This window comes from Phoxinus phoxinus, assembly GCF_949152265.1.
Source record: "Phoxinus phoxinus genome assembly, chromosome: 15".
Lineage (NCBI taxonomy): Eukaryota > Metazoa > Chordata > Actinopteri > Cypriniformes > Leuciscidae > Phoxinus > Phoxinus phoxinus.
Window position 1 is genome coordinate 25,215,037 of NC_136890.1, and position 136,650 is coordinate 25,351,686.

The following is a 136,650-nucleotide window of genomic DNA, read 5'->3' on the forward strand; positions in this document are numbered from 1 at the left end:
AATGTTTTATATATGTACGGAAGGAAATTTACTAAATATCTTCATGGAACATAATCTTTACTTGATGATTTTTGTCATTAAAAGAAAAATCTATAATTTTGCCCCATACAATGTATTGTGGGCTATTGCCACAAATGTGACTTGTGACTGGTTTTGTGATCCAGGGTCACATATTTGAACAATGGATGTTAATAAGGTCAAAGTAAATCGTTGCTTCCTTTTACTGCTGCTGGATCTGTTCTAATATCCACCATAATAATACATTTCAAAGGGCAGCTGGCCAATAAGTGTCACAGTTCTCAAGTTGAGGAAGTGCCAGACTGCCTCCACTCCACCTGTACAGAGAAGTCCTTCTGTAGCACCGGTCACCACACTTGGAGCAATGAGCTATTTATAGCACCTTTATTGCAGTGTTTTACAAGCCTTTTCTCCATCTTAATGTCTTTAATTGTTGTGAATCTCACCTGAACAAACAGCACCAAAATGGACAATATAAAAAAATGACATGAATGAATGAATGAAAATAATGAAATAAATGAATATATAGGGGGGAAAATAGAAAAATAGAATGCAGTCTTAAATCTCCAAGTTAAGAGCAGAGAAACATGGACAGTATACTCAGTGGTGCTCAATAGCAGTGAGAAGAGAAGCAGTGAGTTTTAGCAAGCTAGCTGTCTCCATTGCTCTGATCTCTGCCCACAGGTGGGACGCTATTTCGGGCTGTCCCTTGTCTGGACTTCCAGAGTGGAGTTTTGGGTATAGCACTTAAGCCTTTGAATTGAAGAAAATACATTTTAGATAGACTTTCAGAGGTTTTAACAGCTACTTAAAAAGGTTAATCTTTATCAAATGGAGCCGTAACTATACAGTAGTTATGGTCTATCTATTTTAATTTATTTTCTCTTTCATGGTGTGCAACCTCTTGCATGACTCTCATGCAAACTCATGCAAGCGTCCTCCTAATGCTACTCAAAGCTGCTGCAAACCCCTTTAACTCAGAGTATGAGTCTTCCAGTACCGATGGTGTTGCAGTCTGAAGGGAGAGAGATGCATGCTGGGTATGAGCTCAAGTTACAGATGGCAGTGCTGTCCTTCAGGCTGAGGGGGGTTTCCAGCTCATTTGGGATACACTTGCTGAAAGAATCATTTAATAACATCAAAATGGACAATATTTAGCATCTAAAAATTCACAAAAAAAAAAAAATTCTGTTCATACTGCATCCAAAGTGTGTTCAATATTATATTTATCTGTACTTGAATTATGTTTGTTATACACTAACTGTGATATTGCTTAAATTTGAGTGATCCATTGAGATATCTGTTATCACACACCTCTGACCGTGATAAGTGGGTCAGAACTGACTGGATAAACCACAGACCCTCAAGATAAAGCATAATGTCTCCAACAGCCAACAATAGCTTTCCATGTAAACACGCTGATGCTTGCGGAAAATATTAATGAAAACAAACAAATCTGATAGGTGCTTACATAAAATGTCTATATACAAAGCCCATCTTCAATGTGGTGGTTGCAATGTGCTGCAAAGGAAAAAGAATGCGTTCTGAAAAAGGGATGTAATTTCTCTTTGCAATGGAAATGGAAAAGGTATGAATTACCACATTTACATGCATTATTCCATTTAACATTCATTTACAGTATTAGTAAAATAGTTTTTAATTGGCCTATAAAAGTGTAGCCTATTTATAATTTACGTTTTATATTCACAAAAGTTCCTCCATGGTGCATAACATTTAAATATATTTATTGATTTAAATGTAAAAATAATTATACATAATATAAATTTAACATAGGCTATGTTATGTTTTATTTTATTAGCATTATTTTAATGTCATGTTACTGCCAATTAGATTAATGGAGAGAACATTATTTCATCACGTGACCTAATTTAACACCTGCAAAAGTATGGCCTATGGTAGCCTATACAAAGTAGGCTAGTAGTACATTAGTAAAATATATATAAAAAAAATAAATAAATAAAAATCGTATCCAACATAATTAAACGCTGCAACCGTATATTTAACATGTTTTTTTTTAGAGTGTTTAAGCTGCCATTTAAATAGGCTACATGACTGAATAAACAAATAACTTGCAGCTAAATCGTGTCGTTAACAAACTGAATATAACGATCATAGTGACAAAACAATTATAAATTCGTAAAAGAGCCTCAGACTGGAAGATAAGGAGACATGTGTAGCGACAGCTGAGGCCGTCAGCCGGTGGCGCGTGTGGAATGCGGTAGATGGAGAGGGGCACGGGTATTTTTATGGATAGCGCCCACCGATAACCGACTGCGCTCATTTGACTCTCAGTCGCATGGGAAGAGAAGACTTAACCTGTGCTTGGGGATTTAGATTCGATTTGAGCATTATCTAAGCCAACGTGAACTACAAAAAAAAAACTCTTATGAAAAACAAAGGGAGAATATCACTCTAAAGAAGGTAAGATATTTTTAAGTTATCGTTTATAAAGTATGAATGATTTAATAAAGCATGTGGAGGACAAAAAAAGTCCACAAGCGGATGAGGGCCTGATCTCATATATCTTTGTACTCACTGAGAAGAAGTTGACTCCTTCGAAAGGACTATTTTTTTTATTTCATTAGATCATTTCAAATTACTTTAATCTAAAGGGGGAAACTCAAGGTTATAAACAGAAAAACAACTGTAAAAAGCTAAAGATCTTTATAGAAACTATGTGGGGAACATTATCTCTGAGAACTGTTTGCCAGAGGATAAAGATATATTCAAGTAGGCCTATGTTGAACACATGAACTAAAATAAAACTAAAATAAATTTTTTGGGGGGAATATTTAGTGTTAAGCTAAATGCTATTAAATAGATATACAATCTATAAATAGACAACATTTTAGAAAACATTTATCCTCAGCACCCAACTCTGAAACCTTCCTTAAAGAATTTAACTACTAATAAAGATAACAGTCTATCAGTGTTAACATTTTTGTGAGGAATGGATTTAAGATTAAAGACATTATAAAGATTAGTGCACATAAATTAATATTAAAAAAAAACATGAATTTGAAATGTGGCTGGAACAAATGCTTTCAAATGGTGACGTGTGGGGTCATGTTGTCTTTGTCATCTTCTAAAAGTGAGGTGTGATCAGTTTGGAGTTCACCAAAACACCAGTGAGGTGTTGTGTCATTTACAGTATGAATAGCAAAGGAGAGTGACTATGCATTGAAATTTAGATCTTTACAGGTATATAATATTACACATGCGAGTCATTGGGTAAAATTGTGTTTTTCTGTGCTGCATGGGTTAATGTTGCTGTTTTTGTGGGATTATTGTAGTTTGGATTAAGGACGTCAGAACATGTGAACTGCAAAGACACAATTTAAAAATGCACATATAAACACACACACCAATACATACATACATAACATATTATTTTGCCAAACTGGCTTTGTACTTTCACACTGTAGAAGACTCAACATTTTATATAAAGAAACATCTAGAACTTAGTCATTTAGTCAGGGGTCTCATGTGTGCCATCTGGGTGCCGACCTCTTTTTAGACTCGTATCTCCAGGTAAAAATAGCCTCAATCACATGGCTGAACCCAGACTGGGGGATAAAATTAGGGCCTGCATAAGGCTCCTGGTGGTGGAGGTCTCACACATTCAGCTCATCTGTTCTTTTGTAGACCACCAACTAACGCTGTTTGTGAATGTAAAAAGTCTGCAAAGTTTTAAAGATCAAAGTGCATGACAAATAAAGTTATCTTCTAAAAGAAATCGATTTTGAACTGCGGAAACGAGTCATCAGCAATTCCAGTCTCACTTCCTGTTACATACCTAAGTAACAATGTAAGACATTTGCTGATTTGCATAATGTCAGCCCATTCGCTGCCTGCAAAAGTCTACTTTGACCCGCCCTCAAACACTATAGAAACAGCTGAAGCCTGGAAGAGTTTGGTTCGTGTTGCCGTCAGGTCGAGAAGACGCTGTTTTCTGCGCTATTAATCCACTTTGTACGCACTTCAAAAGGATGAGGACGTGCACTGGAATTGATACAGAAAAACTGATGCCATCATTCCTCTTTATCAGTGTCGGGGAAAGTTACTTTGAAAAGTAATGCATTCCAATATTGCGTTACTCCCTTAAAAAGTAACTAATTGTGTTACAATTACCTGGGCTGGGCTTGTTTTTTTTAATAACAAAAACACTTTATTTTGTCAATTTATTTGATTTTATTATTATTTTATTAAGTCTATTTTGGGGCAAATGTAAAAGCCCTTTCACGCCAAAATTGAAATAATAAGCCTGAAGGAAATGCAAATTTACACGTGTACAGTAGAGGGCGCAGCTCAAACAAACCTTGCTGCCATTCTGGATTGCAGAAGAATATGATCCAGGAGAAAAAAGTTTGACACTTACTTCACCAATAAAAACAAAAAGTCTAAAGTAATTTTAGCTTATGGTTTAACTGAATCATCGAAGGTCAGCAGCAAGTGCATTGAACAATAAAGTGAGATTAAATCCATACAAATATTTGTTTTATTTAACATTTAATTATTGGAGGTTTGCGTAGTATTCTGATTTTGCATCTCACAGATTTTATTCATTTTGAGGAATACTGAATATTTTTTTGTGCAAGTGAGATTAGTTAATGCTCACATTTAGTCTAGAACTACAATAACCATGATGTTTACACACAACGCTTCTACAGTTACTCCCAATTTTTCTCAACATGGGGACAAGAGAGATGTCAGTCAATAAATGAAAAAAGCATTACTTATTTGAAAAAATAACTAAGATATTTTGTTGTAATGTGTTTACTAAAAACGTAGTTACTTCAAAAAGTAATCTGATTACATACCTTGATTTACTTGTAATGCATTACCCTCAATAATGCTGTTCAGATATGGTAATAGTTGTTGTGTTTCTGACATGTGCGGTAATATGTACACCAATCACAACAGACTTTGCTGTCTGACCAATCAGAGCAGGCTCACGGAAAGGAGGGGTTTAGAAAGACAATCTTCGAACCGTTTTCAGATGATGTTCAACATACTTATATCAGAACATATTTTTTGACCTTGGATGCATGTAAATCTATTTTAAAAGACCTCCAAAACAAAATTAGGAACCTTTATAATAGGGGGACTTTAATACAAATTGCAGTCACTAAAAATCTAAAATAGCCCTTTAAAAAAAGTACCTTTGCACTGCAGTCTTGTGGTCATTATGTCTTTTTCCCAATGTCAGCTTCATCTGACGTATCTTGCAACAGGCCCTGTCCCGGTGTGTTTGAGAAAGAGCAACATGACTGAAGTGATGAGCATGGCGGATGTGTCAACAAACATGACGCATATAAACAACACGGAAAACTTGAACGATATTGCTGATGCTAATGATACAGAGAACACAATCAATGATGAAAACCATAAAGAGGAAACACATGACATGACTGAAGAGGTGGAAATGAACAGTGCTGCAGACGAACCAAAGGAGACTGAGTTACCAGAGAAGGAAGAGCCCAAACAGGAGACAAAGACCACCAGCAGGGCGAGAAAACGAGAGAGGGTTCCAAAATCGAATGAGGAAAACGTGGAGAATGATGAAGAGGCTGATGCATCACATGATACAGATATGACAAATTTTTCAGATGTGGCACTAAAACAAGAGGTATAGTATGATGGAGCTATAATAAATATGCTTAAATTAATACATATTTTTTAAAAATACAAATAAAATGAAATGCAAAATATACACGCATACAGTTCTGCTCATAAGTTTGCATACCTCTTGCAGAATATGCAAGATGTTAATAAGATTAACAAAATAAGACGGATCATAAAAATTGCAAGTTTAGTACTGTCCTGAATAAGCTGTTTCACATAACAGATGTTGACATATAGTCCACTAAACAAAATAAAAACTGAATTTACACAAATGAACTTACATACCCTTGAAATTTAATATTGTGTTGTTACCTTGATAATCAACGACTGATTTTTATATTTTGTGATAGTTGTTCATGAGTATCTTGTTTGTCCTCAGCAGTTAAACTGCCCACTGTTCTTCAGAAAAATCCTCCAGGTCCAGCACATTCTTAGGTTTATAGCATCTACTGCATATTTGAACCATTTTCAACAAGTGACTGTGATTTTGAGATCCATCTTTTCACACTGAGGACAATTGAGGGACTCACGGTCGGACAACTGTTACAAAAAGTGAAAACATTACTCAAGATGGCAACAAAATGCATTAGGACCAGCGGGTTGTACGGTTTCTTATTTTTTAAAGACTTTTTAAAAAAAAAATATTTAGCACTTCCCTTTAGAAGCTACATGAGCTGTATCTCTGAAGACAAAATAAGTACAATTTATTCCGATCATCCAATTAAGCCCCCCGGCTTTTAATACATATTCTGTAAGGGGTACGAGCAGAACTGTGTGTATATATTTTTATGGCCTATACATATTTATGGAAATAAATATCAACTGTAAATGCTAATTTATAAAATGGAAAAATAACCGACTATAATATTTGTCATTTGTAATCATATCATCATTGCTCTCTGCAAAAGAAAATGTTGTTAAAAAAAAGGAAATTAACTAATTTTCCATTCCTCTTTTACTAACAATCTCTCATACCTCGTTTTTCTTTCTTCTGAAGAAACTGCTTAAAACATCTAAGCCTATACAGAGAAGTTACGTTCCCAAGGTGGGAAAAGAAGATGTGAAGAATAAGTTTGAGGCCATGCAGAAAGCTAGAGAAGAGAGAAACCAAAAGAGAAGTCAGGAAGAGCAAAAGAAACGCAGAGATCAGTACGTTAAAGAGAGAGAGTACAGTCGCAGGAAGCAAATGGTCAGTAGAGAAACCTTGTTTTGTCACTTCATCCACTGACTGCACTGCACTCCTCTCCCTGACACTAACAATGCATATTAGAAGATTTTGTCTTGAGGTTCATGAAGATACTGCTTGCTGGGTATTCAATGTTTGCATAAGATTAGGCATGCACCAATACCCGATTTAAAAGGATATACACAAACCTTCTTACAAAAAAAGCTTTTAATCAGTAAAACACCCCAGTATCTGTGATGCCTGCTTGCTGCATGCACACTCTACTGATCCCCTGCCCATGTCACAATTGACGGTCCAATCAGCATCCGCCCCTGTAGGTCATATGTGCCTGTCTTACAAGGATTAAGGTCTGCTTGGCTTGCTACGACCAGCATGGTTTCTGATCCTGGATAAAACGCCTAACCTAACAACAACTGTCGGATCCTCCACAGATAAAAGAACTCCTCGCCTCTAGCGATGAAGAGGAAGAGGTGAAGCCGACGAAGATAGAAAAATCATATGTCCCCAAGATTACAGGTAGGGCGAAATGAGACAAATGAAGGGATTTTTATATTAGATTTTTTTTTTTTTTAGGACTGAACCAATGTAATCATTGTAACAGCACTTTAATCCCATAATAGACGCCAACTGTCGGCTTTCTGTCCATTCACAGGCAGTGTGAAGGGGAAGTTTGCAGAGATGGAGAAACAGAGGCAGCAGGTGGAGAGGAAAAGAACAGATGAGGAGAGAAAGAAGCGAGCTGCACAGGAGGCCATAGAGAAGGCCAAGATTCAGAAGGAGCTGGCCAAGAAAGCTGAGGAGGTGAGTCAGTGTGTCATGAGAACAGACTGTGGCCGCAGGCACTAGGAAGATGCCTTTAATGCGACTTGGCAGTCGGCTGCTTTGTCAGGTCTACTATTAGAAAATCTCCAGCAAAGTATCTGTAATCACTCAGGTAATCCTCTGATATAATCTAAACATCTATTTTAAAGCCTAGCAATAGATGTAAGTGAAATCAAATCATGGAATGGATTGACATACTGTAGAACAATGTGTCACATTGCAATAGTGACAGGCAAGGTTACCAACCAAAGTTAAATATGATTAATACAGTGGATTCATAAACTATAGATTGAATTAAATAATCTTATATGATATAATAATAAGGATTACATTTTTTATTTTAATTGGTTAAATATATAAATGCAATTCAAATATTGTTTTTATACTGTATTTCATTACTATCTATCTATCTATCTATCTATCTATCTATCTATCTATCTATCTATCTATCTATCTATCTATCTGCAGTATCTAGAGACATACATCCCCGGTTACACATTACAATAAGGTTCATTATTAACTACCTATAGCTAACATGAATCAAGAATGAACAATACTTCTACAGCATTTATTAATCTTTGTTAATATTAATTTCAACATTTACTAATACATTATTAAAATCAAAGGTTGTATTTGTTAACATTAGTTAATTCACTGTAAACTAAATAACATGAACAAACAATGAACAGCTGGATTTTTATCAACAAGCATTAACAAAGATTAATAAATACTGTAACAAATGTATTGCTCATTGTTAGTTAATACATTAACTAATGAACCTTATTGTAAAGTGTTACCAATGCAGCCTTAGTAATAAGCATAAGAGACTTCTTTAAAAAAGAAGTGACACCAAATTTGGAACAGTGGTGTATTGTATAAACATTGCTAAATTATATGTGAAATTTGTGCAATGATGGCCAAATGACCCACTGTCCATTACAAAGGCATGTCAGTTCATATACAACATGGCACTGGGTGTTAAATTTAGGAAAATACCACACTTTCTGGAGCCAGAGTTAACAAGCATGGACAACATGTGACTGGCAACTGTTTCCCACAGCACTTGCAGGCCGCGCTCTCTGACTGAATTAGCAGTCCCATATCTCTGTCTAGTATGACACAAATGAAGGCAACTGTGCCAGAAGATTTTTTTTTGTTGTTGCTGTCAGGCCTTATCTGAAACCTGTCTGGATGCTTGTCCAGGACTGCAGAATTGTTGCAGGTCAAAGCAGTAAAAAAACAAAGCATTTTGTTATTGCTTTAGATTACACCGCACATTTGTTTCTGATTTTCAAAAAACAACAACAGAAGGTTAACATTTCATCATACCTTTATAATTCCGATGTTAAAACCGTTTGGTTAATCTAATCTAATTTCTTCACTTCTTCATCACAGGAAGGTGATGACAGCCTTTTGGTTCGAGTAGTGCCTGCAAAATCACAGAAACAACCAGGAAGGATCAAGATCAATTTTGAGGACATGGAGAAGAGCCGAGAAGAGGAACTAAAGAAGCGAACTGAGGAGGAGAAGAAGAAGAGATACGATGAGAACCGGCAGTCCTTCCGAGAGGCCAAGCGTCGCTCTATGGTTGAACAGGTGAAGATTCTGCTTTTAACGATCAATATAATCTGAAAAAGAAAAAAACGTTTGGTTAATTTTGGATATATATATATATATATATATATATAATTTTTTTTCTTTAAAAAAGTTGGACGATGAAGAGTTTCATCCCAAAGAGAAGGAGCAGATGACCCCTGGTAAACTGCGTCTGACCTTTGAAGAACAGGAGAAAGAGCGACAGGAGCAGCAGAGAAAACAGGCAGAGGACGAAGCCCGACGCAGACTGAAGGAAGAAAAAAAAGCATTTGAAGAGGCCAAGCTGGGAATGGTGGGTATATTTTTTAACAACCATAAGATATTATTTCACATAAACAATATATACAGTGTACCTTTTTTTTCTTTTCTTTTTTACTATTTGGAATTTAAGCGACAATTAAAAATGCATACATACAGTATTTTCAGTATATAATAACATAAAAACATGGGATTTTAAACAATGTGGTTATTTTAAAAAATATTTTTAAGACAATCAATTATAACAATTAATCGTTTGTTATGTTCCAAAACATGAAACAATACATTTATTGTTCAAAATGAAGACAAAACATTCTAGGTAATGTTCTGGTTTATTGGAACATTTTGTTTGTTCTGGAACATTTTGTGCAACATATTTATAGTAGTAAATATAATGAGCTACACTGGTGGATATTCTGCAAGGACCCTGTGTGAACTTAAGAAGAAACTACTTAATACATGAAAAATGTATTCACACAGCCACATTTTAAAGATTGAACTGGTCAATCACAGTGCTGTTTGCCTACACAATGCTAAAACATATCCTAACCCTGCCCTACACCCTAACCGATGAAATTGGCCTGAACCAAATTAAACTGTTTTTTGGGGGTATCACACCCTCAAGACAAGTTGGTTAAAAATAAGAAAAAGCACATCAGAAAAGTTAATTCTTAAAAAAGCTCTAGCAACATTTGTTTTCAGATGCAACTTCTGTATTCTGTATTTAATGCATGACATTTTTAAGTGTGACTTAAGTGCCCAACAGTGTCCAAACATGAATAATGTAATATGAGTAATAATACTCTTTCTCACAGGCCTTGGATGATGAGGACACTCAGGATACACAAGGAGAGAAGGAAGAATTCAGACCTGGTAAACTTCGACTCAGCTTTGAAGAGCTGGAAAGACAGAGACTGGAAGAGGAACATAAGCGAGTGGAGGAAGAAAGGAAAAGACGAATCAAAGAAGAAAGAGAGGCCTTTGCCGAGGCCAGAAAGAGCATGGTCAGTTTATGTGCTTGTGAAAATCATGTTTGTTTGTTTTTTTGCTTTTCATATACTATGGTATCCATGAAATTATTTGATAGTAGTATAAGTATATATATGTATAATATATATATATACACTGTGTTAGGGAGGCCTACACAATATTTAATAGTCATAAAATGCTCACTATTATCGTTCGTTTATTTATATAGCACCGTACAGACTACCACCGTAGTTCCAAAGTGCTGTACATTGCAGTAAAAACCAACAGAACAAAAAGACAAAACATAAAAAATCCATGTACTAATGTACTAAAAAAGCCAGAGAGTACAGATAAGATTTTAAGCGATCCTTAAAAACATTTAGATTCAAAGAGGATCTAACATCCAAAGGCAGATTATTCCACAATCAGCAACAGAGAAAGCACGATCACCTTTCATTTTAAGACGCGCACGGGGAATAGTTAGAAGAAACTTGTTTGCTGATCTTAGTCTTACGCCTAAACTGTAGGGCTTAATAAGCTCAGCCAAGTATTCTGGCGCCATTCCGTGGAGTGCTTTAAAAAACATATATCAGAATATTATACTGTATCCTGAAATGTATTGGTAGCCAACCTAAAAAAGATAAAAAGGGGGTAACATGGTCTGTTTTCCTAGCATTCGTCAACAACCTTGCAGCAGCATTTTGTACTGGTGTACTGGTGTTAATTTGGTCATTTGGACAACTTTTTCCAGGTCGCTGGCTGAGAGAATTGGTTTCAATTTGGCTATTGCTCTTAAATAGAAGAAGCAATTACGTACCCCTGTCTTTCAAAAACGATGATCTGTCGATCAAAAATGATGGATGAATCAAAAATGACTCCCAAGTTCTTTACTTGATCCCGCAAGGACCCCTTCCATGGGCCTAAGTGATCGATTAACATTTGGCTACCAGCTGTGCGACCAAAATTAATTATTTCAGTTTTGTTTTCATTCAATTGAACGAGATTTTCAGCCATCCACAGCTTTATTCCCCCAGACACCTGAGGAGAATGGCATTAGAATCCTTACTACCGGATCTCAACGGCAAATAGACTTGAGTGTCATCTGCATACAGATGGTAAAAAATACCATACTTATTAAAAATAATTCCCAACGGAGCATATACAATGAAAACAGAATGATGGACCCCACAGGAAATAGGTGATGGTGCAGAGTAGTTGTTACCAATCTTCACCAAAAAGGATCTAAATTCCAAATAAGAGGCAAACCATTTTAGGACCGTCCCCTGAATACCAACAAACTTCTTTAAACGAGTCAGAAGGATCTGGTGATCAATGGTGTCAAAGGCTGCTGACAAATCCAATAAAATTAATGCTGCATGATTACCTGCATCCGTAATTTAAAAATATATAATTAACAACTCTTAAATGGGCTGATTCTTTACTTTGTCCACCCCTAAAGCCAGACTGAAATTTATCCAAAATATTATTCTTTGTTAAGAAAGTGGATATTTGTTTAAGCACAACAAACAATTTGTTTTGGACAAGCCAGGCAATTTTGAAATTGGCCGATAGTTTTTTAGGTCATATGGGTCCAGATTTGTTTTTTAAGATAGGGCTCATCAATAGCTTGCTTAAGGCAAAGTGATACGATGCCATTCTGTAGACTACTATTAATAATAGATAAGATACTTGGGCTGACTATATCGACACCTTCCTTAAAGGTGGGGTATGTAATTCTCTTTTTTGGCCATTTTTTCAAAATCACTTAAAATCCTATTCCTAACCCACTTACAGCGTTAGAAGCACTGAAATAAAAATTAAGCAATTTAATTATCTGTGGAACGGGCAGGACTCGAAAAACTCCAGCCAATCATTTCCAAAAGCACCTAGTATCATTGGACAGTAAGTGCGTCTATCAATCGGTCGTACCATCCCCCCCTCCCCCCATCCATGTCCATGTTCTTTGAATGGGTGGAGTCAAAGGAAAGAAGGTAGGACCATTTGAGTTGTGTATTTTCAAAATCTGCCAGCCGTTTTGCAAATCTCATACCCCACCTTTAAGAATGGACAGCGCAACTGCATCAGAGGGACAAAATGATCGCTTTAAGTGAAGAATGACATTTCTAATATCAGAGAGTGACCAGTTCAAACTGACTAAAAGAGTACATCTCAGTTAAATCTGTTAACACTGGGTTAGCAACCATGGTTCAAAAATAAATCACACGTCGACGTCGCCGATGCTAAAATAAGGCTAGGTTTTGTACTTGGACAAATCTTGGGTTTTTAGCAATCACATCCGACAAGTAACATGCTCTATAATCTTTCACAGCTTTTTGGTATTTTGTCAGATTTTCCCTTAACATTTGCAAGGAAACCTGCAACATATCTTTCCTCCAACTCCTTTCTGTTCTTCTCCATTCCCGCCTAAGAGCCTGAGTCTGATCATTTAGCCAAGGTTGTGTTTTGGCTCTTCTTTCCTTCGTTTTATATGGAGCAACAGAGTCCATGATGTACAGACAGAAGTAAACGTTGTAATCAACTCGTCTGGATCGACAGAGGGAGATGCTGAATCGATACAAAGGGATTTGTGAGGAGAGGCAATAAAATAATTTAAAAATTCTGATACTGTAAGTGGGGTAAGTATACGGGAATATACCACCGACATAGGAGCAGAAGGACATACACTTGGGAGATTCACGTTAAATACCACTGGACAATGATCAGAAAAACCATGTGGCATAATATTAAGATCACAAATCGAGATTCCTAAAGACAGAACAAGATCGAGAGAGTGGCCAAGTTCATGTGTGCTACTCCTAACAGATTGAATCAAGTTAAAAGAGTCCAACATTCCTAGGAATTCAGCTACCATAGGTTTTCCTGGGCAACAAACATGTACATTAAAATCACCAACAATAAAGATTGCATCGGACAATACAATGTGAGACAAAAAATTGGAGAAATCTTCAATGATGTACCGGATTCTTATAATCCAACATCATCACTTGGGCTTCGAAACTCTGATAGTTCGTAAATGGCAATAAGCGACATCTAAAACGTTTGTTAAAAATAATGGCAAGGCCACCGCCCCGATCAGAGTTTCTAGGAGAGGTAAAAAAGTCACAGTCAGCCGGAGTTGCTTCCATAATAGGGGTGAGATCAACAGCATTCATCCATGTTTCAACAATAAATAAAAAATCCAAGTAGTTGTGTATATAAAAATCATTTAAAATAAATGATTTATTTGCAAGGGATCTGGCATTGATTAATGCCGTCCTTACCAGGGTGTTCCCAGTCGGCACACTCGCGCCCCCACACTCTTTTATCTTCTGCAAGTGGCACAGATTACCGTGGTGTCGATGTGATGATGGGGCCGCCTTGATACAAAAGGTCTGGGCATGGACAACAGCACCGCTGGACAAACAGCGCGAAGGCACGGAATCGCAAATCCCGGCCCTCAAGGAAAAAACATTCCACGCTCTCTTTGCTTTCTCTGACGCACCCGCTCTGCAGCCCCGTCTCCTCTGGCGTTTTTTCCCCCTACCACTGGCATTCCCCATCGGTCGAATTATCTCCGTGGGTAGTGGTCTCACAAGCCAAGAATGAAAGTAATTTTGTCCAGCGCCAGAGAGGTCGGGTACAGATGAACGGATATTGAATAATGCTTGACGATCATAAGTCCATAAAGTTTGGCCATATTGAGGAAGTAAACACAACATAAAAAGTGATAACAATAAAACAAACTAAGCAAACCGAGCAACCAACACACCACCGGGCGCCATCTTGTCCATCATTCCCCTTATTATTACAAAAGGTCATAGAAAACGTGTACGACTTACTTATGTCTTGAAATATAACGCCTACTATCTAAAATCAAACAGAGATAAGGGTTTTGACTTGGCACAGTTGGACATGTTAGCTGGATGCCAGATCAAACTTTAAATGTTGACTAACTATAATTTCCCCCAAATCTAATCTATTCACTTGCAGGTTGTAAATAGTGACGATGACATCCTTCTGGCTATGATAAACTCAGACGGGGCCAAACCCGGGAAGCTGGCCATCAGCTTTGAGGATATGGAAAGACAAAGACGAGAAGAGGAGCAGAAAAAGAAAGAAGAGGAGGCCAAGCGACGCCTGGAAGAGGAGAAAAAACTTTTCGCAGAAGCTCGCAAGAACATGGTAGGACCATGCATGTGATGTAACATACTGCATTTGCACATGTATGCATGCACTAATTGATGTGAACAACAAAAGTACATCTTAAACAAAAAAAAAAGTCCATTAGTGCGCTATATACAGAACGATATATAACTGCTGTTCTGTTATTAATAACATAGCATAAACATACTTTATGCTGCATGTTAATTGTAGTGCAATGCAATCTGCTCATTATATTTATATCATCTGAGCACATTTTGTCAGTCAGCTAACAACTGTTAACCAGTGTCAATTTCAATACATCGACCGACTTTAGGTCTCTAATTCAATCTAAAACAATTAATTCACTTTCAAATATAAACACAACACATGTCCAAATCTCCAGTGTGCTCAAATGGTATATCTGCTGCAATGCTTGTCTGTTATGCTTTTCAAATTGTGTCTTCAAGAGCCCTGGACTGGATCACGATAATTTGACTGGATATGGAGTTAAAGAAGTAAGACACTTTTTTTAAACAGAAACCTCTACCCTGCTAAAGAGAAACATTGCCTCAATGATTGATTAGAAAAATAAAATAATGTACCTAGTGTGGGAAAAACATTAGAAAAAAAGATATCAATATATGATTCTACACAATGTAGTAAATAGGAATATAGTACTAGTACAAAACAGAATTATGGGGTCCAGATCTTCACACTGTTCAAACATGGCTGCCTATGTTTTTTTCCCCCTCACATAACAAACAAGTCACAAACTGTGTGATTATGTATAGCTCTTTTTACACTTGGCACTGTTTTGGTGTTTTAACTGATTTTGTCAATTAGAATATCAAGGTTGTGTGCCATTTAGAATTTAATTGAAACAGACAGACAGATTAGGGAGGAAAGACACTTAATTTCCTACAATACACCTATTCCAATTCAACTAGTGGGATTTGGATTCAATTAAAAGAAAAACAGTGGCTGCATCCGAAATCACATACTTCCCTACTATATTCTGAACTATACGAGATTCTGAAGTGTGCATACGATGGACACTTTACTATCTCATGAGGCCACGGGAGAGGATTTGTGAATGGCAGTGAAGCGATGTAACTCACGCTGGTAGGTCACATGATAATGACATGACCGCATGGCGAATGTAGTCCGATTACATTCATACTACATATAAAACTTTTTAGAGGCCATAAAGTAATTACTTATTCAAAATAAGTCCTCTTCAAGAGAGTATGCGATTTCAGACGTAGCCAATAGATACGTAGCAGAAGATACAAATATTGAATATCAATTGAGATGTGTATCTCATTTTTGGGACAGGTGCAGGATGATGATGGAACTCTGGTGCGGACAGAGTCACAGGAAGCAATGCACCCAGGGAAACTAGAAATCAACTTTGAGGAGATGCTGAAGATGAAAGAGGAGGCAGAGCGGAAGCGCAAGGTAGAGGACAGACGCCAGAAAATGGAGATGGAGAAGAAAGAGTTTGAGCAGTTGCGACAAGAGATGAGCGAGGTCAGCTTCACATGCTACTGAAATGAGCATTCAATTTACAATTTTATAACATGTTTGCTTATTTACATATGTTTTGTGGGCTTGATTTAGGATGAGATCAATGAAAGTTCTGAGGTGGTGAGCACAGAGTATGAGGAGCTAACAAAGCTGAAGCGGACTGGCTCCATCCAGGCCAAAAGCCTGAAATCCAAGTTTGAGAAGATCAAGCAGCTCACAGAGGAGGAGATCCAGAAGAAGATTGAGGAGGAACGAGCAAGAAGGAAAGAAATTGACGAGAAAATCAAGGAGAGAGAGGCAGAGCGCTGTCAGGAGGTGAAAGAACGAGGCAATTTCTCATGTGTCATTCCAACTAAAGAACTTTGAAGTGAAGAATTGTGCTAATTTCTTCCACAGGATGAAGATGAGGACAAAACAACTCCAGTTAAACCAGAAGATGTCCCGTTCAGACAGAAAGTGGACATGCGAGCACGGTTCGAACAAATGGCAAAGACCAGAGAAGAGGAGCAGAAGAAGAAGATCGAAGAGCAGAAATTGCAAAGGATGCAATTTGAACAACAGGAAATTGACGCTGCTCTCCAAAAAGTAAACCTCTCCTGGGCTGCTTTGTTTCAGAACTAAATGACGGACATGCCGGGATCTGATGTCAACACTAATGCATGACAGAGCTGCATGCGTGTGATTTCTGTTGTGTTTTCTTTTCCTGAGTGTGAAACGCTTTGTCATGTGTCTTGTCAGAAAAGGGAAGAAGAGGAGGAGGAAGAGGGTAGCATCATTAATGGCTCCGCCGCCTACGAGGATGAAGAGGACCATGCCAGGTCAGGCGCTCCGTGGTTTAAAAAGCCTCTGAAGAACCAGTCGGTGGTTGACGCAGAGCCTGTGCGGTTCACAGTGAAGATCACGGGAGAACCCAAACCAGAGGTCACCTGGTGGTTCGAGGGTGAGCTTCTGCCAGACTCTGAAGACTATCAATACATCGAGAGAGGCGAGACCTACTGCCTGTACCTGCCGGAAACGTTCCCCGAGGACGAAGGAGAGTACATGTGCAAAGCCGTCAACAGCCGAGGCACTGCCGCCAGCACCTGCATTCTCACGATTGAAAGTAAGCCGCCTCCTGTCTCTGCTAACCGCCTGCATGCTGAGATTTCTCATGGCGTCACTAAACTCAAACGGATCGCATGCTCCACTTCCACTCGGTTCTTCTTCCTCTTGTTAATCAAACTGTGTCTCCCTGTCTTTCTCTTTCCAGCTGAGGACTACTGATGCTCTCTCCATCTCTGGAACTTTCCCAGACTTTTCTTTTTTTTCTTTTATAAAAATTCATTTCTCACGGTAGGGCCAAAAAACCGAGGAGGAAGGAGTGGTATTATTTTTTTCTTCCATTCCTCCTGAAGATATGCTCAATGATGAAGTGCAATCTGTTGTTTACATTAGATGCTGCACTCACAGTTAACAAAACAAAAAAAACTCTGGGATGAATTTGTGCCAAAACACAGATACCGTTCCCATGATCTTCTAGAATAAATACATAGCGTAGCTGAAAAAGAAATCTAGTTAATTAAATACATTTTAGTTCAACATATACCCACTATGACACTGAGGAAGGATTTCATACCCATGTCACCGAATGAATGAGACGTTACTTGAGAGTTTGATTCAGTATCTGTAAAGGGGGTTGTGGTTGCATTTTCTTTGTTAAATTCCTATAAGCACCTCTGTTCAGGCTCAGATGTTTTTTCCACTTTTTCCCCATGTTATCATGGAGCTTTCATATCCCCAGATGTTTCTATGTTAAAGTGTAGTGAGTAAATTAAATGTATAAACAGTGTATGTAGGTTAGCAAGAGGTGATTTTAAGTTTTAGGCAGAGTATTTGTGTAATGTATAAAATTATATTAAAATCAATGAAATGTGTTGTTGGCTGATTTCATAAACTAACACTTTATTTACATTTTAGGAGACGTGGCCAGGTGGATTCATCTGATTACAGTTTGATATAGAAAAGAGTGCTAGATTGCCTGTAAATATGCCATTCTTTGGTTTAATGAAACCTTTCCGAATTTAAATGTTTAACTAAATAGAATTAAAATTCGACAAAAATCACATTGTTCTCAAGACAGCTGCACAGAAATATTTCTAAAAAATAGAAGAAAAAAGTCTTTAAAAAGCTTGAATGCCATACAAGCCTCAATTACAGAATAACAGACAAGACAATAGAATAGAAATAGAAATAAAAATCGGAAAGCTCTAGTTCAAGTGCCATTTTGCAATAGACAAAGATTATTATGAAAAGTGTCATTGGGCAAATAATTTTGCCGTTCTCATAACAGACCACTCTCAAGCAGCTAAAATATGGATAAAATATTTGATTTTATGTCAACGAACAAGACTTCATTACTCGTTCTGCTAGACATATTTTGTGTATTTTTCATAAATCAACTTATTTCAGGCCATATCTAACACAGCTCCCCTTTTGAGAGAGCTATTCGGATACAGCTAGACAACAGTAAACATTAAGATATAACTTGATGATTTATTATTCAAAACTATTCATAGAACAGTACACCAGTAGCTAGTCTTCTACATACCTGTCAACAGAGCAGGATACTTTCCAAATTTACCGCAACGGATTTTGTACTCAATTCTGTGCAATCTCAAAAGCTTCAGGAAATATTCCCTTCTTTGCAAACTGCATCAACGTAATACATGTTGCATCCGCAGGGAGGCGCAGCTGCGTCATTAATCCGCGCACGCAGAACAGCACGCTCTATCAACAACGTTCTGGGGTAACTATAGCAACAAGGCGAAAAGCTAGACCGCTAGCTAGCAAGCCTCGCCAACTATCCTTACCTCATTTATCCCCCAAACAAATCACTAACCATTCAAATACCATGCTGAAAATTCACTAACGGTGTGTAAATGAAAATATGTCGTATGTCGACCAACAGTATTTGAGGTGTGTGAAGTTTGGGGCTGTTTACACCGAAGAAGCCAACTTGCTATCTCAGTCCCATATTTATTACCGCTGTGTTATTGTGATCCATGATGGGCAAAGATGTAGAGGAGGTGTCCGCGTCTCTAGTACGGGAATATCTCAGTCGAAAGGTGGGTGACAGACTATTTTCTTTAATCTGATTCAGAAATGTTCGTTAAACATGGTACTTTGACACAAAAGCTAACTTATCCTATAACGTCAACTCTCAAAGCAGCAGCATTTAGGCAGTGGGCCAAGTCTGTTTTTCTCCTTTAGTTTTCGATTTGATAGATCTCCTCCAGGGAACTGGTTAATTTTTTATAACTGGCTTTATAAATTGTTGTTGAGCACATTACTGCTTGTTTCCAACGTCAATTGTTGCACATTAAAAATATAACGTAGATATAATCTCGCTAGCTAACCACAAAATGTTAGCCGGAGTAAGAACCAATCAAAGCTCGTGTTGTTACCTTGTCAACTTGAGTTGACCAATCACGTCATTATTTGAACCGGTGCCCGAAGACCCGGATGTGAACTGAACTCGCGGGCGCTGCGGCCGGTCAGTGGCGACTCTGGCGAGTCCTCCGTTTTTTGGCTACAGTGTATGGCTGCACCACACATCGTGGAAACGGTAGGTAACTGATTAGCACTAGCATTATCCGAAACATTGTAAAAAGTCTGAATGCATTGGTATTGGCATATGTTCGCCGAATGCTACACACGTGGGTAATGCTAAGCTATTTGTCGTTTTAAATGTAGTATACGGCAAGTTGGCTAGTGTTGGCACCTGAAGTAACTTTGTATGGTAGGATCAGCTTTTTTTTCTGTGGATACCACAAGCTAATTATTTATTTAACTGTGTGTTGTAAAGAGTTTATCAAGGGCTTATTTGCATTTGTCTTAAAATGTTGATTATGACGCTGAAGTTTTTTTTTTTCGTCCAGAAGAAGAAAGTTTTAAAGTTTTTTTCCATCGTTCAGCCCCTTCCGTGTAACTAGCTAACAGTTATATGAATTTATCTTATTTGAAGTGAAGCTTATGTACTGCGAGAGTATTTCCCAAACATCTCCAGGAGTAAGTTACAGGATACACGTTGTCCTGCCTGTTTTAGACAACTCCCTGCTCCAACACAGATGATTTAAACAGCTTCCATAGTTCATAATGAGTTGACAGTTTGAATCCGCTATGTTGGGGCTGGGAGATTTCTAAAACACACACGGTTATATAGTTAGCTTACGTTATCTCCTGATTCCTGTCTAATCGCACATTGTATTTTGTATATTTTGCATGCGTTTCCTCTCCTGATGGTGAAGCCGACATCTGTAGGGCAGAAGGCAGACGCTCTTGGAACACCTCACTTGGGTGAAGTAGGCAACGTATTAACGGTATCTCCATGAGGCAACGTCCAGGTTGGATTTATTTTGTATAGTTGGCTAATGTTATAGTAAGGCAAACATTAGATAAGGGGTTTTCAAAGTCTGAGACTGCGTGCCTTCAAACAAAGCATGGGAAACGACGTGCCCCCCACCACATTTTTAGTTTACTTGGTAAGTTTCGCTCAATTCCTGGATGCCTTTGGGATCATAATTATATATTTTTTATTCCATAGGCACTCAACATTTGAGCCAAAATAGCCTAATATTGCTGAACATAACTTCTTACTGCACCAAACAGTTATAAACAAAGGTCTGTCCTAAGGCATTTATTAGTTTCAGCCTGATGAGGGGAAAACAGTTCCCAAAAACTACTGTATCTGAACTCTCACACATGTGGGCTATTCTGTGTGATCTCCTTTTGATAACTAATGCAAGTAATGAAATAGTTTCACTTCCATTGATCCTCCCCTGACACTGTTTGGAGCCCCCCTAGGGAGGCCCGCCACACACTTTGAAAACCCCTGAGTTAGATTATCAACGGCTAACTAGGGCTATTTAGTGAATTTACAACACCAGACAAAAACGAACTTGAACCAGATTAACTTTTATTAGTGTCATGTTATTTAAAGATGTACTCAGGCCATGGCTGCACGCTCACAATGTTGTGTGTTTCATCCTTAGACAGCGTTGGTGCAGTTCCTACATATGGCGCTTTTCCACTGCATGGTACGGTACGGCACGGCACGCTTTGGTGCTTTTCCACTGCATGGTACGGCTCGGTACGGCACAGCACGCTTTGGCGCTTTTCCACTGCATGGTACGGTACGGCACGCTTTGGTGCTTTTCCACTGCATGGTACGGCTCGGTACGGCACAGCACGCTTTGGCGCTTTTCCACTGCATGGTACGGTACGGCTCGGTACGACACAGCACGCTTTGGCGCATTTCCACTGCATGGTACGATACGGCTCGCTTTAAATGGTACCACCTCTGTTGAGGTTCCAAGCGTACCGTACCGATACTAAATGTGACGTGAAAACACTGCAGATCACTGATTGGTCAGACAGAATAGTCACTTCAGCGTCATTGAATTTGCGACACGAGACACTAAACCCGCTAGATGTAAATAGCCAGACAACAGCCAACGCGGTAGCACCTGTTTTTAGAGTATTTACTTGACAAAAGAGGTAAAAAAAATAATCAAACAAGAAATGGCTGAATCGTGGTCAGTGGACGAGGTGCAGACGTTCCTCTCGTTGGTTGCCGAGGAGTGGATCCAGCGAGAGCTGGATGGGGCAACACGGAAGGAAAAAGTGTTCCAAGAAGTAGCACAGCTCTTAGCCGCACACGGCTACCACCGGACCTACAAACTTAAAAATTGTAAAAAAACTAAAAAGTGACTACCGAGCCAGTAGAGGCGGCAACTATTAACGATCAGTCCCACCCACTTTGAAGCGGTACTAACTGCAGTGGAAAAGCAACCGAGCTAAAGCGAACCGAACCGTACCGAGTCGAGTCATACCACGCACTGGAAAAGTGAAGCGAGCCGAACCGTTCCGAGCTGAACCAAGCCGTACCATGCAGTGGAAAAGCACCAATAGACACATGTCTGTGCATGGTAGCTGGTGCTTTCTACATGTGCAGTTCCCCCCCACACATTGTAATGCTTTGCACTGGCAATGCACAAGCTCCAAGACACTTTTTGGTGCTGGTGGAAATGTCATCCAATGAACTGCATAGAATTCCCCCTCGATCCTCCATCCATGCTGCATTGGGGGAGGTATGTCTGGCAGGCTTTGCAAACTTCTCCTGTAGAACAGAGGAATAGAAAATATTTTGGTATATATTCCAGTATGAATAGGATGAATTGTCAGGTAGACAAATATGACAAAGAATGTGTTTATCAAAGGTGGTTACTTTTAATCTAGTAATCTCACTGTTTAGATTTGTAAGAATACCATGTAATGTCTTTGTTTCAAATAAAACATTCCTTTAAAAAAAAGACTTTTGTGTTCAATTCATTGTCAACCTTACACTATTCACTGTAATCTTATATTGAATATGCTTTTTGCCCTTGTTAAATCTCCAGCTTTTCAATAAAATGTTTAAGATAAAGTGTTCAAAAATATACATGAATAAAAAATCACTTTGTGTAGTTAAGATTCACTGGTAGTGTGAGGTTTATTTAACATACTTTCTTAAACTAACTACAATACACACATACATAGCCAAAGTTACATGATCAATACACAATTATTTTAATAGAAAATTTGCAGAATTTATGGATTTGATACATACCTTCAGTATCTTTGGCTGCCATTTCTCTCCTCCTACATGCTCTTACAATGTGATCTTTATTGGTGAAGAGCATGTAGCATTCCCTATGGAAGCCCACATTAACTGGCACATCTTGGGCTCTCCAGGTTTCTGTTAAATTGAATGTTGCTATGGCTTTTTCAGCTATTAAACTCTCAGCAGTGTTGAGGTTAACCCATTTCTGGGCACACTGAACAAATGATGCCCAACTTGTTTGAGAAAATAAGGTTATTGGGCTTTTTGCCCTAGAAGCAACGTATACAGCACTTCATATTGTCGCACACCGGCTGTCAATCGCGTCCCGCTTTGTTGTTGTGCGGTCTATGTAAATTTCTATGTATGTCACAAGTGATCAATAACCTTAGAGGTCTTCTGACGGTAAGTGCACAATGTATAGTATAGCTCGTGCAGACAGAAAGTATATAAAGACTATTTAAATCGCAGGATTTCGTTATAAAGAGAGCAAAGTTACTGTATCAAATATGTTGGTTGTCAAGGAGACGGGTGATTTGTTTACGTTTTCTGGCGCTACGATTTAGTAGTTCTACAAATTTGCCCGTTTAAAAATGTAAGAGTTTAAATCGATATCTTCATAAAATGTGCACACATCAACGTTGGAAACAATGATTACACTACTTATAATAATTTTTACATGCCATCTGTAAACAAATCACTTAGTTCCTTGGCAGGGATCTGTGAAATTCACAATTTCGGGGTCCGGCCCACGGCCTAATTTAAGAGATTTAAAAAACAAACATATTTACCTGGTGTGATGTACGTACATACTGTATGTTTAAGGTGTTTTAAAGTTAGCTTTCCTGAAAGAATGATGAAATGGAATAGTACATTTCCTGATGAAATGTACTTAACGTTACAGGGCCTGAAGAAAACGATAGCGTGCATGGATGAAGAGCTTCCACGGACTAATTCAAGCGTTAATAACAGATCAGATCTGCGCAGAATACTTCACCTTGAGGGCCTTTACAAACAGAATAAGGTATCAAAGTAAAAAAAACACATCTGTATAACTTATATCTTATTAAAAATGTTGGAAAAGCAGAGAGGCCATAAAAAGCATTTGTATTTAGGCTGAAGAACATCCCTTTAAGTCTATGTTGGAGATGATTGTGAAAGTCAGAATGAGTGAAGGTGACAAAACCAAAATACATGGTGACAACGAAGCACTTCCACTGGAACAAACCATGTCCATAGACATGAGTGTTAAGAGAGAACCAGGTTGTAAGGAAAGTCTGTTGTGTGACAGTCCAAGGTATTACTTTATTGATTTAGTTTACAAATACAAATCCATATATTAATTTGTTTGAGACTTTCACGATATGTTGACAGCGATAAACATCCACCCTTTTCACAGGTTCTCTGAAAGCAACAGTGTGTCACAGCTTAAGCCTTCCCAAACACCTTCTGAAAACACACGAAAAAAGAGCTTTGCTGTTCACCCTGAGAGTGAGAGAAGTGTATACTGTTTGCCGTCTAGCCATGATCTCCTAACAGTGTCGAAAGAGGGATTTCTTTCTGAGAAAAAGATCCTAGACACTGATAGCCAGAAAAACAGAAGCAGCAGGATAAGACGAGGCATTATGGCGGGTCCCATTGCCAGCTCTTTGCAGGTAATGAACGCTGATTCATTAAAGGCATTGTTCACCCAGAAATTAAAATTCTGTCTTCATGTCGTTGCAAACACGTAAGACTTTCGTTCATCTTCAGAACACAAATGAAGATCTTTTTGATGAAATCAGAGAGATTTCTGTCCATCTGTTGACAGCTACGCAATACTTTGGCACTTCAAAAAATTCATAAAGAGATGAAAAAATGAAAGGGAAAATTTAATGACTTAAAGGTGCTGTATGGAGTTTTTCGAATAAAAAAATGAATCCATTTTTTATTACCTGTGTGTGAAGGGGTTGTAATCTCACAATAAAATTATCCACTTGGCGGGTTTTGCTATTACCTCTGAAAGCAAGTATTCCTATTTCTATGTGAAGTCTCCGGGTCGGATTTGCCGCGAAATGCAGTGACGTGACTGAGACCTGCATGCGCGCTCCCGAGCGTCTCGCCTCTCGCCTCGTCTACTGACTTTGCACTCAACAGCGACGACACTGCAACTTTATGACATGGAGTCTGCTAATACTAGGAAACGACTAGCACAACACAGACTCCAACACAAACTCCACAAAATAATAAAAAACAAAAGAAAGCACGCGCACGAGCACTCGCTTGTAAACGTATTGGTTGCAATCTGAAACATCACCGCTAGATGCCGCTGAAAACTCCATACAGCACCTTTAAACTAAAATGAATTTATTAAAATCCAGTGTTTAATAATGTTACATATTTATTTTAGTAATTTTACAAAGATTTGATTCCACGTTACTCCTCCATTACAGCATTGCATTTACAAGGATTTCATTTTTCGTAGGAGAGTAACAGAAGACGTCCAGCCCGAAAAGCATCATCATCTCTTAAAGCAACAACAGAGGATTGTAGAGAATCAGCAAACTGGACAAATGGCCTCAATACTACAAATACAAAGTCTAACCCATCAGCCTCTCTTGAAGGGGAGAGCAGGATGTTTTCTAATTCACATAAAGGAATCATAGACCACAATGGGCATGAGAAAATGCCGGAAGTCAAGCATCGCTTGTGAGTTTGTTTCAATCATTTGGGGATAAAACCTCTTACATATTTTGTCTCGTTTTCCAGTACAAATATCTAAGCATTCTTAAATCAAGACAAATTTACTTGATAAGCAAAATGACTTAATATTAAATTTTTTATAAGAATTAATATTTTATTAATTCTTGTTTTCTGAAAAAATCTATCAAAGTTAAATGAGTTTATGCATACAGTTATCTGCCTACGGGGTAAGAAAGATAACCTTAATTCAAAGGAAAAACAGGATTGTTTTTCTTACTTATTTTTTCTTGTTTAAAGCAAAAACTCACTTCATTTTGATTGGTTTCTGAAAAATGTATGTCATTTTGCTTCTCAGGAACCTTAAATGTATGTTTTTGATATTTGGACTGGAAAACAAGATACGGATAAAAATACTGAGCTAGAATATTGAAAGTGCAGTTACTTAACCTGTGTCTGAGAAACCTACTCTAAATATTTTATGTCGACCTTCATTGATTTAAAAACGTCAAAATCGTTTTATTTTTGAAGGGCTAAAATAGTTATACCATTTGAATCCTAGAAACATAGAGAGGACCATACCTTGTGAGGTGAAAGTTTGGAATGATTCTTGGGGCCGACAGGTCCAGGGGGACCCACAACCTTTTCTGAATGTTATATTTAAAAAGGGGCCCAGACCTTCTAGCCACAGCCTTGAACATATGCATGATTATTATAAATACAATATCTTAAGCATTAGACAATATGGCTCTAAGAAGCTCCCATTTAGGATGGTAAAAAGAAAATATTGATATTTATTCCCAGCTGCAATATGTCAAGTGTGTGATTATTAACTTTTGTTGTTTCCTCTCCAGAAAGAATTCGGCACCCGGCCCAAAACTGGATGGACTCCATGTGTTGGAAATGGTTTTGGGTAGTGCACCTCAAATCTTCAGCAAATTACATTTTGTATCATTTCCAAGTCAACCGCAGAATACACTAGCTTTTATTGTTGTATTGCTTTAATTTGAAGTGTATTTTGTCCTCATTAAATACTTGTATAGTTGTCCATTTTTAAATCAATCTATCATTAAAAATTCCATTGTTTTGAAATTATTTTCCAATCTTACAGATGACGTAGAGAATGAGGAGAGCTTGTGTGATGTTCCTAGAACATCCATACCAGAACGTTGTTTGGACAAGACTCCCATGGACCAGATGACGGCCACTGTAAGCACATTATCATTTATCTTCCTGGATGTGATATCAGTCCAGTCTGATATGATATCGCTGTTTTCATGTCTACTTCAGGCTCTGAAGGAGATCATCTTTGGTTCTCCTATGGGTTGTTTCACTGAGGAGTGGAAACAACAGAACTTTACCTTTTCCGATAATCCAGGTTTGAAATATGGGATTGTACAAAAGAAGGTATAGTACTTTAGACAACCTCATGATTTACTGTTTTGATCTGTAAACCTTTGCGTCATGAGATGTTCTGGGATTGTTTTGTCAGGGAGGACCCTGTGGTGTCCTTGCAGCAGTTCAGGCTTGCGTTCTACAGAAGCTTCTGTTTGAAGAATCGAGCAGTGACTCATTGGATGAGTGTGTACCAAGCATCAGTCATATTTTTTCAAATTATTTCTGTAAAAATGTCAGATGTTATTTTTTACCTTTATTATTTTAAAACCATTAAATCATGTTGGTGCCATTTTCCCTTTATATCAGTGAATAATTTAGGTTATAAATTATACAGTTTGTATTTCACTGATGTCTCAATCAGTTGTCTTAAACTTGATTTGTTAAATGTCACCAGGAGACTGGAGGTATCACATGTTTTGAGGACAAAATGTCTATCTCTAGCTTTGGCTGACATACTATGGAGAGTCGGGAATATGAAGAGAGCCACAGTTGCAATGTAAGTGTCACACATTTAGAATGATCACTTAAATTTACAAAACTATTTTTCATTTCTCAACTTTAAAGTATCTGCCCCCGCCCACAGAAACACAGGAAGAAGTCTTTTCATCCCGATCGGACGTTACAAATCAGACGGTATTCTGGAAATGGTAAGTTTACTAAGTTGATTCTTTTTCCCTTAAATTACCTCCTAATTACTTCTTTTGATGACTATATATTTCTCTTTTGTTAATGTTTTTTTAAAAATATATATTCCACATAGATAACATGCGTCACTGTTGAGACGTTGGATGATCTGACTTTTGTTCTTGAGAAGAATGTTAGACAGGTAAGTCTGTGATAAAATGCCTTATGACATTATAATATTTATAATAATAGTTGTTTATAATATTTATATAGAACATTGTTATTATAGATGTATTATTTATGTTTATTATTTATAAATAAATTTGCTGTATTTGTTATAAGCAAGGTTTGTATGTGAGCACATCCATTGATAGTCTTGAAGCATTTTAAGGCAAATGTAACCTGTTTAGTAGCTCCTCATGTGATTGACGATGGTAATTAGTAGCAGTTTCCTTGCTTCCTGTTAGTTTGATTCTGGTCCCTTTGGCTGTATTCTACTTACTATCTCGGCAATTCTTTCCAGAACTACTGCAACGTGAGTTTCCTTCTCTTTACAAATTCAGTACAGACTGTTTATGTTAATATATTCTCTGAGCTAATCTATTTGTTCTTTGTGTTTTAGCATACAAAGTGATATGGATGTGCCCAGCTCCACCCTCATTGGAGCTCATGGCTACTGCACGCAGGTTTGCTGTGTTAACACTTTACAGTCCTAATCTAAACACCCAATACACAGAAGATAGCATATTTTATTTCGCTCTTACCAAAAACAATGTCTTGGTGTCACCAATTATATTGGTTGCTTTTTGTATAGCTTCAGTGCACACAGTGTTCTGATATGATTAAAGGTGCTGTATGGAGTTTTCAGCGGCATCTAGCGGTGATGTTTCAGATTGCAACCAATACGTTTACAAGCGAGTGCTCGTGCGCGTGCATTCTTTTTATTTATTTATTATTATGTAGAGTTTGTGTTGGAGTCTGTGTTGTGCTAGTCGTTTCCTAGTATTAGCAGACTCCATGTCATAAAGTTGCGGTGTCGTCGCTGTTGAGTGCAAAGTCAGTAGACGAGGCGAGACACTCGGGAGTGCGCATGCAGGTCTCAGTCACGTCACTGGATTTCGCGGCTAATCCGACCTGGAGCCTTCACATAGAAATATGAATACTTGCTTTCAGAGGTAATAGCAAAACCCGCCAAGTGGATAATTTTATTGTGAGATTACAACCCCTTCACACACAGGTAATAAAAAATGGATTCATTTTAGTCGAAAAACTCCATACAGCACCTTTAAGTCATTAAATTTTCCCTTTCATTTTTTTTTGCAAACATATTTTTATTGTATTTTACAGCACATTTAATAAAAAGAACAAACATAATCCTCTTAAATACAAACATAATGATTGAGAGAAAAAAATAAAAAAAATTAGGGCCAAACTGGATATCAGGTTTTTCATCCAAAGTCCAAGGGAAGGACAACTTGTATTTTTCCAGCAAAGGGCAATTGAACGCCTGGCTTGTAATAGGCACAAATCCACCAGCTTTTTCTTTTTGACGGACAGAGAACAATTGTCTTTATAAATACCCAATATACATATTACCGGGCTTAAAGATATCGGGGTAGTAGTAAATTGAGATATATACTGAGTCCCTTTCCTCCAAAACTTATGCACCTCAATACATTCCCACACACAATGAAAAAATGTGCCTTGGTAAATATTACATTTAAAACACAAGTCCGGAATACTTGGGTTAAATTTATTTAATCGTACAGGAGTGATATAAGTTCTCATTATCCAGTTATACTATAAGAGTCTCAAACGAGTATTTATAGTTTGAGTTTGTGCTTTTAAACATATTGTACCCCACTCCTCCAATGAAATGTCTTTATTTAAATCTTGCCCCTTTAATTTTTTTAAGGAATTGGTCAATCTTTTGCTTTGTGGACGGGCAGTTTCAAACGTCTTTGATGATGAAATGAAGCTTGATTCTGGAAATGGAAATTTTACACTTCTTAAGGGAATTAAAGCACGTTGTAACATTGGACTGCTGTCTTTATTTGAGCACTATAGAATATGCAAGGTAAGAAGGCTTGAAACACTTTAAAATATATTTACCGGTAGATATTATATCCAAATGTGTTATATCCCAACTTCTCTCTTTTTAAAAGGTTGGATCTCACCTGAAAACACCTAAGTTTCCGATTTGGGTAGTGTGCAGCGAGAGCCATTTCAGTGTGCTCTTTTGTCCTTCTGAAGACCTGGCAACCGATCACTGCAAAGAGGAAGAGTTTGACTTGTACTATTACGATGGGCTGGCCAACCAGCAGGAACCAATTAGATTAACAGTCTGTGAGTCTTTTCCTTTGGGTCATTGCTTTTCTGGACACACACACAAAACAAACACTGATTGTATTATGCATAGTATTTGAGAACAACAAAATAAACAAGCTTTGCTCTCTTGCTTCATAATTAGGGTTTATGATAAATCAGTTTTAAAAGGTCTTCTGTATTATGTGTCTGGACAGATTCGGAGTCTTGTGCTGCAGAGTCTGCTCAGAGTGATAACGCAGAAAGTGATCTCATTCCTCCACTGGAGCTTTGCATCAGGACCAAGTTAGTTTCTTACTTCGTCAGTGCTTTTTCTATAATATGTATTTTTTATATTGTGAAATGCAAACATGTGGCGATATGAATGCTTCAAATATGTTTTACAGATGGCGAAATGCAGTGGTCAGCTGGAACGATACAGATCCCATTCTTTGATATTGCACGCTAAAAGTGATTTTTCTTTGTTAGCCCCGTGTGACCCCGGTATGATTTTATCTGGTGTAAATTTTCATTAGGTTTTATATTTAAAAATGCATGCGTTTAGTATTTCTTTTGTCTTTTATGATGAGCTTTTTTGCTGCCATTCTTAATATCCTTAATATTATTTTCATCATTCTGCTGCTTTTTCTTACTTTTATGTTTTGTGTTGTTGTCTGTGAATACAGAAGTATAAACACAGACGTATAAGACAAATGCCTTACTCCAGGGGTATAGACCAACACATTCTCAATATTGTCAATCAATATTATATAAAACATTTCTTGTTTGCTGCTCCCTCTCCAATTTAAACCAAGATCTATGTCCCTGTTCTCTCTTGCTCATTTTATACAATTGTTTGCAATTACTTTATCTCTCACAATGACAGTATAGCATTAAGACCTGTCATTACTTTTTCTTATTCAAATCATGATTAAATGAACTGTAATAGGGAATATGGCTTGCGATGTGTAAATAATTGCTCACTTATAGTTTATCCAAATATGAAAAAGACATCATTTAATTACCTTTATACTGACTTCCATCTGTGGCGCACAAAAGAAGATATTTTGAAGAATGTTGGTAACCAAACTGTTTTAGTGACCATTGACTTAATTTTTAACTTTAACTTTGAGCAAGAAAGATTTCTGAAGAGAATATAAGCGTTGTCATTTTGGGCAAAAGAATGCTTTTGTTTCAGTTGTCCTAACGGGAGGAAACATGACTAGGGTTCCGCATGGTGATAGATCTTTAGATGACTAAAATGTCAAAAGAAATGCATTTAAAATGACTAATTTAGATGTGCCATCTAAAACCAATGGCACATGTGCCAGGATAATTACTGGCACGTGACAATAGCTAAAGAGTTGTATCTATTTAATTTAAATAAAGTCCCTTGAACTTTCATAATCATTTCTCATAGTAACACAGCTTGTTTTAAGTTGGATGCTATGAATATTATTAAAGTGTGAGATTTTATCCTGAGCTAGTACGCAGATCTGAAAATCCGTTCACGCGACCGGAGGTGCGCTTCTGTGATTATCCCTCCGCATGCCATACGGTTGCCGACCCATCTCTTAAAGGGGTCCTATTATGTTTTTTAATTTTTAAATGTTCAGCTTTTTTAGCATGTAAGTTGCTGTTTGAGTATGAATAGCATTGGCGCTTGCAACGCCAAGGTCATGGGTTCGATTCCCCGTGAAAGTAAGAACTGATAAGAATGTAAATGTGTACCTTGAAATGCAATGTAAGTCGCTTTGGATAAAAGCGTCTGCCAAATACGTAAATGTAAATTAATTTGCAAAGTTACAAAGACTTGCAAAGTTATAAAGCACAAAGTCCACTCCAAAGGGAGTTATTCTCTATATCACTAAGCACTGTTTCACAAAAGTATGCCCGAATTCACAGTACTTGTAGGCAAAAAGTTAATTCACACACATTCATACTGTATAACGTACATTTTTAACAGTTGTGAAGTAATTACTTAATCAAAATAAGTACCTACTCAAGAGAGTTTAACATAATTCTCGCCCAAGGCATGCACAAAAAAGGGGGCGAGGCCTGGTTGAGTTTGTTGTGTTGAAAGTTGGAGTTATGGTAAGGGGCGTGGAATTTTCAACAGACTTGATGCAGTTGACCAATCACAACACAATCAATCACAACACAATGGTCCAGCAGACTAATCAGAGCACAGTACGCTTTTTGGAAGGAGGGGCTTGGAAAGACTTAAAGACTTGGAAGAGAGGTGCTGCAACAATGTAAAATATGTGCAAAATAATGTTTTTTTTAAACATTCAAGCATGAAAACCTCTCCTAATAGACCCCAAACATAAAATCAAGACTTTAAAAAAAAGAGCATAACAGGTCTCCTTTAAGAGCTATATTTGTTCTGTTTACTCTGCATGTTTGATCATTTATTATTAACATGGAACTTCTGGTGTAGTATTTCTGTCCTATAGTAAGGTTATCATGTGTATACTCGGTTGTTATTTAGGAATGTAATTCTTTATACAGAAAAGCAGCTGTCTTCAAATGTTACTATTTTATGGAATGATCGCAGCCCTGTAGCAACAAACTGGGCTGAACAATAGTAATTTGTGCATTATGCATGACAAAACATAGGTTATAACATTCATTAGCTGATTATTGCTATAATTCACGTTACAAGATGTTTGCTTGATCATTAATCATATTTGAAGTCAATACAAAAACAATCATTGTCTTCGTGGTTCCCTAGTAATGCAACACAGAGGTCTAATTGAAAACCTGCAAAAACATATTCAAGCAGTTGATGACCCACATGGAGTTATTGCATATACTGAAGGCCAAAATAATTAAGCCTTTTTCCTATAAAGACTTTATATGGCACACACTGAAAGCTTAGCACAAAACTATCGCCTTTTCCACCAAAAGGCCTTCTGATTAGTGCTACTTTTGGCTGAACCTCTTAGCTTGTTATTTAGCCATTGCCAAAGCCCTGAAGACAACTGTTAGTCAGAGTATCTCTGATCTTTTTCTCTGCCTGAGACCATATTTGTGGAACTGACCTGAACCCCAGCGCTCACTCTGGGTCTCATAGTTGGATTGGGTGTGGGATTGAGGTTAAAGAATATGGCTGAACTATAAGCTGATTTTGTGAGTTTTGATGCTGTATCCCTGGAATTTGAGATAGGTCAATGCTTAGCATAGTACTCTTGGACTGATAACACAAATGCAAACATTAAAATATTACATTGATTTTCCACCAATCAAGCGTATATTGCAACACAAGCATCTCAGATCTTATAAACGAACATGCATTTGAAACTATTTTCTGGCAAAAGTTTATCATACTTTTAAAACATCTGACTCTGATCACTAACTCATTTACTTTGATCTGTCTTTTCCACTCCATGCCAAAATATTGCTGTGGAAGTTGGAACATACTTTCCATCCCACAGCTGAAAGTGAACTGAAATAAGTGTAAATATCATATTCCAATTTTTCTGTTACAAATTAAATTCATAAACAGCCATGCTTTGAAGGACCAGTTTAGTGTCCTTCACTAATTGACAGCCAAACTTAAATCAACCACACTGAGTTCAGTGTATTTGTGTGTATCACAGTACTCAAACTGTCCTCAGGGTGCCTCTGTTGGGCTATGAATCCAATTTCAATCACAAAAAATGCTTGGATGGAAAGTAACAGTAATTTTTCTGAAAATAATTGCAATCAAGCAATCTTTTGAAAGTGATTTGTATGACAATACTATTTTATATGAACTTTTTTGTGAATTAATGACATATTAAATATAAATCTTTCTTTTTTTTTTACTTTCGTGCTCAACTGAAACTGACAACGGTCCTGATGTTATCATACACGAGTCTCCCATCCGAAGCTCCCAATCATTTTATAGGGCCATCTGGTGTTTTATTTTTAGGGCCCTGATAATGGAACAATTTCCACCCACACACGGTGATGTCATAAATACAGAAAGTATCGGTCATTAACCCAGCATGGGGATATACTTCTCAATACACATCATTTAGATGCGGAAAAGAATCTAGTTAGCCGTTAGCCTCTGACGTTGCTTCCTGTCAGTGGCTGACTCACTTTTACAGGTTCTGTTTTCATCAATTGTTTCATCAAATTATTATTTAAATGTAGTGTTTTAGAAGGCATATATTTGTATTAAAAGTTTGCTTGCCTCCTCAGTCGCCATAAAGTCTTCATGGATGAAGAATAGGCTAGGCTACTGACATCACCTGTCTCATTTCATTCATGCCTGAGTATCACAACAAGCCAACAGGCGCGAAAAATGAGTGGAGGTGGTGAAAGATTCCCGTGTGACGTGTCAGGATGGAAGGAGGACAAGAAAATCTGGAAACCTGATAAATACGCATGTCCCGAGGATAAATTTTTTTTTCTATAATCACGTGGATGCAGTTTGGGGCCAATAAAACCCGAGGCTCTTATTGAACATCAAAAAGAGTTTAAATGCTAATGCCACAGAATGGCAACCCGAGGTGAGTAGGCCTAGTCCTGAATTCATTAAGAGACAAACTGTCTGTATGATCTTCCACTTCACGTGTCAAAGTGTTTGTCTGGTGGTATTGGTTTGCATGTCAGTTAATTCATATTCATGTTTTTTATTTTTTCTTAAATTGGTGTTAGTCATAAACTGGCAAAGACAAAGCTTACCCCTGCCCCCCCCCTCAGTTGATGTATGAACCATAAATCGTTAGACCACAAAAAATAGATCAAGGGTCTTTCAGAAGGAGATGTGTGGGTTTAAAGAGAATATGGAATATAGCTATAAATAACAGGACAGGGCCCCTCAGGATCGTCTAATGGGATTAAAATGTTTACTTTGCAGAGTGTTGCCTCAGAGGCAAAATTATGGTTTACGTCATGTTTCATTTTAGTACAAGCATCCTTTCCTCATCCTTTTCCTGAAGAATCTTTTTTGTTTTTGTTGCCAGACTCATTATTGAGAATGCAATAGTTGTTAGACCACAACAGTTCTTTCAGAGTTTTTTTTTCCAGGGTCTTTTATCTGAGATGTTTTTTTTTTTTTTCATAAGTATTTGTAGGATGTTTTCAAAAGTTTGGGATGGTTTTTAAAAATGTTTTTGAAATAAGTAATTTGCTCACCAAGGCTGCATTTATTCAATCAAAAATAGCCTACAGTTAACAGTAATATTGGGAAATTGTATAACATTTTAAATTATCTGTGTTTTATTTTAATATATATATTAAATGTAATTTATTCCTGATGGCAAAGCGACATTTTTCAACATTACTCCAGTTTTCAGTCCCACATTTCCCCTGATATCATATAATTTGCTCAAGATTATAGAAAGTTCAGTAGAACAGTATTTATTTGATATAGATTTTTTTTGTAACAATGCAAAAGTTCTAATGCCACCTTTTTATCAATTCAATGCATCCTTGCTGAATAAAAGTATGAATTTGTTTACAAAAAAAATGGATTGCATTCATCAAGCTCAACCAATAATGTAACAAATATTTTATTTCATTTATGGGAAATATTAACTACAAAGTAACATTTGATCTCAAACTAGCTAGCCCCAGCTACATTTTGTATAAATTTAGCTTGATGTAGCCTAAATTTGAGACCTTATTTAGCCCGGCCCCTTTTCTGCGTTGTTTTGTGTTCCGTTTTGTATTTCCACAGCATAAAGGTAAGATCTTACAGATCTATGAATGTATAGCTCGTTTTAAAATCTTCCCGGTCTACAGAAATTTGTTATGACATCTGCTTCACACTTCTCATGATACTTTCGTTAAATCTCCTGCTTATTACTCTTCGACAGCGATATGCCATATAGCCTATACGCTAACATTACCTGAAAACAGAAAGTCAAACACAACCGGTAGGCTACTAGTAAAAAGGCTGCACGCTTGTTTTTCTGGCGGTTGGAGAACCCGTAACACAGAGAGTAGCCTAATAAAGCTAACATATTTATTTTGACTTCCTGAACTTGACAATCAACATTTTCTGAAGGTTAATTGTTCACTTATTATTTGTTGAAAAAGATCAAATTGGCCTATTTGATTTTAAAAGTCTTATTGTAGGCTGCACATTGTCGATTTGTAGAAACTGCACACATACTGAAAATGCATAGGCTACCTTTTGCATGTAAATGCACTTGTGCAGAACTGCCATGTTTTGAATATAATAAATAAATAAAACTATTTTAGACGGTGCGTGAATCACACGATTAATGATTTAGAAGTATAGATTTACTTAACACAAAAACGAATCTTTGAAGTCAGTAGGTCTGGGTCTTGCTTTTAATAGACGCATCCACATCATCTCTCTGGTGAGTCACTGAGGATGCGGTCATGAGAATCATGACCAGGGAAACTATTGGACAAAGTCTCTCCAATTCATCACTTCGTGAATGGAGCCGGGGCTCTTCGGTTCAATGATGAAGAACTCTGAATAAGGGAATGACCTGCCTTTGTTAGACTTATCTCCGGGCACTGGGCAGCTTGCCGGTAACTGGAGGATTGTGTGTTTGGGTTTAATTGTGTTAGCACCCTCCCACATATCCTCCCCTGTGCGTCTTCTGTCTAGTCCCTTAATCTCTGCTGTTTGTCTCTGTGATAAGTGATATCCCGTTTCGATCACGGTAGATTGTTTATGCCCACCTGATGAGAAGAAGGCTCTGCAGTGGCCCGGTGGACCCCACCTTATTTATAGCGCTGGAATCTGATTAGACTGTTTGTGAAAGCCCAAGATACCTGTCATTTTGACTCCATAATCATCTCATTCTGAAGTGATGTATTGATGCTTTCAGACAGAGTCTTAATTAAGATGCAAGCCGTCAATGAGCGAGGGGTGCAGATATATTTTCAGCGAATTGTTTGTTGCCAGACATTGAGAGTTAAATGTCTGAGGATTTATGTTCCCTTGGACCAGTAAAGCCAACAGCTAGCCTATTTCATAGAAGGCTCTAAAAACCACTTGAACCATGTCACACGAGATAACAGTGATGAATGGTGAAGGAAAATTATTTCCTGATATTGCTTTCCCAGAGTTTCACTGTAGAGCACTGGAGGGAGAGTCACCTTTTCACCATTTAAAAGGGGTCATATCATGAAGAATCAGGCAATTGTTGATCTTTTGATTGCAATTTAAAAACATTCATAACTTCCTCTGTTGTGAAAAAAGAGAGTTTATTAACACTAAGCTGAAAAAAAAACTTTTTCTGTTACTCATTGAACAAGTGAAAGTGAAAAAAAATTCTCCATTTACGTAATTCTAAGGATCAGAGAAAGAGTGGAAAAAATATATATAAATGTACCTCTGGGAACAGAAATAACGGTAAAAAATGCATGATATGACCCTTTTAAACAGACTAGAGACGTGTATAAAAGAAAAATATGTCTGATAAGCAATATTCTGTGAGGCATTTACAATACTAATTATTTTGATAAGTTTTCAGAGACATTCTGGCGTGAGAACTTGAAGCACTGTGAGTTCTGGCGCAGCTTTCAAGTGGACGCTTCAGTATGTTTATGTCACACTCTAAACAACAATTAAACTCAGCTCAGGGCCACATTTCATGTTTGTGTTAATAACCATTCAGATCAGATGAGGTAAATATTTGATTACGATGGAGATCGAGATAAAGCCACAGTTTTAGTTGATCTCAAAATAATCTAATTTGCATCGTTTTAGCAAAACCCACATAAGGGGAAGTCTAAATGTTTGTCATCCCTAATACAAGAACAGGATCTCCAAGAGAGAATAGTCTTCGTTTATTTGCTCATTTAAAGCAAAGTCCGCTCTGGTTTGTGTGTTTTTTTAGATTTAATCTTCTTACTCCAGTGCTAAATTGGTCCAGTGACCATTTCATTACTATATACGTTCTATATACTTACTATATACGTTACTATATACGTTATATAAAATAACTATACGTTCTTTTTCTGAAAAGGGTGAGTGCAATCAAAATGCACTCCACTCCCTCATCTGATCTGAATGGTTATTAACACAAAGATGAAATGTGGCCCTGAGCTGAGTTTAATTGTTGTTTTAAACATAATATTAAGATGTGAGCAATTGAGTCAAACAAGACAGACTTGCCTCACTGTTGCTTGGGATATATGAATGATGAATAATATTGTGACAGATTTATGATTTTATGTTTCCCCTGAAACAGAATAAATGGATTGTTGTCAGCTATTATGAAATCTGCTCAATTACGAAAATAGAAAAAAATTATATTCAAATCAATCATTCACCAATAGTAGCTAAAAGAGACCAAAAACATATTTTCATGCTCACACATAATTTTTCATCAGCCATGTGAATGCTTTAGATAAATATATCATCAGATCAAACATTTTTTATAATACAATTTTAATTCATACAAAGGAAAAAACAAACAAGAATGTTGTAGTGCTTGAATGTTTTAATTCGTTCAAAGCATCAGTGCAATTTTACCATTGTTATCAAACAAACAATGTTTTCATAATTTGAAATAATTCATAATTTGAATTTCTATAAGTGCCAATGGTAGATATCATGAAAATGACAGCATGGTAAGAAACTTTCATATAGGCCTACACAAATACATTTTTTTAAGTGTAAGGGATGAAATATTTTTAGATTTGCATTAGAAACAATACATTTGGGACAAATATATTTAAGAGTAATAATGGCTTAATGAGATGCATATTCAAATATCCTCTCTTGTAATTAGGACAGAATATTTACAGGTCATTTAAATAAATAATTGGCTGCAATGATAAATAATACTTTCTTTAAAACTCATAATATAAAAAGCAAAGCTATTAAAAAAAACCTACATTTTAAAGCATGTAACAAACATAAATTATGGGAAAAAGCAAAAAATATTGTATTATTATTACAGAACAATTATACTGTGTAAATGGAAATGACAGAAAATAAAAACAATGACAGTTAATTGCAAGGATTTGAAGGCACTTCCTTGGAAAAAATAATTTACTCCAACATCTCTGGAGTTTCTTCTTTTATACCCTCAGGACCTGTGGCACATAAAGAATTATGTGTCAAATATAATAATCACATTAAAGTTTACTTTTCATTTAAATCAATACTTTTAAAATTCAGTTACAGTTAGAAAGGCGTATGAAGAAGACAGCATACGAAATTAAGTTCCAGCAACTCAACCTGTCATACACAGAAACAATGAACTTCAGACTTGAATGCATTACTCTCCACTTGAATGGAAATCACTTATTCACATCATAAAAGACAATTTAACCGTTTCTAATTGATTCAAAGGAAAACCAGTCTGAGCAAGAGTAATCATAACCTAATAAAACACCGTAATTCACCAGCCACATCATTTGACATTCAGACTGGTAATGGATTCTTTCACCTTTCACTAACAGGTTCTTTAAAAGTCTCATTCCACAGCTGTCATGCTGCCGATGATGTCGCAGGACAGACTGATTCTAGCGTCACGGTTTGGTCTTGAACTATTTTGAATGTGTTTCTAAGAATTAAATGAATAATGTTGGATTCTTTTACACATGAGCTCTGACTGACTGTCAAGATTGTGATTTCGTCATTTTATTATACAATTATTAAATTGTACAATCTACCAGGAAAAATTGTTACAAGACAGAAAACATCTGCTAGGTCCAAGTGGAACATACAAATTAGTTTAAGTTGTTATACATTTAATTGCCATTTTAACAATTATGTGAGACTTTGTCACATCGCTTTGTGTATAATTTCTTCAAAGTGGTTGGTTCAAGGAAATGTGTGTTACAAGTGGAAGATGTCTAGATGTTGTTTTCTGTCTGTGTGAACCGTGCATTAACTGCATGCCTAAAATGCACCAGATGGCCATGATTAAACTGACATTACATCTTACTCAATATTTCTTCTAAGGTTTCAGTTAAAGAAGCATGCAAAACGTTCCCAACAGTAACTGGGAGCAGGCTTGACTATCATATTACAAATGTTGCAGTTGAACTTGTTTCAGAAAATAAATGAATAATGTTATATGCATGTCTATAATTATGAAATATTCATAATGTTATTATATATTATATTACTTTTACATAAATTGTTTTTAATATGCATGGTCATGTCAAAATTATATGGATTAAATAAATACATTTAACAGATTTTAGTACATGGAACCAAATACATTCCACAAAAAAACCTTAACGTTAACTTGCTTACAAATAGTTAGTTAATAACAGCAAAAACCTTTCTACTTACATGCGGTTTCTATGATTGTGTGCAAAGGGGACTCATAGCTAGCCTTGTCAGCAATCGAGCACATCTTTTATAATCTGTTGGGGACAAGACAAAGAAAACAAGGAATTTTTACTTTCAGAACGTTAAACAGGCATATGTTAGCATTGAACTTATGCACAAAATTGGATGATCGCATAAAACATCTGCCAATAAAGCAGCGTTTCATCTCGTGTTCAAGAGAAGAAAATCGTCACTTCCTGGGAAATTGCTGCAAAATATTTGTAATAAAAATTATAGTTGCTGCAATCGGGGAAGCCACTATGGCTCTTTTTTCCTACTGAATCAGAATCAGAATGAGCCTTATTCCTATCACATACAATTTGTCTTGATGACAGAATCTTCTATGCATGTACAGATATGTTATACAAATGCAAGGGAATGTGAATAAGAGGTATGAATAGTGTTGTGTATTGCATGTTTATTGCCCATTGTTTATAGTATTTAACTGTCCATGAGGTAGATGGCCCAAGGAAAGAAACTTTTCTTGTGCCTGGCTGTTCTGGTGCTCAGGGCTCTGTAGCACCGACCAGACGACAACAGTTCAAATAAGAAGTGGCCTGCATGTGAGGGGTCCAGAGTGATTTTGCCAGCCCTTTTACTCGCTCTGGATGAGTACACTTCTTGGAGAGTGAGGAGGGGTATACAGATGATCCTCCCAGCAGTTCGGACTATCCGCTGTAGTCTTCTCAGGTCTGGTTCGGTAGCCTAGCCGAACCAGACAGTTACAGAAGTGCAGAGGACTATGAGTAGAACAGTCAGAAAGCTGGTGATCCACTGAAAGATATAGCTAGGAACAGAACGCTGGTTAGTTTGATCTGGAGGAGTGTTGGATTGACGGTGTTGAAAGCCGAGCTGAAGGATCTTCACACAAGTCCCTAGTCTGTCGAGATGTTGGGGGACGTAGTCCAGTGCCATGTTGACTGCATCATCCACAGACAGACTGTTTGTCCGAAAAGCAAACTGCAGGGGGTCCATTACTTCATGCTGGTGAAATGTTTCTTGCAGACTCTTCAAACTTGCCTTGCCTTTCCTTCATAGATCGTAAGTGCAGGATGGAGGGAGAGTGGGGTTGCTTGAGGTGTTTATGTATGCATGGAGAGAAGGTCAGAACAGGTGTGGGGTGTAAGACCGGGTTTATCAAACCTGTACCAATAAAACTAATTTAGGTCATCAGCGAGTTGGTGATTCTACACAGTGCTCTGGGATGGTGTCTTGTATTTGGTGATGTCTTTCAATTTGTTGGCTGAAAACTGGGTTCTCAGCTTTTTAGAGTAGTTTCTCTTAGCCACTCTGATCTTTTTTTGTCAGAAGTGCATCATAAATTACTTTGGTCTCAGAGCGTGAAGATATAATGGAATAAACACTGTCATGTTATCTTGCGTTCGGATGCCTGGTGTTTGGGAACGCAATCATGTGAGGCACTTCTGGGAGGTCATTAAACCAAATTATTCTGATGACAGACTTCGGCTCAGGCATTTCAGAATGATCAAGCCAACATTTGAGATGCTGTGCAATGAAATTGCTCCACTGATTAGTCCAGTTATCCAATCACATCCACCGTTGAGGCGAAGTCACGTGAGCTCTTTTGTTGCACATCAAGGTATTTATTCTGTAAATGTGGTTATGTGTATGTGTCTTCTTACCGAATAAAAAAAATGATCCACCTCATTTGAATGCTTAAATTTTTTTATGCATTTTCAGAATTTGTGCGCATCTTGGAGTTTCCATCCAGTGTTTTTTAATGCGATATCCCAAAATGCATATAAAAATAGGTGGATGGAACTATAGTGACACTCTGGCTTGTGCTGTGACATGAAGCAAACGTCACCACTTCAAACGCACTGATGAAATTCAGTTTTAAGTGGGGCTCTCATACCATCACAGGATGATGTATACAGTATATGAACATGGCTAAGGGTTAGATGGATCCCTGTAAATAGCTTCATCTCTGCCCCAGTAATGCACTTGATGGCCTAAAATGACTGTGTGGGTTCAAGCACCACATGCTTCCACCCTTAATGGTGTTTGTGAAGTCTGAACATCCCATTGCTGTCCTGTTCCAAACACTGTTGCTGTCATTTTCTCTCAAGGTACTGCCACGTTTCCCTCCCTCTCCTTTAAAAGTGACATTTCAAAACAGAACTCAAACACTAAGTATCTTAAAAGGATATGGCATTGGAATGGCTTTAGATTTACTGTTACCGTACAAAACGTAATGATGTTTTATTATATGTGAACTTGTGAATCCTGTTTCAAGTTTACTACAGTTTAGGAAGCATTTAAGTCATAAAAAAATGTTTTGAAGGCAGAATCTCTGATTTCGCTGTGAATTATTATGCTTTTTGCCATTCCGAGTGTTCCTCATGGCTGCCAAGTGCTCAAATACAGCTGGTCGGTTATGCTCACACAAAGCTCACCGTACCAAATAACATCTCATTGTTATACATATTCTGCACTTTCTTTACTACTACTTGCAATAATTCATATATCCTTTTTTAGAAAAGAAATATCCACAATATCTAAGGCTGAATTTCACAACCCTTCTTTCTCTATGGAGAACAACAGAAGAGGGTCATGGAGCAAGTTCACAAAACATCTCTAGCCACTAACACACGTGTTTTTACTTAAGAAAAAAAATACCCACTTAAACAACCAATGTCAAGGGGAAATAAACCTACTATTGTGACCCAGAATATAAATCTGATCATCACTTTGGGCAACTAGTTGGTCTCTTCTTTGTGAAATATAAAATTTAGTACAGTTAAAGAATAAGAGATCTGATTAGTTTTGACATTTCTGCTCTCTACACAGAGTAACACGATGGGAGATGAGCGTTATTTATTGGAAAAATCGAAATCTCTCCTGAACGCCACAAAGTCCATGAGGACTATGGGTGGAGGAGCTTTTTCGTTGCGGTGTAACGCCCTGTCAAAACAGTTTGTTTTACTTCAGAGAAATAGAAACGTAGGCAGCATTTCTATAGTCTCTATAAAACACAAGCACATACATATACAATGAAAAGAATTTGCTGAAGAAAATATTCAAACTGCAAGTAACAATTCATTAAACGTGAATTTCCTAAATCGAAAAACTGAAAAACGTACTCCAATTATCTTTCATTTATTTACTACTTCTAAAAATGTTTTTTTTTTACATTGTATACAGCATAATACAACATAATTAATTAAGATCATGACAACATAATTCTAATTTGAGTCAGCAGCAAAACATGTCATGTATTTAACCCAAAATGAAGAGTCTGTTATCATTCATATCATTCCAAACCTGTATGCATTTCTTTCTTCTGCAGAACACAAAAGATATTTGAAGAATTTGGGGGTCGAAACCACATTGGACCCCATTTATGGACAAATAAATACTTTTTTGGTGTTCCATAGCAGTTAATAATCATCCAGGTTTGAAATTAGTAAATTAGTAAATTTTTCATTTTTGGGGGAATTATTTTTTAAATATTAAAGATATACGTACATGTCGGTCTGGAACAATCCCTTGTGTTGTGATAAATTCTATGGAAATGTGTCCTGCATTCAGATGGAAACTTGACTGGTCCTGCTTGGAAAAAGAAGATTTCAATCATCAGGTTGTATGGATTAGATATTCTGGTGAATTAAATCTTTCGGCTTTTAATTTCTACCACTTCTTAATGTCTACTCAAGCATTATGCCTAATCTCACAAACTTGTAACAAAGAGGATGGTAAAGTAAAGGTGCTGTAACTGAGTCACTTTTTTCACTTGTAGAACCCAGAAAGAGAATTAGTGCATGCTAACGCTTGACATGCCATCACGAGGGCAGAGACTTAATGATTCTGATTCTGGCAAAGCCGTTACAAAGTTTAATTGTATAAGCTTCCGGATAACAGATTTTCACACTAATTATTGTAGATGAACAAAGATTCTGCAATGAATAATCATCTTAAATGTGCTTTTCCTGAAAAACATTTGGCTGGAGTAAATGTATTTCACAACCCTATAATGAGAATAAAGAAAGAGGTACTGAATACTGCACATAATATTACTATACTTTTTAAATAGCAAGTGAACAGAAGCATTATTTCACAATTATCATTTTAAACAGTAGTATGCTACATTGTTGTCACATGACCCTACATTTGTCACATGACCTTATCAAGTTGCATGCAAGTCAATGAATCATAGCTATTATCTTGGACATTTTTTGTAATCCAATTTTGTTAAAATAGCCTTCACTTTTGCCAGTCCAATTAAATGATGAGTCAAGAAAGAGATTGGTTTGGCTTTATTCTCGACATCGGAAATGGAAGGTCATTTTTAGTGCACTGCATTGTGGGATACAGTATTTCACAAAGTAAACATGTGGCAAAGGTAGCAGGTCATATGACAAGGAAAATCCACATACTGTGCATGCACCGCATACTATATATACTGCAAACAGTAAGGGTATTATAAGTATGCTATTCTGAACAGAGCTGGATCACACATCTCGACCTCATCAACAGGAATGCATGAAATATTTTGTACTAAAAAAGATGAAATATATTGAAAGGGGTTTTTGTTTACCTGTAAAATGTTCTATAAATTTGTCTTTCATGCTTATGTCTCTTGGGACAACATCTGAAAAAGACAGACAAAAAGACAGTGTTAATGTTTCACCCCTGGCTATAATCAGTAAGGCTCATATACCCCTTCATCGACACCAAACCAGAAATGTGTTCTTTAACTCATAAAATGCTAGATATTATTTAGCAATTTGACCATTTTGAACTGAACTGAATTAAGCAATTGATACTGTGGGTTAAAACTGACTCACCAAGTAGCTTCCTCTCAAACTGAAGCAGTTTGAGAAACATATGAAGCTGTTATTGCATTTAGCTTGATTTGGTTTGATTGGAGACATTTTATGGATGAAAATAAGAAAGAGCACTGTATTTGTGGAGTAGTTTCTCCACTGTATATGGAGAAATACTACACAACAATTTGTCTCATCCAAATCAAACTTTGCCTATTTTGTTTTCTTTTCTGTAAAATATATCATGGAATTAGTTGTTAATCTGGGACAGCCTACTATATTTATATCTAATTTTTGGTCATTTTAAAGTCGGTTTTAGGCTTAACAAAACAACATGTACATTTTCCATGTTCCTGCATGGAAATACTTAAGTATCCCTTTGGGTAAGTATTAAATGAGTTCAACAACACAAAATCTCTGCCAACTATAACATACGTTTACTATTCATCACATCTCAAATGGAAAATTAAGACTTTCTTTTGTTGATTTATAAAACCTTGATATTTCCATATTGAGTAAATTGTGAATAATTAATAAAAGACACATTACAAAGTTAATATAAGCATTTATTGTAAATTCAGGCAGAAGATAATGAATTTCTGACATGGAAAATAACACTGCTGTAATATTAACGGATGTTATTCAGTGTATTTAGTCTGGGAATGATTATGTCATCAGCTTGCGGCCAGCTCAGCTCGACACTGAATACACTCTCACATGGCTTGAAGTCATTGTACAAGACTTTTACCTTAGCTATCTATAAAGAGATATCCCACTGACATCTATTATTAGTAAACTTAATAAAGACATTCTTAATGAACCATTTGTCTTATTAATGACCTCCCAAAAACGTTTGCAAAACTGAAAACATGATTTTAATTTGCAGCGGTCCACAAAGGTAATTTACAGACAGTCTAGTAAATACTATTAATATAATTTGTCAGATCTCAAACTCATAAAAGCTTGTAGTGTACAAATGTGCAACAACCTTTTGGAAAACTTCCCCTCTTAAGATGATGATATAACTGATTACAGTCATATACGCCATGTGTTTGTCTATGGTCACTACATGCTTGATATAATAAAGATGGACAGCTCCATTCAAAATATACAATAAATCCCAGATTGATAATCCAGCACTCAGTAAATCAGCTTGAGGCTTGGGGTCCCTGCTCATTATGTACAATATGTGGCCCGCCCGACCCTGGGATACGTGTCCCCGCATGTAGTCTATATCACTTCCAGCCTATTGGAGTAAGGAGATTATTGCATGCAAAGTTGTAATGCCTATCAATGTCAGGTCCACAAATCCATGCAGCAGCTAATTTTAACCTGTCTCAGAACATATGATAACCAAGACTGCGTTATGAATGAGTTCCTCTGTCATTCAAGATACAGCGATTTTTCTACATTTATGATGCCTACAGATTCTTCTATTGTGTGGGTCATGCTTTTCCCATTTTTAATAAGACAATAATGGTGATGATGCATTATCAAACACCTATTAATATAATTACGGGTCCATACGCATGTCGCATGAGTCTTATATAAGATGACTAACTGCCTATGCTAATGGACTGTTCTATTCTGAAGGCTATATAGTGCAGTGTGTTGACTGTTTGGATTATACAAAAGTATCAGCATCAACTCACATTTTAAAACTAGCATGTTTTCACTGGATTAAAATCAGTCTCATTAAAAAACTTTAAAGGCAGTAAAACTCAATCAAAGTTCATCCAGATCAGCAATAGCAGATGTTTATGGGTGTAATTCTTTCTTTGGCACATGAATTTTGTGTAACAACGCATGTCAATCTTTTTATTTATTTCTTTTTATTATGGCTAAGACATTTAAATAGACAATTCTGAATCAGCCCAACCAGAAAACTGTCACTGTAAAAATGTCATGAAATTTGTTTTATAGTCAAACTAAGTAAGGGTTAAGTAGGCTAAGTGAAGAAACTACGTAATAGCACAACCCAGAAGTTAATCTGTATTAGAGTATAATGAACTATTCTCAAGGGTATCTGAAATGCTAACATGCCTCTAAACACATAACAAACCTGGTCAGCTACTATAACATGTCATGACATGGAACATTCAGTAGTTGCTGTAAAATATAATGATCTACTAAATGATATTTACTAGGCTTCGCAGCACAAATGGTAACACTCTTTTGGCAATTACAACGAGTACTTTTAAGTATTATTATTCCAGCATGGACAGCTTCCATTACATACAATTTAAAGGCACGAGTCATTTTCATTGGGTTCAATGAAAGATTTCAAAGGTATCAAATACTGTCCGATATATATAACTAAAGTTACGCTTTAGGCAAATTTCAGACAGACAAAATAGTCTTACATGGATGAAATGCACTCAGGTTTTTACCCACAAAATGCAGGTCATCAGCACTGTTTTCTAATGGCACACATGATTTCTCAAGCTTTTAAACTTGTCTTTGTATAGTCCTTAGATCTTCACAGATGATTTGAGCATTATGTGATCTGTCTAATAAGACCATGAGCATTCATGTTTCTACCCTCTGCAGATCAAAAGAGTGTCCCTTAATCCAATTTCATATAATTTTTACTGGAATTTTCACAATGACCCCAAATATTACAGGTTATGTTGCTGTCACTGCAATGCAAGACAGTTATGAACAGTTGTCCATGCATTTAGCAATTAAAGCATTAAAAGTGCAGTTGATGCAGGCAAAAACTACCACTAACAGGAAGTAGTTAATGCCCAGGATTACATTTGTATCGTCACCTGATCTCAAATCAGCTTACCTATTGGTCTGCTGTTGTCCGGCTTGGACAAATGTGCAGTCTTTTCACGTGAGGAAAACTTAATATCTTGAGAGACAGAGTAGAGGCCACTGGTGATGCGTCTGGACGCGGGCTTGTCCCTGATCACTTGCAGGATTAGATTAAGAAGAGTTTTCCTTTCCGTCTCCTTTACCTCCGTGCTGTCCATGCACTGGCTGGAGGTGATGAGCAAAAGAATCATACTCAACAATATGTGCCATCTCTTCTCAGCCCGCATGGCTTTCCAGCCTGATAAACGAACAAAACAAGCGAATATTGTCATTATATCCTCGTACCAAAAGTTCTACGTGCGTAAAACACGCATTCAGACGGCAAAGCAGTGGCGCAGTGGTCCTGCGTTAACGAGTCCGACCTGCAACACTCCTTACTGTAAATAAAGCCTAAATAATTTAATAAGACTCCCTAAGTTTTTAATAAAACGCCGACTAAATGTACATTAAATTACCCAAATTCAACTATTTTGCACTGTATAGCATGTTTAAACTTTGAAATCAGAGAAACAATTCAATTCACTTGACTATAATCATACAGTTTGTTCTCACATAAGCAAAATAAATAGCAACTTACGCGATTATATAGCCTATTGGTAGGTGCTTGTACCTCTAATGATGCGGACGCAAAGTTGTCAGAAAAAAAAATATCCTCCAACAGTTTCTGTTGTCTCGTGTCTTTCTTGAGAACATGCGTCTTGTTTTTATACGTCAAGTGCGAAGCTTCTTGAATGTAATACAATCGATTTCGGGTGGGTGGCAAATGTAGACATCTTTCTCTTAGGTTTTTTTTTCTTTCTCAACTCGTGGTCAGTTCCTTTGACATTCGCCCCTCCTTTCGTTTTAAATTCATCACAGAAGTTCAGATAACTATAAAAAAAAAGTGTCTCAAACCTCCTCTCTGACGTTTATTAAAAGAATCATAGCTGGCAGAGAGCTGGACGCGTAAATGTCCTTGGAGATATCCATCGCACCACGTCCCCCAGGGAAATGATGGGGAACCTCAAGTATCCATATATCCAAATATACTCGCTTAAATGTAGCTGAGCTCTGAAATTAACGCCTGGATGTTTTTGTTCATGGATGGCCGGGTCTTGTGACTGCACTAAGCGCGCTATCCTGGTAAGCCCTGCTTGTTTCCACCTCCTAACTCTATAGTTTGCACTTGGCTTTGTGCTGGTATTACACGCGTAACGCATACATTCCAGGGTTCTTAACTTTTGTATCTACAAGTAAACGCAGATCAATAGTCTAATTGGGATGATTTTAAGCACTTAGGCAACATATTTTATGAATTATCACATTGTCTCAACCTGTTCTCATGCCTTAGGTAAGCACTCGAAGCTTGGTTATTTCTTTAAGCTTCTTAATATTTCTCTGTAGCCAGCCCCCCCAATCCCCATGGGGGTCTGTGAAGGTCCTGCAGGGGTCATGTCCTGGAAATCTGGCCAGCCTTCAAGTTTGATACAGTGTGTGTTGGTAATGATTTGTAATAAATATATTAAATGCAAATAATAATGATAGATGGAATTTAAATTCTAAAATGTTGACTCACTTTTTATTTGCATAACAGAAACATCATTCATTTCATTCTAAATTATAATTCAGACTGCAATATTATAGCCTAAAAATTAATAAAAATGCACATAAACCAAACAAATGTAAGTGTTTACAAAAAACAACAACCAAACAAACAGACACTAAAAATAGTTTAAAGCTGTTATAATCTAGCCTTTAAAACTAGAATTGGTGCCATTAATTATCTTGCAGGGGATCCCTAAAAGTTAAAAACACCTTCTAGGTTTGATTCATTTAAAAGTACAAAGTCAAAAGGCACAATTTCACACAGCTCTTGCTGCTCTTACAGGGATGTCACTGAACCTGCTTCTCATATGGGAATTTGAAGGAAACGGCATTTTCCTCTCTTGACATCAAGATGGCTTCATGCTGACATTAGGAACATAAAAAAAATATTTTCAGTTACTTGAATGTCACTTTTGCATTTAAGCTATGCTTTACTTTTAAAGTAACCTTTTAACTTTACATATTAAAGTGGAACAAGTGATCAGTGCCCTGATATTGCCTTTAAAATACCAGAAACATGATTATGGTACTTACTACCACCACCACCACCATCGTTCTTATAGGCTACACGAATACTTGCACTGTGTGTTTGAAAGAAGGATTATCCACTGTTTTAATGCAGTGCATTTAACGTCAAGTTTCCAGCCTGTCAGATAAAAAAAGGCAATGAATAAGATTGCTGGCGGTAAATTTGAACATCCAGCAGACGCGCACGAGAGATGGTTCACCTCATGATGACACACTTGTGATTGGCTGAATGTTAGTCCACTCAAATTTAAGTAATACCAGAGAACACGTGCAATGTGTTTAAAAAAAAAGTGACAGAATCACTGTTATCTAAAAGTTGGGTCCGCTGCACCCCTGATAATATGTATTAATGCCTCATCATGAGTCATTAACTCTCCTCGTCGGCTATAAAAATTATTGTGCTTGGCGCCATCAAGCGGTGTGTTCTTAAACTACATGTAGGCCTTATACAAAATATTTAGCCTAAGTCATACCTGTCAACACTCCCGTTTTCACCGGGACTGTCCCGTATTTCACACCCATCTCCCGCCCCCCTCCCGTTTTGTCCTTTCTCCCGTGAAACTCCCGTAATTTGTGTTCCCAAACGTTGTTATATGAATAATCACATCAATATGTTATTCCAAGGTTGCTCAGTTGTCAGATCTTGTATGAAACCCATCCTACTCGCGCAATCAACACACCATACACATTTCAACCCATTTGTGAGCTCAACCTGGCAACCTACCACTCAGTAGCGCTGATGACGTGCGCAGATCGACGCGGGAAGTTGAATAAAGCGATCACTGGTAGAAATGGGAGAAGACTCCGTGGTAAATATTTCACGTAATTAACGCAGCATCCGTTTTTTCTATCATCCTTTGGCTGGCGTTACATTATATGATGCGCTTGTATTCTTGCAAATGTTTTTAAACCATTCACGCAAAGACAAATTGAGCGCCAGAATCGAGTTCTCTTTCGGCTTGAAGTTGACCGAACTAACACGCAATTCTGCAAAAATGTCCGTTTTGTCGAGTAGCCTATCCTCATAAGAGCAGACTGAGCACTCTTAAATTAGTTAAATAGTTTTAAATGAACATAAAGAAGAGTTGTGAGAGAATGATGCGCGTGTGAGATCCGCGTGCGTCTCTCTCTGTCAGCAGCGGCTGCTCTTAAAGACACAGTAGCCAAAAAATCTTTCTGTTTGTAAAGTTATCAAAGAACACAGGGAACAGAGAAAAACACTCACTGCTCTTGACAAACTTTAATTTACAAACTCTTTGTAACTTTAATAATGATTCATCTATGTATAATTTAACATTTATGCAGTGCAAACTGTTTGATAACTTTATAAAATTTCTGTATATTTCCTACCTTTTAGACAAATATTTAAAATAAACTGTCTTTGTTGTTTCTACATTAATTTGGAGATATTATGTGATATTATGATATTATGATAATATTATGACATTATAAAATATATAAAAAACAAGTTTTTTTATCGTGAGTAATCACATAATTTTTTTTGTTTCTAACCAAGCAACCCCACCCCCCCCCCCCCCCCACCCCCCACCCCCCCGTTCAGTTCAGATCAGATCTCCCGTATTTCAGTACCCAAATGTTGACAGGTATGGCCTAAGTGAATAGTTTTGCTTAAAGCATTTTATTTTTCGTAATAAAGATGATTCTTGATATTAACTCTGTGTATCTAAATGTATATTAAATACTGATTTAAATCGACGACCTTTTCAATATGGTAGGGCTACACCTGCCATTCGTAAGGTGTTTCTTTGTAGCTAGGTACTTTTCTCTTTTTTTTGTAAGGTGTTTCTTAAATCACCTCGTTCGCATTTGGTAACTAATTACTTTGTAGCCTACTAACTCTACTATTGTTGGTCTCACCATAGATATACATAATAAAGGTAAACATAAACATATTTATATACTATGGGTCTCACATTTGTTCTACTTGAAGGCAGAACTTAGCTATGACGACCTTTTTACCTCCAATGAGAAGCCTTCAAATTTATAACCAGAAGTAGCGTTGAAAAGTTGTTTTGTCAAAAAAAAAAGTTTTTTCTTGTTGCTTTTGATGTCTCAAATTGTATTGATATTATAATATTATAGATAATATTATATATGTATAGGTATATGTATATAGCTAGGTAATATTATAGATTTTCACTATTATATTATATTATATATTATTATAGCCTATATTAAAGGGGCAATTAAATATACAACAAACTATAAAAATATATTTTGTTCTGATCATCTTTGTTTGTTTATTTATTTATTTTATTTTAATGTGTACAGGAATGATGCCTGTCACGTCAGTAAAACGTTTATGTAATTTTCTGTTCGACATTTGATCTTCTTCCGTTCTGCGTAAGCGTTACCGTAGAAACAAGTTGACAACAACTTTCAGCCAAGGTAGTCAGACGTGCAGACGATCGTCTGCTGCAGCTGTAGAAATGTGTTTAATTCAAGATTCACTTTACTTGTTTTCGGAAGTGTCGTTTTAGCTGTTAACTTCATTTTTAACTCAGAAAAGTGGATGTTTTAACTAGCTTAAGTCAGACTCTTGAACATAACTCCTGCGATCCGAAGGAACCGTTTGGCGAATTTTAGCAAACGATGTCGCACAGGTTTGTTGGTTAATGTCACAGTAAATGTGCTTTCAAATGTTATTTCAAGGAAAAATTGTCTAAAAAAATAGTCGCAGTGACTCCTATGGAGCACTATTTAGTAACATCTCTGTCAGTAATTATTTATATTTTTAAACATACAGCCCCTTTATGTTTAATCTAAGTGTACGATATTGTTTAGTTTTATTAAATGAGTAATACCTTAGCTTGTTCACAACAATCCAATGAGTAAGACACAGTTTACCTCCAGCAGCACATACAATAAACTCTGGTCTGAAGCTCATGAGGAGCTCAGCTGTTTGCTGGACCAAGAACTCCCAGATGAACCTCTTCGCCCTGAGAGAGACAGAGTGGTGTTCTTCCAAAGGATTGCCACCTTGTACGTCTGCTATGCTCAGATCTTCAGGCAGCTGGACGAGGCCTATGACCAAAGTGTTCACCCCCAAAAGAGGCGTGCGATTAGGCAGGTGCTGGAAGGTGTGATGGGTCGTGTTCTGGAGCTCAAGAACGAAATGGTGGAAAAGGAATTTTCAGAGTACCACTATATGGATGACATCATTCAAGACCTGAAATTAACCCCTGTGAGTTTGATTAGAGTGTAACTTATGATATAAACAACTTTAGAAGTGTATTTAATCTATAAATCATCATTTAACGTTTGTCAAAGGAGGACCTTGAGATTCCAATTCCCAGGTATTTCATTCACGAGCGAAACAAAGTGCTGCAGGACAGAGAAAGAATGTTTGCTGCTATATTAAACCAAATGGATGTTACAGAAAAGACAGGAGTAAGTTAAATTGCTTGTTTCATCATAAACTAAAATAATTGTTGGATTGTTTCATAGTCTAACATGACTTCTCTTGCCTCTCCCAGCCTAATGTAATGCGTATGTTGACTCTGGAGAGGGCCATTAAAGTCATCCAAGTGGCTGAAAGAGCACGGCAAGGCCGACTGAGGGCAAAATTCATGAGGGAGATCCATAAAGACTCCGAGAGACAGAAGAAAGCTGACGAACAAGAGGCAGTAAGCACTGACCAGGCTGCAGTTTGTATCCAGAAGGTACAATATACTATTGTGTCAACACAAAATAGTTATATTTTAGTTAATATATAACTATTAGGAATGCAGTACATTCAAATCTCTATTTAGGTGTGGAGAGGCTTCATGCAAAGGAAAATTACAAAAAGGCTGCGTGAAGAGGAAATGATATTTCTGGGAATGGTAAGATATTATGTACACTACTGTTCATAAGTTTGGGGTCGATACGATTTTTCAATATTTTTGAAAGAAGTCTCTTATGCTCGCCTAGGCTGTATTTATGAGATAAAAAATACAGTAAAAAGAGTAATATTGTGAAAATATATCTACAATTTAATCTATTTGAATATTATTTAGAATGTAATTTATTCTTGTGATGGCAAGCATTTTCTTCAGATCCTTAAGAAATCATTCTAACTTGCTGACTCGGTGCTCAAAAGTTATTCATTATTAATATCAATGTTGAAAAAAGGTGTGTTGCTTAAAGGGATAGTTCACCCAAAAATGAAAATTCTGTCATCATTTACTGACCCTCAAGTTTTTCCTAACCGGTATGAGTTTCGTTTTTCTGCTGAACACAAAAGAAGATGTTTTGAAGAATGTGGGTAACCAATGTTGTGGAAAATTACCTCAATATTAAAACCTGGATGAAGGAGACAAAGTCGATTCTCAAGAGATTAAACAAAGTATTTTATTTCATGCATGAAATAGGCGTTCAACATACAGACAGTGTCTAAGTATGAGAAGGCCCATGGCATTCTCACGCAGAGAGCATCTGACATGAGAAGGCGAAGGCTAGTCCCTTTCGCCAAGTTTATATACCCTAACACACCCTGAGTGGGTTGCATCTTGTCATAAAGATTTGTCTCTCGTTTACCTTAAATGGAGATGTCTTAGCTCATTAGCTCATGTCCAACCCAAATTCTAACTGGTCTGAGCAACGTCATGTCTGCAAAAGTTTCCTATTCTTTAGCTGCTGCTCTTGTTCACACATCTTGTCTATCTTTTCGATCAAAGCTGCGCACACACTTTTCACACTTGTACAAAAAGTCACTTGCTACTTAGTTCTTCTTAGAACATATTGTTCCTGCAAGCTTGTTCTAACCTTATGCATTTCTAAAAAAGCTTTATTTTATATCTTTAATAATGTGCTTTTTGCTTATATGATTATATTCCTTTAAATGCTTATGAGTAAATGAAAGTTCAACGTTAATACAAGTTGTACCCATACAAAAGCAAAAGAAACACATCTAAATGTAAAATTTCCATAACAATCCCCCATATGTTCATTCAAAGAACATACACACAATTTTACATTTACTCTTCCATAATCATAGTAATTCACAACAGGTAAATTTTTCCATGGTTACTTAATTTCCTAGTCAAACTCATGTTCGCTCTTGTTCTCATAATCCTCATCATCATCAGCCACTAACACCTTAACTTCGTCCTCTGGTGCTCTACTTATCACTGTTGTGTATTCCCCTGGATTCATTCTCATACTCATCATTGTGACAGTCACTGCCTTAGCCGTGATTCTAGAAATACAATTCATTAAACATGGAATCATTAAAAGAAAAATCAAAATGAAAATCAAACATCCGATTGGCATAATGGTACTTATTAACAATTTCGTCCACCCCTGCAGGCCCAAGAACCAATTATCTAGTGAAGATGACATTTCATCTGGAGTGGCTATGGCCATTTTCATGGGTTCTATTATGTCTGATACATTTTGATAGACGTCAGTCAAATTAAAACAACAAGAGGTTCCTAACATTTTGCATATTTTCGAATAAACCTCCGTTCCTACATCTAAAAGTCCTGGATAACAGCACCCCATCCATTTCTTAGGAAGGGTGTGCCCATACTGTTCAAGCTGTTGTCTCTCCGAGACATTTGTCGTCACCTGGACATGTGATATTTGTACCATTAGATGTTATACATTTGTTATTATTCATGATTATCGTAGTTTTACAGTGTGCTGTACCAGCCATTATTGCCCCTTGTTGGGTCCCTAATTTACATAAACATACGTCGCCTAATTGTGGTTTCACTGCCCATACATTGTCAAAGTCTCTAGTGCTGTGTTCTGATGGGTTCTGACTTTTGACTTTCTTTGAAGATATTGATTTGATTTCTATAGAATTTTCACATTCAGTAATTTCTACATAGTACATGGAATTAACCCTATTAATTCTCCTAAATTTTCAGTGATTTCTTCTAATTCCAAAAACTCTGGCATCACTCTAATATTCTAATTTAATCACCCTGAAGTGAGACATACCCCGCCTTGGTCAATAGACCCTCTCTGATAGCATCCTGATTACCTCCGTACACATATTGCCCTTGACATGGATCCTTACAAAAATACATGGTCTTACCCCATTTTCCCTTTGTCATTTTCACCTCTATATGCTATCATCTCGTGCTAGGCTTACAGCCACACTAATTAAGAGGATAAGATTTAGTGACCTATTGCCACACATTACAACCTTGTCAGGCGAGAAAATGTTCTTGTTTGGACGATATCAGTCCCGTTTCTCGATGTATTTTTGGTCTCAGGGCAGGTCTAGTTGATATGATCAGACAGGTTATTTCAATGCCCACGCCGTTAAAGTTCCACAAAGTCCTTGATACAGTTCTGACCACTCCTGAAATTGCAGGATCGTCTCTTACTATTGATTCGTCTGCTCTCCAGTGACGGTGGTTTTCAAATTGGTAACCTACGGGATGACACGTCTCTGGTTAGTCTGATCTCTGTTTGGCACTCGTTAGCTTTGAGTGGGATTCTTCTTCCGTTGCAGCTACCCGCATGAGCTGATGCTTCTCGACAGTGCGTCCCATGGCATCCACGAAGTCCTCTCCTCGACTTTCACCGCAGTGTGAGTTGTCAGCAAAACCTGGAATGGTCCCTGTCACCTTTTCGCCTTCCAATGCTTTCGTCTCAGATCCTTTATCAACACGAACTCTCCTCGGAAGCTGTGCAGGGCCGTCTCAGCTGGCTCTGGAACTGCTGCCTGGACCTGTTTTGAGATATCACAGAACACCTTATCCAGCTCAACACAATATTGCAACATGTCATGCTCACAAATAGTGGTGTCAGGCAATGTTCGAGGATTTCGTGCCTCCCAGTCCATCTGAGGTGGGCGAGCAAACAGAATCTCAAATGGTGAGAGCTGTGCGCGTCCCCTCTTTCTCATTCTCATGTAAGTTAGCTCCTCCCGCTTCCGGATGTACCCAGGAATGCTTCAACTGCTGAAATTGCACTGTTTACAAAATGTGAACCATTGTCACTTAATAATTTTTCAGGATTTGAAATTCCCATGGTGGGATAATTTCTTGTAGGAATAGTTTTGCCATTCCTTTTTTAATCTGCCTTTGTTGTTGGCATGGCTTCTACCCATTCTGAAAACATGTCGACTGCCACTATGCAGTATCTCTTTTTGTCAGATTTTGATAATTCAATATAATCGAACATTACATTTGAGAATGGTCTCTGCGGCCTGGGATGCCCCCCTGTCTCATTGCCTGACCCCTGCCCACATTGTTAATACCACAAATCAAAACATCTGCTGCAAAAATCTGCTGCCACTGTGGAAAAAACTTTGGTAAATCAGTTATTTTGCATAATAGTAAACATCCTCCCTTTTGAGACATGGTCCAATCCATGCATCAAACTTGCATATACCTGAAAGAAAATGAGAAGGTAAACATGGTTTATTATTATTATTATTAGCTGGGGCCCCATTGTCCATTTTCATATTCACGGCCTGCCTTGTAAATCTCTCTTTATCATAGGCAGAAGCGTGTTGTTTGCATCGCTTCTGTCACCTAGTTCCTCATTCAGCCGTGCTGCTGTGGTTATCTGAACAGGAAGTCGAGCTACAGCCTTCGCTGCTAAACTCTGACACCCTGTTTTCCTTAGAAACGTCATCACTACCTGAAGTATGAGCCTGGCACTTACAAACTGCCACTTCCTTTTTAGTGGATACTGCATTTTATTTTGCCTATTTTCAGATTTAGGCTTTATTTGAATCGGCTCACAATCTGCAATCAGACATCATTTTTTATCAGTAGCCCATAAACATTTTGGAAACTCTCTCCAACCCGTCTGTTATGACAGGGAGTTGTGTTAAACTCAGTCTGTTTAGTTTCACTTCCTCATCCAACACTGTGACTGCTCTCAAACCTCTCAGTGTCTCATGACATGGCTATTTTTGGTACCTTCATTTTGGCAGATCATTCTTTTTTTTCTATTATGACCCAGTCGGTCAGTTCATGGCACCTGGCCATGAAGGGACCCGCGTCACGCCATTCAGCCTTCACTGGTTTGGCCAGGGATATGAGGCTTGTGCATTTTCCATGTCATAAAACACTGTCTGTTTGTCAGTCAATTTCACATTCAAAACACACCATTGGTCAGTCCAATACACATAGTCAGTCGTCACAATTTCTATGTCAACATTATCAATGTCAACATTAAATCATCGCTGCGCATATTCATCATCATGATCAGTGCTTACATGAGAAGTGCAATGTAAATCTGAGTCTCTCATAGATTCAGAAGATGGCAACACTCTGTCATGAGCCGCTTTGTGGTCAGACATGTGTCAGAAATTTGCCATTCATATACAAACAGAGAAAAATCCTCTGTGCTTTCAGTTTCATGCGTCATTCTCATGTCAGCTGATAAGCCCTGATCACCACAGTAAACAAAAACACCCTACTTACAAAGTAAATCCCTTCGCATTAAATTCACTGGGCATAACTTAGTAATTTAAAAAACAATGCACATTATTATTTTATTTTTCCCCTTCAATTAAACACTCAAGTGTTTTCGAATATTGTTCTATGACCACATGACCAGTTGCACTTCTGGAAGAAGTCGTCTTCCCAGATAGTGGAACTGGTTTTTCAAACTTTGTCGCTTTAATTACCAAATTGGAAGCTCCCGTGTCAAGCAGAAATAGTAAAGATACGTCATTAACAGTCATTTCTATCAAGGGTAAAGAAGTATTAGCCTTATAGAAAAACCCTAGCAAGCAAGTCTTCATTGCATAGAGCAGAAATCAGAAAATAAAGGTAAATTATACTCATCAGTTGGAGAGACAGGAACCCCGTCGCTCACCCCCTCCTCCTCCTTTCAATCCGCCTGATCCCCGCCTTCGCCGTGTGGGCATTCATAACGCCAATGTCCTTTAAGTCCACATTTGAAACATTTGTCTGGATCATAGGGCTCTTGGCGTTGTTGTTGAAATGGTTGACAGTTTCATCCTTTTCCACGACCACGTCCTCTGCCTCTTCCTCTGCCATTGCCTCTCTGGTTCTGTTGGTGATGGGTGGAGTTGTTGTTGCCCATATACACACCTTGCATTGTCACCAGGGCCCACATGAGGTCTTTGTCTTGCTTGGCTGCGTTGATTTTTCGCTGCACTTTCATGATGTCTTGCGTGTCGTCTCATTTCTGCTGTCGAGGCCAGTTGCCATCCGACACAGCTCTTTTGAATTGCTTTTGAAATGTCACTGTCCAATCCATCCCAGAACAAAGTCTTTACCTTCATTTTCTGGAGGGCTGCAGAGCGGTGGTATGGTTCTTTGTGTGGTGCGTTAGGAACTGCGTGACCCCGTCCTTCTGCGGCTGCTGGAATCTGGTTAGGATTGCGAGGAGGTGGAAGATGAGCCGGATACCTCCTGTCCTCCTATCTTATTCTCACAAAACAAAAACAAACAAAAAAACAATGCCATAATAGGGAGAAGAAGAAACAATGTCAGACGTCATTTTTCAAAGATATGTCATTAATGCGTTTCTCTATGTGTCTTGTCTTTCCTCTTGACAACGTGAGTAGACCAATTTTGCTTTTGTTTTTGTCAAATGTGACACGCTTAAACCCCCATTGAACCCATATTGCTCTTTTAAATACGGCACATATTCATGATACCAAATTCCTATTGCTTTGTCCATTATTTTTTATGAACCCTTCGAGAAATCAACCTGTTCTCCATCCTTCTTTTTTGAATTTTCGTTACACATTTTTACTTAAACAATTTTGTTTGTTCAATTTCCCTATATTAATTAATTTTATTAATCCATATTTGCGTATTTTATTTATTATTTTATTACTTTATATTTACCTATAAATTTTCCTCTTTCCTTCTTCTTAATCAACAGTATTTATATTTGCGTATTTAAACATTTTCCCCCGCGTGGTCACCACGCACTATATTTACTGTGTTAATTCTTCTCTCAGCGTGGCCACCACGACATGCCTAAATTCGTCAATCTAGGACTTTCATAATTGCCTGTCTCCGTCGATGCAGGTCTTTCCCAAACAAGTGCCTCCTCTAATGTCCGAACCTTCGAACGAGCACCTTGTCTGGTGTTTGAGAAATTTTCTATCAGACCTATTCTCAAAACTCTGGCCCTTTTAGAGAAGAATTAACACATGGCATTTGAGAACTTACTTTTAGGCTTATTCTCAAACCCTGTTTGGAAACGCTTATTCCAAAACTCTGACCCTTTTAGAAAAAATATTCAATACGCAAATAATTTTCTTATCCACCATGTGAATAATTTAAATTTTCTCTCACCGTCTTGTGAGTCTCACTGTCTGTGAGTTCTTTAATTGCGTCCACCTAGGTCGTCGTGAGGAGTTGAACAATTCTCTTTCCTCAAGCTTGAGGATCTTGAGCCGTAGAGTGTTCTCTCGGGATGGCCAGTCAACTGTTCCCCTCACGACGATCATCGGTTTTGCAATCGCATCCTCGTCGCCATTTGTTGTGGAAAATTACCTCAATATTAAAACCTGGATGAAGGAGACAAAGTCGATTCTCAAGAGATTAAACAAAGTATTTTATTTCATGCATGAAATAGGCGTTCAACATACAGACAGTGTCTAAGTATGAGAAGGCCCATGGCATTCTCACGCAGAGAGCATCTGACATGAGAAGGCGAAGGCTAGTCCCTTTCGCCAAGTTTATATACCCTAACACACCCTGAGTGGGTTGCATCTTGTCATAAAGATTTGTCTCTCGTTTACCTTAAATGGAGATGTCTTAGCTCATTAGCTCATGTCCAACCCAAATTCTAACTGGTCTGAGCAACGTCATGTCTGCAAAAGTTTCCTATTCTTTAGCTGCTGCTCTTGTTCACACATCTTGTCTATCTTTTCGATCAAAGCTGCGCACACACTTTTCACACTTGTACAAAAAGTCACTTGCTACTTAGTTCTTCTTAGAACATATTGTTCCTGCAAGCTTGTTCTAACCTTATGCATTTCTAAAAAAGCTTTATTTTATATCTTTAATAATGTGCTTTTTGCTTATATGATTATATTCCTTTAAATGCTTATGAGTAAATGAAAGTTCAACGTTAATACAAGTTGTACCCATACAAAAGCAAAAGAAACACATCTAAATGTAAAATTTCCATAACACCAAACAGTTGATGGACCCCATTGATTTCCATAGTAAGGAACTATACTATGGAAGTCAATTGGGCCCATCAACTGACATTCTTCAAAATATATATTTTTTGTGTTCAACAGAAGAAATTCATACAGATTTTGAACAAACTGGAGTTTAAGTAAATGATGACAGGATTTTTATTATGTCTTTAATATTTTTGTGGAAACCGTGATATAATTTTTTTTCAAGATTCTTTAATGAATAGATGAATAGAACTGCATTTATTTTAAATAGATTTTTTGTGACAATGTAAAAGTTTTTTACGGTCACTTTTGTTCATCAATTAAATTTTTTAAATCTTACTGACCCCATATTTTTTAATAGTTGTGTATTTACCCTTTATATTGTATGGTAGTACTTTATATTACATGCAAAGCATATTAACAAAGGTATATGCTTTGTATTGATAGTCATAAATAATCAAATAAAGATTCATTGTGATTCTACAGCTTGACTACATGTTGCGTATGCCACCATTGTGTTGCCACCAGTAGATGGAACTCTAATACTGTTTCCTGTGATTCTGTGGCTGTGCCATCTTCAGGCCATGGATCCCAAACTGTCCTATCCATCCCAAAACGAGCTGGCTGCCCTGAACAACAAGGCCAACAGGCTGACCAGGCAAGAAGAACATGAGGATGACTATCAGAAGTCCATCGGATCTGTTATTTATCAGCTCAGGGACGTGGAGGGCCCAGAAATGAAGGAGACCATGAAAGATCAGATCAGACAGTGGTTCATAGAGTGCCGGTGAGTGGGATCTCTTGCCAATGTTTGCACACAACCATGAATCACCATAAAAATCATATAGGTTTATGTCAAACATCACATGAACAAACAGGTCTCATTGCATCCGCTTGTCGGAGAAAGTGTTAACAGCAGTATGTACTGACAGTGATATCTATAGACGTTTAAGGTAATCAGCTAAACTAGCTGTTTTTTTGTTGTTGTTGTTTTAGTGAGAAAAAAAAGAACAAAAATAACTTTTAGATATCAATCTGCATGTGATGGATCGGTTATGCTCATCTATGGTTGCTCCTTTGAAGTAATCTTGAGTAAAACATCTCTATATTTAACAAAGCACATTGAAAAAACCTGAACCACATCGATGCAACCTGTTGTACAGAGTTTTTTGCGTATAACACCCATTAGCTTAGGGTTTTACTGAGCATCTTTTAACAAAATTTAACATCAGTACTTGTGAATAGTGATGCAACAGGCTCATTTCCTGACTACCCAGAGGAGGAGGATGGAGGTTCAGCTCTTATATTCGCAGAAAAAACACCTGAGGAGGTAAACATGTTCACATAATTAGGAAAATGTCAATATATGTTCATCCTTGACTAAAAATTATGTATAGAAAAGGCTCAGAATAAAAAACAAAAAATTCTGGGATGGTCTTTATCCATCCTGGTTAGTATTTTTATGATTATGATCAAATGATTTTGGAATATACAGTATGAAGTGTTTGTCATGTTTTCATTGACAAAATCTGTCATGTCCATGTCTGGATTGAAGCTGGCTGAAGAACTGGCAGCAAAGGAGGAGGATGATGCCAACAAAAAGCCAAAGGGCAAGGAAGAGATAAAAGAAAAAGGAAAGAAAGGGAATGTTGAAGATGAGGTAAGAATTGAGGAGAGGACTTAAAGTGACAGAAAACCAATGAACAAAATTGTAAACAGGAAAACAATGAAAAGGACATCACTGAAGGCAGTATGAGTACCAAGTATGACTACTGTACTTCTCATTGAGTGTAGTTTTCCTTGTTTTTTCTGATATTTTACATATAACTGGATTGTCACAGGAGGAAGAGCCTGGACTGAAGATGCTACCATCTGCCTATCTGGCAGATCTTGAGAGGGAATACAAGACATTTTCTGGCAAGGAAAATTGAAGAATGAAACATTTATTTTACAATAACAACATATCAGTGTCAAGAGTGTGACTGTCTCATCTGATCTGCAGAGGTTTGGAAAAACAGAAACGAGTCCAAGAACTTTAGTCAAAGGCACGAGCTGGAGCTGATAAAAGAAGAGAAGAGAAAAGAGATTGAAGTGGAAATAAGAAAACAGGTGACTGCTGGTTCATTAAATGTCTTATAGCTTGTTGTAAAAGATGGCTACTGGTGTTGAACTGCTCTTCGTGTATGTGCTGTTTTTCATTGGCTGCCGTTTTTCTTTTAAAAGTTTCCTTATGATCAGACATTGAAAGCCACATGTTCCTCACAATTATTGTCATTTTTATTAACATTAATCCTAGCTTTTAGAGACGTTGGTTTTTGTTGCTTGTTCAGGTGGATGAACTGATGAGACAGGAGCTGGCTAATTGGAAGCTGGCTGTGGATAAAGAAAAAAGCGGAAAGGGCAAGGGTGCTGCAAAAGTACAGTAAACCCCTTCTGTTTACATGGATTTATTGAACATCAGAGAGATTGCCTGGATGTCTTACGTTACACATTGTAAATGAAGAAACTGGAAATGATGTTGCCTCTGCTTGCAACACACGTATTATACTGTCTTTATGTACATTTTGTTTCTGACTACGCAGAAAAAGAAGGCTTCAAAAAGCGGAAAGAAGAAGAAGAAGGACAAAGACCTTACAGCCGATAGGTTTTGTTTAGTTATTGTTTTAGTTAGTTTAAATTTTTCTTTTGGTAGTTTGGAATTCTCCACCATTAAAGGAAAAGTTCATGCCTTTAATTACTACGTTTCACACCTGACTTGACTTTCTTTCTTACATGAAACATAAAAGGATAAAATTCTAATAATTGTATCGGATGTTCATTTTCATGCCATATATGATGACTAAGGCTTTCAACTTTCAAGCTTAAAAAACACACACAAAAGTGGCCCATACTGTATGACTTATGCACTATATTTTAAATACTTTAATATACAGTATAACACACTTGTATGATACTCATTCAATTTCATTACGGAAAAATGCCAGTTGTGTTCTACAGAAGAAAGAAAGTACAGGTACAGGTTAGATACAGGTTACATGAGTACATAAATACATAAATATAAAATGAGAATTTCATTTTGGGTGAAGTTTTCCCTTTATATGTTAAATAATACTCTACTGTTCAAAGGCTAGCGGTCAGATTTTCCTAAAAAAAATTATACTTTTATTCATTAAATTGATTAAAAGTGACCGTAAATATTTTTGCAATCATTACAAAAGATTTCTATTTCACATAAACTATGTTCTTTTGAACTATAATATTGAACTATAACAAAGAAACATTGATAATAATGATAAGAAATGTTTCTTGAGCAATGGCTGCTGAAAAATGCTGCTTTTTTTATTTAAATTGTAATAATACTTCACAACATTACTTTTTTTTTTTACTGTACTTTTGATCAAATAAATGCAGCCTTGGTGAGCACAAGACACTTAAAAACATGTTAAAAAAATCTTACCGCCACCAAAATTTTGAATGTGTATATTGAACTATGTTAATCTAAAAATTTTTTTTTTTTTTTTTATTTTTTTTTTTTAGGACCACCGAGTCACTGTTTGAAGAGCTGGTTGAACAGGAATTGCTGAAAAAGGCAGAAAATGTTCAACTAAAAGATTATCTTGGTAATGTTTCATTGTATGGTGAAAAAAATAAATAAACACTTCTTCTGTAATGCTTGTTTGAAATATACAGTATATACAATTTACTAATCATACTCACAACCATTATAACACATCTGGACACATCTGCTCTCTTATTAAAGGGGACTATAGCTACCTTGGCACAACTCTACGACAGTCTGATATTGAGCCTATGCCGTCATTATCTGATGTTCGGCAAGTTGTAGCCCTTTATGCTGTCTTACCATTAGGTGAGTAAATTGATTGCTCTGGATTTACATATTTTTACTTCAGAAATGCCACTTCAACATAAACCTCTTCATATTTTGGCTATATATGGCCAGCTAAAAAAACAAACATTTCCTTGTTCTACACTAGGTTCCCAAGCAGTTCATGAGAAGGCTCCCCTGGTAAAGAGCATCTTGCTAGTAGGGCCATCAGGGGTGGGTAAGAAAATGTTGGTCCATGCCATTTGCCAGGAGACAGGGGCCAATCTGTTTGACCTTTCACCTTTAAACGTCGCTGGAAAATACCCTGGCAAGAGTGGATTGCAGATGATGCTGCATCTGGTGTTTAAGGTTAAGTTTAGTTAGATATTGGCCTAAATCTGTGAAACGGGCCTGCTAAGTATTGATATTTTGATGTACTCTGTATTCGGTGCAGGTTGCCAGACTGATGCAGCCCTCGGTAATATGGATTGGAGATGCTGAAAAGATGTTTTACAAAAAAGTACCAAAAGATGAGAAGGAGGTAAAGAGTGTAACCTACTTGTGATCTGTTTAGTGTTGAAATGAAAACTAATAAGATGTTTTAATTCTGCATAAACAGTTAGATCCGAAGCGTCTGAAGAAAGATTTGCCCAAAATCCTCAAGTCCATCAAAGGAGAAGATTGTGTTTTAATCGTAGGTACGACAAATGATCCACACAGTGCAGACCTGAAATCCTTGTGCAAATTCTACAATAAGATCATCCTCATACCTCGACCGGACTATGCATCAAGATATGGTAAGCTAATTTTCTAGATTTTTGTCAGCAAATCAGCAAATCATTAAGTGGTGAGGCTTTATATGTTATGAGATGTGTGTGGGATACAGTATATATGTATTTTATGCTCACCAATGCTGCATTTATTTTTTTGATATTAAACAAATATTGTGAATCTATTCCTATTGTGGAAAAGCTGAATTTTCAGCAGCCATTACTCCAGTTTTCAGTGTCACATGATCCTCATATGCTGCTTTGATGCTTAAGAAACATTTCTTATTTTTATCAATGTTGAAAACAGTTGTGCTGCTTAATATTTTTATGGAAATCATGATTCATTTTTTCAGGATTCTGAATAGAAAGTTCAAAAGAACAGCATTTATTTAAAATAGAAATCAATTCAGTGTCACTTTTGATCAATTTAAATGCATCCTTTCTAAATAAAATATTAATTTCTTTTAAAAATAAATCTTGCTGACCCAAAGTGTATATCTAAATAATAGTGTACCGGTATATATAAAAGAATAATAAGCAAAATGTCAGTGTTTTCAATCATGCATCTGCATATTTTCACAGTAATGTGGAAAGAGCTGATAAAAAAGAATGGAGGAGAATTGACCAACGTCCTGGACCTCAGTTCTCTGGCAAAGATTTCCGATGGCTACACACAGGGTCACATGGTGCAGGTGGTACGTGGCATCTTGACTGAACGGCGCATTCAGCAGTTGCCTAAACGTCCACTAACTGCTTCAGAGTTTGTGCCTCCACTTGCTAGAATTGACCCAGTGTTTCAGGAAGAAGAAGAGTCGCTAAAAGTAAGTATAATCTCTCAAATGCCAGATACTGTAGCATGGCTTCCCACTGCACATTGAAGTTGATAGCGAACTTGGCAATAAGATAGTATGGTTTAGGGTGATAGTCTCAACCTGAGAGGGAAAAGCCACCCTCATGAAATATCACCCTCATGATATATATATATTTTTTTCTTCACAGAACTGGTATGCCAAGACTCCCCTTGGAAAGAAGAGAATTAAAGCTGCCTTAGGGAAAGAGGGTGATGAAGAGACCCCAAAAACAGGAGGCAAAGGTGGCAAGAAGAAAGGAAAAAAGTAACAATATAAGAGTTAACATGATCAGCCATAGTAGCTTTGACCAATAAATGTATTACTTTGCTTATGCCATCATTATCTTATGATAGTATGCATATTTTTGTTCAGTTGTTAATTAAAATCCAAATTGAGGGGCTGGCACAAAAGGGTGTGTGGGTCTATAAATACACAGATACCATCTCTATTTAAGAGCATGTAAACCACAGTGTGAAAAACATCATCAGAGTATCACATCGTATATCTGCACTTCCCCTCAACAAACTGGGATATAGCATGCACAATTTTTTTTTATAACTTTTAAGAAAGCATCATAAGCAAAGTAATGATGATACATTAATCTGATTTAACAATCAGAGATATAATGGCAGCTAAAATGTGAATCTCAGGATCAATTTTGGTTCAATAACTGTTATGAGTTAAATTCTTATCAAACCTCCCATTTTGATGGTCCACCGCTTCATTAGTTATAAAGCACAAGCACAAGTTGTAATGCCCTGCAAATTTACATCTAAAGGGATAATACACTACTGTTCACACGTTTGGGGCCGGTAAGTCTCTTATGCTCACAGAGGCTGCAGTTATTTTATAAATATTACAATTTAAAATAACTGATTTCTATTTTAAGAATATTAAAATGTAATTTATTCCTGTGATAGCAAAACTTACATTTCAGCAGCGATTACACCAGTCCCCAGTGTCACATGATCCTTCAGAAATCATACTAATAAGCTGATTTGATGCCAGATAAGCATTTCATCCATGTTGAAACAGTTATGCAGTTTAATATTTTTTTGAAACCGTGATACATTTTGTCAGGATTTTGTGATGAATTATTGGTTTATTTGAAATAGAATGTTCTTGTAACAATTAAAAATTCTTTCCTTTCAATTTGAACTATCCTTGCTGAATAGGAGTACTAAAAACAAACACGCTTACTTTGAAAGATAGTGCACATACCTATACAACCATAATTAAAGTATTGTATATATATATATATATATATATATATATATATTCAAGCTGCAATTAGCTGGCAAGACCCCTACAAGTGCACCAGTCTTCTAAAAATGTATTTGTGATGTTTTTTTAAGTGAAGCTAACAAGTTTCCCTGCATAAGAATTCTTCTCCGTGTCTGCTGTGGGATGTTGGGGTCCATACATAGAGGTGAAAAGACAGTATGTGCTTTAGATGTGTCAAGGACAACTAATGGGAGAAGGGGATTTTGTAGCCCCAGTTAGACATGTGGATCTGTGATTGGTCTGGGCTGAAACTGAGACAGCCCCCAGACTAGGGTTTAAAGGATTATCTCAGATCAACAAACGGACAGGCACTCTATCAAAGAAACACATCTCAGTGCTGGTAAACATGTAGATCTGCATATTTCATCGAAGTAAAACTTATGTGATTTCACAAAGTTAGAATTGAGGTTTTGGTGCTTCATTTTACTCATGATTTTGATGCAAAGCAGGAACAAGCTGCACAATAGCATCAACATCATTGACATCCTGAAGGTCATGCTGTTTTCTCTCTCTCTCTAGTTAAACTCGCGTGCTAACTGTGTCATGGGTAGCCTACTATGGATTGAATTTAGCCAAATCGCTTTACGTTTATATTTGATTGAAAAACACTTTTGCAAATGATTTATGTGTCTATTGATTATATCTACTTCTATTAATTCAAATGATATGTTCAAATTGAACTGCTAAGAATTATAATAATGGAGTGCAAAGCAATATAGTAGTGTGAGCACTGAGCAGAAAGGTGACTTCGAGTTGATTTATGGCTCTCGATAAATCTGTTGTCAGCAGGGTGGAGAGAGACAAAACCAAAGGACATGTGAAACTTGCAGAGATGGGCTCCAAACAAGGACCTGTGAGCTTAGGTGAAGTGTTCAGCTGTTTCGTCAAGTTCTAAGTTCACCTAACACATCCTCACATGGTTCTGGTCTCTTAACAAATGACTATTTATACGGCGTCTTCGGGCCATCAGTGATATCGCATCCCCGTCACTTTGAGTTGAGACTACTTGTACACATGCATGGTGGATGTCTGCAACTCCTTTGACAGACTTTGCACCTGCAAACTGCAACAGGCTTTCAGGTTGATACACTGGAAACAGGTAAAAGTTAAGTTTTGAAAGTGAGGTGCATCATTTCTTTCGTCGCCAAACTCAATAGCAAAAAGAATGACAGTTTTCAAACACTTCCTCCTTTCTGTCTATCATTGGTTGGAAGAAACAGGTAGTTCCTTACCCAAACTCATGCCATGGTTGAGCTAATTATTATGTCCAGCCAGTTGGAGTATCAAATCAGTAGTTTGATGCTACTATTAACATAAAAATGTCACTATGAACATCATGCATCAAGATAACTCAGGACAAATATGTGCAGTGTATGTCCGCTGACAGATGTTCAAATTTGATAATGTGATGTGCTTAATAGACTAAATGAAAAAAAAGAGATGTTTTAAGTTGATTCTTGAATTGTCGATTGACTTCTTTAGTTGACCCTGTTCTTTTCACTTTTCAGTCTTGGGCATACAGATCTAACAAGTGATTTCACAGCTGAATGACAGGATCTTTTAATCTCCCGTGACCTTTCCAACTCAGTTGTATTGGCATCTCTCAGAGAAATATGATTCATGAACTCAGGAACCTGTGCTACTGTGAATAACTTCTGGTCAGCACAACGTTAATCAATAAAAGGAAAACATTCATTCTCTGGGAATCAACTTTGAATCAAGCCTGAGAATTTGTTAAGGGATACATAGTCAATTAAGAGATATAATAAATAGGCTAATGAACCAAACCATCCTTTTTGAAAGGTACAGTATGGTTGGTTTTCTGTGTATGAAAACAATGTTAACAGGCAGGACTTGCTCCATGTAGCCAAGATGTTTCTATCTTTGTGTATAATGACGCACAGCTATTTTGGAGATATGTCAGCTGTTTGGTATTAGCCTTTGGGAAAGCTGGAAAAAAAGAAAAACACTTTCAGCTGCTTGTCTGCCAAGGGAAACGGGATAGCACACTGACCTGGGTATCTTTGGTCAAAGTTTGGAGGATAATCTTGAAGGAATTTATGTGAACTACAAAAAAGCCTTGGCGGACTTTGATGTTTTCTGGTATTTTTTGTCATTAGTTTCAAATATTATGGTTTGAAGGGTCTTTTATGGACTTTAATGTGAGGGAAATGCCAAATTCAGCTAATGGTGAGTGGAATGGAAGATTCGTTTGTTCTTCTAAATGTCTGGTCTGTATGAATGTTTTACTTATGACTGATTTCAAATTGTTGTTTAAATACCTAGTTTTCTGGTGCATGATCTACAACAACAACAAAATATTTGATGAAGTCTAATCTAATGTCTCCAGTTTTATAAGTTCCCAATTTTTTTATTTGACTTTTTATTTTTTTATAGTCTGATTGATACTAAAAAAGCTATGAAAATTCATATTTTTAATCTCAAGGATGCAAGGATGGTGTCATGTTTCAAAGCATTATACACTTGAGGCCAACTATTAATTGAGCAATTGTGACATGCTGCAACAACTGGGAGAGGCGTTTGTTTGTAATGTGAGAAAGAAGTGTGCAGGGAGTTGATCTGTCTTTGTTTGATTTAGACAAACTTCAGTTGTATCTGCACATATGGACATAGCCTCTCAATATAAGCTACACTGGCAGAGACATCAGTGCATGCCAACTAGGCACACAGAGTGTAAGAGAATATACTTTGTTTCATATTTCTTAGCCAGCCACGTGTTGTAGCCTATTCACTATTAAGATCTGCTTATGTGTTACACATAAAATTAGACACATGAATGCATTTTGTTTATTAAGTACAAAATTAATAATTAAATTAATAGCCTACATAAATTATGAAAATTTGGAAATAGCAACAATATTAAGCATATTTCTTTTTCAGTCCTAATATTGTCGATCAGTAACAAATTACACTTTTGTTTTAGAGTGCAACTGAAGTAGTAAACTTGAAGTTGCTGGCCATTCCTTCCTAAAGGCTTGTGAGACGAGTACACGGTGCTTAACATGACATGTAAGAATAATTTCTTAATTAAGCATTCTGAATATTTGTATATCATCATGATATTTTTATACTAGCAGTGTACGAAGTCCCTAAGTGACATTCGCGTGAGTTTTGGCGCGAACACGATCAAAGGAAATATAGAAAACATGAGCACGTGACAGGTTGTCGTGCTCGCGCGAAAGCTATCGCAAATGTCACTTTAGGGGCTCTGTAGTTGTAGCCTAGCATATTTGTTACAAAAAGAAACACTGATAATTTATCTATTTTTGTCTAAAGTGAATAGAATTCAATTGGTGAAAGGGCTAGAGGATGTGACGCTGTGTGAGAAAGAAGTCTGTACATTTGAGGTGGTCCTCAGTCATGCGTACGTCCAGGGTGAATGGACCAAGAATGGACTCCCTTTTAAATCCAGGCCTGTGTGTCGAATTGCCACGCAGGGGAAAAAACACACACTCACCCTGACGCGGGTCACGGTTTCTGACATGGGCGTCATCAGCTTCAAGGCTGAAGGGATCGAAAGCTCAGCTATGCTAACAGTTACAGGTACCACCAATACGCAACATGTCTTTAACGCTGTAAAGCCTGACATATGAAATACTAATGGTGAGAAAAAAAACCATTGCACAATCTGCAAAATGTTCATTTGAATACAATAAGAGGGATCATAATATATATATATTTTTTATTTCTGTCTTGAATAAGATATTTTTACATAAAATATGTTTACATATAGTCAGCAAGACTAAAAGAATAGCTGAATTTATAAAAATTACTCAGTTCAAAAGTTGATTTACCCTTGAACAAATTTTATATCTTATTCATAATAGAATAGAATGAGGCATTTATATAGCGCTTTCATATGTACTACAGTACACCCAAAGCGCTTTACAATCATTTCAGGGCAGTACCTAATAAAATTAACATGCATTTTGTATGATCCTGCAGTATTATATTTGATACTCGCATAAAAAGTGATGTAGGGATAATCAAGTAAAACTTAAGTTGCTTCAGTCCAACAAGTGTTCATCGTAAAATATTACAGACAATATAAAAGTTATTTTTAAATTTACTTTATAAAAATCAGTAAAGATTTCAGAGAAGAAAAACAAATATTTGCCACAACTTAAAGAGGACTTTTTAGAATTATACTAAAAGGCCTTTCAATTGCCTAAAAAAAAGAACAGTGGAGAAAATAATTATTTGATCCCCTGATGATTTTGTAAGTTACAAAGAAATAAAGGGTCAATCATTTTATGGTAGGTTTATTTTAACAGATATCAGAGACAGAATATCAACCAAAAAAAAAAAAAAATCCAGAAAAAAACACATTTTAAAGGTTATAAATTGATTAGCATTTGATCGAGTGAAATAAGTGTTTGAATTCAAGCAAGAATTCTGCCTCCCACAGATTGGTTATGTGCCCACGTGGAACACAGATTAGTCCTGTCACTTTAAAGCTGCAGTCCGGCACTTTTTTGGGTTTAAAAATATCAAAAAAGACATTTTTGAAAAAAAAACGTAACCAGCCAGTGTTCAAAACGATCTGCTTGCCTTACCTCGATTCAAAACGGTAAGCTTGTAATAATGATTTTAATTCCAGTGGTACTGGTGGATTTCCGCGGGAATTTCGAGCATGTCTTTGCGTCATTACGTCACTTCTGTACACAGAGAGAAGGAGTCCCCGGCTAGCGTGTGTGGATGATGGAGGTGGAGGTTTAGCTTAGCACTTGGTATGGCGGATCCCGAAAGTTTAAAGCGACAATCACCAGTGACAACTGGAGATTCACCAGTTGTAAAACCAAAAGACTTCGGACTTCAGAGTGGCTACAGAAAAAATATATTTTTCACGTTTTGACGTGATATAATCAATCGTTAGATTTAATCAGCATGATATAGCTACTGCAATGCTTCCCCCCACCCCCCGAATTTGGTCAGAACAAACGTGAATGTTACTTACTTGTTCAGATGACATTTACCGATGAAAATTCTAATGTTGACACTTTCAAAAAGTATACTCTGAGATTGCTGATGACAGTACAGTATCCACAGCGACGCGGCAGCGACAGGTTCTCCTCAATACATTGTGTTCATCCGCGCTGTTTCATGCCGATTTACTACCCACGCACAGTTAATAATTCCGCGAATAACTGCAATTGCAGATTTCTAACAGAGATGGCGACAAAGAGGAAAAACGACGGACTGCAGCTTTAAGTACTCCTAATGTCAGCTTGTTGTGTGTATAAAAGAAACCTGTCCACATAATCTGTATCTTCCATTCCAACCTCTCCACTACCATGGGCAAGACCAAAGAGCTGTCAAAGGACATCAGGGACAAGATTGTAGACCTGCACAAGGCTGAAATGGGCTACAAGACCATCAGCAGGAAAGCTTGGTGAGAGTGAGAAAACTGTTGGTGCCATTATTCGGAAATTGAAGAAATGCAAAATAACCATCAATTGCCCTCGGTCTGGATCTGCAAGATCTGGCCTCATGAGGTAAGGATGATCATGAGAAAGGTGAGGAGCCCAGAACTACACGGGAGGAGCTTGTTAATGATCTCAAGGCAGTTGGGACCCCAGTCACCAAGCAAACCATTTGTAACAGACTACGCCGCAATGGATTGAAATCCTGCAGTGAAATCCCGCAAGGTCCCCCAGCTCAAGAAGGCGCATGTACAGGCCCGTCTGTTTGCCAATAAACATCTAATGATTCAGAGAAGGCTTGGGAGAAAGTGCTGATCAGATGAGACCAAAAATTGAGCTCTTTGGCATCAACTCAACTCGTTGTACTTGGAGGAAAATAAATGTTGACTATGATCCCAAGAACACCATCCCTACAGTCAAGCACGGAGGTGGAAACATTATGCTCCCAGGCTGTTTCTCTACTAAGGTACAGGACGACTTCACCGTATTGAGGGGCTGATGGACGGGGCCGAATACTGTAAAATCATGGACGAGAACCTCCTTCCTTCAGCCAGAACACTGAAGATGGGTCGTGGATGGGTCTTCCAGCATGACAATGACCCAAAACATACCACCAAGGCAACAAAGGAGTGGCTCAAGAAGAAGCACATTAAGGTCTTGGCCTAGCCAGTCTCCAGACCTTAATCCTATAGAAAATCTGTGGAGGGAGCTGAAACTTTGAGTTGCAAAGCGACAGCTAAGAAACCTTAAGGATTTAGAGAGGATCTGTAAAGAGGAATGGACCAAAATTCCTCCTGAGATGTGTGCAAACCTGGTGACAAACTACAAGAAAGGTCTTACCTCTGTGCTTGTCAACAAGGGTTTCTCCACCAAGTACTAAATTATGTTTTGCTTGGGGATCAAATACTTATTTCAGTCACTGAAATGCAAATCACCGTTAATCACCGTCTCTCACCGTTAAAATAAACCTACTATACAAATTATAGACCCTTAATTTCTTTGTAAGTGGGCAAACTTACAAAAAAACTTAGGCCCTAGATAAATAAATAGGCCCTAGAAATTTGCATATAAAATATGATACATTAGGCTTTATAGGGTTAATGCTATATGAAGTAATTTCTCTATGTGATAGTGGTATTAATGCCTCATCTAAAATGATTTGGATAATGTACATTTACAGTAGAGAAGTGTTTTTTTTGTATAATTTTAAATGTTACCAAACAAGCTGCCTGTGATAGAAGTTTGCTACTATCCTGTTTCCTTTCTCTCAGCCAGGGATATAAAGATTGTGAAGGATCTTCAGAATGCCAGTGTGACCGAGAGGCAGAGTGTGACATTTATCTGTGAGGTCAACTGCGAAGATGTGGATGGGATGTGGTATAAGGACGACAGCCGGTTGCGAGCTAGGGACAATGTTAAAATAAAATGCGAGGGTATGTGTGAGAGGTTTAGTGGCACTTTGACTTCTGGTGGATGTCATTATAACAGGGTCATTCTCAAAAAATGGTAACAAACATTTCACATGACTTTTTAAACATGAATAAGAGATTTCAAACTTCATAATATGAAAAGCATAATCCTTTAATTTAACCCAATATGTATTAAATGACATAGTGTGATGTTTTTAATGTTAAAAACTTGTATTTAGAAAATTCTAAAAGCTGTGTATGTAGCTGTGCACCATGTTGAAAAATTAGAAGAATTTAAATTAGTTATTGGTGTTAAATCATTTAAAAAAATAGTTTTTTTTAAAAACGCCGGAATATGACGATTTTTTGAGAGTGACCAAAAAGGTCTTTAATTGAATATGATAATATTTTGTTTTAGAATTAAATTTGAATTAAATTTTCAGCAGCTCTTTCAAATTTGATCAAATCTTACAAACAGGTAAAATACACTCCCTGACCTATAAATCAGTCAAACCAGAAGATGCTGGTGAAATCAGATTCACTGCCGAGAGGGTCTCTTCAACAGCAACACTACGAGTTAAAGGTAAAAATGAGAGCATCACATTTGATCCGTTTTCTTCAATTGTCTTTGAATTTACCAAGGATGATCATTGCAGAGCTTCCAGTTCATTTTTTGAAGCCCCTGAGGGTGAAGATTGCAATGTACAAACACCGTGCCTTGCTGGAGTGTCAGGTCTCCCGTGACAATGCTGTGGTTAAATGGTACAGAAGAAACCATGAAATTGTGCCAAATGGCAAGTACCAAACTATCAGTGAAGGTGTGTACAGACAGCTCATCATAGATGATGTGGGCTCCTCAGATGAAGACACTTTTATCTGTGATGCTGTTGATGAGAGGACTTCCTGCCAACTGTTTGTAGAAGGTGAGAAGTAATTTTTTTCTAAAGTAAATTGAATCATAATGTAAATACATTTTACTTATGCAGTTTCAATATTATCATTGATTTAACAGATTCATTCTTAGTCTACTTTTATTCATTTAGTCAGTTGTCTATCCTTTAAAAATGTTAGGTAAGACTTTTATGCACTGGACATTTGATCTATTCTTACAGAGCAGGTCATCGGCATTTTGAAAGGACTCACTTCTGTGGAGGTCATGGAGCCTAAAGAGGCTCGTTTTAAAGTGGAAACCAGTATTAAATTAGAGAGGTCACCAAAATGGACCCTGAATGGGCAGATGCTATGCCCCTGTCCAGAAATCAGGATTGAGAGGCAAGGAACCTCGAACAGACTTATTTTCACCCAAACTGACAGCAGCATGTGTGGGATTGTGCAGTTCACCTCTGGGAAGAGCAAGTCGGAAGCTCAACTCACAGTTACAGGTAATTATCTGGTCAATCTCAAAATATTCAGATTAGGGATACACAATAAACTGGTGCCATATAAGTATTTTTTTTTAATTATTGGTATCAGAGTATTGGTTATGTAATTGTGCAAGCTCATGTCCACTATGTCCACTGAGTTTAGGCTGCGTTTGCACTGGCTCCAAAAAATTAGATTTTTTACAAAAATTTGACACGCATCAGAATTTGTTGCACGTGTGCACACAAAAATCACGCCATGTTGTAAATGGACGTCTTTGACGCTCTTCACCGAGCGCTTATATATACACACAAGAGCGTTTGAAAGCAGGCGTCTATCAGCGGATTTATTATGACAGACGCATGCTTTCAAATGCGACCGTGTGTATATGTGTAAGCTCTCCGTGAAGAGCGTCTATTTACAACATGTCTTTGAAGCGTTGATCATTGTAGCCAATCACAGACATGCACGTTGAGCTTGTGAACACAGTGGCCAATCAGAGGTGTTTAAGAATCCGTTCAACAGCGCTCAAAATGCTTGAGGGAAATGCTGGTATAGGGTATAGTCACATTTTTAGTACCTATTTGGTACCGTAGTCGGTACTTTTGAATTAATTTAATCTAGTCATTTATTTTAATATAAGCAATTTATCGTTAATTGACCATAAAAAAAAAATGCTTATCTAGGAATTTAATATCAGTGCATCATCCTAGACTCTATCGCAGCTTTTCTTGGCCAAGGACCGCCCAAGAAGGATGTTTGACTGACATGTAACGCAACCAATCACAGTTTGTTTTGTTCCGCGTCATGTTTAGGGGCGTGACAATATTATGTCGATGTCCCTACAATAACACACCGGCGTGTTAATAAATAATTAATTCAAGAGCGTTGTGCAAGTTTACTGCAACAATGGAGCCGCGAACTTCATATACTTTGAAAATCCAGCAATTAGTTGATCCTGGTAAGTGCTTATTGTCACAATTGTAAACACAACGGCTTTCTACTTCCACGAGGAGTTTTGGTGTCACGACATTTGTTTCTACGCGAACCGTTAAAGAACGCGACACACTCATCTCCCGGACATCCTGTAGAATTCAACCAATCAGATCACGACTTCGAAACTCCTGAAGTGTTTCCAGAAAAGTGTGCCATATGCATCAGATGTTCAGCCAATGGTCCGTGGGCGTGGTCTGAGGCTGAGAGTGCATCCCTAAATCAGAGCATAGAGCCATGCATTTTTATTATATGGCTTCTGAATAATGTGCCTTATGAATTCTTGCTTTCCTTCACTTTCCTAATAGAGCGGCCTTTGATTGTCAAACAGCCCATTTCAGATGTGGAGGTGAAGGAGAACGGGTCAGTTACTCTCAGCTGTGAGTTCTGTCCATCCCCCAGAGTGGTGCGCTGGTTCAAGGGTAGGACCCCCCTGTTTGCCTCCAATAAGTGCACAATGAAGCGAGAAAAGAACCGGGTTGAGATGACCATCCTGGGTGTTAAAGTAGCAGATTCAGGAGAGTATCGCTGTCTGGCTGGTGGCTCTGAGACAAGAGGAAGAATCAGTGTGGAAGGTACCTGCTTTTAGCTACAGCATAAGGGTGTTGCAAACCTGCAAATTTTAAACACATCATCAAAATAAGACACAATCTGCACTCCCTGGTATAGTCTTCCATATGCACGAGTAGCTTTTTAATTAAGGATTTTTAGAGCATAGATGAAACACATTCAATACATTAGAAATAATTTTTCTTTTCTTGCAGTTAAAAGGTTGAAGATCATAAGACACCTGGAGCAAGTAGAAACTGAGGAAGATGGATCTGCTGTATTCAGTTGTGAATTGAGTCACGAGTCACCCAGTGTCCAGTGGCTTCTCAATGACAGAGTACTGCACACCAACCACATAAACAAAGTACAGAATTCTGGAAAAGTGTACAGTCTGATTCTAAAGCGACTCGCTCCTCAAGAGAGCCGTGTAACATTCAAAACCTTTGATATCAGCGAGTCTGCGTTCCTCAGGGTCAGAGGTAAGGTTTTCAGTTACTATGGGACTAAGAAAACAGGATTTTTTAATAACCTGCTCTCCAACACCTCTACATTCAAAGCAGAGACAGACACATGTACAAGTATTTACAACAGATATCGGATATATAATTGTTTTTGCCCAGCACATTCTTAAAGGAATTGCTATAAATTGTGGAAGAGATTTAGCCCTTTAAGAGCACTATTTCTTTCAATTTACGAGTTCATGCATAAAATGAGTTGTACTTTATTATAAGAAATAAAAAATACTGTTACAACACATTTCAGGCCACACAAACAAACTCTTTATAATCAACTAACCTTTCAAATCCAGTAGTTATAATACTCTCCACTCTATTTTTTAAACTAGTGTTTAGGGACTATCCAACCAGCATATTATTGAGCCCCTAAAGGGACATGGTGATGGAAAAAAATTAGATGGACAGAAAAAATATATCTTAATGCATTTGCTTTACCTCGCAAAACTTTTGCGTTCCCTGAGAAACTTTGCCTTTACTCGTTAAGAAATCAAACATTTTTGCGGGTGAATGCAAAGTTTCTCAGGGGAACGCAAAACATTTGTGAGAGAATTCAAAAGCATTTACATAATTTTTCCTTCCATCTCATGTTTTTCTATCACTATGTCCCTTTAGAGGTTCCGTAGCATCTCTCCTCTATTATTATGATGTTTTTTTTCTATAGCAGAAATTTCTTTCTTACTGTACATTATAATGTTGTGATGCTTAATTCACTTTAGCATTCAAAAGTGAGTGTTCATTTTCTTTGGTATAGATTTTTAATATCGGCCATTTATGTGTGTCTCTTAGAAAAGCCAGCAGTGTTCCTCAGGTCACTGGAGGATGTAGCAGGTGAGGAGCGTGGTGAAGTCCTTCTGCAGTGTGAGGTTTCCAAGCCATCTGTAACTCCTGTCTGGAGGAAAGATGGTGAAATTCTGACCGTCAATGAGAAGAATGAGATTCTCCATTTAGGAAAGTCATTGACTCTTATAATTCGCAAGCTGAGCAAGGACGATGGAGGGGAGTACAGCTGTGATATTGGCTGCAGCCAAACTAAAGCGAAAGTCATAGTTCGTGGTAAGTTTCATGATCTCTAATTGAATCTAATTGAAATAATTAACAAAAAAATACATTTTATTTAAACTGAGGGTCTTTTTTCAGACCTGCGCATTACCATTACCAAACGCATACGGACAACAACTGTGCTGGAAGGGGAAAACTGCAGTTTTGAGTGTGTCCTGTCCCATGATATCATCGATGAAGCACTGTGGATCTTGAATGGCAAACTGATTGTCAGCAATGGACGAATCATAGTCGCTAACAAGGGGCGCAAATACACAATGAGCATTCAGGAAGTTATTGTATCTGATGCCGGAGAAGTGGTCTTTACCATCAAAAATCTCAGTTGCAGGACTATGTTGTTCGTCAAAGGTGATCATTTAAATTCGCAAATAATGCAAGTTTCCAAGTTCAGCATTGCTTACTCTCTGTCTCTTCTGTTTTCTCAGAGAAGCCTGTGAGAGTGTTTAGGGATATGCTAAATGTTAAAGCGACACCCGGTGAAGATCCAGAGCTCAGCTGTGAGATCACCAAACCTGATGCAACAGTTAAATGGCTGAAAAATGGGAGAATAATTAGAGTCAGCCCAAAATATGAAATGACCCAAAAGGATTATTTGGTGAAGCTCATCATCCATAATGCAGCCATAATGGACTCAGGAGAGTACTGCTGTGAGGCTGATGGGATTGCTACAAGGGCAAGATTAGATGTCAGAGGTAAATACTTTTAATACTAAATACATTTTATACACTTCTTTATTATTTTTTCCCAGTGCAACTGCTCTTTCAGTGATTGACCTATCAAGTTCATTTCATTCTGCTGAATGTCATTTACACTGTTATTCTCTCTTTTGTCGTAATGCATTTAGACTTGCAACAAACATTTGCGAAGGAACTGAAGGATTTGTGCGCAGAGGAAAAGGGCACAGTGATCATGGAGTGTGAAACCAGGAGGCCCACCACTACCGTGAACTGGTTAAAAGGCTTGATGGTGCTCAGCTCGGGACAAAAGTACATTATGAAGAAAAAGGATGTTGTCCTCACTCTGACCATCTTCAGTCTGGAGAAGAGTGACAGTGCCGTCTACACCTGTGACGTTGGGACAATGCAGAGCAGGGCATTACTTACAGTTCAAGGTAGCCAAACAACAAATGGTTTAAAATTCTTCCAGAATTATATACCTTTAAAAAAAGGGAATCTGAGATGGGTTACTAGAATAAAGTGTTTGAACATTATTTTATAGTCACTTTATGAATTGTAAAAAAATGTATGCATCTATTGCATTTTTCATATGAATCTGGCCCTCAGGTCAAAAAGTGGTCATTGTGGATGAGCTAGAAGATAAAGAGTGTCTAGAAGGAGATACCATCGTCTTTAAGTGTCGGATCTGCCCAAGTGACTACACTGAGGTTAAATGGTACCTGGATGAGACCTTGCTCTACACTAATGATCTTAACGAGATCAAGATGATGCCTGGTGGCTACCACACTCTTACCTTTAAACAGCTTGCTCGTAAAGACACCGGCACCATCTCCTTCGAGGCTGGGGACAAAAGATCATATGCATCACTATTAGTCAGGGGTAACTATTATAAATCATGACACTTGACAAGATGCATGTGGCGTATAAGCTTGAAATAGCGGATTTGATATTATAAAAGGATCATGATACATATAATTTCTTATACATAATGTTACATATAAATATATAGATTTTGAGGTTTAGAACAAAAAAGGAGTTTGAAAGAGTCTTATGTGTAAACTTTTTTTTGTCCTTGTCTATCATAAAATAAAAAATGTGAAACATAACAAAATACAGTGCAGATCAGAATAATGTACAACATAAATAAACTGAAATATGTCTTTGTAATAAACCTGTTTGAATAACAGAGAGACGCCCCACGATAACTAAAGCATTGGAGGACACAGAAGCAATTGAAGGAGGAAGTTTGGTGCTATTATGCAAGACCTCAAAGCCATGTCATATTGTTTGGTACAAAGATGGCTGTCTAATCTGGAATTCCTCAAAGTACTTAGTTAGTCGATCTGGAAATGAGGCCAGGTTGGCCATCCGTGATGTGAAAGACAGTGACGCAGGGGTGTACGAATGCGATGCAGGATCGGTTAGCAGTAAAGCCACTTTGACTGTTAAAGGTATTTCAGGTGTCTCATTTCCACATTCTCATTCTACCATGTGGGAGGCTTTAGTTTCACCACTTTTTCTAAAATCACATCATCTTTATGTTTGTTTCACATTAGTTATCCCTGCTGAGTTTACAAAAGCGCTTCAGAACCAGGAGGTCAAAGAGGGAGAGGGTGTGACGCTGACGTGCGAATACTCTATACCCGGCGTCCAGTTTGTCTGGCGCAAAGGACCTGAGACACTAAAATATAGTGAGAAGTACCACATGAGGCAGAGGAAATCTTGCATTTCTCTTACAATACACAATCTGAAGCCGGAAGACTCTGGGAATTACACATGCATTTGCAGAGACCAAAAAACCATGGCTACTGTTACAGTCAATGGTACTGATTACTATGAAAATTAATTCATAACATTTGTCTTTGATTTGTAGCTTCACTTGTACCATTCCCTCTTTTCCAGCGGTTCCTATATCATTCGTTAAAGAACTCAAGAACCAAGAGACAGAGGAGGGTAAAAATATGACATTACGCTGTGAGCTTTCTAAAGCTGGAATCCCTGTGGAATGGTTGAAGGGTGAACAAACTCTCTGTCCTGGCGAGAAGTATCAAATGAGACACATAGTCACCATACTGGAGCTGGTAATCAGAAGTCCAGTGCCTGAGGACAGTGGAACGTACATCTGTGTGTGTGAAGATCAAAGGACCAAAGCTATTATCAAAATACGAAGTAAGACGAGATGTTGAATATGAAGACTTTGCTTTTCCATTGATCTGAATGCTGATAATGGAGCTTATATATTCTTTTATATTTCCTTAGCTCAACCCATCACGTTCAAACAGAAGTTAAGAAATCAAATAGCTGAGGAGGGAAACAGCATAATCTTGCATTGTGAGATATCCAAACAAGACACCCCTGTTGAGTGGAGAAAGGGGAACAACCTGCTCAAGTCCGGAGAGAAGTACAAGATCAGGCAGAGAGGCTGCATGCTAGAGCTGAAGATTTTCAATTTGACACAAGAGGATAGTGGAGTCTATAGCTGTACAATTGAAACTGTCCAGACATCAGCCAGCATTACTGTTAATGGTAAGCTAGTTCAATTTACTAGTCAATCATCCAAAATAAGGATTTTTCTTAATGCTTGCCCAGTCAGGCCAGTAGTTCTGTTACTTGACCTGCCAATTTTTCAATGCCACTAAAACAAAATAGGGATCATTTAACAATGCTTTTTTTATATTTGCTAAAATATATGTAGAAATGTATATCTCTTAGGTATAAATATGTATTAAGTATACTTTACAAAAATGTTCACTAATTCATTTCTTTACTGCTTTGATTTTTTAAAATTGTTCATTAATATTATACATATATAATGTTATATAGAACAAGTTTGTGTAAGCTATTAAGAAGCTGTGTATAAGAGTGATTTTATACGCAGTATTTACGGGTGTGTTAAAGCTGCAAGTCTGGCAGATTGAGGGGACAACATTTTGTAATGTTTACAACTCTCATGCCCCTCCCTCTGTCAAAAATAAATTTTATCCAGCTAGATAAAATAACAATAATAATTAAATAACAATACAACAATAGTAATAATAATAAATAATAATAAAATAACTAATAATCAATGTGTCATGAAACTGCACGTGGAACAGACAGTGGTGATCCAAATGCAGGCTTTATTGAGGAAGATCCAGAAACAGGTACGAGATAACAGGCAGAGGGTCAGAGTCCAGGTAAGCAGTCCAATACAGCAGAAGTACAATGCAAGGGCAAGGCAAACGGGAAAACCAGATACAGGCAGGGAGTCCAGGAACTGTGAAACTAGGAAATACTAAGGAACTGGGAAAACGCTAGGTAATGCAGTCAGACACATACAATACTGAGCCCTGGTACAAAGGGCCACTCAGGCTTAAGACAGGTGCGCTAAACAAGATAATAAAACACAGGTGCATAAAATCAACCATAATCAGTCCAGGGTAAAACTAGCCTGGGAAAACCCAGACCACTTCCAGCAAATTTAGATTTGCTCTGCAAGTGGGTTTGGCAAAGAGCCCATTGAAACCCATTTCCAATCCGTCGAAATCGCGGCACCAATCAGAAACGTTGGGGCGGGCTTTACACGGTGACGACAGAGCAGAGACGGTCACGCAGATTTTGTACATTACAAAGATGGATGCCGCCGTGGAACATCACAACATCACTCGTTCGAATCAGCTATCGCGTCTGTTTCAAGCGATTTAAAAGTGTAATTTTCGTTAACACAAACAGAGAATTGCTGAGAGTCTCGAGATGTTTCTCCGTCGCTCTGCATACGTCATGTCATTCATCGCTCTGATTGGTTTTAGTTTTATCCGACGTTCGTTGGTGACGCCCCTGTGGAAATGAATTGTCTATGGAGCTTTGCCAGACCCTTACTCAGTTACAACTGAGAGTGGTCTGGGTTTTCCCAGGCTAGGGTAAAACATAAAGAGGAATGAAAACTAGAGAAGGAGTGCCCCCCAGTGGCTCACGCAGGCACTCCAGACGCTGATTGTCACACAATGAATGTTTTATTTATTTATTTATTTATTTATTGTGGCAACTCAGCAAAGTAAATAAGGATGTACTTATTTGTTTCCTTTTGTTCTGTAGGTCAAATTGTCACTTTCAAAGAGAAGCTGAAAAACCTGGTAGCCGAGGAAGGGAAGATGATAAAATTGCATTGTGAGCTTTCCAAAACCGGTGTCCCAGTAGAATGGTGGAATGGAGACGAGCTGCTCCAGCCTGGAGAGAAGTATAAGATGAAAGAACGAGACACATTAGTTGAGCTGATCATCTGTGAGGCCGTGCCTGAAGACAGTGGAGTCTACAGATGTGTCTGTGGAGACCAAAAGACTAAAGCTACAATCAAAATTGTTGGTAAGGTTTTGTTTCATTAAGTTTGTGTTATTAATACAAAATTGATGTTATTATAAAACACATATGTTGGTTGCTCAGGTGCTCCAGCTACTTTTAAACAAAAACTTACGAACCAAGAAGGTCTTGAAGGGGAATCTATAACCTTACACTGTGAGCTCTCCAAAGTTGGAGTACCTGTGCAATGGTGGAGAGGAGATAAACCGCTCCTTCCAGGGCCACGGTACCAGACGAGGCTGGATGGAAGGACAGCTGTGTTGGAAATAACTAATATTTTCTCTGAAGATGCGGGAATATACAGCTGTGTGACTGGAGGCCAAAAGACCACAGCTGAAGTGAAAGTCAAAGGTAAGGTCTAAAAAATGTTAAAAATATATACACTACCACTCTAACGATTTTTTTTAATGAATCGTTTTAATAGCAAAGATGCATTAAATTTGTCAAAAGTGACAGTAAAGAGATTTATAATATTATATAAGATTTCTGTTCTTTTGAACTTTCTATTCATCAGAGAATCCTGAGTTTTTGTATAACGATCAACACAAAAATATTAAGCAGCACAACTGTTTTCAATATTGATATTAATAAGAAATGTTTCTTGAGCACCAAATCAGCGTGTAAGAATGGTTTCTGAAGGATCATGTTACACTGAAGACTGGAGTAATAGCTGATAATTCAGCTTTGAAATCATAGGAATACATTTTAAAACATTTAAAAGAAAAACAGCAGTTTTAAATTGCAATAATATTTCACAATATTACAGAATTTACTGTATTTTTTTTAATCAAATAAATGCAGGCTTAATGAGCACAATAGTAATTTTAGGGTGTTTTCACACTTGGCAGTTTGATTAAAACTAACTAGTGCGATTGCTCTGTTAATGCGGTTCATTTGAATATGTGTGAACACTTCCATATTAACTCTGGTGCGGTTTCACTGAATTATAAACTCAACACGGACCAAAGACAAATAAATTAAACAAAAATTGGACGTGATTTCACAAGATACGACTCAGCATATCTGGTACATATCCATATCATACAGCATATCCATATAGTTTGGTACAGGTGTCAGAACAGTGTCTGCAGCAGATCTGTGTGTGTGTGACAGAGGAATTCCTGCCGCTGTTTTGACTCCTTAACACGTTTTATAAGCTCTTCAAGAGTTCTCAGCTGCTAAAAATACCATCATATGTACGGACATACAACAAGTGCGTTTAGCCCAGCACACAGCATTATTTTGGATGTTCAGGAAGTTCCGTCTCAAAACATACTTTGTAAGTATATATTATAAGTAACATCATTTTTTTTTTAGATAAATAAAAACAGTAGCAGTGCACCAATCATTGGAAAGGGCAATTTTCATGCCCATTCCAATAACGGTTGCTATTTTTTTTGGTTTGTTTTTCTTTGTTTAAGCAAATTAGTTTTTTGTTTATTTGCAATAGCTATAACAGGTCAAACTGGACTTAAACAAAGATATCTGTGCCATTTGAAATTAGATGCACCACTGCATTTTAATTATGATGATAAAGATGATACACACATCTAGCATGAGCATTTGTTTTTAGATTTAATTCTAGGATTTAAAGTAAAGTGTACACAAATAAGCGCTAATAAATACTACTTTATATGGAGATATAAGGGAAAGAAAATGCAAAGAATCACAATCAGTTCCCCTCAGAGATACATTCATATAAACCCCAAACCCAATTCAATATTTATATATTTCTTCATATATTTTGCGCATTTATTTTGTGCCTGGTACAATATTTTCTCTGATGGCTTGTCTGATTTCTCTTTGCGTCAGTCTTCAGCACCAAAATGGTCGCAATTTCAATCCTTGTAAAAGCTATCTTTAAGTTCAGTGTTAAAAATGACAGTTTGAACACTAAGCGAACCAGAACTAAATGAATTATTTTCTTTTTTGGTCCAGACCAAAAGAACCAAGACAACTTAACTAAAAGTGTGAACACCATAAATCTTACAGACTTTTGAAGAAAGCGTATATATCATGATTTCTGCTTGTGAGGTAATTGTTTATATTAAAAGGCCAACAATGTCAATATTTTCTCAGCTCTTCCCATTACATTCAATCGAGAGCTTCAGAACCAGGTGTCTATAGAGGGTGAGAGTGCAGTATTTACCTGTGAGCTTTCAAAGCCTGGTGCTCCAGTTGAATGGAGGAAAGGTAGAGTAATTCTGAAAGCTGGAGCCAAATATCACACGAAACTGGAGGGACGATTAACCAAACTGGTGATAAATAATCTTGTTGAGGATGATGCAGGAAATTACACCTGCAAAGCCAAAGATTCACAATCAACAGCCAAATTGATGGTTCAAGGTAATGTCCAAATTACTGCTGAATTTTTTACTTTATGGATTTCATATGCATTTCATTTTCATGACCATGTGATTTTTTTTTTCTAGCACTGAATGATCAAGTTCTTCCATTTCATTTAAAATGGCCATTTCCTCCACAGCTACTATTGACCCTAGTCAGGTTATGCGATATTGAATTTAACAAGGATTAAATTAGATTAAGGGATAGACTTACAGTCTTTACTTTGGCAGGCACTATATAAAGGCACTAGATCACATTATTTTCAAAACTGTTAATCACAACTTTCAAAACTGTTAATCAAAGGGAGATCTTGTCTTCTGAATTTTTTTCTGAAAGACTTTTGGTCAACTGAACAATCAGCATGTTGAACGCACTGTACTTCTAAGTTCAAACCCTCACAGCCTTATTTTTATTCCTGTCTAAAATTAAATGTGGTGCTACCCTGATTAAGGTCTATAACATGCTGTCATGGCGTTACACAAGCACAAGTTTAACTAATCTCTCAACAGTGATATAAATCACTTGGATTTTCATTACATGATGTTTAAATTCATACCCTCTAATTCCACTCCATATTTGGCATCAGAAGAGTATTAATATGACAAATCCCTTCATATATTATTGGTTGATAAAAACTGTAACGTAGAAATGTAGCTTTTGTCAGGATCTTGGCCAATTCATTACAGCATGGGCTGGTTATGAAGAGCTATAGTGTGTTGGTGTACATAACGCATAAATAAAATATACCCCAACTTATTTAGGACTTTGCCTGATGTAGTTATTAAAGTTGATTGAGCACAAAAAGTGTCTACTGGTAAGTTTTTGGTAACACTTTAGTGGGAAGACACAACATTCAAACTTTTGAAGAGCCTATAACTTTCAATACATGAAAACTGGCTTTTTTTTCTTCAATTCTTGGCTTTCTGAAGGACTCCCTGCTACCTTTAAAGCAACTCTGAAGAACCAGGAAGCTCAGGAGGGGAACAGTGTCACTTTGCAATGTGAACTTTCTAAGGCAGGAGTACGAGTAGAGTGGTGGAAAGGAGAAGAAATGCTCAAGACTGGAGAAAAATATCAATTGAGACACAAAGAAGCAAAAGCTGAACTGCTAATAAGGAAGGCACAACCAGAAGACAGTGGAGTTTATCGATGTGTATGTGAGGATCAAAATACAGAAGCCACCATCAAAGTTAATGGTATGAATGTGTTCCAGGAAGTTTTCAAATTTAAGTTCCTGTAAATGAGCATTAGCCAATTTTTGCTAGAAATAATCTATGAAAAGATTTTATCGAAAACATGATCAGATATGCAACATCTGCTTTGTATAGCTCTCCCCATCACTTTCAAACAAGAACTTATGAATCAAGAGGGTGAAGAAGGGAACAACGTCACCTTGCGCTGTGAACTCTCAAAGGCCAGTGCTGTGGAGTGGTTGAAGGGAGAAGAAGTACTTAAGCCTGGAGAAAAGTACCAGATGAGACAGATTGCAACTAAAATGGAGCTTGTTATCAGGAAAGCCATACCTGAAGACAGTGGAGTCTACTCTTGTGTGTGCCCTGATCAGACATCCAAAGCAACGGTTAAAATCAATGGTACGAAACTCAATCTAACGGTTTTATGATTGGCAATTTTGTCAAATATTCTCCTTAGATGACACAAATGTATTTGATTTCTTAGCTTTCCCAATCACGTTCAAACAAAACTTGAGAAATCAAGAAGTGGTGGAGGGCAACACTGTTGCTTTACGTTGCGAGCTTTCCAAACCGGGCGCCGCTGTGAAATGGTGGAGGGGTGAAGAGATGCTGCGAGTTGGAGAAAAGTACCAGATGAGGACAGAGGGAAGGATTGCTGAACTACTTATCAAGAATGTCAACTCTGAAGATGTCAGCTCCTACAGCTGCACTACGGGAAAGGAAAAGACAACAGCAGAAGTCAAAGTAAAGGGTACGCTCTACTACTGCAAGATAAGATATTGTTATACTTTAGTAATAGCTTTCCTCTTTCAAATCATTCTCAAACTTAACTTGAACACATTTTTCATGGTTTTCATAGCTCTACCCGTCACTTTTAAACAAGAACTCCAAAACGAAGTAACTAAAGAAGGTAGGCAAGCTGTGTTAAGCTGTGAGCTCTCTAAACCCGGCACTCAAGTAGACTGGAGAAAAGGAAGAATTATTCTCAAACCCAATGACAAGTATGAAATGAAGCAAGAGGGAACATTCACCAAACTGGTCATACATAATGTTGAAGCAAGTGATGCTGGGAGCTATTCATGTAAAACCAAGGATTCTGAGACAACTGCTGAGCTAACCGTTAAGGGTAAGGCATGCAGACTTTTTGCAGAGGCGGCTTGGCACATTTTGGTCTTTTTTGGCTTGCTATTCATGGGAGCTATTCATGTAAAACCAAGGATTCTGAGACAACTGCTGAGCTAACCCATAAGGGTAAGGCATGCAGACTTTTTGCAGAGGCGGCTTGGCACATTTTGGTCTTTTTTGGCTTGCTGTTTCTTACTATTGCTTCTTGTGCTATGGTCTTCTGCTTCGCTGTGCTTTGAGGGCCTGCATGGTTGTGTTGTGAAATAATCAGGCATATCTCTTTTGGTTGACGCTTCCAGTTCCACCTATCACTTTTAAAGTCAAGTTGAAAAATCAGGAAATTGAAGAAGAAAATACACTCTTATTACACTGTGAGCTCTCAAAAGCTGGATGTCCTGTTGAATGGAGAAAGGGGGAAGAGCTCCTCAGATCTGGGTATAAGTATCAAATCAGGGAATCTGATGTTACAAGGGAGCTGATCATCATGAAAGCCTTGCCTGAAGACAGTGGAATCTACAGTTGCCTTTGTGGGGAGCAGAATACCAAATCTACAGTCAGAGTGTTCGGTATGGATAAAGGTTTAAGCTTTTATTGTCGCTTACGCTCACAATGAGCTAACATGCTAATGTGCTACTCTTCAGCCACGCCAGTAACGTTCAAGCAAAACCTGAAGAACCAAGAGGCTCCTGAGGGAGGTGTTGTTATTCTGCACTGTGAGTTGTCCAAGGCTGGGGTACCAGTAACATGGTTGAGAGGGGACGAGGAGCTCAGCAATGGCACTAAATACAAGATCAAGCAGGAGGGATTGGTTGCCGAATTACACATTAAAAATGTCCGTCCTGTGGATGTTGGGGAATATAGGTGCATTGTTGGAGACCAGAAGACAACAGCTGAAGTTAATGTTAGGGGTAGGTCCAATGCAGCTTTATGACCTTCTCATTGAGTTCACACAAGGTAACATTGTGTCTTTTCCCAATATCTTGACAACGTTTTAACAGTGCTGTAAACAATGTATGATACCCAGGGCTGGAAATGAGGGGGTGCAGGGGCATGGGGCATTACAACTGGTTATGTTTATTTTAAGGGAAATTAAGAGGATTTAGTTTCCATTCAGTAGCCTCAAGATAGCTATAAATTCAACACATTTTTTTTCAATATAGTGAAATAGTAATGTAAATAATAACTAGTATTTCAAATTGAAATAATATTTCACTATATTACAGTATTTTCACTGTTTTTACTGTATTTTTGGTAAATGCAGCCTTGGTGAGCCTTCTTTCATAATTTTTTTTTTTTAATCTTACTGACCAAACTTTTAAATGGGAATGTATGTGTATTTAAATTTTTAATAGAATCTGGTAAAATAAAAAAAACTCCCCTAGAATGATGAAAAAAAATCTTCAAATCCCCCCGTTTCCGTAATTAGGGTCCCTTAACTGAACCTCTGCCATTTCCACGACTGTTGATGCCCTCATGATCCTTTCACGAACCCTGTATGATACCCCTTCATGAATCACAGCATCATACACGTCATTTCATATCATAAACTCTACCAGTTAACATACACAATTTCTAATTGGCAAATTACTCAAATACTTTTGAGCCGTTGTTGAGATCATACTTCTCCTCACACCTCTCACAGCTGCTGCCTCTGTGTTCTTTGAGAAAGAGCTTGAGAGTCAAGAAGCAATAGAAGGGGAATCTGTCCTGTTTAGTTGTTTACTCTCTAACGACAATGCCCCAGTGACCTGGAGAAAAGATGCAAATCAGATTACACAGGGTGGGCGATATACCCTCCACCGTAAAGGTGCCACTCAGGAGCTCGAAATCAGGAAACTGAGAATGGAGGACGCTGGCATGTACACATGCAGCGTCAGAGGCAAGAAAACGTCTACAACCCTCAGAGTGATAGGTACTGTAAATCATAACAAGCCTACATAAATTCAACAATAATGTTAAATTTGCTTTCAAACACAATGAATTTCAAGGACTCCTGTGCACTCCTTTATTCGGTTAATGTTACCTTTACAGAGCGTGTGAGGATTGTGAAAGGACTGCGTGACTTGACGGTTACTGCAGGCGAGAGCGCACGCTTTGTGTGCGAGCTTTCACACGAGAACATCCTTGACGGGGTTTGGTGGCTTGGTTCCAATGTACTGCAGGAGAACGATATGAACCAGATGAGTATCTGTGGCAAAGAACACCAGCTGGTGCTCACTATGACCACACCCGAAGAGTCAGGTGTTGTGTCCTTTGTGGTGGGAAATGAAAAGACTTCTGCTCATCTGCGTGTAAACAGCAAACCTAAAGGTGAGTGTAAGGATTCCATTTATTTTTTCTAAAACATTTAATTTTAGTGTAAACAGCAGAAATACAGTACATATACAGTGATATAGAAAAGTATACCAAATGCAATGAGTTGATTTAACTTAACACTCTAAAGTGCATTCTCTCTTCATAGTTTTCATTGAAGAAAACCTGAAAGACATGACCATTTTTGAGGGAGATTCTGCCACCCTGTGCTGTGTGACTTCTGACTCCTGCACACTTATAACCTGGAAACGAAATAATGTAACCCTGCTCCCCGGGGAAAAGTATGAACCTCTAAAACATGGGAAACGAAATATTCTTCTAATTCACAAAGTTAGAAAAGAGGATGCTGGGATTTACATGTGCGATACAGGAGACATGCAGTGTAGTGCTACTCTTACAGTCAAAGGTAGGAACTGCTTGACACACATTTGCTCTAACTATAAAGACTAGAAAATGATAACTATAAATATATATATATATATATATTTTTTTTTTTACTTGATTTATCACAATTTAAACATGTTATACATATTTATAATAGTAATAACATAAACAATAATTTATATTTATATTATATTTATTATTAATAGTAATAATATGTGATAGATTTAACTGTATTCAAAAAAATAAATGAATTGATACATTTTAGTATGTGTTGTCATATTTTAAAAATGTGATTTATTAAAATATATATTTTCCTTACTTTTATTTTATAAGTCACACTCCTAGTCCACCATATTTCAGTTGTTGTCTGTCACAAAAAAGTATTGTTTCAGAGAAGGAAATTGTTATGGTGGATTTACCCGTTGTAATGCTTATTCTGAAACACTTTACAATAAGGTTTTATTTGTTAACATTAGTAAACTATGTTAACATGAACTAACAATAAAAAATACTTCTGAAGCATTTAGTCATCTTAATTTCTACATTTAGTACATTTTTAAAATTAAAATTGTATATGTTAACATAAGTAAAATTCTAAATTCTGTAAAAAATATATTGCTCATAGTTAGTTCATGTTATTTAATGCATCAACTAATGCATTAACCTTATTGTAAATTGTTACTGCTTATTCTTATCAGAACTTTACAAATCGGTATACAAAGTGAATTTGTTAAATATTTATTGGAAATGGCACATATACTTAAGGTGTCAGGGTTTGAAACACGGAGAGAGATGACGTAAGTTGTAAACACACTTTTATTGAACAATGCAGTTGCGGACACACAGTGGAATGGTAAGTGAGACAGTCTATGGCAAATATGGAGAGTCTTAGCTGAATGATTGATTCCGTGATGTGTATTCAGGTGTGGATCCAGGAGAGGGAGTTGAAGAGAAGGAGCCTTGATGACTGGACTGAGACGAGACGATGGGATCCGAGGAGGAATGCAGGTAAGCTCGGGTAAGTAGCGGGTTAGCATAGGAGAGTGTTCACGGTGGGTCTGTGGTCAAGTAATGACGAGATCAGACAACGGAGGTGAGGTGAATGCTGGGTTATAAAGGGAACTGGTGATGAGTCACAGGTGATGGGAATCAGTAATCAGGGGAGTGTGAACGGGTGATTGAAGGAGTGGGAGGAGTCAGTGATGATCTGGGAGGTAATGGAGAGTGATGTGAAGGTGGAATCCTGACAGTACCCCCCCCTCCCGAAGCGGCTCTTGACGCCTGTGAAGGATGCTGTCGGCGGCGAGGTCTACCCCGACCTCTGGGTGCTGGTCGATTGGGATGTTCCTCGTGAAACTGGGAAAGGAGAGTGGGATCCATTACGTCGTCGCGCAGCACCCAAGAACGTTCCTCCGGCCCGTAATCCTCCCAGTCAATGAGGTACTCGAGACGGGGACCTCGCCGCCTGGAGTCCAAGATGGAACGGATCCTATAGATGGGCTCATCCTCCACAGGCACCGGAGGAGGAGGAGGTACGTCAATGGCAGGTGTATCTGAAGGAAGAGGAAGGACAGGGTCAACGTACGGTTTTAACAATGACACATGGAAGGATGGTGAGATGCGATACTGCCTTGGGAGTGTAAGTCTGTAGGTGACCTCGTTCAACTGCCTCTCGATGGGGAAAGGTCCAATGAATCGAGGACTCAGCTTACGACATGGCAACTTGAGACGAATGTCCCTGGTGGACAACCACACCTTCTGCCCAGGCTGATAAGAGGGAGTTGGTAGTCTTCGACGATCAGCCTGGGTCTTGTGTCTCCTTATTGCCTGTTGGAGATGAACGTGAGCTGAGTCCCATACCCCCTCGCTCTGCTGGAACCAGAAGTCGACAGCTGGAACCTCAGATAACTCCCCAGACCAGGGGAACAGAGGAGGTTGGTAACCGAGAATGCATTGGAAGGGAGTAAGACCAGTGGTGCTTTGTCGGAGAGAGTTTTGAGCATACTCAGCCCAGGGAAGGTAACGGTTCCAGCTGTCCTGGTACTGGTGGCAGTAGGTCCTTAGGAAGCGACCGATTTCCTGGATCTTGCGCTCAGTCTGGCCATTGGTCTGAGGATGGTATCCGGAAGAGAGACTGACAGTGACCCCGAGGAGCTGAAAGAAGGCACGCCAAACTCTGGAGATGAATTGGGGACCTCTGTCAGAGACGATGTCCTCCGGGATTCCGAAGTTACGAAAGACTCCCTGGAAGAGGGCTTCGGCGGTTTCCAGAGCAGTCGGCAGTCCTGGTAGAGGGATTAATTTACAGCCCTTAGAGAAACGATCAACGACTACAAGTACCGTGGTGAAACCATCAGATGGAGGAAGGTCGGTCATGAAGTCGATACCGATATGGGACCAAGGACGCTGAGGAATCGGAAGGGGCACCAATTTACCCTCTGGCAGTCTCCTCGGGGTGTTGACAATGGCGCAGACTGAACAACCCTTGACGAACCTTGTTACATCCTCGGAGATGGTTGGCCACCAGTACCGTTGACGGAGAAGCGAGAGGGTACGCTTGCTACCCGGATGTCCAGAGCCCGGTACGGAGTGAGCTGAGTCCAGAAGAGGAGTTCTTAGATGTTCCGGTACAAAGGTACTCCCTTCTGGACCTCCCGGCGGAGCAGGATGGAGACGGTTTTCTTGGTGGATCTGATTGTCAATGTCCCACACAATCGGACTGAGAAATAAGGCTGGAGGGAGGATAGGCACAGGTTCACTATCTTCGTGAGGGACTTGATGAATTCTGGAAAGAGCATCAGCTCTACAATTCTTGCTGCCTGGACGATATGACACCTTGAAGTCGAATCGAGTGAAGAAGAGGGCCCAACGGGCTTGTCTCGGATTTAGTCTACGAGCTTCTCGTAGATACTCCAGGTTTCGATGATCCGTGATGACCTCAAACGGATGGTTAGCTCCCTCCAGCCAGTGTCTCCATTCCTCCAGGGCTAACTTAATAGCCAGTAGCTCACGATTCCCGATATCGTAGTTTAACTCCGCCGGGGCAAGCTTTTTGGAGAAGAAGGCACATGGATGAAGTACGGAGAGATCCCCCTGCCGCTGAGACAAAACGGCCCCCACTCCTGAGGATGAAGCATCGACTTCCACGATGAATGGTAGATCAGGATTAGGGTGAGTGAGTATTGGAGCAGAAGAGAAGGCTTCCTTGAGCGACTGAAAGGCCTGTAGAGCCGCAGGTGATAAGGACAGAGACTTGGGCCGACCCTTCAGAGCAGTGGTAAGTGGAGAGCTGAGTTGACTGTAATCTTGAATGAAACGTCGATAGAAGTTGGCAAATCCTAGGAAGCGCTGGAGTTCCTTTACAGTAGATGGTAAGGGCCAGTTTAGAATGGTCTCCACCTTCCTCTGGTCCATCTGGATTCCATCTTGGCTGATGATATAACCGAGGAATTGAACAGTAGTGATGTTAAACTCACACTTCTCCAGTTTGAGGAAAAGCTGATGCTCGCGTAGTTTCTGGAGCACTTGAACGACATGATGATGATGTTCAGCCTGGGAAGATGAGTATATAAGTATATCGTCGATGTAGACGATCACGAAGCGATTGAGGAAGGGGCGAAGGATCTCATTCATATACCCCTGGAATACTGCTGGAGCATTTGACAGTCCGAAGGGCATCACCTGATATTCATAGTGACCGGAGGGAGTCACGAAGGCGGTCTTCCATTCATCTCCGTGGCGGATACGGATGAGGTTATAGGCGCTTCGAAGGTCTAACTTGGAGAAGACTTGGGCGCCTCGGAGCTGTTCCAGAGCAGCCGGGACCAGAGGAAGAGGATACCGAAACTTCACTGTCTGAGAGTTAAGCTGACGGTAATCGATGCACGGCCGTAAGCCTCCGTCCTTCTTGGCCACGAAGAAGAAGCTCGAAGCGGCAGGGGAGATAGATGGTCGGATGAACTCTTGCTGTAATGCCTCTTCTACGTACTCCTCCATGGCCTTCTGTTCCGGGATGGACAAAGGATAGATACGGCCCTTAGGTAGAGTTGGATCGGGTAGCAAGTCGATTGCGCAGTCCCATGGTCGATGTGGTGGTAATTTGGTGGCCAGCGCCTTACTAAATACGTCCTGGAACGCCCGGTACTCCACTGGAATTTCATACTGACGTTGAGTCTCAGGGCTCTCCACAGAAGTGGAATGCAGTGACACTTCGGAGACATCAGACGAGGATGGAGGGATAATATCCGAAGACACTTCTGAGGAAGGACTCTCTATTTCAGCGGATGACGGAGAAGGGGTAACCTTGGTGATAGTGACTAGACAGGAAGAATGACAGTCCGAACCCCATTGGAGGATTTCACCGGTCTTCCAGTGGAGATGGGGTTGATGTTGTATTAACCACGGGCGTCCCAGGATGATTTCGGCTGTAGACTCCTCCAGCACCATAAAAGAGATCTCCTCAGTGTGTAAGCATCCAATCTGCAGAGTTAACATGGGAGAACTGTAACGGATTCGACCCCTTCCTAGCGGTTTACCTTGGATGGTATGAATAGCGAGATCGTACTCAAGTCGTTTCTTGTTCAGATTCATCTTCTGGAGACATTGGGAGGAGATGAAGTTTCCCGCGGAACCGGAGTCAATGAGGGCTTGTACGGGGAAACAGAATTTAGGGGTTATTAGATGGACTTGAGTTTTGATAAGATGTTCAACGCGAGGAGGATGGTAGATTGAGCTTACCGCAAGGCGCGGAGGTCGAATGGGGCAGCTGTTGAGTAGATGTTTGTCAGAAGCACAATATAGACAGAGATGGGCTTGCATTCTTCGTTGTCGTTCAGAACGGGTTAGTCGAGAAGAATCAATTTCCATAGGAATAGGTGCTGGAGGAGTAAGATGAGCAGGTTGGGACGCCGGGGGCGGAGGAAGTGCAGTGGGTATATTGACGTCACAAGCAGTTAGTAGTTGAGAGACTCTGATAGTTTTCTGAATGAGCGCTTCTATGCCCATGACGTCATCGTAAACCACGACCAGCTGACGGATCTTCGGAGTTAATCCTTGACGATATGCAGTAATTAAAGCGGGTTCGTTCCATCCACTAGCAGCAGCGAGGGTTCTGAATCGAAGGGAATATTCAGTCACCGAAGAACGGCCTTGTTTTAGATGGAACAGCTGATCGTGGATAGAGAGGGAAGCCACGGACTGTCCAAACACATCCCTAAAGTGTTGAATAAAATCCTTGCATACACGAATGGTCGGAGAATTGGAATTCCAAAGAGATTGAGCCCACTGGAAGGCGGAACCGGTGAGTAACGAGATGATGAAAGCCACGCGGGCGGCGTCATTATGGAATTGTTGTTCATTCATAGTGAAATATAAAGATACCTGGAGGAGGAACCCACTGCAATCCTCCGCCTCGCCGGAGTAAGGCGCTGGTTTGGCCATGGGACTGGAAGAGGCAGTGAACGAAGCAGCGGGTGAATGCGGAAGTGGATCCGGGGATGGACTGGTTGAAGCAGACGCTGATGCGGTGGGCACTGGGTGAGGAACAGCGTCTCGTGTATCCGATTGCATGTTGTTGGTCTGATCTTCTGTCAGGGTTTGAAACACGGAGAGAGATGACGTAAGTTGTAAACACACTTTTATTGAACAATGCAGTTGCGGACACACAGTGGAATGGTAAGTGAGACAGTCTATGGCAAATATGGAGAGTCTTAGCTGAATGATTGATTCCGTGATGTGTATTCAGGTGTGGATCCAGGAGAGGGAGTTGAAGAGAAGGAGCCTTGATGACTGGACTGAGACGAGACGATGGGATCCGAGGAGGAATGCAGGTAAGCTCGGGTAAGTAGCGGGTTAGCATAGGAGAGTGTTCACGGTGGGTCTGTGGTCAAGTAATGACGAGATCAGACAACGGAGGTGAGGTGAATGCTGGGTTATAAAGGGAACTGGTGATGAGTCACAGGTGATGGGAATCAGTAATCAGGGGAGTGTGAACGGGTGATTGAAGGAGTGGGAGGAGTCAGTGATGATCTGGGAGGTAATGGAGAGTGATGTGAAGGTGGAATCCTGACATAAGGACTCTTTGCTTCATTTCAGAGCGTCCTTTGTTTTTCTGCGGGGAGCTCCAAAACCAAGAAGCAGAAGAGGGTGAGACTACTTTCTTGTGCTGTGAGCTGTCTCAACCTGGAGTTGCAGTTGAGTGGAAGAAGGGAGCAGTTCTGCTTAGACCGGGTAACAAATATGAGATGAAACAGGATGGATGTGAGCTACAGCTGCAGATCAATGACCTCACAAGTCAGGACAGTGGGGCCTACAGGTGTTGTGCCGATGGCATTGAGACAAGGGCCAGTATTACTGTGAAAGGTATGAACCAAAATAATTGATTGTCTATATATATTGTATTTGATTTTGAGGATTTGACCAATGCATAAACTGAATGTCAGTAAATTAGTGAAAATATTCAGTGGCACTTTATAAGACCCATTCATGAAATACAAACATTTTATTTTTCATAATGAACATTTATTTTACCACTGTTTCTTTTCCTCTGATACCACAGAGCGCCCTTTGTTTTTCTGTGAAGAGCTTCAAAACCAAGAATTAGAGGAAGGTGAAACGGCTTTCTTGTGCTGTGAGCTCTCTAAACCTGGAGTATCAATACAGTGGAAGAAGGGGGCAATGCTCCTGAAGAATGGACAGAAGTATGCAATGATGCAAGAGGGCAATGAAGTACAACTTCAGATCCATGACCTCACAAGTCAAGACAGTGGCATCTACAGATGCTATGCTGGCAATCTAGAAACACGGGCTAATATTATTGTCAAAGGTATGCACATTATACCTGAACAGTTATGGTTTATATTTAAATGTATTAGTATCAGTCGATATTGAATATTTGATTGTTTGAACTGTAATGTTTTATTTTTAATGTGAAAAAAAGTATAGAATTTTAATACTGGTCAGTTTTTAGTTAACATGAAAATGATTATAGGTTCGTTGGTATCGAACTAAATGTTAATATAAGTGCATTCTTAAAGGTTTGCAACAGAGTGTTTGTATAATGATAATCTGGGTTTTTAATTAAGGCATGGAAATACTGTACATCTGTCTTTATGCTGCATGTTAGGTAAAAGACGCAACGAAACAGTTTCCTGCAAAGTTAGTTAACATCAATTTATTCTCCCTTTTCAGATCAACCTCTTTTCTTCTGTGAGGAACTCCATAACCAGGAGGCAGAGGAGGGTGAGATAGCCTTCCTTTGCTGTGAGCTCTCTAAACCTGGAGTTGAGGTGCAGTGGAAGAAGGGGACAATACGACTGAGACCAGGAAACAAATATGAGATGAAACAAGATGGCTGCAAAGCACAGCTACAGATCCATGACCTGACACGTCAGGATAGTGGCACTTACAAGTGCTGCTCTGGAAGCCTGGTTACCACGGCATCAGTTGCAGTCAAAGGTGAGAGCCGTGACATTAGAGGGTCATACTAATACGTTTTGTGAAGAAGTGTTTGTCTGTATTTACTGTATTTTTACACTGAATGTCATCAGGTCTTTGATCAAAACCTATGAATGCATTCAAGTGACCGTTCATGGACAAAAAGCACAATTATTAAATATGTATTCAAAAAATAAAAACAAAATGAAATACATGCTGAATTTATATTTTCTTATTTCTTTTTCAATTTTTTTTCCAGAACAACCTTTGTACTTCATCAAGATGCTTGAGTGTCAAGACGCAGAGGAGGGGGAAACTGCCTTTCTTTGCTGCGAGCTTTCAAAACCTGGGGCTGCCGTAAATTGGAAGAAGGGATCTGTGCTGCTAAAGCCTGGAAGAAAGTATGAAATAAAGCAGAATGGTGGTGAACTGCAACTTCAGATCCATGAGCTCACAAGCCAAGATAGTGGTGTCTACACATGCTGTGTTGGTAGTCTAGTGACCTCAGCATCTCTGGAAGTGAAAGGTGTAGTATGTAATGTAGATGAGTTGCTAGAATACACATTAATTAACATTAACATACTTATTTTCTGCATCCAGAACAACCTCTGTATTTCTGTGAGGAGCTCCGAAGACAAGAAATAGAAGAAGGTGAGACTGCCATTCTGAGCTGTGAGATCTCTAAAACTGGAGTGGAAGTGCAGTGGAAGAAGGGAATGCTGTTGCTTCGACCAGGAAACAAATATGAGACTAAGCAAGATGGCTGTAAATTACAGCTTCTTATACACGAGTTGAACAGTCAGGACAGTGGGATCTACAAATGTTGTGCTGGTAGCTTGGTGACCACAGCTTCTCTTGATGTGAAAGGTGTGTATTTTTGTGTAATGAAGTTGTTAAAATTTCAGTTGGACATTATTGAGATATTTTAATTTTCCCTCACCAGAACATCCATTGTTCTTCTCTGAGGAGCTCCAAAACCAAGAAGCAGAGGAGGGTAAGACAGCCATATTGCGCTGTGAGCTCTCTAAACCTGGAGTTTCAGTGCAGTGGAAGAAGGGAGCAGTGATACTTAAGCCTAGTAAAAAATATGAGATTAAACAGGATGGCCATCAAATACAGCTTCAGATCCATGCAATAACAGCTCAGGACAGTGGCACTTACAAATGTTGTGCTGGTAGCCTGGTTACAACAGCATCTCTTGTGATAAAAGGTAGCGAATTATTCAAATGGCATTTTCCAACATTTTGATCTTTGACATTAGAATGAATTTATTAATCTGTTCATGTGTCCAATTATTTTTGATGAACATGTAAAGGCATATATGTTTTTTTCCCTCTACAGAAAAACCATTGTTCTTCTCTGAGGAGCTACAGAACCAACAAGCAGAGGAGGGTAACCCAGTCATATTGCACTGTGAGCTCTCTAAACCTGGAGTTTCAGTGCAGTGGAAAAAGGGGACAGTGCTTTTGATGCCTAGTAAAAAATATGAGATAAAACAGGATGACCGTCAACTACAGCTTCAGATCCATGAGTTAACAGCTCAGGACAGTGGGCCCTACAAATGTTGTGCTGGAAGCCTGGTCACAACTGCTTCCCTTGTGGTAAAAGGTAAGTCAGTGGTTCTTAACCAGGGGCCTGGGGCTCACTAGATGGTCTCAACAAACTTCCAAGAGGCCCTCAATATGTATGTAAACAAGTATTAAAATCAGCTAAACCTGAAAATCAAGATAGTATTTGGTTATTTTTAGTATTTATAACAAATATACATCTTTCTAGATATACCAAGCTCTAAAATGCTTTATTGGGTATTCATTTTGAGTGTGTGCGGCTTCAAATATTATTGTGTACAATGGGAGGGGTAATTAATATTACTCTACTTATTTGAGTAAGTACAATGTAACTACGTCAACTTAATATAAAGTGTAACTGCCATTTTTCTACATTTTGATCGTAAGAATGAATTAATTGACTTAAGAATTCATTCATTAATCTGTTCATGTGTTCATTTGTTTTTTGATGAACATGTAAAAGCATATATGATTTTGTTTTCCCTCTGCAGAAAAGCCATTGTTCTTCTCTGAGGACCTACAAAACCAACAAGCAGAGGAGGGCAGGACAGCGATATTGTGCTGTGAGCTCTCTAAACCTGGAGTTTCAGTGCAGTGGAAGAAGGGAGCAGTGATACTCAAGCCTAGTAAAAAATATGAGATAAAACAGGATGGTTGTCAACTACAGCTTCAGATCCATGAGTTAACAGCTCAGGACAGTGGGCCCTACAAATGTTGTGCTGGAAGCCTGGTCACAACTGCTTCCCTTGTGGTAAAAGGTAAGTCAGTGGTTCTTAACCAGGGGCCTGGGGCTCACTAGATGGTCTCAACAAACTTCCAAGAGGCCCTCAATATGACTTAAAAGTATTTAAAAGAAGACAAAACAAGTATTAAAATCAGCTAAACCTGAAAATCAAGATAGTATTTTTTTTTTAAATATACATCTTTCTAGATAGACCAAGCTCTAAAATACTTTATTGGGTATACATTTTGAGTGTGTGTGGTTTCAAATATGATTGTGTACAATGGGAGGGGTAATTAATATTACTCTACTTATTTGAGTAAGTACAATGTAACTACGTCAACTTAAAATAAAGTGTAACTGCCATTTTTCTACATTTTGATCGTAAGAATGTATTAATTGACTTTAGAATTCATTCATTAATCTGTTCATGTGTTCATTTGTTTTTTGATGAACATGTAAAAGCATATATAATTTTGTTTTCCCTCTCCAGAAAAGCCATTGTTCTTCTCTGAGGACCTACAAAACCAACAAGCAGAGGAGGGCAGGACAGCAATATTGTGCTGTGAGCTCTCTAAACCTGGAGTTTCAGTGCTGTGGAAGAAGGGAGCAGTGATACTCAAGCCTAGTAAAAAATATGAGATAAAACAGGATGGTTGTCAACTACAGCTTCAGATCCATGAGTTAACAGCTCAGGACAGTGGGCCCTACAAATGTTGTGCTGGAAGCTTGGTCACAACTGGTTCTCTTGAGGTAAAAGGTAAGTCATTCTTTCAAATGGAATTTTCCCACATTTTGAACTTTAACATACAAATGAAATACATGTTGTATTCATATTAATAATAAACAAATTGGAAATAGGCTAATTAATCTGTTCATGTGTCTATTTATTTTTGTGTTTTTTTGTTGTTGTTGCACATGTAAAGACATACATATTTTTGTTTTCCCTCTCCAGAACAGCCATTGTTCTTCTCCGAGGAGCTCCAAAATCAAGCAGCAGAGGAGGACAAGATAGCAATATTGCACTGTGAGCTCTCTAAACCTGGAGTGTCTATTCAGTGGAAGAAAGGAACAGTGCTTTTAAAGCCTAGTAAAAAATATGAGATTAAACAGGATGGCCGTCAACTACAGCTTCATATACATGAGCTAACAGCTCAGGACAGTGGGACTTACAAATGTTGTGCTGGGAGCCTGGTGACTACTTGCTCCGTTACAGTGAAAGGTGTGGAATGCGGTTTAGAGAAACTTCTGAATTACCTAATACTCTTTCCATGTACCATTCTGACAACATTGCTGGCTATTGAACCAGGATATTCTGATAATTAATTAAGAGCACTTTTTGTGAATAAAGCCACAGATTTTAAAAACATTAAATGTATTTCTATTTCCCCACATCTAGAGCAACCTATATTTTTCTGCAAGAACCTCCAAAGCCTTGAAGCTGAGGAAGGTAAAGCGACTACCCTGACCTGTGAGCTCTCTAAACCTGGGGTTGCAGTGCAGTGGAAGAAGGGAACAGTGTTGCTGAAACCTGGAAACAAGTATGAGATGAAACAAGATGGTTGTCTGCTGCAGCTTCAAATATATGACCTGAAAATTGGAGATAGTGGCTCTTATAAATGTTCTGCTGGTAACACGGTGGCGACTGCTTCTCTTGTAGTAAAGGGTAAGGGAATTCATTTAAATGTTGTTTTCCATCTTTTTTAAATAGAAGAATCAATTCATTAATCTGTTCATGTGTACGTTTTTTCTGTTTAGCGTGTAAAGATATAACCATTTTTGTTTTCCCTCACCAGAACATCCATTGTTCTTTTCTGAGGAGCTCCAAAACCAAGAAGCAGAGGAAGGTAAGACAGCAATATTGTGCTGTGAGCTCTCTAAACCTGGAGTCTCAGTGCAGTGGAAGAAGGGAGCAGTGTTGCTTAAGCCAAGTAAAAAATATGAGATTAAACAGGATTGCCATCAACTACAACTTCAGATCCATGAGTTAACAGCTCAGGACAGTGGGACTTACAAATGTTGTGCTGGAAGCCTGGTGACTAATAGTTCAATTACAGTGAAAGGTACAGATATTATTTTAGTGCAACATCTGTAGTTTCAAATGCTTTGTCCATGTAGAACTTCTTTCATACATGAAGAACCCAAACTTTATATTTTTTACTTCTGCATGTACAGAGCAACCTATATACTTCTGCAAGATCCTTCAAAGTCTTGAAGCTGAGGAAGGTGAAACGGCGTTCTTGACCTGTGAGCTCTCTAAACCTGGAGTTCCTGTGCAGTGGAAAAAGGGAACAGTGTTGCTAAAACCAGGAAACAAGTATGAGATGAAACAAGATGGCTCTGAATTACACCTTCAAATCCGTGATCTAAAATGTCAGGACAGTGGTGTCTACAAATGCTGTGCTGCAAGGATGGAGACAACAGCTTCTCTTGTTATAAAAGGTACATGTATTCCCATATTTTAAAAATAAGTAAGTAATTAAAAATAATTAAAAATCTAAATAATTAAGTAATGTTGCATTTCCATTATTTACACCAGAAGCTTCCCCTAGAAGTAAAGACATCCCTCAAGCCCCACTAAGATCAAAAGGGCAAAAAATTATGGAAGAAACACGCAGTGGTCTCGTGCATAAGAAACAGGCTGTGGTCATTGAGGAATCAGACATCTCTATCTTGGAGCCATCAGAGGTTCACTTCCAGGATCTCGGTGAGAAACTGACAGATGAACAGGACGTTAAGAGGAAATCATTGGTGAGACAAAAGGGAAAAGATACGAGTTCCAAAATGGTTAATGTGTCTAGTTGCACCATGGAAGAACCTAAAATTACTTCTCTTACAACCGATGCGCCTCAAGAACAAAGAAAAAAAGTGGTGGACACTGGATCCAAAGAGGTTACTAAGATTTCTGTGGACCAGAACAATGAAAAGATCTCAGGGCAAGTTCAGAAGAAAACTTCAACCATAGATACAAATGATCAGAGCAAGGAACCACCCAGAAATGTTCCCCAGCCTCCACCACGGTCAAAGAGTAAGGCCACACATCCAGATATTTCACACCAAGACCAGTACAGTGTTTTTGAAGCAGACAACCAGAGTGTTAAAGATCCAACTGTTGACAAGAAGGGCAAGAAACAAGATGTTGTAATGGAGCGCACTGTGGAGACCAAAATAACATCAAAACATGCTGACCTAACACCATCTTTCTCTAAGGAGAAGGTTTCCCAGCCACATGTTGAAACCAAAAGGCAACCCTATGTTTTGGAAGCAAAGAATCGAGATATGGACATAAAACAAACTGTGGATACCACTTTAAAGATATCAGATTATGGCTTAGATCCTCCAGTCTTTAAAGAGTTAACGGCCAAACACGTTGAAGCATCTCAAGAACAACCATATAATTTAGAGGAAAGGATGGAGTATATTAAATTGGAATCGAGTGTAAATAAGGAATCAAAGAAAGAGCTAATTGTGGACACCATATCTAAGCCATCAGAGGTTGATGAATATACCGTCAATATGAATGAAAAGAAGGAACCAAATAAAAATGGAATGCACGAGAAGCAAAATGTCCAGTCTGAATTGGGACCAGAAATTGAAATGGTTCAGTCCAAGGATGAACATCATGTAAAAATAACAAAGAATGTTAAAGAAAAAGCACCAAGCATTGCCATTACAGGCCAGAAACCCAAAGAGCAAATACGTCTTGTCCAGAAAGCCACAACATTGACCGTTAAGGATGTACAGAGGGATTCACTAGAAGGTGAAACAGATTTACCCCACATTGATAGTGGAGATCTGAAAAATGTCAAGCAAGTTGTGGATGAACATCATGGAAAAGTACCAAAGCATGTTACAGAAAAAGCTACAAAAAATGCCATTGCAAGCCAAAAATTCAAAGAAGAAATAATTTGTGCAGAGAAAGCTACAACAGAGTCCTTTAGGGATGTGCAGAAGGTGTCACCGAAAGTTGAACCGAACTTACCACACATAGATAATGGAGATCAGAAAAATGTGAAGCAGGTCGTAATTAAAGTAGATGTTTCTGGGGCATCTGTAATTCAACCTGAGGAGACGACGCTAGAGCAGATCACAAGTGTGGATACTGGCAAGCAGAAGTGTTCTCGAGTTGAGCACGATAATGTTGACAGCCCTGGTATAGACATAGATTTTGAGGATGAGCCAGAGATACGTGAGGCTGCCATTAAGATACAAGCTGCTTTCAAAGGTTACAAAACTAGGAAAGACATGCGTCTAGTCTTCAAAGAAGTGTTCAAGAACCAGAATCTTGATCTTGGTGGCAATGCATTCCTGGAGTGTGTTGTGGAAGGTAAAATCGACACTATGCGCTGGCTTAAAGATGGAATAGATCTGAGGCCTGGGAAAAGGTACAAAATCACCCAAAATGCAGATGGTAGGTGTTTTCTGGAAATTTCCAGGGTTACAAACAAAGATGCTGGAATCTACACATGTGAAGTTGCAAACAAATTTGGAGCAATTAGTTACAATGGGAATGTGATGGTGGGTAAATCTCAGAAGCCATCACAAACTATTCAGACTGCACAAACATTAGATACAGAAATTGTCTCTGAGAAAGAGATTGCTCCAGTCCTAAACACTGAAGAGGAGTCATTGAGACTCGTCTATGATCTACCGGCAGATGACACCTACAGCAAGATCAAGGAGAAAAGGAGAAGTCTAATTTCAGTCAGCTCCAGTGAGTTGTGTTTATCATTCTAGATAATAGTAGCAATAGTAGGGCTGCAATGATATTAAAATTCTAAATAAAGTAAAAGTTAAACACTAAAAACAAAAATCATTAATTTGAAATGATTTAAGGCATTACAACATTATTTACAGTAGAAATGTATATCAGATTTGCTAAAAAAGTTTTTCTTAAATATTAACTAAGTGTTAGACTACTGCAAAAGTAATCTTAACATAAAAACAGACGAATATAGCTAATATTGACCAAAGCCGATAAACTCTTTAATATCTGCAGATAACTGATATACAGTATGTATACATCAATAGTAGCTGAGCTTGTTTCTTGTCATTCTGTCCCCTCTCTAGTATCCTGTTACTCAGATTATGACACAGCCCCTGATGTTGAGACTGAATACCAATCTAGGTAAGTTTAACATTGTAAATACCTTTCAAGGACTCTTAATTATAAAGAAAAATGGCAGCGTAGAAGAATTTTCCCCTTTTCTGTACTTTGGGATAATACTTTGCAATGTATTTAAATTAATGTTTTCAAACAGGGGAAAAGAGACCGAGAAGTCAAAAAATGAGGCTCCTACTAAGACTTCTGAAGAAGAAAAAAGTGCTAGTTTACAACCTCGAAAGACTTCAGACCAGCTGAAAGGGAAAGGTCAGTTCTCTTGGTGCTGCAAGGCATTTAGTAAAGTCCAGAGATAATTAAATAATATGCACTCAAGAGCATGTTAAAAAGCTTAATATACTGTACTCTTCTGTATTGTTGCGTTTGTATTTGGCATAGGTTGCGATTCACTGAGTCACACACCGTCTCCCAAACGCCTACATTCCTACAAGTCCTCTGCAAATACTGAGTCATTCTCTGAATCAGATGGAGATGAGGACAGAGGAGAGGTATTAACTCATCCTCTTAATAATAAACTAACAATAATAATAAATGGTCATATTGCTTTAGGAACAAGTGGAAAGTAAACACAACAAACAAACACTGATATACAGTACATTCTGCAGATATTTGATATTTATGTGGCCAAAACCAATTGTCATCCTCTGGGAGGAAACAAAGAAGCTTTTGTACTAAAGGAAGGCCAATTTGTGGAGGTCCTGGACTCGGCCCATCCTGTGAGGTGGCTTGTCCGTACAAAGCCAACCAAGATCACACCATCCCGTCAGGGCTGGGTATCCCCGGCGTACCTAGAAAAGAAGACAAAGGTGAGTGAATGTGTGTGTGTGTGTGTGTGTGTGTGTGTGTGTGTGTATATAGTTTAAATAGCAATGAATTGGTGTAAAAGGTTGTTACATTTATTTTAATAATCTTTCGATTTGTTTTCTCAAAGGAAATATTTTCATTGGCCCATGAAGCAGAAAAGGGAGAATCCCCTGAGAAAGGGAAAACAATGTTAACAAAGGATGAGCATGGCTTGATTCAAAGGTAAACTGAACTGAATAGAATACTCAAAGACAAAGTTCTAGTGTGGCAGGGGCAATGTTAACCTGAAGTTCATCAAACACCTCTAGAGAGTATTACAATAGTGTGAATTTGAGAATGTGCAGTGCTAGTATTCTTTATATACTATTATAGTAATTTTTAACATTTTGAGCAGTATGCCTACTATTATAGTATTCATATATCTTTATTATTTTATATATATAATTTTATATTATATTTTCAGGTTTCAGTTTTTTTCATTTTCATTGAAGTTTTTGTAATTTTGTGCTTTTGTCATTTTTCTTAGTTTATTATATTTATTATTATTTTTTTTTTGTTGTAGTAATTTTAGTACTTCAACTTAAAATAGATTTATTTCAGGTAGTTGCAAAGACAACACTTCTAATATTTGTTAAACTATTTCAAGTTTAGGTTTTTCATCAGTTGTATTTAACTTCAGCCTTATTTAAATTACTGTTTTTGTTAAAAAAAACAACACTGGAAAGCATGCACAGATCAATGTCTTTTGTCTATTCTATTAGCAGGTTTTGTGAAAAGCTAAATTGTCTATCTAAATTGTATCTTCTTTTTTTTTCTTTTTTCTTTTTTACTTCTAGTCGGTTGATCAAGGGACTCCTTGATGGCGAGAACAGTTTTGTGCAGGAGATCAACTTCTTTGTAGAGCACTTTTTGCAGAACTTAGAGACAAGCTTTCAAGTTCCTCTCACCATCCTCAGTCAAAAAGAATACATATTCCGTAATATCAGGGATATTGCAAATTTTCATGAATGGTGAAGACATCTCTATTCTATTCTATTCTATTCTATTCTATTCTATTCTATTCTATTCTATTCTATTCTATTCTATTCTATTCTATTATATTGGTTTATAATATACCATGTGGTTTAACTTATTTGTCCCACTGTTCCTCCATCACAGTTGTATTCTCCCCAAGCTGGAGATGTGCTTCTCAGATGATGATGTAGCCCAGTGTTTTGTCAGTTATGCACAAGACTTTGAGATGTATCTCCAGTTCATTACAGGCCTTCCCCAAGCTGAGGCCTGCATCTCAGACAAAAACACACAGCATTTCTTCAAGGCAAGAGGATATACTGTTTTCAGTCTGGCAGAAAGTGCTCCTTGTATTAAAGGATGTGAAGTAAATAAACAACTATTCTTCTTCTACTGTGTTCCAGCAATATGCAAACACAGAGTTGGCACATTTGGATTCCCAGGTCTTTGATGTTAGCACGTATTTGCAGAAACCCATGGAAAGAATTCAAACATACAAGAATGTACTTAAGGTGTGAGAGCTTTATCATTTTCTTTCATACACATTTATATATATATATATTCTACAACCGTTCAAATGTTTAGAAATAAGTTGGTAATGATTTAATGTTTGAAGAAGTCTCTTATACTCACCAAGGCTGCATTTATTTTATAAAAAATACAGAAAAAACAATAATACTGCTGAATATTATTACAATTTAAAATAAGTTTTCTATTTGAATATGTTTTAAAATATAATTTGTTCCGTTGATGCAAAGAAAAGTATCCATTTCTATCCCCCCCAAAAAAATGTCTTACTGACCCCAAACTTTTGAATGGTAGTGTGTGTATAAACACAGCAAAAAAGATCAGCCATAATTATTGCTTTCAATACAGCATGTAATTCTCTTCCATTTTTGTGTTTTTTAGGAGCTTATCAGGAACAAAGCAAAGAGCGAGCAGAACTGTTGCCTGTTAGAGGATGCCTTTGCCATGGTTTCCAGCTTGCCTTGGCGGGCCGAGAACTTGCATCATCTGTCCATGATTGAGAATTACCCGGCACCTCTCAAGGGGCTTGGAGAACCGATTAGACAGGTACTGCCTCATCATATTTGCAACCTCTTTGTTTGCAGGTTGACAAGATGACAAGTGTGAGTAAGAATTGGAAGGTATCATTCTGCTAATGATAGTGTTGTGTGTGGGTTTTTTTTCCAGGGCCATTTTACAGTATGGGAGGAGATTCCTGAGGTCAAAGTCTCTCAGAGAGGACATCACCGCCACGTCTTTCTCTTCAAAGATTGTATTGTATTCTGCAAGCCAAAGAGAGAACTTGGCACATACACTGAGGCCTACATATTCAAGAATAAAATGAAGGTTTAATCAGCTATACATTTACTAGTACAGCATTTTAGTAGTGAAGAAGTTTTACAGTCTATTCTACATGCTATCCCAATGAAAACAGCTAGATTTCAAGTTTACCTTGCATTTGAAGACTCATGTAAAGTACACTGCATATGGAATATCTTGTATAGCATGGCAGCGCTAATCACTGCAGTCCATTTCACATCCATTCCAAATACATTTGCTTTCTTCACAGTTGAGTGATATTGATGTAAAGGATACAGTGGAAGGAGATGACAGGTCATTTGGTCTTTGGCACGAGCACCGGGGAATGCTGAGAAAAATTATTCTGCAAGCTCGATCAATCCTCCTCCGCCTCTCTTGGCTCAAAGATCTGAGAGACCTGCAGCAGCGCAGCAAACAGCCCGCTTGGAGTAAGTTAGGACACAGGAGAGCACACGGTTTTGACCTCTTGAAATTATTGCATTTTTTCCACACCTCTTTGTTTATGTTTGCAGGTGCCCCGTGCTTTGAGCAACATCTTACTAACTATCCAGCAAAGCTTGGACAAACTGTAAAACTGGTCTGCAAGGTCACTGGCACACCAAAACCAGTAATAAAGTGGTATAAAGGTAAATAATACTATGTATGTGTGTGTATAAATATTGGCAGTTTACATTTAATTTATAAATGGGTTCTGCTGATGTGCTTTCCTCAGATGGTCATCCTGTGAAGGATAACGAACATCACATTACATCAGAAGGACAGTTGGGTGCTTGTTATCTTGTACTGACTGGCGTCACAGTGGTGGACTCAGGTCAATACATGTGTTATGCAACCAATCCTGCAGGGAACGCAAGCACTCTGGCTAATATCATGATTGATGGTATGTTTTTGCGAAATGGTTATTATCGCCATGCTTTTCTAGTTTTTGCATGTATTTCCATTCATATGACTTGCATATGCAATACTGTTCAAAAGTTTGGGATCAGTATGATTTAAAAAAAATAAGAAATTAAAACTTTTATTCAGCAGGGATGCAGTATTTGATCAAAAGTGAGAGCAAAGACTTTTACATTGTTACAAAAGATCTCTTTAAAATGCTGTTCTTTTGAACTGTTAAACTGATATTCTTTTGTAAATTAATCAAAACAATCTTAATAAATGTATCCCTGTTTCCACAAAAATATTAAGCAGCAAAAAAAGCTTTCAACGTCAATAATAATAAGACATGTTTCTTGAGCACCAATTTCTGAAGGATCATGTGACTCTGTAAGACTGAAGTAATGATGCTGAAAATTTAGCTTTGCCATCACAGGAATAAATTGCATGTTGCTGTTTTTTATTGTATTTTGATCAAATAAATGCAGCCTTACTGAGCATTAAGAGGCTTCTATCAAAAATATGAATACATCTTTCTGATCCCAAACATTTAAAAAAAATATTTGTCACCAAAAATGAAATAAAAGCATGTTGTTTTTGTTTCAAAAAGTGCCTCCAAGTTTCACAACAAGACTACAGAACTCAGTGCTTGTAAAGGGACAAGATATGCAGTTCAAGTGCTCCACACAATCTGCTCTTTTACCGTCCATAAGGTAAAACTGGTTTCATCCACTCAAATTAATGTAATGGCGTATATGGTAATAAAAGAGCCTACACAATCTATATGTACAGGTGGTTTAAGGATGGCGTTCAACTTGAAAACACCAGGAAACATCAGATTCAATCTGATGTCCAGACAGGAATTCTCATTCTCACCATAAAGACAGCGGAAGAGGCAGATCTGGGTCAATACCAGTGTGAGGTACCAGTCTTTTACTACTTTTCAATGAGTTATTCGTATCATATATGAATCCCAATACTATTTCTTTGTGTTTATCACACAGCTACTGAATGAAGTGGGCAGTGCCAAGTGTAAAGCTGAACTTTGCCCTCCAGCACCATTAGCTGTGACGGTCAGCACCCAAAAACAATCACAAACCACCCCAGCTCCAGGTAGGACGAAGGAGAAGGTGAACAGCAATTACTATTTAAGGCAGAGAATACCTGCATTGGCTTTGAAGGAGCACATACCACAGTCACCTCCAACTGCACTCGTTCCCAACCATTCCTCATGTTTCGTCACTGAAACTCCAGATCTTCTAAATGTCCATTTCACTCTAACAACTAGCTCTGTAGAATAGAATCATACATAAAATCATATGTTTAATAATGCTGTGCTGTTTCCCATATTCAGTAGCTTCTTGGTCTGGAACAAACATTTGATGGGATCACTCAAACTGTCAAATACATCATCGACCATCGTCATATGAGGCGTGACCATTGTATTATGTCATTGGAAACATCTACTTACATTATAATATACAATTTTTAGTGTACATATACACTACTATTTAAAAGTTTGAGGTTGGTAAGAATTTTTTTAATGTTTTTGAATTCTCTTAATCTAAACCAAGGCTATATTTATTTGATAAAAAACCCCAGCAAAAACGGTATTATTTTAAAATAGTATTACAAAGTCTTCAGTGTCACATGATCCTGCAAAAATCATACTAAAATGCTAATTTGGTGCTTAATAAATTCTCTTATTATTATCTAATTTTCTTATTATTTCTTATTATTAATGTTGAAAACGGTTTTGCTGCTTAATACTTTTGTGGAAACAGTGATACTTTGTTCAGGATTCATTGATGAGTAGAAGGAACGCATTTACATTTGTCCTTGCTGAACAAAAGTATTAATTTATTTTTTATATATATATAAATAAACCCATAAAAAACAAGTGTTACTGACCCCAAACTTTGAACAGTATGGTTTGTTTAATTTTAGTTGTCTTTAATTCATTTGAGTTTAAATGAAACTGCATGGTACTTCATATATCATATAATTTTTAATGCATTCTTTACTATATCATACCTATGTGGTCATATGTTTTAATTTATGCCACATACTTTAAGTGGTTCATAAGCAGCTTTTGAACACTTGTCTCATGTGCATTTCCATATCCTGCTTAACACCACACTTTCCATCCCATTTCCTTTTTAGTCACAGAGCAGGAGACTAAAGATCTGATCAAAATCATCATGTAAGTGTCTTCACAAAGATGCCACAACATTTTGCATGCATGGTCCTCTCCCTTTCTCCTTTCTCTCTGTCTCTGTTCTTCTCCTTGTCCATTCCACATTTCTGTTTATATACATGTTCTCACAGTTTCCTCGTCGTCAGTGCATGCGCTGCTAACATGTCACGTCCATCTTCAAAGCTGGTTATGTGCTAAGACTCAAGCCTGGCTGCAGATAGGGCCAAGTGGCCCTTTGCACTTCCTGTGAGGCAATGTGACTGTCTATACATGTGATCTGTGACTTAAAACACTGGTTGGGAAAGGCAGTGACACTTCTTGCGCTGTTTTATACCTGCCATATTCACGGTAAGTGATTTTGTTATTTCACAATTGAGTTTAGAGAAGAACTGCAAACAAATGTCCCTGAAGCTGACTGTTCCACCACAGATCTTGGTGATCAATTAACTTTTTTTAAAATCAATTTTAAGATTTTACATTCTAGAATTATTTTAGGTTGCATTATTAAGTTGCATTATTTATAAAAGTACCGTTGTATTATTGATAAAAGTACAGTTATGTTTTATTATTTATTTACTTATATTTACTTACTTATTTCTTTATTATTATCAGTGTTAAACATTTAAGTTTTTTATGTGGAAACCATGGTGACCTTTGATAACCTTTTATCAATTTAATGCTTCCTTGCTGAATAAAAGTATTCATTTATTTTAAAAAATCATATTGACCCCAAACCTTTGAATGTTAGTGTATGTAAAATCAAATTGAGAAAGTTTGACTGCCTAATTGTTTTCAAATAGAGCCCCAATCAGAAGGTTGGTCCAGTTCCTTTGTGAAGAACCTGTTTCATATACTCTTTCAGCCTGGATACCCTGAACTGTGAGTTTGCATAAACTCTGTGTTATCTGTGGGCTGTCAACATTGCTTAAAAGAACCATAGTGTACAACATCTATACATAAACTATACATAAAGGCAGTGAAATTCAGGTGAATTGATAATCTCAAAGTTTTAATGTCTTGTGGCAAAATGTGTGCTTCTGAAGACCTGCTGCTGGCGTTGAAGATAAACACACTCTTGAAGAACAGGATGATGTGGAGATGCAGGTCCAGGCAGCACAGTTAGAGGGACCCATGGATCCTGAGGAATACTTTTACTCAAACACAGAGGAGTTTCTGACTGGTAAAGACTGTATGTGTTTTTTTTAAACAATTTGTGTGAAAAATGATCACTTGAGAAATTTGTCAATCCATTTATTTTCATAGAGCCTCCAGCTGTGCAAGTGGCCATTGAAAACCTGACAATCCGGCCTGGTCAGGCTGCGACGTTCTCTGCTATTATTACTGGCCAACCCACCCCAGACATTCAATGGTTTAAGGTATTATGAGAACAAAATAGTAACAATGCATACTGAAATAATTATTTTGGGATGGAAACACAATAAACCTTAACTTGTATTTACTTAGTAGAATGCACATATTTGGTTTCCTGCAGGATGACAAGGAAATCTCATCCAACGAGTACACAGAAATAGTCCAAAGTAGTGCACGTTGCTCTCTCACTTTGCTGGATACTCAAACGGAGGATTGTGGCACCTACACTTGTATAGCTAGCAACAGTACAGGACAAGCATCTTGCCACGCTAAACTCTGTGTTGATACAGGTGAGTTGTAGAGATTTATTATTTCCTTCCATTTTATCTTTACAAATCCTAAATATGTGTTGCCGTATTTTGAAATGTGGAAGCAGTAGTGGAATGTGGAACTAATAGTGTGTTAAAGTACATTTAAATGAAATTAAAATTTCCTTTTCAGGTCTAGATGAAATTGAGGAGGAGAAAGAAGTGGAGTTTGGAAAAAGACGGAAACTACATTCTGTATATGAAGTTTATGAAGAAATAGGAAGGTAATATCCTCAATCAAGGTATTAAAAGCCCACTGATTTATAATGAAAACCAACTAAATCTTGAACTGAGGTTCATGTAATTTAACATAATTTTTTTTTTTGTCAAATGTGACCCTGGATCACAAAACCAGTCACAAGTCGCAAGGCTATATTTGTGGCAATAGCCAACAATACATTGTATGGGTCAAAATTATTTTTCTTTTATGCCAAAAATCATTAGGATATTGAGTAAAGATCATGTTCCATAAAGATATTTTGTAAATTTCCTACCGTAAATATATCAAACATTTATTTTTGTGAGTGAATGCAGCACAATCGCGAACATAAATGGACAACTTTAAAGGCGATTTTCTCAATGTTTCGATTTTTTGTACCCTTAGATTCCAGATTTTCTAAGAGTTGTATCTCAGCCAAATATTGTCATATCCTAACAAACCATACATCAATGAAAAGATTATGTATAAAGCTCAATTTCCAAAAATGTACCGATGTGACTGGTTTTGTGGTCCAGGGTTACAAATGTAATGGTTAATGTATAATTTGATTTGTTTTATGACATTCGCTACATAACTTATTAACATTTATCTGCTTTTTTGTGGATAACCAGGGGCACCTTTGGAGTGGTTAAAAAAGTAACACATAGGGCGAGTGGCGAATGTTTTGCTGCCAAGTTCCTTCCACTCAGAAGCAGCACTCGGACCAGAGCGTTCCAGGAGAGAGACCTACTGTCCCGTCTTGCTCACCGCAGACTCGCATGCCTCCTGGACTTTTTCTCCACAAGACGCACCCTGGTGTTGGTTGTAGAATTGTAGGTTCAAGTTTTCATACTTTTTTTAAATTAGTCAATAATTATCATTTTGCTTTGTAGAAATCATTAATTGAATCGAATATATTGAATATGTAACTTTTTTCCCTCCCACAGATGTTCTACACAGGGGTTACTAGATCATTTGTTTTTAAAGGGATCGGTTACAGAGAGGGAGGTAATATTGATAATTCATTGAATTTCAGTCACACTTTCACATAGAAATAAACCAAAAGTTATAATGATCATTAATTGTTTTTAGGTTCAGTTATATATTCAGCAGGTTCTGGAGGGCATTGGATATATACACAGTATGAACATTCTACATCTTGATATCAAAGTAAGCTATTATACTTTATAATATTTGTTTTGAGTGGCATTCATTTTCTGTTGGTGTCTATGGTAAAGACATCTTCTGACCTGTGGTCATCCTTATTAAATTCTGTCTAACTTAAAAAAAAATCTTTACTCTGCAGACAGACAATATCCTAATGGTGTCCCCTGCTAGAGAAGACATCAAAATCTGTGACTTTGGATTCTGCCAGGAAATCGACAACTCCAGACATCAGTACAGTGTGTTTGGGACACCAGAATTTGTTGCTCCAGAAATTGTCCACCAAGAACCTGTGACAGTAGCCACTGATATCTGGTATTACATTTTGTGGCTTGTTGCAAATTGTGTGAACAGAATTTGTCATGTATCAGAAATGCAGTTCTGTCTTTTACTTCTTGGTGAATAATATCTTATTTGTTTCAGGTCTCTTGGTGTGGTTACTTACTTATGGTAAGTGCATTGAAGGCATGTAGCCAGCAGATATTTTCTGTTTAGGTTTGCTGCAATTTTATGTGGCTATAAATAAAAAAAATAATAAAAAAAATATATATATATATATATATATATATATATATAGGTAGAAAATAATGTGTTTTTTTTTGGTTTTTTTGGGAAGCTTAACATGCCACTGTCCTTTCTTCGGTGAGAACGACCGTGCCACACTGATGAAGGTCGCAGAGGGTTTGCTGTACTGGGACACTCCTGAGATCACAAGCAGAAGTGTGGAGGCACAGGACTTCCTACATAGGGTTCTACAGCCAGACCCGGAGTAAGATCTGTTTAAATGGGTGTATTTGTTTTTGTGAGCAACAGTTGATAAAAGTTATTTTGTTCCACCTTCACAGAATGAGACCATCTGCATCTGAGTGTTTGAGTCACGAGTGGTTTCAGGTAGGTGGTTTCATATATATCCATACCATCAGATAACCATCTGACCATCAGATACCATCAGTGCACAAATACAATTTTGTGTCAGTCTAAATTATAAATGTAATTATTTTTAGGGCTATTATGAAGATGAAGAACCAGAGGACATAAATACTAAAAATGTAAAATCTTTTATTTCAAGAAGAAAATGGCAGGTACGATTTTAAATAATCTCCTCTGCTACTGATTGTCCAGGAAAATGTTCTTCTTTCATGTCTTCCTACTCTTTTCCATGCTTCTTCCCTTTTTTTTCAGCGTTCTTTAACATGTCTCGGCTCGGTTCTGACTCTGAGACCGATCCCAGAGTTACTGGAGGCTCCTCTGCGTGATGTTTCGATAACAGCTGCAAAGGAGTCCCAGGAGCCCAGCAGCACCTCGCTAAGTAGTGGATCCTCTTCAGATTATGATGAGGCTGATGCCTGGGACTTCTTCCAGCAAGCGAGCCAGGAGGATGAAGATGATTTGGAAGAAGAGGATGAATATGACCCCTACGCTCATGTGTCAAAGACGCCCACAATTTTAAAACGGGATGAGGAAGATGTGCGTATTGGTAAGGACAGAGCTCACAGTGGCCCGCTGGTGATTCCCATGAACTCACCATCACCAGAGCCGATAAGCTTGGAGCAAAGGGACAGAAGCCCCTCTCTTCACCTCTCTGAGGAAGATGAAGAATTGGCTGGTGAGCCTCCCATACCACGTCATAGCCTCATCAAGAGCACTTTTTACTGCAGCTCCGAGCAGCTCTCACCCATATCTGCTCGTCACATGACACTTAGGGATAAAATCCAAGCTAAAAAGCAAGAGCGTGGCCGTAAACCCCTCCGTGCCAGCCTCTCCGGCAGGTTGAACGAGCCCCTAATAGAGTATGTTGAAGATTCCCCAGACTTAGAAGCTAATCGTAACCAAAGAAGAGGATCAATGCAATCGTCTATGCTCAAGTCCAGCTCGTTTGATAGTGGAGTGAGTGCTGCCCATCCAAACATACACACCCAGAGAAGAAGCAGATCTTTAGATGTGTGCATGCAACGCTCTCCAGCTTCAATCGTGCTGGGAGAAGACAAGCATGATGTCGAAGTTAGCCAGAAACCGGACACCACTGACGAAGAGGAGGCAAAAACTGAAGAAGTCCAAGTGAGAAGGAAACTCTTCCGTCGCTCTGCGTTTTTGTCGAAAAAGAGCCCAGTTGTTATGAGGAAGGTGAGAGCACAGGTCCATGAGCTCGAAGAAGGACATCAGCCAGTCTTGAAAAGTTCAAGTGAGGATGACATCCAATTGCAGATCATGGAAACAGAAGCAGCACGTGATGAGGAGAGCGTGGATGGCTCACAGCTATCATCGCTAGCATGCTCGCTTGACCACGGTTCAGAGGCATCTAGCAGGGTAGGCTCATATGAAGAACTCTCTCACAAACACCACCACAGTGAGATCTTGATCGCTGGATCCTCTGGAAAAACATCTCCATGCTCTCTTCTACAGGACTCTGAGGATGATGACATGGAGAGCGTTATGAGATCTCTTCGGCAAGACATCCCGCAAGCCCCGCCAAGACGGCGAACCAACAGTTCAAGTTCTGGATTAAATGAGATGCGCCATAAGAGCGACATTCCTTTGAGAAGAAGCTCCTCGGCAGTTCCTGTCCAGGCTACGGTTGCAGGCAGAGAAAGCAAAGAGGTGCTTCAAAGATATGCCTCAGCCCCAGCTCTACAAGACAAGCCCCCGAGTGGGAAATCTTCCAAGCCTGGATTCATAAAGATCTTCCGCAAGCACTCGTGGGCTAGCCATTCTTCTCCTCAGCTAGAGGGCTTGGAAAAGAAACAAGCAGAAGGAGCATCCTCACAGCCCAAGACCCCTCTTCTAACCCTGAGGAAGAAGATGCGAGCTTCAGCATCTAGCATTACGAAACTGTTCACCCGACAAAGCAGCAATGATGACGTAGAGAAGAAGAAAGGTGGTAGGCTACTTTTAATGCTTTAACTAACAGACTTATAATATCGAATAGCAGATACTTCACTGTTCAGTTGTCAAAAAATCATTTGATTGTGTGTAATAATTACATCTCAAACTCTTTCTAGCAGGACCAACTGTGAAGAATCCTTCACCTGTCATGCCAGAGAAAAGGACTCTCCCTGCCCCAGTTCCTGCTGCCACTTCATCGGAAAGTCCTCAGAAGAAGTCCAAATTGTTCTCGCTGAAAGTGCCGATATTTAAGAAAACCAAAGGTAATGTTTGTTGGGCTGATTTGGTCATTTGCATTTAATAATTTGTTGTGTATCATTAATTCCAACATGCACAATGTAAAAAAAAAAAAAAACACTAAACTTTTCCATATAAATATATCGCAGTAGATACACTACTATTTAAAAGTTTGTGGTTTGGGGTAAAGTTTTTGAAAGAAGTTTTGTATGCTATCCAATGCTGTGTTTATGTCATTTATTCCTGTGATCTGAATTTTCAGCAGCGATTACTCCAGTCTTCAGTGTCACATGATCCTTCAGAAATCATTCCATGCTTTCTTTCAAAAATAGAAAAACTGATTCCAAAAGTTTGAATGGTAGTTTATTTTCTTAAGTTGTTTAATGTTCATAAAATAGTTGTTTAATGTTCTACCAGAAAGTCCAGTCAAACCATCCAGGCCAGATGTCATTCAGCTAGCAGTGGGTGGAGCTCTTGTGTTCTGGAAACCTGTGCCGTCCAAAGACCTTGTCAAATATTTTATTCAGTATAGTGTAAATGGTAAGAATACATTTTAAAGACTCCGTAAAAGAGATTAAAATCAAACTCATTCTGCATTATGAGCATTTGTATTGTATTTCAGCATGTTTTTGTTTTTTTCATGAATCCTCCTAAATAATTTATTCTCTTTTATATTAGGTGGGGAGTGGAGAACATTGTCAGAGAATGTCACAGACAGCTGTTTCACTGCTAATGCCCTTCCGAGAGGACCGGGATATATATTCAGAGTGTCATATAACACCAAGACAGGGTTGGCACCTTTCAGTGACCCTTCACCACCTGCTTTTATGGCCACGCCTTATGAAGGTACAACATTCTGAAAATAATTCTTATTTTTATCCAAAGTGACTTACAATTTATTATCACACCCTAAATGAGATCTCTGTAAATGTTTCTGGGTCACTCACACACTTTGGATTGAACCGTCAACCTTTGTGTTTGTAAATTAACATCTTTAAATATAATGCAATCTCTCTATTATAATAAATGGAATGTGAATTTTAACAGATTCATATTAGACTGTTTACTTAAGAAATTAAAATCAGGGTGGAATAATATTTTTATTTTATTTTTGCAGAGTCTCACAATCCTCTCATTCAGATGGAATCTATTGGGTCAAAGGTCACTGTACCTGGAGGTCTTGGCACTGAGAAGTCTTATAAATTCCTGTCTGAAATCAACAGGTACTGTACTTGACTGCACATTTATATATGCATTTAAACATATGCAGCTTCTTGATGATCTCAACCTTTTTGGCTTCAAGGCCCACCCATTGCCTATAACAATATTTGAAGGCCCCCCTCAATCACAATTTCTACCCAATAAAATATTTTGCAGCTTGGCATAACTAGAAGGATGAATATTCATTATAAAAATAACAAAATAATAAGAAATAAGACATTTTTTGTTGTTTTAGCTCATTTTCATGCCTTATTTTAAGTCATCTTGAAGCCCCCTTGGAAGTTTGCTGAGGCCCCCTAGTGGGCCCCGGCCCCCTGGTTGAGAACCACTAGATCACATTGACCCACCAAACACTTCCAAAGTTGTAGTTGGGTTTAGTTAGATTAGTGTGTTTTAACCCTGTTGGTTTTTGATGGGACAGTGTGAATAAGCCTTAATTGACCGTTCGCCAATTAACCCGCCCCCTTAGTTACTGTCGCTATGTCCGACAAGCTACGCCGCTCTCACACCACACCATGTTCTCACGCAGTGAAAAATACATCGCGGAGCAGAGAGGACACTGACAACGCACTGACAGACAGGACAGACCAGGTTACTTTTCGGTTACTTTTGATATTAAACATATTAAACAAAGTCTCACCTTTCAAATTTGGTCATTTAAAAAAAATATTAAACAATAAATACCGTTTTGTGGCTCTTTAATGTGTCTGACAGATCACTGTAGAGCATCAGTTAATGCTGCTCGTGAATCGATCATCTCTTCCTTCTAGTTAATTTATAGCATCAAATAAACATGAATGAACATAAGAAGGAATGTTGTTTTAACCGCGGAAAGGCGTCAGTACACTCCGTTTTTCAAGTTCAAATCCTCCCATGTTAATCTACTAACTCTCCTGACTGCTTTGTCAGACAAAATGGCGGATGGCAAAGTATGATTGGTCAGATCACCTGTCAATCAAGCACCCTGCGAAGGGTCAATTGTATTTAAACTGCAAAAGAAATTTGAATTGCTTACAGAACATTGATTGCCATTATTTACAATCCTTTTATTAACATTATTTACAATCCGCCATTATGTTGCAAATTAACATTAACTACATTTACTAAGACATAATTATTGATGCCAAAGAGACAGTGACAACAAGTAAGTAAATCAACACAATCAATCTTGTTTCATTTGACAGAGGCCGTTTCAGTGTGGTAACGCAGTGTGAGGATAGTCGCAGCTCTCAGATGTTGGCAGCTAAGATGACCCACTACAGACCAGAGCAGAGGCAATTGGTTTTGAGGGAATATCAACTGCTTCGCCGGCTGAGTCACCCTCGGATCGTCCAGCTGCAGTCGGCCATCCTCACCCCCACCTGCCTGGTGCTTATAGAGGAGCTGTGCTCAGGACGAGAGCTTCTTTCTAACCTCGCAGAAAGGTGAGAGGAATAATACTACTTCAAGTGTTCTGCTCAATTATATCATTAAAGATACTAGTGAAAATCAATATCTATAACAGTCGGTGTTGAAAGAAACGGCCTTACCATTTACTCTTGATGGTATACAGGAATCTATATTCAGAAACGCACGTGACAGACCTACTAGAGCAGATTCTGAGCGCTGTGGATTACCTGCACAGCCGACGCATTGTACACCTGGACCTAAAGTCAGACAACATGCTTGTGACAGGCCAAAATGTAGTGAAGATTGTTGATTTGGGCTCCGCTCAGCCCTTCACTCCAGGACAGGCGCTGAACATCGAACACATCAAAGAAATGACAGATAATAAAGGTAAATCTATTTCTAGAAATGTTCACATCACTTCAAAACTTTGCTTTGATTCAATCATTATACACTATTTAAAGGTTCGGGGTCGGGAATATTTTTAAATGTTTTTGAAAGAAGTTTCTTCTCTCACCAGGGGTGCATTTATTTGATCACTTATACAGTAAAAACAGTAATATTATCAAATATACAGCTCCAAATAACTGTTTCCTATTCTAATATATTTTCAAATGTAATTTATTCCTGTGATGGCAAAGCTGAATTTTCGGGATCATTACTCCAGTGTCACATGACCCTTCAGAAATCATTCTAATATGCTGATTTGCTGAAGAAACATTTCTTATTATTATCATCATTGTTGAAAACAGTTGTACTTGCTTAATATTTTTGATAGAAAATGTGATACATTTTTGTGATACATACATTCAGGATTCTCTGATGAATACAACGTTCAAAAGAACTGCATTTATTTGAAATAGATATTTTAGCATGATAAAAGTCTTTACTCTTACTTTTGATCAATTTAATGTATCCTTGCTGAATAAAAGTACACATTTTCTTTTTTTTCTTTGAAAAAATCTTACTACCCTCAAACTTTAAAGTGGTAATGTATCTGTGTTATACATTTTCTCAGCTTTTCGGCATCTTTAAAGAAAAAGTGTCAAGTATCTTATCAAAAACAAACCAATTTAGTTTATGCAAAAATATTTTCTGTTCTGTTTGTTAGTTTATATTGTCCTCCCTAAAGCTCCTGAAATCTTAGATGGACAAGGAGTTGGACCCGAAACTGATATCTGGGCTGTTGGTGTTTTGGCTTTTATAATGTAAGTACTTTCATTCAGTAAAACTGTAACCGTATAAGGATTAGTGACATGGCCATTAGGGCATCCTTATTGTTCAGCCATTGTCGACTGATTTCCTCAATGTTCTTTACTTTCCCCTTGTAGGTTGAGTGCAGACAGTCCCTTTCATGCTGATTTAAATTGGGAGAGGGATCGAAACATCAAAAAAGGAAAGATCCAGTTCAGTCGTTGTTACCCAGGTCTCTCAGAGGGAGCCATCAACTTCATGAAGAACACCATGAACAACAAAGCCTGGTAAGATTCATTGTCTGTTATTTGGATATAAAAAAATAAGCAGTATATGAGATTTCATGTCATATTTTGATGATGCTGATGGAATGGCAGAAAGCTAATAAGATAAAAAATGTATTATTATATTTATGACTTTCCATCAATAGACCTAAGAAAAACAATTGTTAAATATATCCTGCTTCTAAACTTCAGGCAAAATATGATTTTAATGTCAGATTAAATATGGAAATTGCACTATAGTCTGTTTCACACTGAATCTGTTAGTATGTGGACGTACTGTGGGCAGTTTTTGATGTGGCTCCATGTTTCATCAGGGCAAGACCAACAGCTGCAGAGTGCCTCCAAAACCCCTGGATACAAGGAGACCGTCCTCCCTCCAAACACAGCGACTCTGTGGTCTGTTTTTCAACAGACAAGCTGCAGGCCTATCTCAGGGAAAGAGAGCTCAAGCGAGACCACGTCCGCACAAAAATTAAACTGTCCTTCTTGTAATTCAAGGGACAGAACGAACATATTTGGAGGCTGAAAGTGATGTGTGAAACTGTGAAATGCTTTTAGGTTTTAGGGTGCTGCACTCCCTCAAGGGAAAATATTATGATGAAAGTTTTTAAAAAGCAATAATGATAATCAATTATATTTCTTTAGATAACATTTTTCTGCATGAAAGTTCTTCGATTATTGCTTTGTAATCATTAAAACAGTGACACATTACTTAAACACTATTTTACAATAGTGTAAATATATTGTGGCTTTTTGTATGCAAGCTGCCCATTGATGTTTGATTGATGTTTAGCTTGAATTCTGAAAATATCTATCCATTTATCCATCTATCCGTCCATCTATCCGTCCATCTATCCGTCCATCTATCCGTCCATCCATCCATCTATCCATCTATCCATCTATCCATCTATCCATCTATCTATCTATCTATCTATCTATCTATCTATCTATCTATCTATCTATCTATCTATCTATCTATCTATCTATCTATCTATCTATCTATCTATCTATCTATCTATCTATCTATCTATCTATCTATCTATGAATGAAAGATTTAGAACTGGTTATCACTGTTATTGCCATAGTTTATTGCAGTATTGATTTCTTTTTTTATGTTAATAAAATTATATGCCACCAATCAGGGATAACGTTCTTGTATTATGTGGTTAAATGCTGTATTTTATTAATCACTTAAGATATTTTTCTCATTTTTATGCAAATGTTACCTTATGTATGTGGATTTTATTGGTAAATGTTGATTTTGTAAGAGTGGTAAAGGCAATTTAGGGATTTCTGTTGCCTCCTTGCAGTGTCTAGAATGGTTTCACATAATTCTATTATATGCTCAAAAATGCCATGCTCCTAAAATAAATGTTTTGCAAAACGTGTTATTTTGTAGTTTGGATTTATCTACTGGCGATTTATATACCATAGGTAAGGCATTTTATGAACAGCGAGTGTATTGTAGATGCACTACATCCTTTTGTCCAGTAGGAGGCGATGATTTCCACAACTGTGTCGTGAAGCACAGAGGAGCCCACCGTCGAAGAGGAGATCTGCATCCGCCGCTAGATGCAGCATTTCAGCTAACACTGTCACGCAAATACAGACCACATACATTTTTTAGAAACACAGGTTGCATTTATTTTTCTTAGGTAAGTTTAAACGTTACTTATATTACCCTTATTGTTCGTAAATGCTGTTCTGGGAGTACTGTATGAGCTCAATGCGGTTCCCGCCTGTAACTTAAGCTCATTGATTCCGAGATTCGCTCAGGTTTTAAGCTATAATTTATTTCTTTATCTACCAGCTCACACAGACCCAGCAAACAAGTTCGAACATTTAACCCTGATATGTTGTCTGTGTTATTATGATCGTTGTCTGATGTACTGCTGCCAGTGGTTCATTCTGTTCTCATAATAAGCTTATTTGTCTGCTTTCAAAAGCAAACCAACCCTTTCATTGTATACGTATTTTATATGTGCATCTCTTTGCTGATCATTCTGTCTAAACTATTAGTCCTTCACCATGAATACCGGTGCTGACGTGAGGGATATTCTGGAGCTGACAGGAGGAGACAATGATCCAGGACCCATCAGCAAGAAGGACTTCATCAACTCAGACAAGGTAACCTGGCACAGAGAACCAACACCTGCAAACTATTGAATTCAGATAGATGGATGTTACTGGGACAGATGTCTTGGCTATGTATTGAGACAATTCTCATTCTGTTTCTCTTTGCAGAAAAAAGCCAAGAAAGTAACAGAGACATTAACCTTCAAGAGACCAGAAGGAATGCACCGAGAAGTTTATGCCTTGCTGTATTCAGACAAAAAGTAAGATTGCTGTCTCGGCTCAGCATTTTCATCTCACTGTTTTATTGCCCATATTATGAGATTTTATTTGCATTGCCCTCTAAAAAAATTATTCACATGAGAAGCAGGAGATTATGTTGCTGTTTAAATGTATCATTTATTTATTTGATCTTGTTCGCCAACATGTTATATTATAGGGCTGTAAACGATTAATCGCGATTAATCAAATCCAAAATAAAAGTTTGTGTTTACATAATATATGTGTGTGCATTGTGTATAATATTTTGTATATATAAATACACACACATGTATATATTTAAGAAAAATGTGTTATTTATATAAAAATAGTTCTATTTATATATAATATAAATCATATAAAAATATATATGCAGTAGCCTATATAAATGCAAATGTTTCTCAAATATATACATGCATGTGTGTGTATTGATATATACAAAATAATTATACACAATACACACACATATATTACGTAAACACAAACTTTTATTTTGGATTCGATTAATCGTTTACAGCCCTATTATATTATATCAATTGTACAGCAATTGTATGAGTTTATTCAAGGGTTTGTATGAGTTTATTATAGGTGTCATAATTTTCAGCTATTGCAAAATGCAAATTAAAAATCAAATACATTTATTTTTGAAAAGTAAGCTTATTATAATACACTTAGCACTACCATTCAAAAGTTCTGTAAAGTCTCTTATGGTCACCAAGGCTGCATCTATTTGATCGAAAATACAGTAATATTGTGAACTGTTAATATAATTTAAAATAACTTTTTTATTTTAATATATTTACATCTTATTTTATTCCGATGGCAAAGCTGAATTTTCAGCATCATTACTCCACTCTTCAGTGTCACATGACCCTTCAGAAATCATTCTAATATGCTGATTTGCTGCTCAAGAAAAATATCTTATCAATGTTGAAACCTGGTTTGGTTATGCTGCTTAATATTTTGTGCAAACTGTGACACATTGTTTTCAGGGTTTTTTGATGAATAGAATGTTCAAAAGAACAGCATTGAATTAGAAATCTTGGTTACACTTTATGTTTAGGTGTCTAACTTCTATGTACTTGCATCAAAAATACCTACAGTTTACTTATTGTGTTCATGTTGTTTTGCAAAACACTTACTGAGGTGGGATATGGGTAAGGTTAGAGACATGGTGGTATGACTAGGTGTAGGCTGGGATAAGGGAAGGGTCAACGATGTAATTACAGAAATTAAGTACTGCTGTAATTACATGCAGGATTTTTTTTTAAATATGAGTACAATGTAAAAACTATAAGTGCATCTAATCAATTGATTAATTTAAATGTTATTGCATAATAGTTAAAGACACCAAATATAAAGTGGGACCAAAATCTTGTTAATTTTGATCAGTTTAATGCATCCTTGCTGAAAAAAACTTACTGACTCCAAGCTTTTGAAAGCTGAATATATATATATATATATATATATATAATTATTATTATTATTAATATATTATTATTATATATATATATGAATATATTTTGTTTTGTTGTGGTAGTGAAAATTTGGGCAAGGGCAAGTGAAAATCGAAACTACTGGTCCGACTAGGCCGTCATAAAAATCCTTATAGTTGAGCCCTGTAATAAAAATCCTTATAGTTGAGCCCTGTATTAAAAATCCTTATAGTTGAGCCCTGTATGCTGCCAATGGATGATGATATTGTTACATTGAAACATGAACAACATATCATTAACGTTTTCTTTTTTTCAGTCGGGATGCCCCTCCCCTGTTACCGAGTGATACTACGCAAGGCTACCGGACCGTGAAAGCGAAACTGGGTTGTAAGAAGGTGCGGCCCTGGAAGTGGATGCCCTTTTCTAATCCAGCTAGAAAAGATGGAGCCATCTTCCATCACTGGAGACGTGCAGCGGAGGAGGGAAAGGACTACCCATTTGCTCGCTTCAACAAGGTTGGAAAGAGAAGATTGTTCAAATGACATTAGTAGAGGAAAGAGAGAAGCGATTGTGTTATATTTTTGTTTTGAAATAGAAATTTCTCTCCTTGGCATGTTATTGAAAATCGTATTCCTGTTCGTAGACTGTGCAGGTGCCTGCGTACTCTGAGCAGGAGTATCAGATGTATCTTCATGACGACGGATGGACGAAAGCTGAAACGGATCACCTGTTTGACTTGTGTAAACGTTTCGACCTGAGGTTTATTGTTATCCATGATCGCTATGATCACCAACAGTACAGAGTAAATTCCTCTTCATGATTCTACTTTTAACTGAACATAAAATAGTCATTTTATCACGTTACATTTTGCTTCCTTCTAATCACATTTCTTTCAATGTAATTGTAGAAGCGCTCTGCGGAGGATCTTAAAGAGCGTTATTACAGCATTTGCGGCAAACTAACAAAGGTTCGGGCTGGAACAGGAACTGAGCCTAAGATTTACATCTTTGATGCTGGTCATGAGAAACGCAGGAAAGAGCAGCTCGAAAGACTTTTCAACCGCACTCCAGAACAGGTGAGACTGCTCACAATCTGCATAACAATTATTACAACAGTGATATATTAGTATCAGTTTTTAAAGAGGACCTATTAAGCTTTTTTACATGTTCAACTATCTTCTTCAGGATGTAATGTTAGTTATAGAGAATGCAGACCTTTACCATGCTCAAACAGCAAGCACTGTTCCTCAACTGCCTGAAACGCCTTGATTGTAGTTTTGAGTTTTCTTCCAAGAATGTGCATGCCACAATATTCCTCATTTAAATCATTTTCACTCAAGACATATGCAAAATAGAGGAGTGGAGCCTGGTTGCGTTAGTACTGTGTTGAAACTCGCAGTTGTGGAAAGGGTGTGACTGTGACATTTCCGAAACGCCATCAAAGCGGTTGACCGCTACCTTTTCCTTCCTTTAGGTGGCAGAAGAGGAATACCTGATCCAGGAGTTGAGGAAGATTGAGACGCGCAAGAAGGAGCGTGAGAAGAAGGCCCAGGACCTCCAGAAGCTCATTACAGCCGCTGACACGAACACAGAGATGCGCAGAGCTGAACGCAAAGCCACCAAGAAGAAGCTGCCTCAGAAACGAGAGATGGAAAAACCTGTAATTTTCTCTTTATATACATTCACACGGTCTGAATTCAAAGTTAACCAGCCAGCGATAATAATAGTTGTTTAATGGGTGGGGGGTATTTTCAATAGAAAAGAAAGTGCAAAGTCAGGATGATCGCTGTGATTTTTGTGTGTGTGTGCATTTAAAGTTTTCTTTTTTTAAATCTGTAAATTTTCAAACTTTCTATCACGTTCTTCTCTAATGCCCTCTCATCTGTCCAATGGCAGGCTGTTCCGGAAACTGCAGGCATCAAATTCCCAGACTTCAAATCTGCTGGTGTTTCACTGCGGAGCCAGAGAGTAAGATCAACTTGCACGCTTCGACAAAACTGACCCCTGATCCGTTTCTTAATATACGATCTATGCAGAATATTATGATGCATCCCTCCTCTCCACAGGAGCCTGTGGCGTTTAACTTCTCTCTCATTAGCCAGGAGTTGATTGATTCACACAGTCATAGGTAGAGTAATCTACCCACAGGAAGGCATTCCTCTTAAAGAGTAATGAAGGGAGGTCGCTCTATATAAAACGCATTAAGGATGGTACTGGGGTAGTATATGACTCAGATGTGGCTGGTCATCTGTTAGTCAGACTCTGGTGCATAAACATGTTTTGATCTGCCCTCTCTGAAGTGCATTTCAGGGGTATTATGAATGAAAGATGACCCCATTTTTATTCCATTGCTCCCACTTTTTTCTACCATGTAGCCATCTGAGATTAAAGGTGTTAATGTTCCATCTAGAGTTCCAAAGACCTCATGGATTCAGACATGAGCACACAAGCACAACTTAAGTTTACTTGAAGTTTATTTGTAGTTATAGTATAGTTTGTTAACTAATGGATTTGTGTGTCTAGATGAAGCTGCCCAGCTCAGTTGGACAGAAGAAAATAAAAGCAATTGAACAGATCCTAACAGAGCAAGGAGTGGGTAAGTAACGTTTTAAGTTGCATTACTTCTGAGCTCCTACCTACCATATCATTTCTATAGTTGAAAAAACGGTACTGGTTCTGATTTCATAAGCTATTGATTCAGTTCTGATTTTAATTCTATTCTTATTAATTTGGGCAAATTTCATTTGTAATAACATTTTCTTGCAATTGTATTTCTTGTATACATTTTTATTATTATAACCATGTATAAAGGTATTTTAAATGATAAACTACCATTAAATAGGATAGAAATTTGAGACTTTAGAGATTTTGAGATTAATTTAGGATTTATTAATTAATGGATAATGTGCATTGTATGTACAGATTATTTGTTTGTGAAACGGATTAGTAACGGATAGTGCTGTATGTTTTTTATTCACTAAAAATAACTGGTTTGAAAGAGTCATTTGATTGATTCCGGTACATTCCACATGCTGTATCTTATTCTGGATCATGAAAAACCTGGAAAAGCTGTGGAACTCTAAAAAAGCAATTTCCAACCTTGGAAATGTTTTGGAAAACTGAATAAACCTAGAAAATTGGTTTCTCGAATATCTGTATAATTGAATTTGTTTAATTGATAATGCTGGTTAAATTACAATATTTGGCATTCGGCATTCAAGCGCGTGATGTTATGTTCTCTGCGTGGAGTAATGGCTGGCACAGTCGCAGCTTGTACTTATTATTAAAACAAATAGCAAGCAAACACATTAAAATAGACATTAATAGTCATTCATTTTAGTTAAAGGCAACTACCACTTTTAAGCCCCAGGAGGGTAGTAAAGACATCATTAAAGTAATCCATGTGACTTTGTTTGCGCAAAAAAATATTTTTATTTACAAAATATTAATCTCACTCCAACATATTTTTATTTTGGGTGAACTGACCCTTTAATATATGCTAAAATAAATTTGAACATGGAGTTTTAATTGAACATTAATCCAAATTAATCTTATTTTACATACTAGTATACTAGACTTTAATGGAGCTTTAGGTTGTAAATATTGCGTCAAAAGTCATGGAAATGTATTGGTAAAAATGTGTACAAACCCTGGCCTATTCTTGTCCATTATTTCACAGAACAATACCTTTACCTCATAACAATCAATTTGAACTTAGGTGAAATATGACTTATTTTGCCATGATGCTGAAAACACTAGCATAGAGTAAACAATTGATCTTGATACATTTAAAAATCAATATTGGGATTGTTAAAATGAACCTAAATAATTACAGTTCAGTTTAGAAAGTCTTATAATAACAGATCTCTCTTCTCGTTCCACGGCAGACCTCAACCCTATGCCCACAGAGGAGATAGTGCACATGTTTAATGAACTCCGCAGCGACCTGGTCCTGGTTTACGAGTTGAAGCAGGCCTACAGTAACTGTGAGTACGAACAGCAGATGCTGCGGCACCGCTATGACGCACTTCTAAAAGCAGGGGGCGCCGTCACACCACAGAGCGAGAGCGGTGGAGCCCCTGACAGTCAATCCTGGCTTGGCGCTGATGACATCAAAACTGAAGCCAAAGAGCAGATTATTGATGTGGTTGGAGCTCCACTCACTCCAAATTCGGTGAGTTTTCAGAGTTTTTTATTTTATTTTAATGCATATCTGTAAATTGCCATGACTTAATTAATGGTTGGCTTGGTAATTTATGATAGGCCTACTTTAGTAAAATACCACGACAAGACTAGGCCATGACAAAACAACACAGACAAACTATCATGAACAAAGAATCTATCATGAATTCTTATTATAATCCTAATAACTGGGAATTTATAGTGTAACAGGTAACACTATACATTTCCAATATTATAATGCTTATCAGATCGTTAGTTAATGTGCATTCAGATATTTAGAAATATCATGAAACCTTAATTTTTTTAAAGTATTTTCACATAAATACGCAACTAGCTTTGATTGTACGTCAACTGCTGAGCTATTGATTAAAAAAGCATTTTTCAATGAATCTTTCACAAAATTCCACTGTTGGCAGCATAATTATTTGAATATGGTTTTCTTCATGTTCCTCTTTGTACAGCGCAAACGCAGAGAATCTGCTTCGAGTTCCTCATCTATCAAGAAGGTGAAGAAACCGTGACATAAATGACTCTGTAAACTCGATTGGACATTTTTGGAAGAGGAGAGAGAGGTGTCTGGAGCTCTCTTAAGTGATTGCCTGTTTTGGTTGGGGTCAGAGGCTGAGTTTGTGGTTGTAGGTCATCCGTTATCTGCTCTTTTGATGACCGCTCTCTGGCTCTCTTTGTTAATGTATTCAGCACAATGACTACCCTCCCTGTCCGCCACCCCTCAATCCCACCTGCTTCCCTCCTCTCTTCGTTCTCAAGACCAAACCTGTACCATGACACAGACCACCCTTGACAACCTATTCCATTATACCACCTCCTCTGTCCAACCAGGCAGCCCAAACCCAGATGAACTGTAAATTGGCAGAGAGAGCTAATCGGCACATAACACGACAGAAGCAAGTAGAGGGAGAAAAAAGAATGTCTGCTTGTCTGTCTGAAATGAACGTATGTTGGACAGATGGTATGAGCCTGGATCCTGTTGGGGAATTTATGGAACATTATTGTGTTTGTTTTTGGCTGTGTCTTGAAACAGCAGGCTCTGGAACAATGTTTCAATTTTTGGAGGTGTCGCTGTCTAACTGCTATCTTTACGTCTGACATTTTGATGTGCTGTTTTTCATCTGCAATCCTGTGTTTTCTCAGAAGAGTTGAAGACAGTCTCGCCCATCTCAAATAGATGCTCTTGTACATTGAGCTTATTACCTGTAAAATGTCCTTGTTTAATAAATGTTTTTCCCAAGTGTGTTAAAGTGTAATGAAATGGGAAAAAAGGAAATGATCATCTAGGACCATGATTCGGTGTAATATAAGCTATTGAATATTTAGTTTAGGTACTGGTTTAGAATTTTAAAAACATGTAAACCTAGGTCAAATTTTCAGCATCATTTGACTTAGACAATGAAGCTGACAGCATTAACTAAACACATCCGTGCGTTGAGTTGTTCCGTGAGATTCGGGTATTTTGCTGCGCGTTTGTGAGGCACTCGGTGCGTTTTAAATTAGCTGTCAAGCGCGCGCATCAATAACGTGAACAGCGCGAGCTCTGCCGCTCGTCATCGCCACTTCATGAATTCGCCGCGATAAAGACATCTCCAGTAAATTCATTACAGTATTGAACATGACAGGAAACATTTATAATTTACATGTCAACTCTGCGTAACCCGTGATAAATTTATGCCAGGCAGTAAAGAGCTGTAGGGAGGCTCTCAACTGAGGCAGTAGGCTAACATCGAAAGACTTTCTGACTGAAAGGTTTCCTTTTCTTTGGAACAGATCTCTGTGAACAATTATTTATTAATATTAAGGCTATTGTAATTTATTTTAGAACTTGAGACATTTACATTTTTGTAAAAACTTGTTTATCTCTATTTTATTCAAATATATTGTTTGTAACTGAGTTAGAGGGCTGTTTATGTTTCTGTTGTTCATCAGGAAAAAAATGGTTCTGAAAGTGATTCCAATTATCGTTCCTCTGTGCCGTTATCGTTATAGCCGTGGTGTGGAGTGTGGACTTCCCATTTCGTTTATTAAAGTTTAGTTATAGTTAAGCAATATTACACAAAATAGAAAGGCTGTTACTTCGTATTAGAAATGTTTTTTTTTATTTATTTTTTTTTATTATAATATACATCAGTTCAACAAAATGAAGCCAGTTATGTCTTTTTTTTTTTTTTTTAGTCTCTCTCTGTCAATGAAAATAGTTTATAAAGAAGCCTAGGCTTCACCAGGCGTTGGAGGTTACCAAGCTACACACATATTAAAACGAAGTTACTGGATTTGGTAGGCTAATTTTTTTTTCCACAAGCTCACTAAATATTATTTTAAATATCAGGTAAGTGGTAGTGTCCACTGGAAAGGAATTAATCCCTTTATCTTTCTTTTCTGACTGTAGGCTAGATAAAGCAGCTTCAATGGTACCTGAGGAAAGCTAGCAGCTGTGATCTGTTGAGAGGAGAGAAAGTGAAAAACAGTGGTAAAATTGATTCTCGGTGTCTATATTTCATGTTGGAAATTGGCTCGTAAATCCCGACGTATGATCTATGGTGGCCATCCTTGGGAGAAAAAAAATCAGTAAGTGTGTAATTTCTCCCTTGACAGAACACAGCCGAAAGACTATCCCTCTTTTCCACTCTCTCTCTTCCTCTAGGTTTCTTTTCATGACTTTGTGATGGCTCCATCTCATTACAGCAAATCCATTTATCAAACACGTTACTAAGCAAATCTCATTCCAAAATTTTGTATGGACATTTCTGTCATTCTCAAATGAGGATGAAGGTCTTGTGAGCAGTCTCATGTCTTTTCTCTTACGCTTTTCTTGTTTATTTTTGTCTGGAATGCCGGGTCAACAGCTTACGTTCACGTTAATGTGTCTTTGGGAGGGTCATTCTATTGCTACAAATGTGAAAATGTAAATGGCTGAGCATTCCTCCTCAGTGGGACAGCAGACGTAAGAGGTAAAAGGCATCGGGCAGAACCCTGGTGGAGTGGTTTATTATCCCGACGAAGAAGTGATGGTGTGAAACGAGAGCTCTTTATCAGAGGCACTGGAGTGGAGGAGAGCTTTTTAATCATGGCCTAAGAGGGGTGAAGGGTTTTTATCATAATTGAAGTCTTTCCAGGGCTAATTGTGGCTATATGTCATTGTCTGAGAGCACGCCTAGAAGCAGATGTGCTAGGGATATGATGGAGAAGAGTTAGTCAAGAAAAAGACGACTTGAGGTCTGTCATCGAGGGAGCGAGGCTTCATACAGTTTTCATCACTCTATCAAAATGCATAGATCTCCATCACAGTTGGATGATGATAATGAGCTTTCATTGAACTCTAAAGTACATGTTCTGATAGGGTGAAACTCATTTAGAAATCATTGTTTGATCGCTACCTTTTTTTATTTATATATCAACATAGGGGAATTCATCTCCAAGAAAGACAATGAAATGCTTTATTTGAGTTTCTCTCGGATACAGTGGACCTTGCTGACTGAAGCAATAGTGGGCGTCTACAGGGAAAGGTCAGTGTAGCTCAATTCAGCTTCTTTTTACGTATTAGATGAGGTTACTGTCCTAGTCACCTGTTATCAGTCATGCTCTCGGCCAGTTTTAACCACACCAGTCTGCTTTGCACAATGTTTCCATATCCATGGCCCTAAGACAGTTAGAAACGAAGGTGATTAAATGGGGACACACTGTGTCTCTGGAGAAAATTTGTTCGCTCAGGACACCTTGGTATGAGGGGAAAACAACTGTGGACAGACAAAATGCACTTTCCTAGAATGTCATGCAGAAATGTTTAGATTTTTTTTTAAAAGGTACTTTTAATCAGAAACGGCACATTAAATTGATCAAAAGTCACTGTCAAGACATTTTTAATGTTACAATAGTTTTCTGTTTTAATATAAATGCTATTCATTTGAGCTTATAATGGAAATAAATGTATCACATTTTTCATAAAAATATTAAACAGTAGGCTACAACTGTTTTCAATATTGATAATAAGAAGAAATGTTTCTTGAGCACCAAACTAGCATTAAATTGATTTCTGAAGGATCATGTGACACTGAATAATGGAGTAATGACTGCAGAGAAATCTGTTTTTCCATAAAAGGAATGAATTACATTTCATAATATATGAAAATAGAAAATGCAGCCTTGGTGAGCATAAGAGATTCCTTTCAAAAACATAAAAAAAAAATCTTTACAACCCTAAACTTATGAAACATAGTCTGTATATTGAATGATATATAGGGATGCATATTTTTTTATCTATCAGATATATTGGGTATTTTATTTATATACAAAATGTATTTATTTATTTGTACGTGCTCATTTTTCGGGGGAAATATTTATATTATATATTTTCCATAATCTAGCCTACACTCGTTTCAATTTAATCTTAAAACACTAATCATTTCAGGTACATGTAATTTTCAGAGAATCTCAAAATGAATATCCGTTTTTATAATATAAATTATAATGCTGTTATGCCTAAATTCACTCATACTTAATTTTAGGTAACATAATTTTATCTACAGTTTTAATATTGGCCATTTGTATGTAAAAAGAGCCTTAACCATTAGAAAGTATTAACAGTATAAATGAAATGCTTTTGAAGTGACATTGACAAGCTTTTACTCCGACTGTTAAGTAAAACATTGTTTAGTTCATTGAGAGAAAGCTGTTTCTGTCCCATCTAGCAGCCGAGCCAATGAACCAGATGGCTGTGAGCAAGACAGAGAGTAGTTATTCTGCTCAATCCTTTGACCAGCACTGCCTCAATTATCAGACTGACGTTTCATTAGCTCCAGCAGCTGATGCCACAGCGGAGGAGCGCTGAAGTGTGGTGAGAAGAACTGAAGCTAAAAAACACTCATGCTAGTTGCTAACCCATAGGCTGCTAATTTTAAGAACCATTATTATTAAATCCCAAAAATGTCTGAGCCAGGGTTACGTTTGCCATCAAAGTGTGTGGAAATTTAGTTGGCGGTTGAAACAGGCTTTGCGTGTGTACACTGAGAGGTTATCGCAAGGGCTAAGCCCAAGGAAAGTGGCAGATTTAAAGGATTCAACCCCAAGATGCTGTTGAGCTATCACGGATGACGGGCCTCTTCCTCTGCTGTCAATTTCAGCGAGAGATTAAACCCAAGAATAAAGCTTGGGCCATAAAGTATGCAAAACTTTGGTACCTCTTGTCAAGACTTTGTCATATCTCTGAAACATCATTTGAATTCAATGATATTAATTGCTTTTCCGTCTATTCTTAAAAACAGATTGTTGTCGGCATAGCCTTAGGTGAGCGAGGCTGACTTATCAGTTCACTTAAGGCACTAAAGTGTAATCTTCAGTCCTTCCCTATGTGAGAGAATCAATATGTTCAGCTGGAATCCTGAGCTGAGGGGTTAATTACAGCTCAGGGTGCTTGGAGGAAGAAAAGATGCAATGGGCATGCACGTCAGTTGGTTGGATTCATTCAGTGTGTGCATGTTTTGGAGAAGGTTGTGTTTCTTTATAACAGTCAACAAAGCAAATCTTACATGTTCAATTAGATGTAGTCTTATGATTCTTTGGGATGGCGTATTAGCATCCTTCTCATGTAACATCATAAACCTATGAAAGCCCATTTCCGCCACATAAATAAGAAATCATGCTTTGGTAAATCATAATTATAACCATATTAGGTCATGATTATGAGATTTAAAGCTGAGATTTACTTGTCATAATTATGACTTTTTTTTATCATAATTATGACTTTTTATCTATTTTTTTTTCATTATGACTGATTTCTTTTTACTTATGTGGCAGAAATTAGCTTTCAGGGAAACCTCATATCACCATCTTTATACTTTAACATTCACAGTCCATTATCGAGCGATTACAAAAATGATTACAAAATAAGTATATAATTTGCAATTTTCATATTTTTGAATATTTGACTTGAAGTGAATGAGGGCAGAGAGGGAAATTATAGCTTTAAGAAAGGCTCATAAAGTCTTAATAAGACAGATCTGGAATTAGTTTAATGATGTCTAATAGAGGGCGCAATCACACATTTAATGCAAAGATCCCTTTT

General features: G+C 37.8%; 6 protein-coding genes across 13 annotated transcripts; 5 read left to right on the forward strand and 1 right to left on the reverse strand.

Moving 5' to 3' along the window:
• Positions 1–2,188: 2,188 nt before the first annotated feature.
• nexn (nexilin (F actin binding protein)) lies at positions 2,189–18,078 on the forward strand. Of its 4 annotated transcripts, none has more exons than XM_079638025.1 (15): positions 2,225–2,460; positions 5,249–5,668; positions 6,662–6,853; positions 7,282–7,366; positions 7,503–7,651; positions 9,068–9,268; positions 9,381–9,560; positions 10,342–10,530; positions 14,486–14,677; positions 15,106–15,153; positions 15,974–16,168; positions 16,259–16,480; positions 16,562–16,750; positions 16,904–17,267; positions 17,415–18,078. In XM_079638025.1, exons 2-15 carry the CDS (start codon positions 5,306–5,308, stop codon positions 17,426–17,428), a joined length of 2,583 nt encoding a protein of 860 aa, XP_079494151.1. In that variant the 5' UTR covers positions 2,225–2,460; positions 5,249–5,305; the 3' UTR covers positions 17,429–18,078. The 4 variants fall into 4 exon arrangements, with proteins under 4 accessions (XP_079494152.1, XP_079494151.1, XP_079494153.1 ...); XM_079638024.1 differs by having other exon boundaries at positions 2,227–2,460; positions 5,274–5,668; XM_079638026.1 differs by lacking the exon at positions 15,106–15,153 and having other exon boundaries at positions 2,189–2,460; positions 5,274–5,668.
• An 850-nt stretch (positions 18,079–18,928) lies between these two features.
• On the forward strand, positions 18,929–31,298 carry mindy4 (MINDY lysine 48 deubiquitinase 4). Its single transcript, XM_079638030.1, has 18 exons — positions 18,929–19,269; positions 23,707–23,826; positions 23,918–24,099; positions 24,202–24,457; positions 25,267–25,490; positions 26,336–26,394; positions 26,593–26,690; positions 26,772–26,888; positions 26,974–27,062; positions 27,274–27,375; positions 27,463–27,526; positions 27,640–27,705; positions 27,971–28,038; positions 28,126–28,189; positions 29,419–29,580; positions 29,669–29,849; positions 30,026–30,113; positions 30,215–31,298. Exons 1-18 carry the CDS (start codon positions 19,207–19,209, stop codon positions 30,261–30,263), a joined length of 2,052 nt encoding a protein of 683 aa, XP_079494156.1. The 5' UTR covers positions 18,929–19,206; the 3' UTR covers positions 30,264–31,298.
• Positions 31,299–38,166: 6,868 nt separating this feature from the next.
• alkal1 (ALK and LTK ligand 1) lies at positions 38,167–48,791 on the reverse strand. 4 transcript variants are annotated; one of them, XM_079638069.1, is made up of 6 exons: positions 48,295–48,791; positions 47,656–47,922; positions 44,636–44,689; positions 43,567–43,647; positions 40,039–40,112; positions 38,167–38,828 (listed from the first exon to the last, which is right to left on the reverse strand). In XM_079638069.1, the coding sequence occupies exons 2-5, from the start codon at positions 47,909–47,911 to the stop codon at positions 40,048–40,050; spliced, it is 456 nt and encodes a 151-aa protein (XP_079494195.1). In that variant the 5' UTR covers positions 47,912–47,922; positions 48,295–48,791; the 3' UTR covers positions 38,167–38,828; positions 40,039–40,047. The 4 variants fall into 4 exon arrangements, with proteins under 4 accessions (XP_079494195.1, XP_079494194.1, XP_079494193.1 ...); XM_079638068.1 differs by having other exon boundaries at positions 48,262–48,560; XM_079638067.1 differs by having other exon boundaries at positions 38,215–38,828; positions 43,567–43,650; positions 48,295–48,788.
• A 3,328-nt stretch (positions 48,792–52,119) lies between these two features.
• Positions 52,120–66,742, forward strand: LOC307011922 (dynein regulatory complex protein 11). Of its 2 annotated transcripts, none has more exons than XM_079638029.1 (19): positions 52,120–52,420; positions 52,674–53,001; positions 53,088–53,207; positions 53,294–53,479; positions 53,570–53,641; positions 61,470–61,675; positions 62,134–62,218; positions 62,444–62,548; positions 62,730–62,805; positions 62,891–62,997; positions 63,219–63,305; positions 63,471–63,532; positions 64,426–64,508; positions 64,649–64,756; positions 64,884–65,083; positions 65,169–65,255; positions 65,334–65,511; positions 66,067–66,305; positions 66,484–66,742. In XM_079638029.1, exons 1-19 carry the CDS (start codon positions 52,410–52,412, stop codon positions 66,601–66,603), a joined length of 2,460 nt encoding a protein of 819 aa, XP_079494155.1. In that variant the 5' UTR covers positions 52,120–52,409; the 3' UTR covers positions 66,604–66,742. The 2 variants fall into 2 exon arrangements, with proteins under 2 accessions (XP_079494155.1, XP_079494154.1); XM_079638028.1 differs by having other exon boundaries at positions 52,154–52,420; positions 52,671–53,001.
• Positions 66,743–69,562: 2,820 nt separating this feature from the next.
• obscna (obscurin, cytoskeletal calmodulin and titin-interacting RhoGEF a) lies at positions 69,563–124,017 on the forward strand. The gene is made up of 84 exons (XM_079638023.1): positions 69,563–69,809; positions 70,564–70,649; positions 70,917–71,183; positions 74,335–74,496; positions 74,951–75,055; positions 75,129–75,395; positions 75,585–75,854; positions 77,136–77,402; positions 77,592–77,855; positions 78,678–78,944; positions 79,029–79,298; positions 79,376–79,642; positions 79,795–80,061; positions 80,234–80,506; positions 80,815–81,078; positions 81,184–81,450; positions 81,530–81,796; positions 81,887–82,153; positions 83,702–83,968; positions 84,047–84,313; positions 86,042–86,308; positions 87,238–87,504; positions 87,637–87,900; positions 87,986–88,252; positions 88,361–88,627; positions 88,926–89,192; positions 89,268–89,534; positions 90,269–90,538; positions 90,658–90,936; positions 91,088–91,345; positions 97,417–97,683; positions 97,880–98,146; positions 98,512–98,778; positions 99,017–99,283; positions 99,358–99,624; positions 99,701–99,967; positions 100,099–100,365; positions 100,817–101,083; positions 101,540–101,806; positions 102,002–102,268; positions 102,446–102,712; positions 102,843–103,109; positions 103,222–103,488; positions 103,586–105,760; positions 106,117–106,174; positions 106,308–106,417; positions 106,547–106,656; positions 106,774–106,974; positions 107,100–107,194; positions 107,809–107,982; positions 108,131–108,290; positions 108,388–108,495; positions 108,893–109,057; positions 109,178–109,336; positions 109,560–109,737; positions 109,822–109,935; positions 110,022–110,189; positions 110,796–110,898; positions 110,978–111,107; positions 111,190–111,298; positions 113,183–113,261; positions 113,426–113,562; positions 113,646–113,758; positions 113,875–114,043; positions 114,195–114,285; positions 114,893–115,093; positions 115,208–115,268; positions 115,353–115,430; positions 115,567–115,739; positions 115,848–115,874; positions 116,041–116,193; positions 116,270–116,315; positions 116,429–116,506; positions 116,607–117,731; positions 117,828–118,302; positions 118,424–118,570; positions 118,962–119,084; positions 119,223–119,390; positions 119,662–119,767; positions 120,950–121,189; positions 121,318–121,541; positions 122,263–122,359; positions 122,483–122,632; positions 122,944–124,017. The coding sequence occupies exons 2-84, from the start codon at positions 70,643–70,645 to the stop codon at positions 123,119–123,121; spliced, it is 19,452 nt and encodes a 6,483-aa protein (XP_079494149.1). The 5' UTR covers positions 69,563–69,809; positions 70,564–70,642; the 3' UTR covers positions 123,122–124,017.
• A 65-nt stretch (positions 124,018–124,082) lies between these two features.
• Positions 124,083–132,001, forward strand: dmap1 (DNA methyltransferase 1 associated protein 1). The gene is made up of 11 exons (XM_079638052.1): positions 124,083–124,284; positions 124,649–124,756; positions 124,874–124,965; positions 126,713–126,911; positions 127,040–127,198; positions 127,304–127,471; positions 127,870–128,055; positions 128,292–128,363; positions 128,919–128,991; positions 130,283–130,569; positions 131,039–132,001. The coding sequence occupies exons 2-11, from the start codon at positions 124,658–124,660 to the stop codon at positions 131,096–131,098; spliced, it is 1,395 nt and encodes a 464-aa protein (XP_079494178.1). The 5' UTR covers positions 124,083–124,284; positions 124,649–124,657; the 3' UTR covers positions 131,099–132,001.
• The last annotated feature ends 4,649 nt before the right edge of the window (positions 132,002–136,650 follow it).

Excerpts from the sequence above, each read along its gene's own strand:
- nexn (XM_079638025.1), top strand. The coding sequence starts at position 5,306 with ATGACTGAAGTGATGAGCATGGCGGATGTGTCAACAAACATGACGCAT. Across the intron at positions 10,531-14,485 it reads CCGAGGCCAGAAAGAGCATG|GTTGTAAATAGTGACGATGA; the intron begins GTCAGTTTATGT and ends ATTCACTTGCAG. Across the intron at positions 14,678-15,105 it reads CAGAAGCTCGCAAGAACATG|AGCCCTGGACTGGATCACGA; the intron begins GTAGGACCATGC and ends TGTGTCTTCAAG.
- mindy4 (XM_079638030.1), top strand. The coding sequence starts at position 19,207 with ATGATGGGCAAAGATGTAGAGGAGGTGTCCGCGTCTCTAGTACGGGAA. Across the intron at positions 28,039-28,125 it reads CTTTCCAGAACTACTGCAAC|CATACAAAGTGATATGGATG; the intron begins GTGAGTTTCCTT and ends TTTGTGTTTTAG. Across the intron at positions 30,114-30,214 it reads GAGCTTTGCATCAGGACCAA|ATGGCGAAATGCAGTGGTCA; the intron begins GTTAGTTTCTTA and ends TATGTTTTACAG.
- alkal1 (XM_079638067.1), bottom strand. The coding sequence starts at position 47,911 with ATGCGGGCTGAGAAGAGATGGCACATATTGTTGAGTATGATTCTTTTG. Across the intron at positions 44,690-47,655 it reads GGACAACAGCAGACCAATAG|ATGTTGTCCCAAGAGACATA; the intron begins GTAAGCTGATTT and ends TGTCTTTTTCAG. Across the intron at positions 40,113-43,566 it reads GGATTGTTCCAGACCGACAT|ATTATAAAAGATGTGCTCGA; the intron begins GTACGTATATCT and ends TGTCCCCAACAG.
- LOC307011922 (XM_079638028.1), top strand. Across the intron at positions 62,806-62,890 it reads GGAATACAAGACATTTTCTG|AGGTTTGGAAAAACAGAAAC; the intron begins GCAAGGAAAATT and ends TCTGATCTGCAG. Across the intron at positions 64,509-64,648 it reads TCAACTAAAAGATTATCTTG|GGGACTATAGCTACCTTGGC; the intron begins GTAATGTTTCAT and ends CTCTTATTAAAG.
- obscna (XM_079638023.1), top strand. Across the intron at positions 88,253-88,360 it reads AGCAGAAGTCAAAGTAAAGG|CTCTACCCGTCACTTTTAAA; the intron begins GTACGCTCTACT and ends TGGTTTTCATAG. Across the intron at positions 99,625-99,700 it reads AGCTTCTCTTGATGTGAAAG|AACATCCATTGTTCTTCTCT; the intron begins GTGTGTATTTTT and ends TTCCCTCACCAG.
- dmap1 (XM_079638052.1), top strand. The coding sequence starts at position 124,658 with ATGAATACCGGTGCTGACGTGAGGGATATTCTGGAGCTGACAGGAGGA. Across the intron at positions 126,912-127,039 it reads CATTTGCTCGCTTCAACAAG|ACTGTGCAGGTGCCTGCGTA; the intron begins GTTGGAAAGAGA and ends TCCTGTTCGTAG. Across the intron at positions 128,364-128,918 it reads TTTCACTGCGGAGCCAGAGA|ATGAAGCTGCCCAGCTCAGT; the intron begins GTAAGATCAACT and ends TTGTGTGTCTAG.